We start from the raw sequence: 144,179 nt of genomic DNA on the forward strand, positions 1-144,179 counted from the left end.
TCTCCCCGAGGTTAGAGAAGCGGTGACTGCGAGGCGGCTCCTCTGCCGGGAGCACGGCTCCTGTTGTTCCTGAGTATGTCTCGCCACAGTCCAACAAGTCACACACGCTGCGCTGTGGCGGGCCCCAGCCCAAATGCCACAACATGTGCTCATTGCTTCCAGTTCAGTGAAGTCGACGCGGAGAAAAGCAAATCAAAATAAGACTGGGTTCCAAGATCAAAAGCCCAGTTTGATCGGGTGAAAGCTCTTCCACAGGCAACGACAAGAAAAGAACCTCACACATGTGCACACAGACAGAAAGGAGAGTTTTCAGAGCGAAACACACTCTTAATAAATTGAAAGTCAGCAATAGATCTGGGCGTTTTTTTTTTCTTCTTCTGAGGGCTAAAAACCCAAATGGGAGAATCTCAACATCTTGCATGTCAAAGCAAAGTTGAAAATGAAAAGTATATTTACATGATTCCCTAATGAGACTCGGCCCAATTTCCCCAAATCTTCCCGGCCTAAAGGTCACAGTTCACTTCTAATGCAGAGAATTTGAGAAAAAAGCTAAATCAATTAATTCTGATGAAAGTGAAAATGCGAAGTAGATCTTTATGTCAAGTTCAACTTTGGGCAGTTGAACCGGGAGCCGTCTTGCTAATGCTGACCTTTGGAGAAGCTGAAATGGAGAAAGCTGTCAGGATTTTTAGCTGTGTTTCAGCTTTATTTACCTCCTCTCCAAAGAAGGGGAAAGGTTTGCAGATGGTTATTAGCTGCAGTCCAGCTAGCAAGTTAGGAGCTTTACAGTCACTTTTCTGATGTGTTTTCACTTCTGTTTTGGGGAATTTTCGGCTGTTTTTGCTATAAATGAGCAATTTTTCTGATACAGTTCTTTTTCTTTCTTCCCCTCTACATTGGGAGGTCAGAGGTCAGGATCAGCAGAGTGGAGACGGCTTCACAGAGATATTTTAGACTGGTCTGTTAGCATTAGCTCTTAATAATGCTCTTAGATTAACCTAATGCTGATTAGACAGAGAAATAGACGGACTTACTTTAAGTCTAAAATGTTAGCCACCCTGGCCCCAGGTGAACCTCTGGGCACCAAATGATAAACAACGGTAGCTTAGTGAAGACTTGGGTGAAGTCTGTCTGTGATCTAATCCACAGTCTAAGTCTACCTGGAGCAGTTCATACCACATAGGGGTTTGCACTCCGGTCATCTCTCTGAGTGACAGTGTCCAAACTGTCAGCGTGACCCTGCTGATTTGTATGTGACACACTCTGCCTTTGGAGCACTGCTCTCTCAGCTGTGAATATTAGTTTCCTAGCTGAGTGACCTGGGCTCAAAATTCAGTTAAAGCACATATATCCAATCCGAAATTTGTCCTGAACACACAGCCACAGCTGTCCACTCACCCGGTGTAAGTGAGCCAAAGACGTTTTTCTAATATTCTTGTTGGCGCGCTGCCACAAATGATGACTTTTTAATTTTTTATGAATGAAGATGTAACATTTAAAAATTCAGAAACCCCTGCAGAGATAAATCCGAATACATTTTTTGTCACCTCCATGTAGCATTCTTTTTTTTTCTCCATCATTTCCCATTGAGACCCCCACTGCCAATGCTTTTGGGAGACCAGGCCTGCAGCAGAAGGCTTTGAATCTTCAAGTAAAGATGTACAAAGAGACACACAAGCACTCACTGCAATAGGAGGGGAAAAATGGATGGTTCTTTTTTTTTTTTTAAAAGAGACCTAAAACTAAATTATTAATGCACTTGCAGCATTAATCTTCAGAGATGTTTCTTCCACACCTTGTGGAATTAGGTACATTTTTTTAAATCCATGATTCAAATTCAAAAGCATTTTATATTGCAGTTCTTTTTTTTCCATAGCGTAAGATCAGTGCATTTCAAGCCTCCACGATAAGAATATGAAGCGTTTAAATTTAGGCAAAATTGCTGACAATGCCTCTGTTACTCTGATTTAAAACCCTTCCTGAAGGAGAGGCGATGACGTGTGCTCCCGTGCTTTAAGCAGTGATGGACATATACATGGTCAGTGTTCAAGACAAAGAGGAGTCTGCGGTTTTCCGTTTTAAGGGGAGAGCGTCATGCAAACTGCAGCAGGCTAGATGAGAAAGAAGCAAAGCACCCGCTCTCTCGTCCACATAGTCTTCTGAGCAGTTTCTTTGTGATCAAGCGGTTTTTTTAGGCCATGAAAAACAGGAAGGGGATTCTGTTGCAGCCTTGCATCCATTCAGAGTGCTTGAATTAGATAGCTGAGTATAGTTTTGTTTTTGTTCTTCAAGCGCTTGTACTTGTTTGTAATTTTTTTTCGTCAAGGGCAGAGACGTCACAACAACCCCTTTCCTTTTAGTCCGCCCACTCGCAAATTAGGCTCAAACTTCCTCTCTTACAAACGCTCTGTCTCAGAAAAAAAAGGGAAAAAATAGAGAAAGATTATGTGGAGGTGACCACTCCTTTCACCACCGGTTCTCTGTTAAGGTACGTGGCCCAGTAGACGAGGTTGAAGGTCCCGAAGAGGACGGGGAACACTATCCGAGACATCTTGTCAATCTTACTGACGCTGTTGTAGGTCTTCTTGGGGTCCACCATCTTGGTCTCGGAGGCCCGGAGCTGCACCGACGTCGTGTTGGAGATGGTGGAGATGGACACGTCCTTGGTGAGGTTGGGGGTGTAGTTGACGCCTGCCGAGCAGACGTTGTTGGGCTTCTTGGACAGCACCATGGGGTCTCGTTTCTGCAGTGGACAGAGGATATTGAGCAGTAGAATGATTAGTCAAACATTTCTGGCTAAACATTCTAGTAAAATGCTGGGGTGCTGTCTAATTGAATTTCACTGTTAGTTTCACAGTTTGACTTTTATTCATGATGATTGCAGTATGGAGGTATATGTTTTAGTGCTGCAGCTAACAGATATCAGACATCTCTGGTCAGAAATAATAAGAAATACACTAAGCAGCTCGTATAATAATCAATGTTGTGAAGTAAAATCAGTGTCCTGATGACTCATGATGCATTCATGTGGTCTTGAATAAAAATCATTTTCATAGTTTTAGTGCAGCCCACACATCTAAAAGTGGCTTTACCTTAATTGTCATTTACATAATATTATACTGTATATGGATAAAGTGGTTCCTTTAAGGATAGAGCACAGCTAGCAGTTATCATGCTAAGCTAGCTGCAGAAGAGCTGCTGGGTGGTACAGGAGAGTTAATTTCCCTCTGAATCCAGTCTTTATGCTAGGCTAAGCTAAGATAATTCCCAGCTCTAGATCCACAGTCAGCGTACAAACATGAAAGTGGTTATCAATCTTCTCATCTCTCTGCAAGAACGAAGATTTTAGACTCATCTGCCAAACACAAACCTATTTGAAGATATTACAAAATTCATATCATCCTTTTCACAGCTTTCACACCTTCTTTGTGTTTTTTCTCAGTCTGACTTTCTGATAACACCAACAATGCTTTTTGGCAGTCTCAAATCATGTGCAGTATAAATGAGCCTTCACATACACAACACCACAGACAAAATGGCCAAGCAAATTTACCATCTCTGTCGGTTGATTTCCAGATGCTGCAGGCTGTCTGGAAAAGGTCCTGTAAAGTAGACCTTGCATGGCACACACTCTGCCACGTGTGCGTGTGTGTGTGTGTGTGTGCGTGGTATTCCAGGTGTTTACAGGCCGTACCTTAGGGTGCTGTGCTTCCAGAGCCTTCTTGCCGTCCCAGGCCCAGCTCCTCTTGGTGAAGTAGTTCACAGTGGCGAACTCGATGAGGGCAGAAAAGACGAAAGCGTAGCAGACGGCGATGAACCAATCCATGGCTGTCGCGTAGGCCACTTTGGGGAGCGAGTTCCTGGCGCTGATGCTGAGGGTGGTCATGGTCAGCACGGTGGTCACCCCTGGGTGTAAACAAAGGCTGTGTCAAGTTTCAAATTGAGTTTTTACAAGCCGGCGGGAAACGAGTAACGGCCTCCCCTCACTCAACAAAGGTGGCCGCTTTAATAACTGTTTACTGCCAGCTTCTGCAGTGCTGCTGCTTGCTGTCCATCTGTTATCATTCTCCCCAGTGTGAATGTGCATGACAAGAATATTACCAAGATAAATTAAAGGTCAGAAAAAAACAAAGCACATGAGTAAATAAGCGGCTTCACTCACCAAAGACAGTCCTAGCAGGGACTGATTCTCTGTTTAGCCAGAATGACACCTGGGACAGGATTACAGTCATGAAACAGGGCATATAGGTCTGGATGACAAAATATCCAATCTTCCTCTTCAGGTAGAAGTGGGCCATCATCACTGTATACTGTCCTGAAGGGAGAGAAAGAAATGAAAAGGGTGTAAAGTTAGATAGGGACAATAAACAAGGTGAGTGGTCAGAAGGCTCCTAATGACAGAGATATCTGCTTTAAGCCTGACCGCAAATGGTAAATGTGGGGTCTGACCTCAGTACAGCACCACAAGTGTTTCCACATAGGACAACATGATCATCACCGGCCAAATGACTTTTTATGACCTAAAAAAGCCCCAATGGTGTTCAATCAGGTGACTGATTGCAGCAGCAGAGGTGAAACATTAAAAAAAATGAAGCTGGGATAAAGAGAACATTTCATATTCAGTTGAATGTAATGGCGAAATGAACCTGACTTCAGATCCATTATTAAACTGAAGAATGAGACCAAGTGGCGTTAATTATTGCGAGGACATTGCAATAGATTATTACGCGGTTAATGTCTGGGATTCGACAATGGCCCCATGACAGTTTGAGGTAAATCCAGAGGCAGAGAGAGCTTGGCAGCGGAGATTGGAGGTAGGGGTGGGGTTGGGGGGGGCACAATATTCAGTTAAACAAGTGAAGATTGCATTTGAGGCTTTAAAAAAAAATCCTCTCACCAGCAGCAGTTTGCAACTGCAGGCGCTGGTAAACTATGAAAAACCCAATGACTATATTCCTCACACTAGGCCACATGTACACAAGCAGCTCTCTCTCTCCCTCACACACACACACACACACACACACACACACACACACACACACACACACACACACACACACACACACACACACACACACACACACACAGCACACAGAGTAATACACAAGGCTTTCTCTGGGCAAAATCCGATTTTTGAACCTCCCTAATCCCTGGTTACAATCTGCATCCTGCCATCAGTGAGAGAACGAGAGGGTGTGTATGTGTGTGTGTGTGCGTGCGTGTGTGTGGGGTGGTGGTGGGGGGTGAGGCTTCCTGTCCCGGGATCCTCACAGAGCTTTAAACCCCGCCCACTCCGCCCTGCCAATCCTGGCACAGACACGCACACATACACACCGAGACACACATGAGGCATGATTTCTGAACTGCTGACGGCCACACAAACACACACAGACACACACAGACACACACCTCAGCACACACTCTAAGCCACGGAGAGGGACACTCACTGCTGCTAATCACTGGTGGGATGGATGGGCTAGCCGAGTGGACATTTTCTCTCTTTCATGTTTTTGCTATTTGACAGCTCTTTGTGGAATAATGATCAAACACTCCTGATGGGACTGGCTGGCGTGCGAAGGGAAGAAGCAATTCAGAAAATGCACTGTGAGCATCCCTGAATCAACTGACAGCAGCCTGAAAGTGAAAGATAAATCAGTTTATTTTTGCAGGTGCTCCGCGCTGAGAGCAAACTGCCACATATATCAACATCGACACCACGGCAATGCCTCGATCAGGAGACCCCCAACACGCTTAGTTCTTGCTGCGACCCCATCGCCTGGGCCCTCTGACGCCCTCATGACTCCAGGCTGTCTGGCTCACAGCCACCCCGTCAACCTCTACCGCTGTCGGAAACATCTCAGCCGACCTGGGACACCCCGGGGTCACCTTTGCCACTGATGCATGGATCCCAACAGGACTGGGGGCACAGGAATGAGGAGGAACATGTTCCTCTGGTGGATCTTACTGCTTTTCTTCCAAGTATTTCGCAGCGTCCGAGGGGAACTTCCTTTTATGTCTGGGAACAATGCTGCCATGCTGGTCAACTGGTGAGTAGGAAAAGGTTTTTTTTCCCCTTTAACTGTCACACATTTCGCTGAAGGGTAAGCAGAGAGGTCTGAAGTAATGATCATCCTCTGATTTTTCTAAAATATTCTGATTCTTTATTTGCCCTACAAGTGCCTACAAACGGTTACATTGTTCTCTACTTTTAGAGTCAGTCAGTTATTTTAGGATGCTGCTGTCTGAGACATAGTGTAAGTCATAAACATGTCAAGTCTTTAAAGGAAAAAAAACTTGTGGACAAACCTTCGTGTCCTCAAATGGGAGTGTTGTCTAAGATTAGATGTGCTAATTAAAGGCTCACAACATCACACCCATCCAATATTTTGAGCTCTGCACCGCCAAAGATCCAAGTTCATTATCGACTAATCAATCAAATGCGAAGAATCTGAATCACTGGACGTTCAGTGGTTAGGAGTTAAGATAATGTGAGAAAAACAGCTAAAAAGTTGGCAAATGAAGGTGATGCAATGTTCTGAAAACCTCGTAGCTAAAGGCTACATCCAGTAACTGGCAGGAAATCACGAGCTGACAAGTGCAAGTGGCAACAAATTTGACTTGTGGAAAGAGGTGATTACATCCATTAGCACTATTTAGATTTAGCATTTATATGCATACTGACTGATTTTTACAACTGAGAATTTTGTTCTCATGGAGGCCATGCAGCTGGAGCCAGGAGACAAACTGTTACTTGCTTAGAGTACCAACAACAAGAAAGGCCAGGCGATCATTAATTGACTGCAGTTTGGACTTTAATGTTCATCAGTGCTTCATTACTTTGTCTAGACCCAATAAAGCATCAGGCGACTGTCGGGATTCTTTTAATCAAGCAGGTGACAGCTTGCCTTTGTCTCCCCTTTTCACAGAGCAAAGAGAAGCTACAGGCCTTCGCAGCACATGCACCTATTTAGGGGACATTTATTACCCTTAATATACAACATTCAGTCATTTCGATATATGCTGCCATGTTGGATTGTTGAATTCTCGGGAACATATGTTCTAGTACATATCAAAATATCAAATATAGTCATGTTGCAGGACGAAGGAGTGTGAGAAGAAGAAGTAAAAATGGTTTCAGGTTGTGAATTACATGTAGGCACGAAATCTGTTTTGGAATCTGTTTTCATATTCATTACTACACCTTTAGTATAGCCTGTCAACTGTATCCAAGGTGGTAATATTTCTTTCAAAGCATGTTAATATGTAAGAATGATAAGAAAGTGTCGTATTTGGTCTGTGAAAGTTCGAAGTAGGAGAGCCAAACACATACACAAAGTAAATTAACCCACTAGACTGAATGTGACCCCTGAGCTCAAACTCATCAGCAATCCAACGCTGATTTGGACAGTTTCCAGACAGAAGCTCTGAACTGCAAGAATGATAATTTGCTGCATTCAGTGTGTCGGCTAAATGGAATTCACAGATAATGTTAAGCACTTGTTTGTAATAGTCGGCAGACCAGGAGACAGTCAACTGTCAGATATATGACTGATGTACTGATAAAATGTTGAATCAAATCAAAAAAGTAAATGTACTTCTACACACACATAGCATAACATGTTGTTCATGCCTGATCTTTGCCTGAAGATGTGACAGCTTTTTTTGACAACAAATTTATAATTATCAGCAAGCTAGCAAACATGGTTAGTTAGCACGCATGACTTGAAATATACAAAGAAATTGCACTTTCGTATTCTGAGGAAGGCTGCACATCACACTGATTTTATTCATAGTTAGTGGAGACTGTAGCAACCAATAGTTGAAAAATTCATTTGCCAGCCAGACATTCAAACTGGTTCAACTAATCAAAAGGCCAGTTAGATGAGTGAACCTGCAATTCAGCCCTCAGTCCTCCACCGATGAACCCTCTGACCCTTCATTTAAACCACTGAGTCAGCCAGCAAAACCAAGGTTTCAGTTGTGGCGCGCAGAGAAAAAAAACAGGGGAAATCCACACTTTTAATAATGACTCTACTAGAAACTGGGGGGAAGTGTATTACAGTTACGTTTTACATAAGAGCATTAAGCAAATGCCTTTCAACGCCCCCACCCCCACCCTCGCCCCTACCCCCACGTGTCAGAGCGAGGCAATGCAATCCCAACATACAAACAGACACACACAGATTTCTTTTTCTATCTTTGTGAGGACCAAACTTAAATTTCCATTCATTTCCATTATGCCAAATGCCTCCAACATACCCCAAAGAACCAACCTTAACACTAGCACTAATGCTAACCTGTAGCTCAGACATAACCTACAGTCAATCTGGCCATTGTGTGTACCAGCAGAACGCCCTCACTTCGTATGCTTTCTTACCATTATTGTGAGGACATTTGGTGCTCACGGCGGTAAAACGTACAAGAGCACATAGCCACAAACACACAGATACACTCAGAGACAGCAAACCAACCAATCCCTTACTGATCTGTGATGTCATCTTCTTATGCAAAAGCTGATGGGTGGTTGGCTGGGGGGGATTAACCCTAGGTCTCAGGTCTCTCTCTAGCTCTATGTGTGTGTGGGTGTGTGTGTGTGTGTGCGTGCGTGCACATGGGCTCATGCAGGGATAAGTGTTGTTTGACAGGGCTGTCCGGGCCTGTAGACAGCTGGTTGTGTGAGGGATAGGCTACTCTCCTCCACTAGCCTCCACTCATTGACTTTGATCTCCTGATAATGTTTCCCACATTTACTCTCGGCCTTGCACGCCCATCTCCCCCTCGCTGCGTTTATCTTTTCTAATCTAGAATTAGTTACATCACGTTATTTGGTATTACACTTATCGTGCATCACACACTGTACAGTATGAATGTACTCGTGGAGAGGGTGCGCAAGAAAGGTGAAGAATAAGGGTGATTGGATGAGATCCGTTTGGCTTGGTCTGGATCTTTCTGCTTGAGGTTTCTTCATTTAATTAAAAAAATGATAGGTCGTAAGAAGTTTTTAAACAACAAACAGAGCCCTGTTGTGCAGCAGCTGAGTCAGCCTATTTTAAATTAACAGGAAGCTGTTGTGTCTCCATCTTTGCCTTGTAAACCCATTACTGGCTGGGAGGAAGCTATTTGAAAATGTTGTTTGTAGGATGAGCAGCGGACGGTGCACTGCGATTACGATGAGATCCCGGTGTTTTAGAAGAAGAGTAGAGGAGTGATATGAAAAGTTGGCGACATATCGGATCAACTAGAACTGGAAAGATTAAATTAGATTTAAATTACAGTAAAAACATATAATAAAGGTAAGGTAATAAGCTACAAAACATTCTGCTAATAATTTCAAATGAAATATGCAAACACACACACACACACACACGCACACACACACATATATATATATATATATATATATATATATATATATATACACACATATGTACAGGCATAAATACAAGTGATTTGATGGCAATACAGGTGCTTCCTAGCAATTGATTTACCTTTTTTTATTTCTAATAATGGATGTTGTGTTGTGTATTCTGTTGACCCAAACACTATCAGGAAATGTTTTTCTGTTCCCTTCATTAAGTGAAACTATCTAGACTTGTATACAGATTCATTCAGTACTCTTCTATGTTTGACTCCACAGTGTATTTTTACACAGCTAAAATTTCAGTCCCTTCAAAGACACATGCACATTATTTATTTGTCTTGCATCACTTGTGAATTTGTATTCATCAAAAGATTTCCATCCTTTGGGATTAAGTTGCACTCCTGCTACTTTTACAACTGCTGCAATTCATTTTGCTAATCCTCCTCCACTTACAGTACTACTTACTACTACTACATTACTACTACAGCAGAATTTCTGCTTCCTTTCTTTGCTCGTGTTACCTCTGCTTGTGTTTATGTCCTCTGTGCCGGCAGTTTGCCCGATGAGATGGTACTGGTTGAGTCTGGAGCCGTCCTCCGCCACCACCACAGACTTAGCAGCTCCCTGAGTCCACGTGTAGACCACCTCTGACACCGGATAGGCATCTGAGAGACAGAGGAGGAGAAAGATCAAACTAGCTTGTGGATTTAGAATTTTTAGGACCCCCAAAAAAGACTTTTGTTTTAACCACGGTACATTAGTAACATTTTACGGTTAGCTCCAACACTGTCATCGCTCATATTTGTGTATGTGTGTATGTGTGTGTGTGTATTTGAGTGAGTGCTGGTGCAGTCTGTCTAGCACTTTTTGATTAGACCGCAGGCTTAAGGCCAAAAACAGAATTTTGCTTGCATGCCTGTGTGTGTGTGTGTGGGGGTGGGTCGGTGGATATTTGAGTGTATTTTTGTTTAAACCACACTTCTGGGTCAGAGGTGAGCTCCCCTGTCGGCAGGAACCAGACCGAGTCAGATTAACCAAAATGTGTTGCATCACACTTGTGATGAAAAACAGAGCACAAACGCTGGAGCCTCTCCTGCGGTCTCATTTATTCATGTTGGATCCTGCACAAACACTGGCCATCGCTCTGTCATCGGCCCCCCGGTGAGGGCTGAAATGTGGAAAAGATGAAAATTGTAACTTGCATGGAGAGAAGGATGCAGCTCAACCTGATATTAAATCCAAGAGCACTATTTCTTGAAAGAGATGATAATTTATATTATTTGTTCCTTGCTGATTGTGATTATTGTCACCTTTTTCCAAATCAGCCTTATATCAAGTTTTTGACGCATTTTTCAAAAGAATTGGCACACACAAAAAAAACCTTCAAGGATGAGAGCAAAGGGGAAGCAGCACTAAAAAGCTATTTGTGATCATGTCAACTTACATAAGATTTGGAAAAAAATATTGTTGAAGGTGTCTTTTGAAAAACTGGCAGGGTGAGGGGAGAAATTAGGAAAAGAAAATTATCTGCTGAAAGAAAAACAATAATGAGAGGAGAGCAACGTCAGCCAGCTTACAGTGAATGCTCAATTTTTTATTTTTATTTTGATGTTCTCTAAAGGGTACAATTTAACACTGGGGAAAGAAAGTAGCCGTGTTTTGTTGTGCAAGTATAGGTCACTGTCCAAAATGTGGATGACTCATGTTGAAAAGAGGATGAAAAACAGGATGTGTACAGGGAATTTTGTGCAACCAAATGTGTCACATGGACATTTCTAAAGGGGGAAAGCAGACAGTTACGAACATCAAATATCTATGAAGAGAATACAGGACGAGCCAAAACTGCATTACAATATTTAAATGTTTACAACTTATTTTGCTTATTTTGTCAGAAACACTAATTAAACCCTCGGCTTGGCCTTGTGTAACACAGTTGGCACGGTTTATTTCTGCCCAGATAACGTCTTAACTGGACTCTTTCCATTCTGGGTGCTCACTTGGCAGCTAGATACTGTTGTACAATGTATGCACTGTTTAAATTCAGGCGCTATCAGGCCAAAGGCTGGGATGTTAAGTGTAGGGTAGTTAGATTGGAATAAGGGATTATTGGTGAATTTCATTACCAGAGGAACAGCTAAAGACTTTGGCAGGCAAGACGGTGCACCTGTGCCAACTTTTCAACAGGTCACGCTTAATGCTTTGCTGCACCCATCTTGTATGTGCGGCAAAGGGAGCTACAACTCAGCAACACTCATCACTTAGTATACAGTAGCTCTACACACTGAGGGAACCTTACTGAAATATTAAACACATGAATGAATACTTCACAAATTCAAATGTGTTTTCCCTAAACAGCACAAGTTACAGATTTAAGATCTAAGAAATTAACATTCAGTGTGTCTATCATGTCAATAAGAACTGACCAATCAAATGTAAAGGATATCATTCAAAATTGATCAACTGATACCCATACCCTTAAGACATTTGTGTCTTCTACATGGTCCATAAATGGAGGATGCTTCCTTTTACCTGGGACATGTAGCATTAGCTTTAGTGTTTTAGCATGATAAAATAGGCCCCTTTTACAAGTTTAATAGTATTAAAAATTCAGCAGGAAACACAGCTCATGAAGCCAACGTTAGCTTAATTCGGTAGCTACTGCTAGCGACATCTGAGTCATCTGAGCTGGTACAATTGACATTCACCTGCTAGAAATGCTGAAACCAAAAAAATCTGCCTCTGTTATAAGTGTAAACTGCATACTGTGCACACATGAAAACCCTGACAGACGTAGCACCAACAACTAATGGGATGGGGTTTAGAAAAACGTCAATTACTGTCACAGCTGCAAACAGTTACTTGCCAGGAAAGCATAAATAGGTTGTTGTCCCAATGCTGTCATTTTTCTGGTAAGGATAGTCTAATTTATCTGCAGGTGGGAGACACATTCAGAGTGCGCATGAAGTATCCTACAAGAATTTGGGCCTTTGGCTTTAGCCCAGCTTCAGCTCTCGCTTTGATCCTCAAAGCCCTGGACTGATGTGAGAGTGACGTTAACGGGGAAATCCTCGTCCTGAAGATTCATTGATATTGAGATCGAGTGACTGGGATCGTAGGAGGGGTCAGACTTCCCTCTGCTGTTCATGAAAGTTTATTCATGAGAGTAATTCATTCAGACATTCGTATCTTAGAATATGAAAGGCTCCAAGACAGCGAGCAGTCCTAACATGATTCACTACATATGTTTGGATGATCATCGTTGTGGGCTGAAGGCAAGACAGGCTGAGAGATGACTCATTAGACCAGATTTTATTGTTTTCCTGATGCTCAGGTGGCCACTTTTTGTGCACCACACACCATCAGCTGCATCTTTATGTACTGATTCAGGGAACAAACAGTTCCTACACACCCTCCTCGCCATAAACACCAGCTTTGCAAAGTTCCAAGTAACCGGTGTGTTTTTTTTGTCACAGAGCTGTCAATTACGGTAATCATGTTGCAATTTCTGAGAAAGTAGTGCTCTTTAGCAACTGTTCTTCTGTCTGAATGAGTTGGCTCCAACCTGTGCGGCCTTTTACTGACGCAGATTTTATGTGATGATAATAGTTGTCATGGTTTTCCAGACTGTGCATCACAATGTTTTACAGCTCTTTTGTCTGATGCACCAGCAAATCCAACCCTCTCTGCCTTGCCTCTGCTAATTTGTTAATCACTGCATGTTTTTCAGCTCAGCTCGACTCCTTTCAAATGTTTGTGATATCCAAAGATGTATGGTAAAATAAGACAGTGCAGCGCTTTTGGCTGGATCTTATTGATCTTGAATTAAATACTACATATCTATTAACTGAACACCATAGAGCTCTCCTCTCCTCTGTGTATATGTGAGAGTCGTGTGGCTGAATGCCAGCAGCTAAATTAGGATAAGGGATTAGTTGCTCTTTACCTGGACCAACTTTACTGTCTGTTATAGCCTTCATAGGACTCGGCTAAGCCAAAATAACTACAAAGAAAAGGCCAACTTGACGGCTACAGTAAGAGAGCTATCGAGGGAAAGCTCTTTAATCTTAATCTTTAATTGAAAAACAATATCTTGGTGTCTTATTCTACAAAATTAAATTAGGATATAATCATGACCGCAGAAAAAATCCCAGCTAAACCCCTGCTAAAGGTAACAAATGTAGGCAGTAATGGCAATCCCAGGGGGAAGTTGTAAATTATCATGTTAATTTCAATATAAATATTCAAAGAAGATAGACAGATTTCGCGAAACAGAGGTCCATTTAATTTTAGGCCATAAAAGGGCATAAAATAAGGGCGTTATACCTATTCTAACTGTTGTTGCTGCCTGCCTGGAAACCCTTTAACTCTTTAAAAACATCATTAAGTTCTGAAAAAAAGGAGGAGGGGTACTGTACAGGAGAGATTTGATGCCTTTTTTTACGTGGGGGATTAATTTGGCCCATTTTCCATTTTTCATTACACTGGATGTTGTCTCCTTTCATCTCTCACTGATGACAAACGTAAACAGTGGCTACAGTCAAAATGCAGTAATGTTGTTACAGATTACTGGTCTAAAATAATGTTTGTGTCAGCACCTTTTCTTTCTTTTCAGAAGAGATTGTAGTCTTTTTCTTTTGCTATGTGGGTTTAACTGTATCGCCATGTTGTTGTAACGAGGTCAAGCACATTGGCTGGAGTGTAATGCAGAGGTTTAGTATGTGCACAATTATGCCACCTAAGGACAAAGGCTAAACCAGGAGGCGGTTAGATCAGATGGAGAGTTCACAGTTAATCTCCTTCAGCAAGAAACAATGAAAGAGAAGATATTCTCCTTAGCAGGACATCTCACTTTATAAAAACAGTGTTTGCATCAACACATTATTCCTATTATACACTTACACTTCTCACCTGCAGGGCACTGCTCCAGGGCGATTAGGTCACAGATTGCCATGGGAAGACCCAGCAACTACTTACACTGTAATTGGATTGCAGTCAGTGTGCTTCCCTGACATAGTGAGTGCGAGTTGACTGCGTCTCACAGAAATCTGGGGATAAGAGCTTCATCCTTTTAGCCCAAGAGGCTTCCAAGGTGTGGCATTAAGCCAGATCTGTCTTTAAATACCAACAGGGCCACTCAAGTTTCTATACATGTCCTCATTGGTAGGACACACAGACAAGCCATCCTGTTAAGTAGGCATTGAGGGAAACCCTTCCGATCAGTGGCCTAATTAAATGTTGGAGAACATGCACTAATCTCTTCTCTTCTCTTCTCTTCTCTGTTTTTAATAGTATTTGCCATAAATATCAACCATAAAAATTTCCCAAATCAGCAGCATCAGCATGTACATGTTTCCCAGGAACATGGAGGTGAATAAAATCCATTTGCATTTCTGAATGGCTTAAATTGACTGTGGCTGTAAAACACAGAAACGATCTGAACCGAGTCACTTCATAATCCTTAGTCTGGTATGACCAGTAGCTGAGGGTGGCTAATGTTAGCACACTGTAGAAGACATTGCTCCATGATGCACATTACTAAGACATTTTACTAACTTTACTTTACTTCTGCAACTGTTACAATAGCTTAGCAGTTTAGCTAAATGGCAAATGGTAGTTCAGCTTTTAGTCTCCTGTTCAGTAAAGGTTACATAGCAGAGTGAACTTGAAAACTATGAACTTAATGTAAGGAAAGCAAACTCAGCAAACTCAGACCTTGCAGATAATGACTGCAGCAGCACTCCAGCAATTAGCCAAGACCATCTAGCATGATCCCTCATTCTTCTTTAAATCTAGATCAAACTTTTGCATAACTTACTGCATTGGACTGAATATCACCAGCATGTATTTAATGGCTCGGATTAGAATATGGCGGAGAGCATGATGAATATAAACATCGACATTCACGGCGGAGATTTTACTCACAGCTGCCAAACTTGAGAGGGCAGGCGTGTGCATCCATGGGGAAATCCTCCAGCTGCATGGGGCATTCTGCTGATATGGTCAGTCTGAGGGAAAACACATACAGAACATCAATTAAGCATGAAGCATTGTCTTACTTTAGCAGTAACTGACAGATGCAGTAGATAGGAAACATGGAAATGTATGATACTTACTATCTTCTTTTCAATTTTTAAAGAGAGATGTCTTGTGTCTCTATTATAACAGTAAAATGATTGTACAGTATCAGCGTGACACTTCCAAGTGCAGTAGTTCCCTCTCTGAGCAACACTACTATTACAGTGGCAACACTACCACCTGGTGGTCACATAGTTTCTGTGTTATCTGTGTCCACATAACAGAAAGAGAAACCAGGGAAAAACTCTGATGAAAGTCACCTTTTCACTTAGCTCTGCTGACAGCCAAACATCGATCCACATCAATCAAATGTGAATATTACACATGCTCTTAGGAGAAGTCTATCTCCTGCTTCATTTAGATTCAATCAGTCTATTTAAATCATTCTCACACACAACAACTGCTTTTCAAATCTAATTTTCTGCCAATCACTCACAATCATTTAAGACACGCTGTTATCTTGTTCAGCTACTGTGATGGTACCTCTCAGTGTCCTGAAAGAACCGCAAGATTAAGTAAATCAAGCATACAAATCAAGCATACACACATCATAATTCTTCTTCTTTTTTTTGGTAGCTATCTGCCCTAGATTGAATCAAGCCCCTCTGGGTATTCTTGCTCATTACATGATGATAAACAGTAATACAGTGATATGATGATGTGGATTCACTGAACCTAATGTGGTGTGGAAACCAGTGCACAAAAACACGTGTTTATTACAATAAAGGATTCTCTTGCATAAGCATTTGCTTTTAACCATTCAGGCCACTGGGTAAGGTATATTATTTTCTTCTTGCTTCACTGAGCAATATAATAATCTTAATTACAACTGTGTCACCAAGATGTGGAAAAATCCTCTTGTGTCACGTTTTTTTTATGCTCTAAAACCTCCCACATGTACGTATCTACTGCAGGGGGTTCCCCAATTATATCATTACAGTGAACAAAGCATAACATAGCGGGATAAGAGGCCACCCCTGGTCCCTACAGAGTCGACTGTTTTGGGACTCAGCTTGCTTTCCACATCAGCGCAGGATTATCCAATTGCATTATTGTGTCTGAAACAGCTGAGGGATTGTGTGTGGAGGAGAGGAAGGAGTGTCTTTGGGATAAATAAATGAGAACATGGCTGTTGGCTATCATACCACCTTCTAAATATTCATGTGGCCTTGCCTTATTAGCAGGGTTGCTTGTAAAGATAGCAGCTTTTAATTTGGGAAAATCATCCCCTTTCAAGTCAGAATCTATGTGTCCCATTGCAGTTATAATTTAAATATTGGGGGTTTGAATACCACATTCCCATGATTCTGTATGGTCATGACAGGGGTAACAGCCCAAAAACACAGCGGCATACGGCCCCTCACACCTGTGGGAAATCTAAAGTTTCCAGTAAGTCTGACCTTGCAGAAAAGTCGAGAACTTGGACGATGAGCCAAACAGAAAGGGCTGAGTTTTGAGTCCTGGAGCTTTGTGCTGTATTAACCACTGAGCCACCAAACTGCACCATCTGTCTTTTCACACTAACAAGCAACATTTTTATCTCCCACCTCGTATCACATACAGTCGTCTCATGAGAGTGGGGGTTCTATGAAAGAAAAAATTTAAAAATGAACTGTTGAATAAGGTTAAATAAGAAACTGTCATTATAATTATCAGTATGCCAGCATGTTCAAATGATCAGACAGACGATCAAAAGGCAGCTCTCGGAGCATGAATGAAACGGCAGCAGTACGTAATGATAATGGTGTGTAATGCACTCACTCGGTGGTAATATAGAGGTTCCCAGCAGCTGATGGAGCTGTACATGTTGCCGCCTATCTGGTATCCGGCTATAATGGGCCACCATAATGCTTGAGATGCAGAGGGTTGTGAGAAGGGCATTTTATGAATTATCCATGCAGACAAATGCATAGAAATGTTCTCCATAAAACGAACCGCTTCTCCTCAGAGTAATGGTTTTCAAATGAGGCGGTGCCACAATCACATTTAGTTAGGGGAGAGAGGAGAGAGGAGCTTCCATCTACGCCCATACATTGGAAATGTGTGTGTGTGTGTGAGGGAGGATGTAATGTTTGTCGTGTGCTCTTACATGACAGTATGTCTGTGCTGCTGCTCACTAGAGTGTGTTGTACATGTAGCATCTGTGTTGGATGTGTGTGTTTGTACAGATTTAGAGTGCACTTGTGCATTATGTCACTGTGTAGGATAACATACTGCACATTTACTTTGTCTGTCAATGAATTTTTTGGCAAACGAAAGTACTATATTTGTTCATGCACTGAAATCTTTTATGGTAATTTCCCTATTTTGCCACTTTCATTATGTAGACATAGATTAAAGGCTGAATGCAAAGCACATATTGTGGCCACTACTCATACATTGTTTTACTCTAATGATAACAAGTCGAAAAACTGAATAACATAATGTAACCTGCAAGTCCCCAGATGGCCGTGAGTGTAAGTGTGTGTGGTTAAGCTCTGCTGGTAATGACAAGCACAGTACTGTACCAATTAGACGATTAAAAGCAACCCACTGCTACCTTTCCTTTCAACTGAGGCAGAGAAGCTTTTGTTGTCACTCTGTGGGTGCACGGGCTCTCTCTATCACTCTCTCCCTCTCACACGTGTAGATACTTTTGGCCTTCAGATACAAATGCATGTATGCATAGATTTCCATATAATTACACATATGGAAATGAACACACACATGTTCACGCAATCCCTGCCTTGTAAGCCTTGAGGTCAAAGTTGAGTGTCGCTATAACTGATTAGTGCTGAGGATGTGCTCGCCACCAGCAGTGTGTGTTCATGTGTGCGTTTGGTGCGCGTTTGAGAAAGATGCGACTATAAATACACACTTCTTTGGGTCTGTATATATGTCAGGTTGTTGCATATGGATAATCTGCCCTCCATCCTGTGTTATTTGCCCCGTGGGTGGCACTGGTTTCAGATGGAGCCCTTTCATCCGTGATACTGTCACTCTTAAGTCCTGCGGCTACAGTAACTCCTGAGGATAAGCACAGTATTATTCTAATTCTCTGGTCCAAAGGTCACAGCGAGTCCCGCTGGTTGCGCTGCCGTTCCACTGAACAGGAACAACAACTTGTCTGTCAGATATTTCTGTCTCTGTGTAAATACTGGTGGTTTAGTTCTACTGTGATCACCATCTGGTTGTTGGCCCATTTCACTACATTACTGCCAAAAACTGTGGTTCACAATGAGGCTGCTTTTCATAATGGATGATCTCCCTCTGCAGTTTTTTTCCCCGTCAAAACCCTACATTTAAAGAGACACTTCACACTGGTGTCTATATTTCGTTATATCTCAATGTGAGTGAAAAACTAAACGTAAAGAATTTTTAAAAGAAGTACTTGCAGCATTTGCTCTTCATTTTGCTTTTACTGAAAAATATCTAATACCTCTGATTGGCCACTGGGTGACACTATTCTCCCACAGTGTGAGTCACATACTGAGAGTTTCTTTCACTGTGTTTTCTCTGTGGGTTCTAAGCTGTATTGTGTATTATGCTGGCCTTGCTGGCTGTTAGCTTCATTGTTAAGCACTCTTAAAAACCTCGCTCACCTCTGATGAAAGTTGTACAGCACATAAAGGAGAGGTGTCCTCTACTCCCTGAAGAGTTCTGAGACTCAGCACTGGCATAAACGCTGTACCTTAAACCTACTTCTCTGTGATTGTTTGAATGAAATTTGTCACCGACCTTGGACATCAAAGGGGCTTATAATTGGGGCTGCTGTGAAGCAAACCACCCACTCATGGTTCATTATTCAGAGCAAAAGAATACACCTGTTCATGTGAATAAATCACGCCAGAGGGTCAACAGCATCTGTATTACGGCCTACCTCATTGTGTACAGCAAAGTGCCGTCGTCCTTCAGCCTCAGCAGCTTGTTGGGTGTGGTCATGTTGTGAGCGATGGACTTCTTGCCATTAAGGAAGAAGGTATCGGGGGTCCAGATGTTGCTGGCCAGCAGGTTGTTTAACGGCAGCATCTCCATGGGCCCTTTAAAGCACAGACGCTCATCTTTCCAGCTCTGACGGAAGAACACGTCTATGGTGTACTCCTGAGACAAAAGCGAAAGAAAGATTGCAGGTGTGGAAAAGGCAGGAAACAGGGGCCAAGTTTACACATTCACCCTTAAGTAGTAGTGAGAGGTAACTGCTTGAACCCAGAAGCCATGTAAAGTCAGTAAACAGCACAAGCTCATGTTTACCAATCTGTCTGCTCTGTGATCATTTTATGCCAAATGAAGCTGAAGGGATGCCAAAGGCAAAAAGATCTTCCTCTGGATGGAGCGCTCACTGCCTTTAAAGACATGGCTGTCTATTTCGCTCTCAAGCCTCTGAACATCACTTCCTGTGGTGTGTATTTACCCGAAACAAGAATTTTAAGTTATGTTGGGTCTTGGTTTCTCTTTCTTGACTCTGTTGCAGCATCATTTCCTGATTTAGACCCATAGGATTGGGGTACTTTGACAAAAATTTCTCCCTGATGGAGCTTTAAATGTTGTTTATTTGGCAATTTCTTGTCACATTTCGGAAATACAAGGAAAATATGTAGACTGAGACAGAAAAGCTAATTTAACCTGCTTTCTTTTACAGTCAAGCAGAGCACAAACAGCTTACTATAACAGTAGTTCCTCCTTTATGCCTTCATAAATCCACTAAGATTGAACAGACATGGTGATCAAACATTGGGGTGTACAAATCCATCATGAATTTGCTTGTGTGTAAAATATAGATGCACTTCAAGCTCAAAGAAACAAATGAACAAGAAACAAATACAATACTCCATCCCACAGAAAAATGACGCTGTTTGCGGACTGACATGTGAGCTTTTATGGAGCGCAAAACCATTCAAGTCTCTTGCCACATTTCATTAATCAGTCACACACCCCCGTCAATACCCTTTTTCAAGTCAATTATAGGAAAGTGGCAAGTTTGATCACTGCTTTGTCAAAGTGTGCCAGGGATATGGCAGAGTGTAATAGGAGACTTAATGAAAGAGGAGAGAGAATGCATTTTTGCTATCCAGGTGGAACATTATAGTTCATGAGAGTGGATTAATAAAGGGATGAATCATTTAGAGCACGGGCCAGCCACAATACATTATATCTTAAAAGTCACACACATTCATTTCATGTCATTTAAGTAAAAACCTGATCTTCAAAGACACACCAAGGACCTGAGTGCACTTCCAGGGAACAAATGTAAATATATGTTTCCATCTAAAAATGCCAACAATAGTGTGGAAGGGCATTAGAGATGTGTGTGTGTGTGTGTGTGTGTGTGTGTTTGTCCAGCTCTGTGTATTCATGGTGTTTGCTGCATGTGAACTCACCATCTCCGTGTCAGACACCGGGCCAAAGCTGGTGACGAAAATATTCGTCTTGATTTCTGTGACATTCTCTGTTGACAGAGCACAGATGAGAATGGTTGAGGAGTGGACAGGTCATAAAAAGCCAACGAAAAGTGATACAATTTACTGTTTTGATTGCACCAATATAGCACTGATAATGTTTTTTTCCCCTAAGTATTAGTCATCCACAAATCACTGTCTTCACCTGGTGTTTGGGGCGTTCGTCCCTGGCCACAGCCACACAAAAATTCACATTTTCTGCATTTATTTTGTATTTTAACTGCTCCATGTTTCCCTAGGGCGCAAAACTAATGATTAGTGTGTTCATCTATTAATCCGCCGATTATTTTCAAGTGCAAGGTCTTCAAATGGCTTGTTTTGTCTGGCCAACAATCCAAAACCTAGAGATGTTCTATTTATAGTGATATAAGAAGAACAACATCAGAGAAGCTGGTTGATTCTTTGCTTAAAAGAATGACTTAAACAATTCAATGGTCAAAATAACATTAAGAAGAGTTACACCTTGACAAATATAATGTTCTGAAGGAAAAACTGGTTGCTCGTTGCAAACGGTCAAATTTAAAGATAGATTTAAAGAGATTATGCAAAAATCAGTGTTCAACATCAATATTGGTATTTCAGAACCCACATCAGTGGAACCGCAGTGCTTCCTCACTATTCATATGAATCCACAGAGATCCTTGATTTCTCTCACGCTGCATTTCTTCTGAAGATGATGTGAGAAAGGTAGCACATTATTTCTGCCATTTGTACCAGCAAAGCCAACAAAATCTCCTCTATGCATATAAATCTAGTGCTGGCGAGCTGGGATTGGTCGTGCTGTGGAGAGCAGCTTGTTGAATGCTGAATGAAGGCCTGAATGTTTTCTCTGGTATGTATTTATAGGCCCTCTTGTCAAGGGTAGCAACCGTTACCAGGATGTGAGAGCAGGCTTTTGCCATGACACATCAGACATTCGGCATGAAAAAGCCTCGTTTCCATTATGGGACAAGCACTGTACGTACGTGGGAAACAAATTGAAATGAGGGCCAATGTCAGGGGGACAGAATAAACAGCTGGTTGGAAATCAGTGAAATAAATGTGGCACACCATTACAGAACAAGGTAGGATGGTGTTATGGAAGGCGAAAAATGAGAAGCTTTCATTTGAGCAGCCCCTTAGAAAAGAAGAACTCCATCTTTGAATGGCAATTTGTCAGCTCTCAAGGTTAGCTCCTGTTGCCACGGTGAGGAGAGCGTGAATAAAACACCTCAACGCGCTGAATTCCGCCTGTATTGATTTACTCTCCCTGCCATGGCGGTGTACAAAAAAAGACATTCATGATCCTCGCCACAGATCAGAGGGAAACACAGCATCTGACAAGATGTGTGCGCGCTCACCTTAGTTTACATGGTTTCTACCCCCATACCTGCCAGTCTTCCCATGAATCAGTGCATGAAATCGCATGGGCCTCCTATAGTGAGGCTCTGCTGTGGCATTGTGATGTTAGCGTGTGAGATAACTGTATTGTTTTCAAATAAGGTGGCTCTGAGTGTTGCATTTGTAATGATGAAATAAGAAATGAGAAAAAAATAAGAAGAAAAAACTCCCCAGCCAACCTCCAAGCCCCGGCCGGAGCCTGTTGTCGTATCCGTCGAGGAGCCCATCCAAGATCCTGGTGAAAACTGTGCTGTTGTCGTTGGCGGCCGCCTCCTTCTGAGCCTCTGAGGAGGACAGGCAGAGACTGGGAGAGGAAACAAGGAAACAAGAGTGAGGAGGCTCTGAGGAGAAACATCATCCTGATGTCAATTTAACTGCAGGACGTCAAACGTGACATGGTTATTGTGATTAATTAGCTCGCCGTGCTAAGGACAGGCTTGTTGTGATTAATTATTGAACATGAGTAGTGCTTACAACTACCAGTAGAGATAATTAAGGCTTTGACATGTGATCCAAATATAAACAAATTACTTCCCCCTTCAAAAATGGCAAGAAGCAAAGCATTATGCCTAAAGATGAGCACATTGTTTGTGGCTAGAAAATTAGGAAAATGATACTGTTTTTTCTTGAAAAGAACATTGTGTTCATGCACAAAAGTTACCAGGGAGAGATGGAGAGGTCAAGGTTACAAGCCGGGTTTAAACATGTGATCTAAAAGCCATAAATCTACTTAGATGTGAGTGGACTGTTCCTGTGATTTACTGACAGCATTGCCCAAGATTTTTTTTTGTTTTCCTGAGTGCAGGACGGCCACTTAAGCAGTGCTGTAGCAGAGTGCAGCTCGGATAAGCGATCAATCCCAGAGAGGAGGGCAAAGCTGGCAGGAATCCCTTTATGCTTATTCCTTATAAAACATATGAATATAATTTGCAAAAGTGCAGATGGAGACATCAGCAACTGTGACAGTACTGCTAACAATAACTCCAAATTCAACTTATGGCTGAATATTATCAAGCAAATAGCAACTTTAAGACATTTTTCTTTCATAATAAGAGTACAAAAGCGATATACTTCCATTAACCAGACTTTTCTGGCTGTTTCACACATGTTAGCCCTTAGTTTACCTATTTTGGCATCCGCACAGGAGCAGGAGGGAAAGCACAAGCCTTGCCATGACTGAAATTCTGCTCACTTTGTTGTCCAGAGCTGTAACGCACATCCACACAAAGACAGAGACACAAAAAAAGGAACAAAATGGCATCATACATAGCCACCGTAGCATTTTTTTTTTGATAGTCTAAATATAAGCTAAAAGGTCTAGCAATGCTAATAAAGGCATCCCAACTCGCACAAAGAAACTCTTTACCCCGCTGCAGACAGAGGCAGACCATTACAGGCATCACTAAATCAAGCAGCGGGACAATCTCTGCTCAATGAGGCTGCAACTCTTTAACATCTCCCTCACAATCTCCACAAACACCAGAAAGGCTGGCATATCACAGAGAAAAGACATAAACAGGGACATTGTTTTCTGCAGTCTGATCCCCATTGTGTGAAAGCTTCCACTGCGTTTGAATCCAGCGCATTACAATTCATAAAGGCCATAAGAACCCCCCCTCTTTCCTTCCCTTTCCCCACTCCTCTCCTCTCCTCCACCATCACCTTTACCCACTCCTTTATCACCAAAAACATCAATCTCGTTCCTATTCCTATTTGCCATGCTGTGTCTAATGAGAAAAAAGGGGAAAAGGGGGCTACCTGAATGCAGATCCATCACCACCAAGGGTGTATTTTTTTTTTTTTTTTTTTTTTTTTTGGCTTTTTGACAAAAGCAGCGACTGGAGGCTGGAGGTCTGCGTCGGCGGTGCTGAAGCTGGACGATCGCGGCGGGCTCAATCACCTAAACCCCGTGCTTGTCGGTTGTCTCCCTCCTTCTCCTTAGCTCCTCCACTATGGGCTGCTCTCTCTCTCTCTCTCTCTCTGTCTCTCTCTCTCTCTCTCTCCCAGTCAGCGATCCCCCATCAGACGCTGTTGTAGTAGTCTGTCTGGTCTTCTCCTCCTATAGGCTGCACCGTGTCTCCTGCATCGCCTCCAGAGGTGTTGCAGCAGCAGCGGCAGCAGCAGCAGCATCACACGGGCAGCCTCCTCGCTCCTGTCCGCCAGCCCCGGAGGAGACTGGATTCACTCCACATTTTTCCCGTCTCTTGTGCTACACCGCCTACTGCCGGTGCGAGAGAATGAAGTGCTGCAACAGAGGTTAATAATTCCATAATAGGTGCTCCCCATTGGTGGGCCGGGAGGGGGAGGCGCACTGACAGTGCAGCTGGAGGGAGGGAGGGAGGGGGTGACAAAATCAGGTGCGGGTTTCTGAACTCAACAGCAACAATGAGGCAATGATAGCAGCACATACCGGTGCTCCCCCTTTTCCCCCCAACTCCACAGACACCACCTGCCATTTTCCACGTCACCAGAAGTGATTCATACTCTGTTGATCAGAGCAATAATGTCTGCATGCAAGTGAGCTGATGTTTAAGCATCTGTACGACAGTACAACAAGGTTATGGGTTGTATGACAGATGCTGGACATTTCAACCATTTATTCACAAGTTTGACTATATTTCAGTCGTTTAACCCTTTTTATTTCTGTTACTTCCTCTCAACATGTATCCATTACTTTTTTGGCTTCCTATTTAAACTGTTTAATTACTTCAGCTATATTATTTTCTTTTGTGCCAACTAATTTAGCCATTGACTTTACTTTTAGCCATTTCCACTGTATATCAACTTCTTTCAGCTAATGTTAACTAACTTTTTTACTTTTAGCTAACAGTTTAGCCCTTTATTGATTACATTTGGCCTTTTAATAATTAATAGTAGCTAACTGTTTTAACCTTGTATTGATTACTTTTAGCTAGCTTAACTATTTTAACCTTTTATTAAATACTTGTAGAGAACTATTTCAGCTATTGAGGGAATACTTTTGGCTTAGCTGTTGGCCTCTGCTAAGCTAGTTAGCTTGCTAGCTTGTTTCCATGCTAATTAGCTAATTATCTAGCTGAGCTTCTCCACGTATGTATGCCCCCCTGCCCTTCACAACAATAAAGTTAAATAATAATGCAGTCTGTTTAATAACCCTCTTGTGCTGTTAAATAAGACACTGGCCTGTTTCTGAGGAGTGGGTTGGCAGCCAGTGCAGCCATGATCTGGCTCAGACCGAGGAGCTCATTGGATCCCTAAGAGTTAGTGAGTGAAAAGACTACAAAACCAATAAGGAAGTGCGGCTCTTTTGTCACGAATTTGCATACAAAACAGCCCTCCACAATAAAGTCACAACCCGACGCTGCTCTCATCCTACTGACGGTTGCCATAAGAGGGTAGCCGAGCTCCATGTTTCGTAGACGTGTAATTAGTGTGTGATATTTAACCTCCCTCCACTTTCTTTAATCCGGGCGGAGATGGGGTGTGTGTGTGGCTGAGCCGCAGCCCGGACCGTGTGTCCCCTCAGGGGGCTGGTTTCAGCACCACGCCTGGTGCGGACAGCTCCTGGACAGGCGAAGAGTGTGTGTGTGTGTGTGTGTGTGTGTGTGTGTGTGCAGATGAGAGAGTGATGGTGGTGAGGGGGGGGGCTACCTTTCAATATTGCCCCCGCAGGCATCCCAGTCAAACCTGGGGAGAAACAGACCACACAGATCAATCAGCCCGCACAAATAAAGCACAGCAGGACAATGAGAGTTTATGTTAATGAATGCGGCAATAGCGCACAATCACCCGCCTGTCAGTGTTCCCATTGGCTCAAAGCTCATTTATCATTAATGATGTCATCGCCCCTGTCTTTCAGGAATGCTGTTGACGGAAACAAGAAGTTGTTCGCCATCTATGACACCAGGTAGGAAATGTCACAACACCATCACACACACACACACACACTATTTATTAACGAGGTTTTCCTCACACAGGCGCGCTTCCAATTATCCACGAATTCCCCCCAATAGCCTGTTTCACAAGCTAAATTATTTATGGCAAACCCCTACATTTTAGATAAGGGAAAGAGGTCGTTATGGGCAATTAACAGGCTAATCAATCACAAGCATCGATTAATAGGTTGATAAATGCAGCCTGTCCCTCCTCGATACTGTTCGGGTCCCGCCATTTTTATGGGAACCACAGGGGAAGGGGATTGGCGCAGATGGTTTGAGGAGCACTGTAAAAAATGTCCATTTTAACAAGACAATTTGGTGTGCTGTTGGGTCTTAAAATGTTGTATCTTTTCATGAGAAATAAAAGCTTTATTTGCCCAATTTTGTCTGTTTCAGAAAGTAAAATAATTGGTGCAAATTAGAGAAGGTCAAAGTATTACTACTACTAACTAATTAAAATGTTTAAACAAAAAAATTAAATAAAAAATGAAAAATAAAATGTTGAGTCCTATAAAAGAAAAAATAAAGGGGCACTTATTTTTTCTCACTCATAAATAACCCGGATGATGTCATCATAAAAGTTTGTGATGTCATCTGGGTTATTTTGAACTGGCCTCAGAACTCAAACTTTAGCAAACTTCAGCCGAAAACTCGAAACCAGTATTTCAGATGTGGAGCTTTGAAATTGATGACCATTTACCATTAGGGGAGAGTCTAATGAAAAGATGCTGCTGTGTTGCATTCTGGGAGTTGTATGATCTAGTGATTTTGGAGCTGCAGGAGTCAGGAGTCTGCAGCTTTAATTTGGACTTATCTTTGTCAAAGTCTGACAACTTATTGAAAAACGGGCACTGAGACACAGAACTTATTAACTTTTCAATAAAACATGATAACTTAACACAAGATCAAGGATCGGGGGGGAAACTTCATTTGCACTGCGCTTGACCACATATCTCAAAAAACACCCCCATCGGGATATGGGGACTGTGCGCAGCTACTGGTGGCTATTTTTTTTACAGTGTGTAAGTGCTGGGCTTCGTCTCATTTGAACGAGCCGAGTGCCTTCACCGCCACCACCATCACCACCATCATCACCACCAGCAGCAGCAGCAGCAGCAGCTCCTCATCAATATGCGCTCCTGAATTCCACAGCCTCGTCCTCCTGCACAGCCAAAGCAAAGCGGAGCCAGTGTCCACGCTGGGGAGGCGATGTCATATCTGACTCCATCCACAGAAAGCTGCTGACTCCCCCCCCCCCCCCCTCCCATCCGCCCCCTCCCCTTCCAGCCAGTCAGTCGACTTTCTCCTTTCAATGGATTTACTCTGATTTGAGGAGCGTCCGGATGCGTCTCGGCTGTTGATCGGGCTTCTCTTTGCTGCTGCTGCTGTGCAAACAACGAACCAAAAAAAAAAAAAGAGAGAAAAAGAAACACAAAACAAGACAGAAAGAACAGGGGAAGGGTGATGTTTGCTTTGCACAGGGTTCGTCAATTCCGCGTCTTTTCCGCGCTGGTCGTCGGTTCGATTGTGTGTTGCGCGAAAAGGTGAGCGCTTTTGTCATTTAGTGAAGTCAAGGTTATTCCCCGCTCTGACTGCTGCGGGAGTCAAGGTGATGTTTTTGTCTTGTTTCAGCGTCAATGAACCGGGCAACATGTCTTTCGTGAAGGAGACGGTGGATAAACTACTGAAGGGATATGATATCCGACTGAGGCCAGACTTTGGAGGTATGTGTTGTCTGCCCCCCCCCCCATTATTTCCCCTTCACGCCGCAGGCAGCTTTATTTTTGGCGCCATTCTCAGTGTTGTGGTCAGGTGCAGAGGTGTAGGCCTATATCCATACCCTGCTGTTTAACCTCTTCCAGGGGCCCCTGTTGCAGTCGGGATGAGCATAGACGTGGCCAGCATAGACATGGTGTCAGAAGTCAACATGGTGAGTGCATTCACACATAGATTTCTCTGTGTTTACTCCGCCGTGCAATGCAACCAGTCCACTGGCACTCATGATTTCCAAGGAAGTGCTGATGTAAATCCAGTTTTTTCCCCCTCTCAGGCCATTACAGTGTTGCTCAGATGGAAGGGCTGGGTTTCCTGTAAGCAATAAAACATCTTTATCTCACACGCTGCCAGAACGGTGTTACCTTACATACACAGAAGGGTGTAAAAGAAATGATAAACACAGCGCAGCTTCCTGATCCTCAGACAGCAGCGTCGACACACTCAGAGGACAGATTAAAGCTGCAACAGTGGTTTTACAATCAATACGGTCTGCATGCGTGCACAATGGGCCGAGTGAAGGGAATGATGCACTGGACTCTGAGCTCTCCATTTAAATCTTCTTATCCAGCCAGGAGGAACCGTAGCTCTGCTTGTTAACCTCTGGAGTTAACAGCGTTTCAGGAGTGTCCTCCCAGGAGGCCCCCTCAGCAGACAGCTATCAGGGAACTCTGATTGGATTTGCTAATTTGCGAGCCTGGTGACGTTTGGGCCCGTGTCGACACTCGCACCCACACGCAGGAGAAGTAACTGCAGGCTGCTGTGTCCTTAAATACCAGCCGACGATGACCCAAATTGCGTTGGGAGAGGAGCGACGCCGTCTCGCCCCATCGGCTGCATTTTCAGTTCTTTAAGACCCCAGCACCTGACTGGATGATGCTCAGGTCGAAAGTGGTTGTAATTGGTTTGAAGCCTGCGAGCCACCGTCGCTGATTCCAGATCAACACCTCTGTTTCCAACACGTTTCATGGGCCATAGCCTGTGTGGGTGTTACCATTATGACTTTTATTAGACATGATGGCTGGCGAGCCCACGTGCCTTTACAACAGGACAGCCACTAAAGCACTGCGGTCATGAGGTGTCAAATTCAGGTCAGTCGGTTCACACCTCCACCTCTGCATGTGTGCACCATCAAGTCAAGCACCACCACAGTGTACAGAGCATCATCTCACACCTATAATGTCTGTTCCTTATTGACCAGATCCACTTAAGAGGGGGAAGGCTGGATTTTTACTGCACCACATCGGTAAATGATCACTGTTTATCTGGTGGGAGGTGTGTGCGTGGGTGGATGTGCGTGGGTGGGTGGGTTTTGATCAATATAGTGACTCAATAGTTTCCTCTCCAGGTGACTCCAGGCTTTCACTCCTCGGCCTGCGCTCTGTGTCGAAAATAAAAGCTCGCAGTCCTTCAACATTTCATTTTTAACATTTTTGTAAGCTCTCTGTTCTGTCCCTACATAGACAGACCTGTAAGATAAGTTTTATATTCATTATATCGCTTGGTTCAAATTCAACCAGACTCCGTTGATAAAAACAGTCGCAGAACACAGGAGTTGTTTGTCTAGTCGCTGTGACCTTGGTGTTTTCACATGTGAGTTTGGATCTAAACTAACTCTTTAAAACACCAAAGTCATACAATACATGATCTGCAAAGTAAAATTACTATTTTTGTCAGTGGAGTCTGGTGGCTTTGAACCAAGAGAGATAACGGCTGTTTCCCGTTAAACACAAAGGATCTCACACGTCCATCTCTGTAGGGATGCTTTCTGTAACACTGTCAGACGCTTTGATTACCAACCTCTGCCTGTCAGTGGAAAAAACAAACACACCGAGTGGACGTACTTTGACTGGGGAGGTTTCCCCAAAGGATTACATTACAGCCAGTGTAGCTTGTGTCATGGCTGCTGGCTGTGGCAATCTATCGGACCGATTCCAAAACATTTTGTACCTACTTTTTGACATTGGGAACCCAAAATTTGTAAAATATGGACATGCTTACTTTTATAATACTCAACCGAGACTACAACGTGCAACCAAGTGCTGTGAGTGTCCGAACAGAACTATAAATATATTCAGGTGGCACGTGAAAATTCACACAGATCCCATCATCTTTGTCTAAAACCCAGGAAGTATCACATAAGGAGGGACTGGCTCCCTCTGGTCTGCAGGGAACGCTCTCATGCAGCGATACAAGGTGGAAAAGTAAAGCAAAATCCTTTTTATGTTTGAAACATTTCACAGTAAACTCTATTGTTTTAGCCGATCCTCCATGCTCCACTCTATAAGCTGTGTTTGCCAGCAGTTCAGTTGTTACCATTAGCTACCGAGCCAACTGGACGTGACGGCAGCTGATCAACCAGGTAATCAGACAGCTGAGATCACACTTAAAATGATAATTAATTAGGTCTATTTCTCATCGCCACCAGTGCACCAGGGGACCGCACATGTACATCTGCGCTTGTTAGATGGATAATTCCTGGCTGTTATCCAGTGTTGAAGCCAAAACAAGACCGGTCAAGCTGTTTGTTGTTTTTCACTGTGGCGTTTGACATTTGGTGGACGCTTTTCATCCAATGCTGGGACCGTCTGCGTTCTGAGCATGGGGGATTTCTCCAGCAGGAAATGGATAATGAGTGCTTTTGTCCTGACAGTGCCATGGTTTATCCAGCGAGCACGACTGAACAGCACAGCCCCGATAAACGCAGCTCTGTCTGTCTCTTTTGTGAAAAAAGACGACTTCCAAGTTGTAAGGCTCATTTGTGCCACTAAATCCAGTGACTTATAATGTTAAGGTCAAAGAACAATAGAGGTTATAAAGTTGTAGATAAATCAGTGCAAAGGACGAAGGCTAGGCCTCGAATGTGGGGGTTAAGGTTGAGGTGAAGGGAGAGCAAAGGGGAGTCAAAAGAGGTATTACAAGGTGATAAAGGTGAATGTGCATGTGTGTATTATAGAGAAGACACACACGCGCGATGCAGACTGCATCCTCTCCTTTGAGGATTCACTAAGTTTTAATAGCTGTTTTGCTTTAGGAGATGAAACTGTGTGTGTATTTAGTCATTTGTCTGGTTCTGAACTCAACACTTGAATCAATGTGCTCTTGACATTTGTTATTAGCCACCTGTTGAGGACCAGTTTGAACGTAATCGGGCTACACTGATGTGATTAATTGTATCTCATGAGGTTAGACTTGTGTAGACTTGTCTCATTGGGTCGTTTCCACTTTTGCCACTTTTGTCATTATGACACGTTTTGGCAAATTCAAAATTAACCTGCATCAGCAGCCGACAGCGCAAAACCCAACTTCCTTACATTAGTAATAAACAACATTTGGTTTTATCTGGTTGAATCTTCTGTTGTTACCCTATCAGACTTCAGACACTGTGTAACGTGTCCAATGGATGCTCACGTTAGCCCTGTTAGCCTCCGAGGCTAAAAGCCAAGATCGCCAGCAGCTGACTTTCACTTTCTCCGCTGCCCTGCTGGTTCCTAATTCCTAGTTCAACATTCAGCATGTTTAGAAGAAGAGTAGAAGGTTTGGCCCAGTCTCAGGCTTGATATCAAACCTGTCTTTCCTCTGCCCAAGCCTGCGAGAGTCAATATCATTGTAATACCATCTTTACCACTTTAAAGCACCGTTTCTGTTTACTCTACCCACCATTGGTACTAACAGGGTGTTAGGAGGTCAGGGTGTTGACCCAGTGTCAGTGCTATGCTGTTAATTCTACCCTCTGCAGACTTTTAGTTGTAAAATCAGTGGAAATCGTCTCTTAGTCATCAATGATAGTGAAACTAGTTATAACAACTCAGTATTATATTGTAAGGTGTATTTTAGGGGAATTGTAATGATGCTGGTGAGGACCCCTACACTACTTTATTTGATGTGCAGTGGGTCATTTCATCAACCCAAGCCAGAGTCCAAGGTGGTCTTTACAGCGCGATGAGCCCTGGGAATTTTTACTGGACATAACACTCGAGGCAATCAGGAAATCAACAGACCTGAGACTCAAAGGGGAGCGGAGTACTTTAAGATCTAAAGATTTATTGAGTGACTGAGTGAAAACAGAAAAGAGGGATCGAACGCGCGAGAAACAGAGGCAGAGAGAGGAGGCGGTAGCTGATCGAAACGCCTTGCCAGCGTGCGTGGCATCTGGTTCATCCAAGAATCCACCTGGCAGGGCAGGTCGAACGAGCCAGCTACCCCGACGCCTTCGCAAGGGCGCGAGCTCCTGCACCAGCAGATGCTAAAGCGTCTGAGAAAGGCGCACTAATTACCTCTGAGGTTTGTTTGTGGCATGCTGGGGGCCTCCGCTGATGAGAAACACACACTAGGACAAGATCAGAGCAAGGCAAAATAGATTATGTGTGTGCTGAGGCAGTGCTTACTTGAAAACTAGTTGTACACTTCAGAATGGATCGCTTCAACAACAAAAAAAATGTGTCACTTGTTAGTGCTGTTTTGTAATCCTGCTCAGAGGGGAGGTTTTAAAGGGGCTTGTTCGGTATTGGACAATTAGTTTAATGTAAGGTTTGGAAGTGTCATCTGAATTCACTTCAGTATAATGCATTGGAAATGTTTTGAAATACTGTTATTAAGAAAGTTTAAGAGCAAAATAAGGGCACCGTGTGTGTGGGTGTGTTTTCATTATCGTGACCGGCTCTCACAGAAATGGACAAACAGACGCGATTCTCTGTTGCAGTAAGAGCTATCAAGGCCTTTATCCCCACCCCATTATCTGCGTTCGGTGAAAGTCATCATCGCTTTGGGAAATTGAATTATGGCACAATGAAGGTAGAGCTCCCCGCACGGGGGAAATGGACAGAGTCTGCTCTGTCAATGTAGTTGCAGTAACAGGCTGAACAAGCTAGTCATCCATACGCCCACGGCTGTGTGTGGGTGTCAGAAAGAGAAAAAAAAAATCTGTCATTATGGAGAGGTGAAAAGATCTCTCTTTTTCCAAATGTTCCCGCTGCCTGCTTTGCTTTTTAGGCTTTTATTTCTGTTTGCAGAAAAAGTGCACCGGTACCACAACAAGCCCATGAACCTGCTCCCTATGCATCACAATGACTTTATTAGGTGTTAATTAAGTTTCAAACGCACAACCTCGAGTCTGACCCCATGTGTGCCACAATCACCAAGGTAACCACGTCCGTATCCTGCACTCTCTCCTGCATGAAATACATCTTGGATTCAGATGTTGCCAATGCACAAACTATGCCACCCTAATTATCTTATATAGGTCTCCGAGCTATGCAAAAAGAGCATATCTTTTCTGTGTGCTCTGAGTGTGGCTTAATATACCCCCATGTCTTTTATCCGGCATCCGGCTTCCTGCCTGATGGAATGTAATTGGCCTCGGGAGAGAGCGCGCTGTAGGATGAAGTGATGATCGCTGAGATTTCGAATAAGCAGAGAGGGCACTTCCTGGTTTTGCAGCGCCGGCCCACTGTAAGGACGCGGGCCCGTTCTACTGATTCTATCTCTACAGTCCCGTCGTGATAATAGCCTCGCTCTGACAGTTGTACACCTTTAAGACACTGCATGTATCTGGTCTGGGGAATCTAAAACTGACAGGCGCCGGCCTCATTTCCTTTCTCTGTGCCACTCAAGCAGCCGTTATGTTGTAGCACATGAAAAGGGGCAGGTAGACTATGAAGGGGATTTATTATGGGAGTTATTAAAAAGGTCATCAGTCAACAGTCTGATTCCACTTACTGTAACAGACAGGTTTAAGATAGAGAGTAAGGACCCTGCAGAAATAACATGGAAGACTATACACTCAAAAACCTTCCTATTTTTTTTCTTCTTTTTTTTTAGCATTTTATGTCTTTACTGTAAAGTTATTAGTAGAGACACGATAGGAAATTTGGTGTAGAGATGTTCAGGAGCATCATCTGCTCTCCTTGCAGTGCAAGGGTTTGGAGCAGTGCTGCTCAACCGTGGGGTCACGAGATGAGTGTCAAGGGTCGCAAGATGATTTACAGAGGAGAGGGAAAAAAACATGTTAATGTGTAGGTTTTTCTAGTCTAGTATTGGGTAAATTTACTTCTAATTGCACAATCTGAGAATAAAGAAATGATTAAAAACATGTGGCAAGTAAACAACTATGTTTTAAGGGCCCACAAGCCAAAAAAAAAAGTTTTGTTTTGTGCAGACGTTACATTGTGTCACTGTTTAAATGAGCACATAATCACCCACTTGTTCTTCTCCTTCTGTGGCCTATCGAGGTGGATAGCACCTAATCTTTGTCTGCTTGCTCAACAAAAGACCTCAGAAAGCTGTTTTGCCCCTCGAGCTGTGTCCTCTCCAACTGCATCTGTTATTTAAGCACATGACACACTTTTGGGACCATTCAGTAAAAAAATTTAAAAAAAGGCATCCTGCACTCACAGTCCAAATGTGCAGAGCCTACATGCAAATATGGTGCAAACAAATGTTAAAAATAGCAGGTTACCTTGAAGAATCCATCAATAAAAAAGTTATTTTAATTGAAACTGAATCTTGGAGAAAAGGAATATGACACATTAATAATAACAGTGAAAAAGGACTGTGTACAGTTGTGTGCTGCAGTGGCTCTGTTCATATAAATGAAAAATGTCCTATTTGTACATTTACCATTGTTTGCTCCCTGTCTCTCTCTCCCTCTGTCCTTGTTATGAGGCCATACATCATAAGATATTAGACAGTGAGGAAATTATCCTATATATCGAAGGCCAACGCTGTCGTTTGGAGGAAAGAGCCCAATTCAATCACCTCCTCATGTTTGCGCTCAATAAGGGACAGTGCTATTTTTACCATTCTATAGCAGCAGAAGGAGGGGGACAGGAACTCACTGAGGGATTCCCCTGCACTGCGGTGATATACCGCCTCGGGGCCATCCCGAGGGAGGGCTCTGAAATTACATTGAAGGGATTCAAATTGCTTGACTTGAGCGCGGGTTCATATGGAGTACACGGTGATTACATATCATATCATCGTTTTTCTTCGCCGCGCCAAAGTGGGAAGTTTAGCGGGGGAAAACTTGCAGAGCCGCGGCCATTTATTTTTCATGTTGCTGCTGAGCTTGTGTCAGGAGTAATGATGATGATTCTTTCTTTTGCGGTTTATTCGCCCTTTTTTCGACTCAGCCCTATTGATAGAGCTAGCTGCAGCATGTGCCATGGCCAGGGAACACATGCCATGTGACAAACAACGTTAGGAGGTTGTTTCCTAGATACTAGTGGTATCATGACAGAGCAGTCAGTATGCTAGCACTGCAGAGAGAGAGAGAGATTAAATTGAATATGGGTCAGTCCACAGCCAAAACTCTGCTTATCTGAATTCTCACACACCCTGAATTAAAAGTGTTTATCCAGTCGAGCTAATTGAATAATTGAGGCTCGCTAGGAAATCATCTCCACTGGTCACTGTCATCATCTCTGATGAAAACATATGCTAATAACCAAACAGCAGCGAAAGCAAAGCTGTGTGTGCTGGGAATTCATGCGTTGTGGGAAATGGGAGTTGTCAATATTTCATGTTCCACAGTCCTAGTTCATAGAAAATCCGAGCCCACCTCAGTTCCAGGGCAGGTGATGCAACGCTGCACTCGTCCTCATCTGAAATTCAATTTGATTGTCGGCATGCAAGATTGATGAGGAATCCTTGGCCGCGTGTTTGTACAGGCTACATGGTTAATTTAAATCATTTATGTCTTACGAGGAGTGTGTGTACGCACACTGTAGCCGGGTGCTGGGCCGCCCACCTGCTGATACCCTGGCGGGAGATGGGAATGCATAGCTAAAGAGTGATGCCGCTCAAGGAGAGCCGGGGGAGGGAGAGGGAGAGGGAGAGGGGGGTAGTGGTGTGACACATCAGTCATTTGTAGGGATTGATGAAGGGTGAGGTGAGAATGGAGGAGAGGGGGAATCAAACTCCACAGGACTCATTCTTTGTAATTTAATTTTCGCCGCATGCTGTGATCAATCCACATTGACCACTTTAATGGGACTGTGACTGATAACACTTACTGCCCTTTATGTCACAAAATCCTGGAAACTGACAAGGATTTATTTTGCCATCACTGGTAGACGGCAGCTTCCTAATAGAGGAAGATTAACCCATGTAGCTTATTGTTTTATACACGTGGCCAATAGATTCATACATTCTCAAATCACTCATGAAGCTGAGCAGCAGCATGTTCATCCGCCAGAGCTGTATATCCTATGGTATTAGAGAAAATAGTCCCTACACGGTGCACGAAAAGAGCTGTTTGGCCCCTGTTGACCCAGCCTTCCCCCACCCCATGTGCATTATGTCACTTTCAAGAACCTGAATCATTGGGATCTTGCTATATGATGAAAGATCGATCGATTGATTGATTAATTATATTTTGCCTACAAGCCCAAAACCCAGCCAGTAGTGTAGGACAATCAGTATGAGATCATTGTATTAAAAAACCACAAAAAATCTGACACAGATCCCTCTTGGGCTGTAACTAATGATCATTTTCACTATTGATGAATGCATTGTTTTTTATCTATTGATGACATTTACAATTAAGCCAACAGTCCAAAATCCAAATTATTCAATTTACAATGATACAAAAGGCATAAAAGTAGCAAATGCTTACATTTGAGAGTCTTGAAGTGGAGAATGTTTGGTATCTTTGCTGGATAAATGAGTTAATGAATGATATCTAGTTGATTTCTTCCCACATGGTTGGTAATATTGGCCAAACCGTTGTGCGAGCTGCAGATACCAAACAGGCCGTATACTGTACATTCATGGCTCAGCGCCAATACGCTTTTCCTTCTCATGCTGTGTGACCAATCTGGATCCTGTGCTGACTAAGATCTTCCCTGTTCACATCTCTGTGTGCAAACCAAACCTGGAAAACACATTCAGTATTCAGTATTAATAAAAATAAAGGAATGAATAATTAACATGCAGTCAACCGCCTGAAACTGCACAATTGCGTTTCGTTCTATTCTTTAGTTATCTCATGAAAATGCAAAACCTCAAGTGTTTTCGAAGCATTAGTAACGCAGTGGTGAGAGACAAATAACTACTTCAGTTATGTAACAACTCTAATACACATGAATGTTTTTGGGAAGCCATTGCGGTGGATGCTTTTAATCTTCAGCTTTGTTTGTGTTTGGCGGGAACCGGAAAAATGCAGCACCAGCCGACGTGTGCCGTCGCCGGTGCCAGCTTGGTGCGGGTTGGTTTCATTTCAGCGCCACAGCGGGCAGAGGGGAGATCATGGCACTGCCCCGAGAGAGAGGAAGAGAAAGAGAGAGGTGCAGACAGACTGAGATAAAAACAGAAATAGAGAAGGGAGACTGTTAGCTTTGTAAGTGGATTATGGGATGTGGAAGGAAGGAGGGAGGGGCTCTGTCCTCTATCTCCGCTGCTGCTTCTGCTCTGGTCAAATACTACTTGAATCAAGGCGAAACAAAAACATTTACATACTCACCGTCCTATTTTATTTTTTTTTTAAACTTACACAACCTAAAAATGTTGTGCTTCACAGGACTTACAGTACCGTGCTTCCACCTCTTGCCAACACTTGCTTGGCTTAGGTGCCAGATGGCGAATGTTTGTTACACAGAAAAAGACAAAGAACATCAGAATCTCACATGAACACTGCAAACATTTAAGTGATTTAAAAGAAAAACAGTCACTAGCTCAGTGGTGAAACACATTTGTAAAATATAGTGTGAGCTGATTGCTAGTTTTTCTTTTCTTGTTGATTGTATAGACTAACAATAGCTTCATCCAAACAGGACTAAGCCATGCCAACATGCCCACAGTGACAATGCTAACATGCTGATGCTCTAATATTTACCAAGTTCATCTCCTTAGTTTAGCCTTTTAGCATACTAGCGTTTGCTAATTAGGCCTAAATACGAAGCACAGTTGCGATTGATGGCAGTATTATTAGTTTTTCCCAGGGGCCACGCTGCTAGCTGGGCTAAAAATCAGTGATAGATTAGTCATTGATAAAAATAATCATTGCTTACAACCATTAGGCAATTTGCTAATTTTTAACTGAGGAGATGTCCCAATGGGAGCACTACCCCCCCCCACCCCCTGACCCCCTTCCTATTATAATCTATTATCGATTACAGGCAGCAGTTTTACCTATGATGTTCTCACTCTTCCACGACTACACATTGGTGCTTGTCCCTTTGATCATTAAGGTGATATTCTATTTAGGGAATATATAAGCTGCATCATATTATATACTTAAGGATTCATAGTATTTAGTTTACAGAAGAGATGGAACTGACAGACGGGCAGGACTCAGAGAAAAAGGCACAATTACAAATCTGTCGGCTACTTCAGCACCACGGACAGCACCATGGATTTATCAGTACACAGCACAGTTAGGGGCCGTATCGCTCTCACCCTTTTATCCAAGGTACTGGGGGCATTGTGCTAGTAACTAGGGACGGCACCCCAGCAAAAAAACCAGTAACCACACAACAAATGGTCCACCAGTTCAAACAACTGAAAGTTAGCCTATGTGATTATTACATCCACTCCATATCACCACTGTGCCTATTATGCTAAAACACAGTGTAATAGTAGCACAAGTGCAAAAGAGGTATGGTCAGTGAATTCAACATCTATCTAAAGTTTGAACATTAGCTAATATTAGCCACCATAAACTACCAGTCATACCAGACCAACTAAGGCTACAACAGCAAGCGTGTGTTGTAATGTTTAATGTGCTTTATTGAGGAACGTGTTATTTCTTAACAACCAGCTTGAACAGCTAATATTCCACTTACAGAAGTGGTAAAAGTCTCCAAAGCTCTTACATGCTTCATCTGAGCCTTTGAGATTCAGTCTTTTTGATTTTGATTGCATTTGGGGAATGGGGAAATACCTATTAGACTAACAAATTAGGGATGACCTCGGAGGATAGTTCAATTAAGTGTTACTTAAAGCACCGTCCATGTTCGTCCTCCATTGGGAGAGAACAACAGCAGCTTGGCCATTAGAATAGATGTGCCAATAATTTACTAACTCCTAGGTGTAAGTCTCATGAGATGATCCTATTTGAATTAAATGAAAGGCAACATATGCCTAAAAAGCTTTCGGGCACCATGACAGTTCAACTCCTTGTGAATCACCGTGCCTGCACTGGGAATACACTCTTGTGGATATGTTAGATGAAAATTTCTATGAAATTTTCCACTAAAGCTGCAGCTACATGAGTCAGCCTGCCCACACACTTGTTGTTCAATGGGACATAGCTGTACTGTATGGGTTACTGTAGTCCACAAGGGAGGGCAAAGGCACTTCTGAGAATTTGGCTACAACGTTTGAACCAGTTGGCCCACAATCCTTGCAGCTTGTAGGATGCTGCGTCATGTCATATAAATATTAGGAGCTCTAAGAGTGGGGTATGTGCAGGGCAAATATGTGTGACAGCTTGTTCAATGCAGCAAAACTGGAAGTGTGTAATCCAAGTAATGATTTAGTATGTATCAGATTGTTAATTGTCTTTTTCTTCTTCCGTTTGCATCCATAGGACTACACGTTGACTATGTATTTCCAACAGTACTGGAGGGACAAGCGTCTGGCCTACATAGGAATCCCCCTCAACTTGACCCTGGATAACAGGGTCGCTGACCAGCTCTGGGTCCCTGACACCTACTTCCTCAACGACAAAAAGTCCTTCGTCCACGGAGTCACTGTCAAAAACCGCATGATCCGCCTGCATCCAGACGGAACCGTTCTCTACGGCCTCAGGTGGGCTCTGCTTCGCAATGCAAGCAAACACTCACTAGACCACCAAGCCTGTATTAATCCTCTACTGAAAATAGTCCCCAACAAACACACTATTTCCTCCTGTTTGAGTAATGTTGGCTGAAAACTACAGTGCCCAGCTGTTTTGGGCTTACTGAGCCTTTTTTAAGAATAAAACTACATATTTGCAACCGATTTTTAAAGGTCTAGGTCTAGGAGTATGGAAGCCTGAAAGTATTGTGAGATGAACTAATTAGTTTTGGTCTTTTTCAAATCCATATCCTTTAAAACATATGTCTTCTAAATTGATTCCACGTGTAATTATACGCTGTTTTTCCCAGTATAGTGTAGAAAGCGAGTTTATTTATGTTGTCTGTGCGATTTCTGGGCCATGCAAATTAGCAACACTCCCCACAACACGCAACAAAGTGAATCTCAGGGTCAAAAGATGTTCTCAGATGTTTCCCACTGTCAAGTTAATTCCGTGTGTTTAAAGCCATATGACGGTGGAACAGTTGCCCAAGCTCAAAAACTTGGCAGATCTGTGCTGCTGGCCGCTGAGCAGCCAGAGGATTATGTGTCGTGCTCAAGGGCACCCCGGCGTTTGATTTTAATGGGAAGGAGGGTGCAGCCAGGGATCACTCATGAAAAGAAGTATGAACAGGTTAGAGGGTGCATTAATGCAATGTTAAGCTTGCAGCTGTTGTTTGATATTTGTTTCATACAGCCCTTGTTTTGAATTTCCATTGATCTTTTCGACAGGCAGGTTCAGAAGAGTTAGTGTGACCTATGAATATGGATGCATGCTTTGAATTATTAGAGTGCAAAGGAAAAAGTGTGTGTGTGTGTTTGCACGCGTGCGCCTGCTTGCTTGTGTTTGTATCTGTCAGTGTTCATACTTTACAGTCATACAGACATGCTTGATTATGCAAGTGGAGTTCATAGCACTTAGCCTTGTGGGCTACTTATAGACCTCTCAATGCTTTCAAGAGATCAAAGGGAGAGGGAGATGTGTGACGTGGTGTTTGTGATATGAGCCGTTACATAAATGTATGCCAGGTAAGGCTGAGAAACATGCTGAATACAGATTCCTATCATGATATTAAAGAATGCATTGTGTATATTTATGTGGATTCATTTGTGCAGTATCTAATGATTATTTCCTCTCATTATGCTATTACGTGACAGAAAATGAGCCAAGGTTTTCATATTTATAGTACGTTTTTATGTTGCTGCAGCCAAAACATTTTTCACTATGACACTTTTATTTCACGTCACTTTTTACATCTTATTTCTCACTTTTCATGTTTTGTTTTTTTAAATTTCTTGTGACTTTTTAGAACACAAATTCACCCAGCTAACAGCTAACCAGCTAACTTTAGCTGCTGCTCTTTATTTTGGTGTAATAATCCACGCTCCACGCTACAGAGAGGCAGTGGTGGCGACCAAAATTGACATTATGAAATTAGAAAATGATATCATTAAATATATAAAATAAAAGGTGAGAATAAAAGTCTCAAAGAAAATGTAATTATGAAAAAGACAGACTTTTGGCATTCAGCTAATTCATTACTAGTACGGTAATTCATTAAGAAAGTGAATTAGCAGACAGGCTTCACAGTTCATAGACACTGTAATAGTATAACAATGTTGGAAATCCAAGTTAGAAAATCCATATGTAAACTGCACTGTGTCACAACAATTACAAAATGTCTATATCTTGCAGGCCCAGTGTTATGTTGTTGTAATTTTAGCTGTATAATAATATCACCTAATGGGTTTCCACAGCCTCATCTGAGTCTTAACTGAATGAAGACATCCAGTGGCTAACTGCCAAGCAGCCGGCTTATAATCAGGGCAGACTTAGCCTAAATCATTTTGAATTTGCATTTCACTTTGCTGCTTATTTTAACTGTCTGATTATCAGCCGTTTCAGCTCATACATCTGATAAACAAAGGGATACCTCCTCATGACCCAGTTCAGATGAGCACGCACTAAACTCTGCCAAAATCTACTGCCTTAATATGATTTTTATTCGCACAATTTTTCACTTAATCACTGGGTGGAGGGTAGCCAGTTTTGTTGAAGGGTGCCATGAATTTAAATGGATTTAAATACAAGAGTGAGGACTGCCTGTCTGTCTGTGATCTATAGTATAATTATATATTCAGTTACACAGTCAGCATTTACCTTGGAGGCGGTGCCATAATCTTATTTTAGGATGACAATGCCAATAGTCTCCAGTAATATGAAGCCAAGTGAGGAACTTATTGTAAAGGCAAATGGACGTTTAGTTTCCTACAAAGATGAAACACACTCAAGTGCTATCACCTCAATGCTTTAATCTGATTGTATTCTCGCAGTGCTTCGCTGTTAAGTAACAACCCGCTTTGCTGTTTTTCGAATAACAGTTCAGACCAGAAAATATGATAATCACCTCGTCCCTCCTTACTACCCTCTTATCAATTTTCCTTTCAATATAATTTGTCAAAATCACACACAGTATATAAAATATTCTCTCTTGTATCCTCTCTTCCCCCATCTGTGCCTTCTTTTGCAGGATAACTACAACAGCAGCGTGCATGATGGATCTCAGGAGGTATCCCCTGGACGAACAGAACTGCACTCTGGAGATAGAGAGCTGTGAGTAGAGAGATCTAATGCCTTTAGGACCGACTAACAGTGCATCGCACGGGCTGAGAAGAAAACCAACACAGTCGACGACTGTATGTGAAATGTTACCGTTTGACAGAAGCAACACCAAACAGCACTAAAGGAAAAATAATGTGGAAAATAACATCCCTATTTATCAAAAATTGCCTATTCACACATACAGCAGATACAGAGCAACATCAGCATACATTTAAAGTTGTGTTTCCCTTTCACAAAGAAATAACTACAGGTACTACTACTTTTCTAAGCAGCCATGCTGTGTACAAAACACCAAAGAAACCTAAGCTTCTATCCATTTTGTGTAATTTGGAAAAAAAAGGGGGCAGAGTGAAAGATAAAGAGACAATGCATTCACACAACGTTTCTTGTTCCAACAAAGGATAAGCCGACTTTTGCGCCACATCTAAAGCACATTTCTGACAATTCAGGTTTGGAGTCATGTAGTTTCAGTGGGCTGACGTACAGTTGATGAAGGAAATTATAGTGAACCAGTCTGCACCAGGCATTAATAGTAGCTGACAAACTGTCGACATAAATCTGACCAGAGCTGTTCATCAATTGTTATGTTCAGGTCTGATTCTCATCTCACTCTACGTTTGTGCAAGCCACGCTTTGGGTCCTCATTCAGCAGAAAAGAGACCATTTTAGAAATACATGCATGTACATTCCCCTCATAGGCCAGTTTCTCCATATCAGTAAATACAGGTGAAGTCATTCTAGGGCTCAGTATGGCTCTCAGAAAAGATTTTAACTGAGGATGGTAGAGAAGTCATATATTCTCTACAATTGTTCAGAAGACATTAGAATTCCTTTTTTGTAGTTTCTCCAAATAGATATCTGAATATTAATGAAGAATGTGAAGATTTTTGCCACGGAAGCATTCTGGTTTCTGTTTGTAGTCTGATTAGTTTTGAGCGGGCTTTGGCACCAGGTAACCAGTCTGTGTGAAGAGCAAAAGAAGCTGAATTGGGCGAATTGCAATCCCATTGCAATCATTTGACACTGATTTAGCAAATGATATTTGCTTTTGAAAAATGTATCTGCATTCATGTGGGTTAAACAATGACCAGGGCACGGAAAAGGAGGTTTATATCCGGATCTACTGGCTACACTGGAGGTCCAGAAACATCTGCCCTCGCCCCCAGACGCTTAATCATTGTTAGACTGCCTTTTTTGTAATATCCCTTTATGATGCCAAGTCTCCAGAATCTTGTAATTTAAAGACATCAGTATGAGACCATATTTCCATGGGGTATAGTTCTGGAGTTCCATATATGAATAAAACTGAATACCTCATTTTAAGCTTTTAATCAAGGATTGATTGATTCACACCTGATCCAACAGGCGCACCTATCAGAGGATACAAAAGATACAAAAGCCTTTGGTCTTGGGCGGTTTGTGCTCTCTGAGTGCCCCACTGGTTTCTTAATAATTTCTATAAAAAAATACAGAAAGTGAAGCAAGAGCTAACAAGGACATAGGAAATGTCAGCTATTTCTGAATTCTTTTGACATTTTGTGAACTCAAGTGAACCTATTAACTGACTTGCTTTTCAAAGCAACGTCTGGTTCCTGGAAACAACTTCAAACGTGTTTTTTTTTTCTTCCCAAATGACAGCCCAGTTGGATGATCAGCAACACTGCATATCTTGGTCTCCTGTGATGGTTAGACAGATGGTTACACCTTGGTGTATGTGTGTGTGTGTGTCGTCTTGTGCAGATGGCTACACCACAGACGACATCGAGTTCTACTGGAAAGGAGGCGACACGGCTGTAACGGGGGTGACACGGATCGAGCTGCCTCAGTTCTCCATTGTCGATTACAAGTTGGTGTCCAGGAACGTAGTCTTTTCCACAGGTAAATGTACTTCAGTGTGTTGTGTGAGGGCTTTGGGCTCCACAATAAGACCTGATGGAGTGACAAACTAGATGACATTGTTCATATCATAGCAAGTGCTGGCCTATTTTCAAGCTGATTATTTAATCAATTTCTGTAGCAAACAAATCCATGCCAAAGCTTGATCTGTTGATCTTAAATCCTCAGAGCTAAAGTTGTGTTTGTCAGTGCTTCTAATTGGGTTGAAGTGAGGAAAGGCGCTGCCTTTGAAGTATCCCTCAAGTAACAGTGGATGATGCAACGATGCTGGAGTCGCGCTTAACCAAAACAAGCCGTAAACGCTGCCATTTACAGAGTAAATTGAGCCCCTGTCAGGTGGTCTTTGACCCTGTGAGGTGACGCTGGAATTGGTGCTGTTATCATGCTGACATTGACAAAATGTAGTTGAGGACCAATCAATTTAATCAGTCAATACAATCAATCAGTGTGACGTCAAGTTAATCTTAAAGCCTCTTCAGATCTTAAACATTTCTCTATAACATTATGCAGGACTAAATAAGCATTAATAGAAACTCAGCTACAGCCAGCTGCTGCATTCTGATTCGTGCACAAGACACATGATGTTTACACACATAATCCCGCCCACTTTGAACCGGCAAGGAAAAAAATCACAAACAGCAAACGGAAATCTCTTGTGAAGTAACTCAAAGTCTTCTCGCTTTGTTAGAAAATTGTATCTTCATGTAGGTACCCATTATTTAAACATATAGTGATCACGGTTATAGTGTTCTACCACTTACATGGATCAGAAAGCTGCTTATAATAAAGTAGTCCAGTTACAGTGCTGTACAGTTTATCTAAAACTACAGTAATTCCATTTTTTTTTACTTTAATTCAATGATACTTGGTTGCAGTCATTGAAAAATGTGGTATCCTAGAAGTTTATGACAAACTGCCAAAAAGCTGTAGTTTAAGCCGCCATTGTCAAGTGGACTGATGATGCCCAGTGATTAAATGGCCCCTTGAGGGCCCTGAGTGAGTCAATAAAAGAGCAAACCTATGCGTTTCATTACTTAATATTCATGTAGTAAATATGCAAATGCCAATAAGACGATAATCTGCATGAGAAAAAGAAAAAATATGGATATAATAACCATCCGCTCATAGTGATCGATTTGACCAAGACAGACATGATCACCTTCTAATATATGTTTTATGGCCTTTAAGTTTGAGGGGATTCTCGTGTAAAGGCAATATGAAACTCAAAATAAAAGTACATGTTGCTGTCATATACCTTTAGTCTTCATGGTGAAGCTCAGATGGTACATTTCATGGTAAAATAAGTAAGGCCACTGTCATAAACCACTTAAAAACAACGTTGACAGTAGTGTAACAGAGCTTCAGTGGGCTGCAGCAAACCCAAGTGCTCCTGCAAACCCCTAAAGAATACTAACTGATCAAAATATGACATGAACGCTCGGGAGAATTAAATGCGAACACAAGAAAGAGGCCTATAAATCTTTTGACATTGGTGTCATCATTAACTGGTGTTGTGAAACACATCAATCAAGTGTTATTTATGGTTCATAATGGCCATTTTCTGTAGAGCTTTTCATTTCTGCAGGCAATTTATTAGAAGACAGGGCAACATTTTGTCAAGAAAAACATTTGCAGGATCGTATTTTATGTTATAATTAATTTGTGCTGGTAACTTGGAGAAGTGTAGAGGAGAAATTGTATTCTGATATATGCAGTGAACTTTAGTTTTAATGTGTCGTACATGAAGGTCCTAAATTAATCTGATTTTTATGCGTACGTGTAGGTCTAAAGGCAGAACTTTATTGACGCTCCCTAACCTACTGCCATATAATCTGGTCAGTGGAGACACATTCACAGAGGCAGCTTCTCCACAGCAGTAGCGGGGGAATAAAAGCTGTGTGACATTTAGGAACAGCATCATTTCTCATAGAAGTTATGCTCATGAGGAAGAGTCACACCCAGACTGAAAAGGACAAGAACAGTAAATCATTCTTTTGTTTGCCTTCTTGGTATTTTCTTGGTAGTTTTTATTGACGCTGCGCTCCCAGTCTTCCCTCAAGTTTTGCACTCTGAGCTGCAGCATCCTTTGTTTTCACCGTTTGTCTTTATCTCCCAGTGTTGCACATGTGCTGCAGTGTGTTAACCATCATTCCTGGCGGTGCACTGCACATGTGTGTTTCTGCCTTAGTGTGTGATTCGCATGTGAATGTGCTGAAGGCGAGCGCACTTGTTTGTGAGAAGTGGCATGTCCCCTGCAGGCGGTGACAATTAAAGTTTAGTGTCCAGTGGTCCGCTCCCGTGCTCATGGCAGGATGTGTGAAGCACATCAAAGGCTCCCTGCAAGGCTGGCTAATGACCAGGTCCTTTAATTCCCTCTCTTTTTCTCTATTCCTATGCCTCCTTTCTGTCCTTCACAGTATCTCTCTCACTCGGTCGCTTCTTTCACTTTTTCCTCTTTTTCCTACCAACCTTCTTTACATTATCTTGTCTTCAGTCTTGTAAGAGGTGTGGTTGGATGCCAATTACCCTGCTCTCTGGCAGAAAAACAGCCCAGGATTCAGGGCATCATATATTCATGTGGAATGAGGCCCAAAACATCAATTATTCTCCTCTAAGCACACATACAAACACTGCCTGTTTGTGTGTGCACATACAGTATTACATGTCCATATGCTAATGGTTATGTGACCAGACAACACTGCCCTGTTTGTTTAAGGTTGGACTCTAATGCATAGGTATCATCACCATTGGTGCCTTCATCCTCTCAGTCATTTTCATGATGTCAAGGTTGCTGCAATAGTAACAGCTTTAAATATTCACTAACATCTGTATTTCATGTTTTTGCTGTAATTAGAGGGAACAGGCCTTGAATATTCATTGATGTTTTGGGGTTTTAGAAAACATAAAATGTTTCATTAACAGCTTTTGAGAAGAGCTCTGAAAGTTCAATTTTGTAAAAAAAAGATAAATAACGATTCATGGGAAAGTTGGAATTCACAGTTTTTATGGTGATACAGTAACTGTTAAAAAGAACAGTCTCATCAAGACTTGAATTTAGGATTACTATTATTTTGATGGGGAATTTATCAATATAACTAAATAACAGAAATGGTTGTACTGCAGATTTAATAATGGCATCTTTATTAGCATACATTATTATTTACAATAATGGTAACAGATTTCACCTTCAAAATTTGCAGTGTTTTTTTTGTTGCAATACTACAAGTGGCCAGTGGGAAAAACTGGAAGGCTGAGCGGCGTCCTGGTATCCAGGTCTGCCTAACTGAGCCATAACACTCAGTTAGGCAGACATGAAATGTTTGCAGCTCACATTGTAGCACACAAAGACACGGTTTAGTCCTTTCTGTAGATGTTAGCTAAAAGGCCCTTAAACACGAAATATAAAAAAGGGAAAAACTGCCAGAGGTTACAGCACAGTCTATCGTTCCTAAACTGCAACAGGGTGACAAAAGAGACAAAAACGAAGACAGCAGACCTCCCTCTCCTCGCACTCCCGTCTACCCGGCCGCCCCACCAGACTATTGTTGTATTGTCATCATCCACTCAACTTTTCTAACCATCCCTGCACCCCGTCTCCTCTTCTTTCTCCCTCTCCTCCTGGGCCTCACACATGGTGTTCCTCCCACTCCCGCATGTTGTTTGGTGTAGCAGTTACAGCCAGTACAGCTCTACACCCACACGCAAGTGAACCTCAGTCTCCTCTTTTCTTAAGCCACTTCTGCATCTGCTCCTGCAAAGATACGCGGCTCCAATTTAGGCTTGAGGAGCAGCCATTAAGGATGCATCAAAAGAAGTGAATGGGATATTTTAGGACCTGTTACAGTCTGTTCTCATATTCACACTATAATGAAGTGGATGTTTAGTGTGTGTTGACTTTATTCGTGGCTGCCAGACTGTTAACCAACAGCCAAATACAGGAGAATCATCCACTGCGATAAATAAGGCAGTTTGTGCATTTATCTATGCTTTACTTACTTTTCACCACCTAAACACTAGTCGAGCTAGTTAGCCAAAAACAATAAGTCAGTGAATTGATTAGCTGATCACCAGAAGAGTCATACATTCAGTAGAAATGCCAAATATTTGAGTATTTCAGCTTTTCAGATTTGAGGATTTACTGCTTTTGTCTCTTTAACATCATTGTAAATTTAATCTACTGTATCTGTCTACTGTGTATCATATTGTTTTTTTTTTGTAGATTTAAGAGGTAAAAACTACCACTTAATTTGTACGTTTAAAATGATCTTAATCTTTCAAATATGTGTATTAAGAATAGAGAAAGCTTCAAAATTAAAGTAAAAGGATAAATTGGGACTACAACCTAATAAGTGGTTCTTAAACTCATTACGGAATAGCTTGGAAGCCACCTGTGAATTTACACCTTAAGGGAAAAATGAAGGCCCGTATTGTCTCAATTAAGGATTTCATGTTATTTGGTCAGTTTTAGAGGGCGCTCACACAGCCCTTCAATCCTGCAGATGATCCCTTAAAAAGTATTGCAATATGTTGCAATCCATTAGAATACTCAAAAACAATAATAAACATCTTAACCGATAATGTCCACCCCCCCCGCACACACACCCCTGTCATCTTTTAGTGCTTTTTATCTCTGCAGAACTCTGAGCCATTAGCTTGTTTTACCTTGATGTTTTTCGGTTCCTGTGAGTGAGCGCCACTGCCTTTGTTCAACTATGTCAACTCTGCTGCTCATGTAAAGTACCCAGCGCCTTCCTCTGTTTATTGCAGGAGGGCTCTTGCAGCTGCTGGAAATGTAAAACCCATACATACTGCATTGTGTTTACATTTGTGTATGCCAACATTCCCCACTGGGTGTTGACAGCAAGTATAAAAACTGCAGCTCTAGCTACAGCTACAGATGGAATCATTATGTTAATGGATATAAACCAATTAAATAAATAATTTAAATAAATATATTTATTTCCAAATATTACAAAATTGACATGGTGATAGGCTAGGAAGCTCCACATGTGAGACGACATATGCCTGAACAATGGCTCACTAGAAAGATCTTTAACTGCCACATCGCTGGATTTGTAAGGTGAAACCTTTACTTTACTTTGTATGATCTACGATTTTTTCATTTTACAAAACAGTCACAGCGCAATATTCATGATGCTAAATGCAGATTGATGGTCTGTTGATGTTATTTTCAGCTTCATCGCTATTAGCTATAAAGCAGGGGAAATGCTTTGTGTGCTATATGATGAAGGTTGTATTTCAGGTTGTATTGCTTATTAGGTGACAGTTTAAGAGCTGTATTTTTATGTTAGTGTGGGAACCAGATGAATCCGCGAGCTCATGCTTTATTTGCTCTGGTGTCCCTCCCTCCCACCATTTATTGAATATGAGGCGGGTTTAATACGATACATCATGCCATCATGCTTTAGTATTAAACAAATATATTTAGTACATTTTCTCTAAACAAGCTAATTCCAGCTGTGTCTAGAGACACTTTGGTCTGTGCGCATTGATAACGCCCCTTGGAAATAAAAAGGTTCCAGACTAAGTCACATTTGCGAACTGGTCTGGCAATATTTTCTTCTATTTTTTTGTAGAATTTTCTTATTTCTGATGAGTTCTCCCGGTCAAATAATTAGAAATAGATCAGTGGCCTCACTTGCAGGTATTGGACAACTTAACATTTTGACCTGATGATGGAGCTATAGGTGAAAGGTTAAGGGATCACAAAATTTGATAACAATCCATCCAGTAGTTGCTGACACATTTCACTCCAGACCATAAATGTCAACCTCATGATGGAGCTAGAGGAAAACTCAGTGTCATTAGGATATATCATCTGGGAACCTTCTCATTCCCAGGGGGGGTCAAGTACCATCGCTCTGTCGCCACCTTTGGTGTCTGATATGGATCAAAAGGCACCCTTCTACATCTGTATGGGACGGTAAAGGTCAATGTGCTCTATGACAGCAGGAGGACAGCAGGTCCACATGAGGAGATGAAGGGATGGTGGGATAGCACAAACACATGGCTTTCATCCAGCACAGCAGGATTCATGTCCCGCGTGAAACTTAAGTTATATGAGTAGCGTTCTTTATTTAACCTGACCCAACTTTTCCTAAACCCAACCCTGCAGTTTTAGTGCCTAAACCTAACCAAACAGTGACAGTTTCAGAATGTTAACAACATGTTTTCTTAAGCAGTGGCAGGGTTGTCAGTATTTGACGAATTGGGAATGAGAATCGTTTGGAATGAAGGGACAGCCAGAACAGTTGCTCTGAGTATCTAATATTGACGTACAAAGAATCAGGATTTGATGCCCTGGGAATGAGAATGGGTTGGAATGTCTGTGTGAAATTTTGCACCAATCCATCAACTAAATAATAATAAACAGAAGATCACCAATATCATCTGGGCACCACGAATGTCTGCATCAAATTTCAGTGCAGCCTTTCCAATATATTAAAAAATGCACGCTTGTGAGTCAAGGAGTCACATTTTGGACAATATATCCTCTGGGAAACATGAATGCCTGGTAAAAATATCACTGCAATGCATCCAGTTGCTGAGATATTTCAGTCTGGACCAAACCATTGACTAAAGTATATTTGCTCCGGTTACAAACTGGGTCTGCTGGATGCTGACGGCCTTTAAATGTCAGTTATATCAGTTAGTAGCAGTTACAGTAATAACAGTCGATGACTCTAGTCCTTTAAAATAACATGTTGGGATTTTGTTGCAGTCTAACACACAGTAGGCACAGAATCTTAATGAGATTGTGTGTGCTATTTTTCAGTGACTCTATATCCAACTCTGCACACAAGTGTGCAGTCGATTGGACCCACGCTCGCCACAAGTAGCTTTGGCTGAAACCCACAGATGGGAAATTACAGTGTAATGGCCCCCACTTCTCCTCCAATATAAAACGAAAATGGAGAAATAGCTAAGAATAGTGGGAGTAACGAGCCATAGATTCGATGCAGAGACATACGCTGGGAGATTGATGAGAAATCATGCGTCATATATCATATTTCAGCTTCATGCACACGCACGCATGTATGCTGTTTATATTCCAGGTCATGGAGAAGTAGTGGCAGAAATAGCATATCATGGTGAGGAATATTAGGCTACAGCATCACTGCTACGTGCATTCATAAAGCTATTATCACTGCAGTAATGCTGAATCCCGCAGAATCATCATATGAATTATGTAGGTGGATGAGATGTGTTGAATTGATAAATCAAAATGTGCTGAAATTTTCATCACCATCCTGAATATTGTGTCACATCATCACGAAATAGGGTTACAGTTTGTGTGTGTGTGTGTGTGTGAGTTGGTGTGTGCTTGCGCTAGTGAAGGGGGTACTTGTTACCATGGCAATAAATCCAACCCATGCTGTCGGGGTTGTCATAGAAACTGAAACAAAAACACAAGGTGTCCCTGTGCGCTCCTGTGAATTAAATAAGTTAGATGTTGATTTTACTGTCAACATTTTAATGTTTTAAGTTATTTTTTACAAAAAATCAGCGGAACCAGTTCAGTTGGACTGGATGGACTGTGACCCCTAACACTTCCTTAAAAATGCAATGCACTGCTATCTTTGTCTCCTCTCTCCTCAGGTGCCTACCCTCGACTGTCTCTGAGCTTCAAGCTGAAGAGGAACATCGGCTACTTCATCCTGCAGACGTACATGCCATCGATCCTGATTACCATCCTCTCCTGGGTCTCCTTCTGGATAAACTACGACGCCTCAGCAGCCAGAGTGGCTCTAGGTGAGAAGCAGTGGCTGTTAAGGAGCAGGTATTTGGCTTCCTCAGATGAGGCCGGGGACCAAAGTGAGCTAGGGCCTCCCCGATGGATTCCCGAATGCAATGCGATGTGTTTTCACGAGCACAGCGAGAGGCTGAACTTCTCCTACTGTTGTATTAGTTGGCGCTTTAGGGAATTGCTCAGAAATGGAGGTGGATTTGAAAAATATTGTTATTTCTGTCTGATCTAACGGGGGAAAAAAAGTCTTCTACGGACACAAGCTAATCAATTTTACTTAAGTATTCTAGGTATGTAAATTGCAGCTAAAACATTTTTTGTCCACTGTGCCTCCCTGCAGGGCAAACGCATGAATACTCAACCTTGACTCTGACCAATCTAGGTCAAACTTTGTGTCTATAGTTGCTGTGGTCACTGAGAGGCCTCCAGGAGCTGCAAAAGCATCACGTCTAATGAGCATGATTCCACTTCTTATTGAGGAGTGTTCAGTGTGGACGCAAAGGCCCACTCAGTGTGGGGCTCCTGTGAGCCGTAAACAGCACCCAGCAGAGACGGAAGCAGCAGGTCGCTGGTTTGTGATGATTGGGATTCCTCACAGGGAGGTTGCAGCTTTGTTGAATATTGAGCTGGGTCCTTCTAGGTGACGCATGAGCAATCAGGCAAGGAAATGATATCCATAATAATATACATTGAGAGAGTAGCTAAAAATACAAATTTAACAGCAGACTTACTTCACCAGTCACAATTAATGCCACAGCAAATTGCTTATTGACTGTACAGGAAATGCCTCCCCTGAATAGCAATGGTCCAATCATAGCTTAGCAACAGTAACTAGGATTTCACCTGCTGCTGTTGTTTGGAGGGTTTTTGTCTTTTCTTTTTTTTTTTTTGCCAAAAGCACAACAAAAGTCGAAATACTGGATTACAGTGTGTTAATCTGCTCTGATGTAATCTCACCACCTACAGTGATAACTGAGCGTTACGTCCAAGGCCAAGGAGCACATCAAATAACTACATTAGCCTGTGGGGTTACAGGTTACAGGACGTCAGTTACATGTAAAGCCACCTTTACATCCCTGACGTCAGGGAGCCAACATTAGCTTAATCAGCTAGTCAACTACTATGTTAGTGACAGCTCTCATTACTGAGGATACTTTAGGAACAAACCGAAACAATCAGATTCTCTTCAGGGATTTATTCAGAGTGGTTTTGCTAATTTAGTCATTTTTGTCATTCGAAACTTGCAACTATCAACTCACTCATTGTAACTATCAAGTCATTCATGCAGCAAAACACCAAATTCCTCCCAATTAGTGACGGCATGGAAATGGATACTTGAACCACAGCTTTGCATGCTGGACCAGTGTTTGTTTTGTTCCTCCTCTGTCTGCAGAGAAATCAAAGTTGGGCACTTTAAACACCCAGATTCCTTTGAGATTTGACTGTCAAACTGTCAGTTGACAAGGCTGGATTACAAACCAGGTGACTTAGGTAACTGCCTGTGGGGATCAGGCCCCAGAGTCATTGTGTGTCCGTTGGTATTAAAGTACCAAGGTCATTTATTTGAAATTTTACTACATACAGTCATGAAATCAAATGAGATGAAAGCTGTAGTCGCTTCATGCTACACGAACATGGAATATATATAAATATAGATAACTACATTTCAAATAAAACTATATATATATATATATATATATATATATATATATATAAACAATACATAGTTATTTATATGCATTACTTCATATAATGAAGCAGCCATACACAGCGCGGTCTGTGGACATGGACATGGTTGAGACTGGGGGCCAACTGATTGCTGCAGTGGTCCTTAAATCATCTTTATATGGACAGATAATGGAGCAGTGATGACCTTAACACATCATAATGCTCTTTGGAAAACATGCTTTGATCCATTACCTGTTATCACAGGCGCATGCAGCTAGTTAGAGATATCTGGAGAGCATCAGTGTGTGTGTGTGTGTGTGTGTGTGTGTGTGTGTATCTGTTTTACATACACCTTTATTTACCTGCTTGAGCTGGTTTTTGTTAAGACATGCATGCAATATCCAGTCATTGCCATATGTTGCCTAGGTTTATGTCTGCTTTTGTGTGTGTGTGTGTGTGTGTGTGTGTGTGTGTGTGTGTGTGTGTGTGTGTGTGTGTGTGTGTGTGTGTGTGTGTGTGTGAGGAATTTGTGAAGTGCTGCTTGCTGCAATATCCGGTCCATTCACTTCTCCTGATGGATCATTACGAGCTTTCAGAAGGTATCTTGATGGTAGAAGAGGGTGTGTGTGTGTGTGTGTGTGTGTGTGTGTGTGTGTGTAGCCATGCATGTATGTGTGCGCCTGCTCCTTTGTGTGTGCAAACCTGCCAGTAAGAGCAGTGTAATGATCAGGGAGAAATCAATTCAGGAGGCAGCAAGCAAACAATTGAATTGTTTGAAGGAGAATCTCATTTTCCTTAGCAGTTTCGGAGGATTGCAAAGCTACAAATGACCTGCTCGCACCCTAATCTGGTTGGAAGCCTTTTCCCACAGTCAGACCCGTCATTCATAATCATATTACATGAACAGTCAAGGTGTGGGCATTAGCTGTAATTGGTACCGGAGCACTTTTAGCGTAACGGTAGACACAGGTTTGAGTTGGAGTCTTTCAGACCTCTTTTCTCTCAACCGCAGACTCCCAAAATGACAGGTCCTGAACAAGCATGCTAACTGACAGTCTGCGCCGTATACAAGTGATGACTGGAAGTGCTCAATTAGCACTGCTTTGATTTACCGCCCCTGCTTCTGTTCTCGCAGTCAACATTCATCGCTCTTTCATGCGCTTTATTGCATCCTACATGGTACCTTTTCCTTTTTCTAATGTTGAGCTGTGCTGCTAATGGCCTGTTGGCTTGTGATTAGAGGAGATTTGATTGCTGTGTGCCTTTGTTCCAGCTGTTAAGGTGGAAAAGAGGCTCGGGGACGTATAACAAGAGAAAGGATGGGGGGGAAGGGAGGGGACGGAATGAGGTGCAGAGCGAGAGAGGGACACCAGCACTAAATGATGGTGAGATCTGGGAGGGGGGAAAAAAAAGAGATAAAGGATAAATGAAGAGGGGTAGGATTGAGGTAGAGGGAGAGATAAGGGGGAGGAGGCACAGAACAATGGGACGAGACAGAGAGAGAGACAGGAAAAGACAGAGAGTGAGAGAAACCCTATAAAACTATATTTCTCCCCGGAGAGTGTAACGGCGTGATGAAAAAGGAGGGAGGCCCATGGGCGCATGGCCTCTTGATTAAATTGTCCGAACAGGGAGCCAGGGAGGGAGCAGGAGAGAGGGAGCAGGAGAGAGGGAGGGAGTGAAGGACGGAGAGTAATGGCGCAGCCGGGAGAACACCTATAAAGAACAAGGCTGTCGTTAAGCAAAGAAAAAAAAAAAAAAAAGATTGCACCATCCACTAGAGGCAGAGGCACGGAGCGCGTACACGCTGCAGGCGAGCTCGTTCACACACACACACACACACACACACACACACACACACACACACACACACACACACACACACGAGTGGTGTTAGCCTTGTAATGTGCCAATAAATCACACTAAGAGCTAGATTGACCTTAGCTATCCTGCTCCCTCCTCCAACCCCCCCTGACTGCTCCTTGTCTCTTCACTGTACTTTATGACACACACATGTGCGCACACACACACACACACACACACACACGCAATGTCCGTGTGTGTTGTATGAGCATCCCAGCTACTGATAGGCTCCATTTATTTCCGGCACGGGTAGATAAAGTAGCAGAGATAATATCTGCCATATGTCTATAACAGGATAAGATGTAGCGTTATTGCATTGGGAGGTCAGGGTTTGCATGAATATGAGTGAGAGTCGTGTTTGTCAACTTGTAACATGTATGGCGGCCCTAAAAGACACGTGGGGACTTATGGTGCACGGTAGCAGAGCTGCAAAACACAACCTAGCACACACACTATAAGCCACACAGCATTGTTTCTGCTTCTTTTAATGTTTTTGGAGAGTTTGTTCTGCTTTTTGGGGCCCGTTCCTGCATTTTGTTGTATTTTCTTAAGTAATTGTCTACGATTTTACACGAGTCTCCGTCCGTCGTGCTGAAACACACGGGGTGTGAAGGTGCCTTTCCTGGGAGATAGCGAATAAGCACACCACCCGGCACCCCTCGTAGTTAAGGTTACTGAGAGCTGGGGGCAAGATACATGCAGCACTATTCTAATGAGTTATTTCTGCTTGATGACCAAGGGGCAGTTTGAGGTTTCATGGCAGACCTTTGAATTTTAATGAAGCAGAGGTTATGAACTCACTTACTAGTACGTGTGTTCATGCAGGTAAAACGAGATCAAACATGAACATGATCAAGAAATTCTGAAGCAGGATAGTGCACATGTAGTGTTTACCCCCCCCCCCCCCCCACACACACACACACACACACACACATTTAAACAAGCCAATCCTAGAGCAACATAATTATTTTTTACCACTGCATCAATCATACTCCTCACAGAGGTAATAGCCACAGAACAAACACATTTTCTATAAAAATATCCTTGTTTCTATAGTAACACCTAAGACATCTGTTGGCGTTTTCTCCAACTCGACCTTAAGGTTACTGACGAGATAGCAGCATCTGCTTAGAGTGCCGGGGCGCTCCTGCAAGACAGCCTCACGCAGGACAGGCTTGGACTAATTAAGCATCAAATTTACCGTCCCTGATAGACTGCCAAGAACGCAAAATGAGGAATTCTCGGACAAAAATAAACAACGTCAGATTCACATTTCACGCTGTTAGAGAGACGCTGTGTGACCTAAACACGTAGAATCTACTGCATCTTTCTTCAACAGTCTCAGCTCAGAAACAAGCAAGAAACGGACAGAAGATGCAAAGTTTGTCTTTCAATCCTGAGCTAATTTTTAAAGTGACATAAGATTATGTGTATTATCCAAACATATATATTCACCATATATAGTACTTATGTGTCATAGTATTCATCACAGTTCTGATGCATTCAGTACGGACTTTCAGGAAGTTCGGGTGACATGTTTTCTCAAGCACTGTTTCACTAAGTGATTTGATTCTACTTGAAAATGTTTTATTTATTTCAGTTGAAGGATTTCTGTATTTGTGTTTTTGTTTGAGCTCTTCCCACAGGTTTTAATCTGATGGGCTCAGTTGAAAAAAAGTTTTATTTGTTTTTTTGGCAATCTCAAAGATCTCTACATGCCGTAAAACCAAAATAATATGCTTAAAGGCGCTGAAATACTTTGTTTGGGGCTGAGGGGAACCGCAAAGTCAGGTGATAAATCTGCATGTGACCACTTTCAGAATACAAGTAGCATTTTAAACAAATTACTTGAGCTATTGTGAAAATGGTCATTTGTTATTTCCTATGGATGGAATAACTGATGTGTAGACTGCATGTGCCCGGACTAATAACTAGTCTTGCTATGCTTTATATTTTCATTGCTATCCTCATTAAACCCTCACAGAAGAACAGCCTCTTCGCTCACAGCAGTTCCAGTTCTTGTGGGTTGCTTATTGTATTTAGTTTAACAACATTATTAAAAATACCACGTTTTTCTTTTTCCTCATCAAAGGGATCACCACGGTGCTGACAATGACCACCATCAACACCCACTTGAGAGAGACCCTGCCCAAGATCCCATACGTCAAGGCCATCGACATGTACCTGATGGGCTGCTTCGTCATGGTCTTCCTGGCCCTGCTGGAGTATGCCTTCGTCAACTACATCTTCTTCGGGAGGGGCCCTCAGATGCAAAAGAAGTTAGCGGAAAAGGCAGAGAAGGCCAACAACGAGAGGGCAGCCAAGTACGACGCCGCAAGGGTGAGTTTGGGACTTTTTCTGGACTTTGAGCGAAATTATTGTGGATGACTGGATTATGAAGACATAAGTAACTCAGTAAATGAAGGCTAACAATGAGAGGGCGCCCAGTATGTAGATTTTTGTAGAAATATTGTTTGTTTTTTTTAACTGGAAGAAGCCAGTGGCCTGTGGGATCAATGTCAGCATGAATGTGGTTTTAATATTTGGTTATTTCCACAGAAAGTGCAGCAGGACAGTGGACAAAGCCTCAAATTCCCCAATCATTTTCCTCCCAACAGGACATTCTCTGTTCTATTCTCTTATTCTTGATAGCAGATGCAACACAAAAGGAAAAGGTTGTCCATAATTATGTGATGATAATAGCTTTTATTACATTATAACCTATTATTCGTCTGCATCTGTGGAGGCTTGAGTAGCCAAAACATGTTGGGTTTAGGAAAAAAAAAAATCAGGTGTTTGTTCCCAGATGTGGCTGAATATTTTCATCTCCTCAGGAGGCAGGTAGTAGGACCGCATCCCTAAAACGGTCCAATCAGGTTAAAGGTCTTCGCCACTCACGCTCGGTGAGTTGTTTGTTCAGTGAGACTCTTCAGTATCCTTGAGTCAACTCTGCCATTGCCATCAGCCGACATGGATGTGTTTGTTTTACTTTTCTTTTGCCTTAATGCAAAATACTTCCCCATCCATGGAATGAATCAAGCGACAGCAGGCATCTTCATGACATTGCCATATCCTCAGGAGTATTCATTTTGACTTTGACTTTTTCATTGCAGTTTTTTCTACATCGAAGCGACGCTCATGCTCGATCTTACATTGCAAAAATCGGTGTTTCAGATATGAACCCGTTTCTCCTTTCAGAGCTCATCCTGAATGCATGCTGTCTGTTCATCTTTCCTCATTGAAATCATCACTAGAGGCCACATTTCTCACGCAGCTTTCACAAAGCGGCAAGTCAGGATGTGGGTGAAGCCGTCTGACTTTCAGTAGGTAGTCACTGCAGAGGTCCCCCATCATGCACCTCAGCTGCATTAGTGACAGCAGCTGAAGGTACAGTGTAATAGATTCTGAAAGTGTTAGTGGAACTATAATAATAATAATCATCTTCTGTGTAATGTAACAATTCTCCAAAAATGTCTATATGTTATAGCATTTTGAAATAAAACGCATATCAGTGACATGGTAGAAGTAGCATGTCACAAACCTGACCAAATCTTTCCTCTAAATATGAGTTAAGACAGAACATGAAGTGAGTTTTAGATGTGGTTCATGTTCATTTACAGTCAGTAAATTGGCATTTTGGGGCACCTGAACATAATATCGCACACAAATAACAGAGAATCTACTTTGATTTGTGTCAGCTAAAGAGTTCTTAGTTAAAGTTAAAGTTTGACCTTGCAAACACTCAAACTTTACAAAAAGGGGAAATGTGGGACTTCCACAGTTGCTACGTCTGCATGAATGATCGCCGTTGTCCATGATTGTTGATTTGTTTTGTGGCGCACACATCATAGGCATGGAGTATGATGTATCTCCTATGTGTTTGATTATTTGTTGAAAGTGGGCTATTGCTTCAGTTCAGAGAATAAATGTCCACAGTTATCAGAAGGCATTTTAATTACTTTCTCTTTGCTCTTTCTCCCTCACTCCGCCAGTCTGAATTATTTCAATCATTCCGAGGAAAAAATTACCTGAATTTTCCTCAATCATTTATGGATGGAAACTCTCCCCCTGTCCTACAGTCGCACCGAGCCGCCAGCGTTGGCGTGGCTCCTCCTGCATTAGTCATTTTAAATTGTAACAAATCTTGAATTGTCATCCGGGTGACATGTTCTGATTGGCTGCCATTAGAAAATGCCACTGACACAGAGCCATCACTGACATGAGTGGCAGGCGCACGAGGCCCAAGCTGTGCCTGAAACAGCTCACTCCTCAGTTACTGCTCCAAAAATGTCTCAATGTTCACTCGCCCTGAGGGAAATTTCAAATTATACATTTCAACATTATAAAAAGAAAGACGTGCTGCTGTGGCAAAAGCATGGCATGACATCCATGGAGGGATTCTGAGACAGTGGGCCCCTGGCACAGGCATGTTCAGGGCCCTCTTGCATAGGAGCAACACACCTGACTGAAAGACACACAGAACGACTGCAAGTGATTCTTTTAAGTTTTGCATCCCTTTGTGGTTGCATCCGTTTGCATCTATTACCGGTCATTTTGGCTTCCTTTGCACCTGTTTGTACACGTTTTATGTCTCTTTCTATGTATTTTTTGCATTTTGTGTCTACGTGACTATTTTGAGTCTAAATACATGTTTTGCGTATCTTTGTCATTTTAAGTCTCTTTCACTGGTGTATATCTGTTTGTAGTTGTTTGAGTAACTTTGCAGATGTTTTTTTATCTTTAGAAAATGCAACTCTTCGTGGTTGTTTTGCGTCCTTTTACTTTGCATTTCTTTGCTTTACATCTCTGTTGTTTTAGGTCGCTTTGCAGTCTCTCAGTAGACGTTTTGCATCTTAGCGGTCGTTTTGTGTCTCTTTGTGGCTGCTTTGTGTCTCTTTATAGTAGTTTTGTGTGTCTTTGTTCTTGTTTTGTGACTCTTTGTGATCTTTTGATTGACTTTCAGTCACTTGAAACAGAGGCTTTGGGTCTGTGCCTGGTAGGCCCGCTCTGTAATCCCTCCATGATAACATCCACATTTGATGGTCTTGAATGCACTGTGCACTAAGAGTGTCTTAAAACTTTAGGTAGTGTCCGCTCTAGCTGTTCCATTTATTTGCACATAATGTTGTTAATTAGTTTTCTCATTTCTTTATGGATTCAGGCGGAACCGCACGGTCACGGGAACATCCTGCTAACCACCCTGGAGATCCATAACGAAGTGGCGGGAGGCGAGATCACCACCAGCGTGGCAGACATTAGGAACTCTCAGTCCATGGTGCAGTTGGACAGCACGGCCTCGTCACACATCCAGTACCGCAAGCAGAGTGGCGGCATCGGGCCGCGCTCCGCCAGCCGCCACTCCCTGGACCGGTCGGCCCAGATGAAACGCAGCCGTCTGCGGAGGCGGTCCTCGCAGCTCAAAATCAAAATCCCCGACTTGACGGATGTGAACGCCATCGACCGCTGGTCACGGATCATCTTCCCTTCCGTTTTCTCGTTGTTCAACCTCGTCTACTGGCTCTACTATGTCTGATTGGACTGTTTTGTTGAGATGTTTGTTGTTGTTTGTTTGATTTTTTTTTCATTTTGTTCCTTTTTCTTCCTTTTTTCTGTTGCTTTTATACATGATGGAATCTGTCGAGGTAAAGACTACAAGACAAAAAAAACTGACTGAGAAAAGACTACTGGACCAAGTTCTCGTCGAAATTGTTTTTATATTTGCAGTCTTTGAATCCTTAGTTCCACGGTCTTTTTATTTTCTAAAGTATGTACTGTAATTGGGACTTGTGAGAGTCATTTCCCAACATTTGCCCTCTCAGTAATGTGTAAATAGAGAGATATAAAGCCAGCAATTGAATAAATAGCACAGTATTTGCAAAAAACCAACACGATAGCAGTTCACACAAAGATTTTTCTAAACAAAAAACCAAGTAAGAAACCTTTATACTATACAGGTGGTCAGATAAGTGCAGGCAATTCCTAAAAGTCCATTAACAAACTAATGTGAGTTTGACTGGTACCCTATGCACTATTAATGCATGTAATGATCAGCCGTAGTGGAAAAGTAATGACTCCTTTTTTGCCTTGGGTTATGTCACAACTTTACAGAAGAAAAGAGGCTCTGTTGATGTGTATTTGTTTATAGTGTTGATTCTATACAGTATACTTGCTAATAACTACATCATGCATTGATCTGGTAAACCTTTACCCAAACACAATAATTTAAAGTTGAGGATTTTGTCCTCTGTTCAGGATGATTGTGACTCAGGTTCTGAATTTTTGCTATTCGGCATCTTATTCTTGACAGAGAAAAGTGCCACTGAAATGTTTTTTGGTAAGTTGACGAGGGAAAATAAGCACAAATATGAATCAAAACTGCCATTTTTTCACTTCTACCTTCTTGCAACGGCGCTTCAAGAGATAGCACAACAGAATTGCACTCAAATTGATCAAACTTCCTCTAAAAATGGTCTTATTTTGATTTAAAACAACTGCCAAGGGCCTTTTGGGCGACACGGTTACTCAACCCATGAAATATTATGATATTTTTGTACTCTGTGTCTTCAGGTATTCATTTGATTTCCTAACCCGTCTTGTTGAAAACTTTTATTTTTTTGCTCTGTACTAACTTTGTTGTGGTGAAAGAGTGGAGGAATGAAACCCATTTTTTTGTATATAAGTACATAGGTGTGTATATACATAAATGTATATATATATATACATATATATATATACTGTGTGTACAACCGAAAATGAAAATGATCAAATAATAAGCATTTTGTGATTGTCATACTGGCTACTAACTGTCAGGATTTAGTGCAAACAAACAAACAAATGACAAATCAACCATCAGGTCAATTTCAAGCATCAGTTTAGTTTTTGAGCATTTGTGGGGCACTCTGAATACATTTCTTCTCAAGCATCTGACCATGCTGAAGTTCCACACCAGACACTGTATGTATGTTCACTCAGCATTTTAGAGTTACTGTATGACCCGCCATACAGCAGCAAGTGATGCAAATGGCTTTCATCGATTCGCAGGCGGGCCACGATGACCGGCCTGTCGACTAATAAGCACATACTAGCGCTGAATGTATCGGATCCATTCTTCAGGGAGAGGATAATGAGCCATGGTCATCATTTCTCCATCAGAATGTAACACGCCCACTCTTACGTCGCGAGGGAAGGGACGGTGTTTAAAGAGTGTGTGCATGTGCATGTGTGTGTGAGAGAGACGGGGAGTGGATAAGGAGAGCGTGAGAGAGGAGAGGCATGGGCAGACCATTTATTTTCTGTGCTGCTTGCTCGACTATGGACAAATGTCAACATGTAATACTTTTGTGGATGAAAAAAACAAACAGCAATCCTGTTCGACTCTTTTGATAAACTGTGTGCCATTCCACCTAAGGTCGCAGAGCAATCAGCCAGTTTCAACTCATGGGCGACGATGTAAATTTGAAGCATTCTTGTTCAGTCATGGCATACATACGCTGTTTGTGCATGTACAAGAATACATGTAGAAAAAAAAAAAGCTACCTGACCACATTGAGTTCTGTTGCGGTTGACTTTACAAGAGTCACTCACAGCCAGAGATGGGGTCAGCTTAACGCTAAAGTAAAAAATTGTAAAGTTTTATGTGTACAGACTGATACATGACTAAGAACTGAATGTATTGTACTTGGATTGTTGCTGCACAAATGCAATTTTCTTTCTGGAAACAGGATTGACCTCAACCCTGATTAATTAGGGCTCTAGTTGATTCCACATTCAAGTGACCCCGAGCTGGTTTCTTGTCCTGTTTTCTACTGTGTAGACGGGGCTCAGTGCACATATGACCTGGGTCCAAGAATGAAGAAAGCTCCAGTTATAGATGTAATTATGTTGCATATGTAATAAGCCAAAACATCTTGCTAAAGGTGTGTTCAGAAAGAAAGCGAAGCGAATTTTCACCTTGCGTCACTTGCGCAAATTTGACCTGCTAGACTGGACCGACCGCCCTGAGCAGCCAAAGTGCTAACTGTGTGTTAGCGGTATGTTAGCTAGCAACCTTGTGTATGAGAGTGTGTCTGTCAGCCTCTTTCCTATTGTACTTCTACGTTTATGAAGCAGATTCACAAAGCAATGGGATTTGCACAATTGTTTTTGGAAGTTGACACATTTTCAACGCATGCGTATACGTCTCCGTGTCAAATTTGCGTCTTTGCGTTGACTTTGTGCCACCACTAAAAGTCGCCTGGCACTCTGCCTGAACACACACGAACAGAGGATGTCTTGACTTTGGTCTTGGGCACAAAGCAATGTTTCGTGATCTCATGCATTCAAGCTAGAGCGTTGTTAACATCGTGGAACCAGTTTGTCCAAAGGTGTTCAAGCTCGACTTGTGTGGTTTGAAATTTGGAAATTTGTTCCCATGAAATTTGAGGCAAAAATGGACTCACTGGATCACTTTGATTCAAAACGATTACATTGTAGCCTATGTGGTGAGACTTTAAAAAAAAGTTGGTTATTGTATGAATCATTTTTTAAAAATTACCTAACTCATTAGTGCAGTTTAAAAGTGAAAAAGACGATAACTGTTACAAACTCTAGATACTTGTTTTTCATGCATGCAACTACAATTCATAACTTGGGAAGACTTTTTTAAAAAAAAGGTATTTTGCAAACTCACTTATGAGAGCTGCCAACTGCTCATTTTAGAGAAGACATTATGCCATGTGAGCCTACATTAAAAAGAAAAAAGTAACAAAAAAAAGAGTCATCAAAGACTTCAGGTGTTGTATGGCCTTGGTCCCATAATGGAATGTGAAATGTTCTGTGCTGCCACAAAATGTATTTAGGCTTAGATTTATACTGTATATCTCTGTATGTTTCTCTTCCTTTTTCAATAGATTATCATGTTAAACCATCAAATAAATTATATACATTGTACCTGTGTGTTTGGTATATCGCAAGCATGCATGACACTTAGTGAAGACTCTGCACATCTGTACAGCAAACGGTCATTTTAAACATCCAATAATAGTAAAACACTGTAATAATGCTTGAGTATTCAACTATTAAGGTGCCCTTGAGCAACGCAGCTACTCAGTTGCAGTCGAAGACTTTTTATTCTACTTGCCAACTCCCAGTTGGGCATCTTTCATGTGTAAAGTGAACTTTATGAATGTGTGCCAGAGTGTAGGTGAATAAGAGTACAAGCACTTCCCTGAAGACTGAAGTAAAGGCTGAAACACTGTGGGGGCGGAGGTTATTATTGGGGCATCATGACCCGTCAGTTTTCCATCCTACTCGACTGCTGCAAAGATCATGATTGGCTCAGCGACGCGTCTGTACAGGTGGTACAGTGTGAAAGTTATTTCTGCTCAAGGGATTTTCCCACTTAACATCAAGAATGTAACTCTTTACCGTATTGGCTTGTGCCTAAAAGTACTTCAACTGTTGATGTTACATTCAACCAACCACATTAGTTCACTATTATTATTGATCAAAACTCTAAAGTCATTCAGCCTGGTTTCCATCTGGGAAAGTTTAGTCTAATTTCTATCTTTGCAGGTACCATGGTTACAGACAGTCTTGTGTTCCGTCAGGTTAGTAGAAAATACGCTATGAAACTATTAATAAACTGTTATGCTCCACTTTCTAAACAGAACCCCTAACAGAAGGCCACATCGCAGCCCTAACCTTTAACCATTTACTGTAGGAAACTACAGTTGGCGCACAAAGGCATAGTCTCTTTAGGTCCCTGCTACCTTCCTCGGGATGAGGAGGTCTAGTTGATGGACATTCCTACTGGAAGAACCAATGAAAGATCCTCAAAAGAAGCCCCTGTTTTCAGGAAACAGTGGATCACAGAGAAGAAGCTGCACCAGAACGCCACAACTACACACTGTAATGTGTATTTACAAAGAGAGTTTCCTGCTTTAAAACTAATGATTATAATTAGGCCATTAGAAGGAGGTCAGAGCCACCAAAGGGACCCACACAGAACTATTTTTGATGTTATCAACACATTTACGCAGAATGGGGAAATAAATACGGTGTTCTCATGTCATTTCCTTTCAAAATAAAACCACAATATTGTATAGGCTCTCCTCTAAACCATGTCTCAACATGCTAACAGTTCAGCCAACCCTGCTGATACACCAATCCTGGGTTAACTGGTAACTCTAAATGATACATTTACATTTATTTAACTTTAAGAACCAGCTATGCATCCCTACGTAATCCGAGCAATGCAGTTCATTAAACAGGAGCGTGGGTCAGATCTCTACGGGACCGCTCATAAAAAGAGATGCAACTGAGAGCAGCTGTGCTTGGGTTTGGCTTTAACTGTGCGTGACAATGGTGAAATAGCAAAACATGAGTGAAATTGCTAAACAAACTCAACACCCACTGATGAGGGAGCTCAAAGCAGAGGTGCTGAATCTGCAGAGCTGACAGAAGGTCCACAGTCGTGCCGGTTAACCATCAACTATAGCAGGAAGGATTGTTAGCGAAAACGTGACATTTTTCAAGGGAGAGAAAAACATTTCTTAGACCAGGCTTCACTTTGGTGTTACCACTGGGGGTGAAATTGCATGATGTGTGAAATGAGAGATGAATGGGGCCCTTTAGCCTCATCTTCCACCGACTTTACAAGCGTGTTTCTACTGAGTCACGACTGGAGCACTACTCAGCCTATGAAAACATGTAATATCTGGGCTGAGAGGATGACTCATCACAACTCGGGCCCTGAACCTCCAAATCATTAAGAGAGAGCCTGCTTTATAAGCCGGGCACATAGAGTTTGAACGACGAGGGCATTTACCATTCAGACAGTGTCCACTGCTGCGTTAAGGCAATGTGGACAGAACAGGAGAACCCCCTAAAACTTGGGAGCATTTGTGCATTATTCCAAGATGGTGACCCCACTGCTTGCCTTGCAGTCACACCAGATAAACGGCCTGAATTAGCTTCTTTTGATGCGTTACAAACCTATCGCAGCTCATTGAAAGCATACACGGGATAACTATTTTAATTAGCCTCTTGGAGGAATAGACTGTTTATTATATAGGCAGCTCTCCAAAAGTGAAGTCAAAACATCTTGATCGCCCCCTACTGGCTGGCTGCACAATATGTAAAACAAACCCCCATGTTAGCAGATGGGGCAAATGAAATAAATCAAAGCACATGTCAAATACATTTTTCCCAAAGGTGGTTTCTGTTGTTAGGTCGTTCTTATGACACTGAAATGTGTTCAAGAGGTCATTTTTTTGGCGTCAGGTTTGTACAGTGGGTAGAAGTAGAGACGCATCATCCATCTTTACATGCAGTCCGTGCTTTCAGTTCTCTTGGCTTTAAGGAAAAGAAGCACTAAGGAGCCTGATCCTTTAAAGCTGTACAAACTTTTAACAAGTTTTATAACAGTATAACTTCTGAATTACTCAATGATTTAACAAATAAATGACAAGAGCAAAGAAAGTATCTGCAAATGTCTTCTGTTTTACACCTATGGTAGGTTAAATAACCCCATTCATCAAACTTCAAATCCCATTTCACTTCTCTACGGTGTTTTAAAACATTTTGTCAGTTTAGGATAAATTAATGAACGATAAAAAAACACTCGGAGCGGTAAAATGAGAAGTCGTTAGCACTGCCTTGGCGAGCCTGATGGAACCCCTTTAGGGGCGCGATCACCTTCCCTCCATCTCAGGTAGGGAAAATATAAATAGTCTATATCACACACACTATTTATGCATAATGACTTTAGAAAATGCTGAGCTTGGCTTTCCAAACCCCCCTGCCTCTGCACAGTATATGAGTCCCTTGGGGTACGCATGATAGATTTTTAATCTCTTTCCTTTGGAGCCTTTATAATGTATATAGGGGTTCTAACCCCAAGCTATATTGCAGTTTATCATTAAAATAATCATTATAGAATATCATTGTTCAGCAGTTTGTGGGGGGGCAGCTGTTGTTGATCACAAGGCACATGGTTTGTCTCTTGGACAGGCTCAAGCCCATATAGTGAAGCCACTAATGCTCTTTTGGCAGTTATAATATGCTATAATGAGGCCTGGCCAATCATGGGGGTTAAAGGGTAACACAAGCCCAGTCATTGGATAATCAGGCTGGTTGGGGGGGGGATGGTAGATGGCGAAGGCGTCAGAAAATGGTGAAAATCTTCTAACTATGCATTGCAACAGGGCGTTAGAGGCTTCAGTTTAATATAGCTTATCCAGTCAATATGTTTGTTTATCCAGGCCGACCTACCTGCCTGACTTCCTACTCACAGTACACACAGTTCTTGCTTATGTTCCATCAAATTCAAAGGAACCAAATCACAGATTTGCAAGAGGCTTCTCCTGCTGTCAGGCTGTTTCTAGCACATCACGTCCCCAGATCATCCGCACTCAGTTTTGAGAGGGGGAAAAGAAACCCCAACACATTCCTACTCCTCAGCTTTGTCAGTTTCCCGTGCTGTGTTGGAAACGCCTGTCCCCAAACTCCTTATTTTAGAACATCCAAACACATAGATAAAGGATTTCAGCTCATGTCAGAGCTCACAGTCCTGTGCAGTGTTTCTGGGGAGCGAGGTGGTCGTTGAGATACTGATAGATGACCTCGGGCAAACAGTACGCTAATAAAAAGCACTCGAGAGGGCCGTAAACCAAAAGTCAACCAAAGGTTATTGCAACAAAAGAAAACAGTGTTTTTTCTACAAGCAGCACCCTCTCTCTCTGCTTAGCTATCACTCATTTTGATCTTATCGACCCAGTTTGGATCCAGAGGCCGAACATTTAAAAAGGAAAACTAAAAAAAATATAGCAGGCGATAGCTTGGTGAATAAAGGTGTAGCCTCTGGGCTTGACATCATTAACCAGCAGTGCAACACTATAAGACTTATAATGGAATGTGTGGTTGAATATTGTCAAAACTATACAAGCTTGATGAGTGGAGCTCTATGAGCTGCTCTGAACTACTGTGGTGATTGACTTATTGCTTTCGAGCAGAGAAAAGAATATGAATATTTAAACATTGCTATTATTATTTTATTTCTTGTCAAGAACTAGTCAGATATTAGATACAATTTTTATTTCTCCAGTGGGGAAATGGGGTCACAGCAGCAGCAAATAACATCATACAACAGACTGTGTGAGCGCACAAGAACTACAGCTCCCATAGATATTCACCAGCGCAGCAGCGTGGGTATGTTAACTTGCTTTTGGTAACGTGAAAACACTCCTCTAAAATCACTTTCCCAACTTTAGCTGTAATGAAAAAGGTCCTCGTCTCCACGACTCGATGGTGTTGTGTTTAGCCAATGATGGTCCGGGAAAATTATGTTCGTTAAAGGTTGCAAAAAACAGAAATACTGAATCAACAACACTTAGTTCAAATTACTCCATTTATCTAGACTAATGGAGTCAAGCACATGTTGTTCAAGGACATAAAGACTATTGCTTTTGGCCTTTATTTTGACAGAGACAGTGAAAGTAGGCAGGAAACTGGGGAGAAAGAAGGTTGCAGCAAAAGCAGATTGGTGTAACTGGTGCCATTTGTGATGGGCCATGAGCTGTAACCACTTGGCGAACAGGGCGCTCTGACATCCAGATATTTTAGCTTCTCCTACTTTCGGAACAGAACCAGGAAGTTCAGGTTTCACTTTGGCTCCACCTCATGGTGGCTAACGTTACCTAACGTACACAAACCTGCGCTACAACATTGTGTCTTAGCATTCATTGCTACCCTGTAATTGCCGCTTCTTTTGCTGTTTAGCAAAAGTTACAAAGTCTCACTTTAAGACACAACTTAGTCTGTTAAAGTTTGATTTGAAAGTTAAAAAAAGAGGACTGTAACCTGTTTTATAATCCAAACACAGGTTGTAAAGTCAGAATATTTCTTACAAGCATGCTGGGAACATTAACCTAGCTCACAACATCCACTTCCTCTCTCCTTCTTTGTGAATGAATTCAACATGCCTGCTCACCTCGTGCACTGCTGAGAGCTCGCCATGTTTTGGCACTCAGAGCATCAATCGCTGCAAGATAAAACACATTTCAACTTTTAGCATAGCAGCGCCGCACAGTCCTCCAAACAGGCCCTCAACAGTCGCATAGCAACAGCAGCTTCCACAGCCGGGCTTCCTACATACGGTGGATGTGTTTAGTGCTGCCTGTTAGGAAATGAGGCACCCCGTGGCCGCTGCGATGGGAATATGGAGTGGCTTTAAACACACGTGTCCCGTTTTCTGTTGTGTTTTTGATAAGTTGAAAGCGCTGAGTGGACAGATCGAGGTGGATCCTCACCCCCAGAGGCTGACCCAAATAACCGAGCCCCGAAAACTCACAAGGTGGTGAGGATACGGCCCGTGCTTCTTGTTGAGAAACTCACTGAATGAATTCTTTCTGATGTCTTCTTTCTTTCTTTTCTCCCCTCCCTGCCTGCCAACTGACATACTTTCTTTTAATTCATCAGCAGCATGGCGAGCAATGGAGGGAGCGTGGGAGAGAGTAGGAGGGAGAAGGGAAGGATGGAGAGAGAAAGAAAGTCTGTTTCAGCATCAAAAGACTGTCTCGGAGACTAGGGGGAATACATTGACTCTCCATGTGCTTTTTGATGATGCCTTTCTGTTTTATGAACTCAATGATACACAACAGCAGCAGCAGTGTATTAGCCTACTTCTCCCTGTTCTCGCCCTCTGCCTCGCTCACTAATTCCAACACCCCGTCGCTCATTATTCCCTCTCTTGCGTGCACCTTCTCTCTCTTTTCTCGTTACAACCTGTCTTTTATTTTGTAAGACACACTTCCTGGCGTCAGCCGACAGGCAAAGGGCGGACTGTACAAGACAATATTTTGATGGCTCGCTCTTCCTGCCATGAAACCTTTGAGTCCCCAGACGCTAAACTTTTCTTGAAGAGGCAAATGCATGAATCATTAAACATTTAAAGGGCTATTCCCCAAGTGTTCAATACTGCAGAGAATAACATGTCCTATTATGTATGACCCAGAAACAGCTCACTCATATCTTGAGTCGCATCTGCTCGCTGCAATAATTATTAAGAACAAAACAAGCTCTTTGGAGATAGATTAAAGAGAATACTGACCACTGTTTCGCTTGGAGAAGAAGGTTTCGTACAGCCTAGCTTCACATTTGTGGCAATAACATACAAACCTGATTACTGCTGGGTTTAATTGAACATGATTGCATCTCTGCATTGGTAATTGTTCAGCTGTTTTCATTCCTTTGGAGGATACAGAAGTGTTAAGCCGTTTGATTTACTAGACTACATCATCCAACAATCCAGCAATTACATGCGAGCACCTCAACAGCTGTCTCACAGGAATGATTTACATAAATGTAATAAATCAGCAAATTGTTATTGACAGGAGGCAAGACATTTATCTAACAGATCTAACAGGGCCAGCTAGTTTTGTGTGTACAACACAAAGATTAAGTCAAAGTACTCACTGGTTGGATCTACTATAGTTACTTCCAAAGTATGCTTTAAAGCTGCTATACTCCATATTTTTATATAAACAATAGATCAAATCAATATGTGTAATTTGCTCATAGTGACAAACTCTGAGAGAATTTTCACCAAACTCTTCAGTTCCACTCAGATCTGTGTTTGAGCGTTTTACTGTCTACTAGCTCATTGTTTTGGTTTTGCAACCTGCAGCTTTAATGTTTTGGTTCACTCTCACCGCTCTCACTGGCACAATTGTCAGTGTAACAGCTCCGTACACCCACTGAACTCTAGCTGCCCCGTACCAAATGGCTAACAGACACAGTTAGCGACTAGCTTGTGAACACGGTAGAGCTTTTCATGTTTTGAATATTTGAGCTGCAGTTGTTGGAGACCAAACGACCTAAAAGCAGAAGGAATATTGCACTTATTATGTCATGCAGCCACATCAGTTTTTTTCTGTTCTGTTCTAGTTTCTAATCTTAGATTCATAATTGCTTTATCATGTACACTGTGTTAGACACAGTGTTGGAAAGAGCCGTGTTTTAAAAGCACCAGTTCTGCTCAAGTCCCTTTAGTCTGTAGCCTAGTAGCCTACTGTTAGTCTACTGTTAGCTATTCAAGTATCCTTTCAGACAGGTGAATCATATGATGAGTATGGCATCTGTTGTGTAGACATGTGACCGGTCATGTGATGGTTTGGGCGGAAAACACACTGGGACAACTAGTGGACAGGTGAGGAATAGCAGGAATTTCTGCATGTTTTTAAATGGACTAAATTGAACCCTTATTCTAATAGAATATGTCAAGTATTACATTTTATAACTGTCCCAGAGGAATGGTTCTAGGTTTTTAAGCGGTCAAATAGTATGTGAGAACTCGGCGTAGCTGTACTTTTTTTGACATTTGGATACTTGGTGAAAAAAAAGTGCATAAAACACTTGATCTCTTACGATTCAGACATCTTAATCTTTTCCAAATATTCAAGTCTAACTGAAGTTCTCTGACACTGAACTTAATAACTGCACTTTAACACAGTTTTCTGAGTTTCTCTACTTGTGCTCAGTCATTATACAAACTCCTCACGCTGCCACAAATGACCATCTTAAAAAAGTAATTTGATTTTATATTCAGCTTGGCCAGATGCTGTGAAATAATTCAGATCTTCCCACTGCACCCTCTCTTGATTCATCCGTGTCCCACGGCAGATCTCGCTCCAAAATAACGCTACATGTTTCATGAGTTACTTTGAATGGATGACATTATCAGACTTCAGTTAAGATGAAATCACTCGTTACACGGCCACTTTTTGGAGTGCGCATTCCCATTTCCTTTGTTCAGATATTATCAGCCTGTTGTCCCATTTGTTCTCCCCCCAATGACAGGAGCACTTCTATTCCCTGGGCTCATTATGATCGGAACAAAGTGGCTGCCAGGGAGAGGGTGAGCGCAGATAGAAAAGTCTCTTTGTTTGAAATGTCGCCATATATCTCCGAAGAGGCTAACAAGTCTGTTTTATCATCCTGCGTAAAGGGTTCTAATCAAACACCCATTTCACACACTGACTGTCAACAGCAAACTTGTGTTCTTTTTGACCAATGTTTGGTTCATCAGACAAGATTAATGCACGTTTATGGCTCCAAACCACCAATGTGATCACATTAAAACACCAATTTAAGATTTGGGTTTCATAAATCATGAGTCATTTCATAAGAGAAATAAAACATTATTCTACAGGAGAAGTGACATTCAGTGTTTTCTCAGCACAGTGAGCTATGAAATACAGCACCTCAAAGAATAACCAAGTGTTTTCTGCCCTCTGCTGGACGCTTCAAGGACATACAGTGCACATTCATCTATATGCTCAGTATGCTGCTGAACCCCCTGTTGCCCCCCCAACACAAATTCACACGCCCACACACTCATCTGCAGACACAGAGAGGCGTGTACGTGTGATTAATGCTTTCCGTTTTCACATTTCTTGCTAATTAGCAGCTGCTTGTAGCTCATACTGATGGTTATTTAAAACACATTTTTATATAGCCTGTGACGGTAGAGCCATAGACGCCATAATTACACGTTTAATTACTCCATGTTTGTAGTTTGTATTGTAAGGGGGGCAATTTCATGGACAGAGTTTCTGCTTATTTACACTCATTTGTTTCAATTACTGCTCTATCCTCAAAAAGAGCCAGAGGAAGAGACGTGGGCTGGATGGCAACTGAATTCAAATCTTTTTTAAAACTGATAGATATTTAATATCATCTGCGTCTATTATGATAAAACAAATGCATGTGTTTCCCAAGAATGTACCCAAAGCCCTCACTGCACTTACAGGCTCTGTAAATTAGTTCATTTGATACATGAATCATCAGTAACAGTATACGCAGTCAATTTATACTGATATCAGATAAATACACGTCTAAAATGTATTCCAGTAGCACAGCTATAATTCTCATCATAGCCAGGTAGTGAAAGATTTTGTTCTAAACACTGTAAAACTATGTTTTACAGGTGATTTCTGGATAATTTCCAACAAAGATTCTTGGTAGAACAATGCTGTTTGGTACTACTTATAAAAGCAGCTCGGCTGAATGGAGTGTATCCACAGGCAAGCAGACAATTTAACACATCTGGAAAATAAAGTTACCATTAATTAAGGAACAGTTAACAACCACGTACTTGGGTTTTCCTTTCCTTTTCTTTTTTCGTAAATGAAGGACCTGTATGAGTAAGTAGAAGTAATAAGTGTTACCCAACAATTAACGTGTGCTGACACCACATCACCGGCCAATTAGAAGCAAACGTGCTTATAATTTGGGGAAATTATGGATCTGATTATTCCTTAATGTTATGTTAATGTTATTAATGTTTTCTTTGGACTCTCCCCTTGAGTTTAAATTTTGAACTGGTTCAAAACTCTAACTTTTAGTTAAGAAATGGGCCCCTATGTCCTCCAACCAATCAGCTGTGGCCACATGCAAACTTTTGTCTCATCAAATCATTCTGATTGAAGATTTTGGGTCACATGGGGTGCGATCTAATATGGTCTGGAGTTAACACGCGTCGAGGCGCTGAATGAGAGCGGCTGTGTGACACGTGCAAAAGTGATCGCATCATCTCATTTCCTGCCATCTACAGAAGGCGTCCAGCCATGTTCAGCTCTTTAAGAGTTCAGCTTGTTTTGATCGGCGTATGAGAAGGTTTAAAGTAGCCGTCTGTTTATATGGAGCATTTCTATTCTGTTTGGACTTTTAAACCCATTATAATTAGAATAATATGAGGCTCTGTGGAAATGCAGCTAGTTTAAGGAGCTGCTGGGACTGCAGGTGATTTTCCTCAGTCTGTATTGAAGAACAACTGTTTTCTATCGCATTTGTTCATCTTGTGCAAAGAAAGGGAGAGTTTCACATCCAATATCCCTTCTCCTGACCCCCAACCCCACCTAAAATCATTTTCACACACTCCCTCGCATAAGATATCTCACTGTATATGATCCTTTTAGCAAGAATATTTAAAGTACATGTATTTTGGATATATCTTGAATTCCTCTACCTCTGATGCCATTTTCACACGTAAAATGTGAATTTGCTCAAACTACGCCGCAGCTACAAGCAGCTAAACGGCTGCCTGTGTCCTCGCAGAGCTAACAGACGTCTGCTGCTGTACACGACTCCAAACAAAACGCTCACCTCCAGTCAAACAGCAAAGCTTTCACGGCATGAGAATGAGCCTGAGAGGCTGCAGAGACTCCCACTGTTTCTTTATGTAACGCCTTTTTATAGCACCTATTTACCTTGAAACGATGTTGCCAAGTAACAACATCCTGATTGTGTGGTGTGGGTGTGCGTGGGTGTGCATGAGTGGGCGTGCATATGCCTGCTTGCAGGTGTGTGTGTGTGTGTGTTTGTCAGTGATGGATGCTCTATGGTGCCATTATGGGCCCTGAAAGTGGGGCTCTAACGGCAGCCGGCCAAATTAATTCAAGTCCTCTTTACTCTCATGCAGGTCTGCAGCCTTAAACAGGAGCAGACGTGACCTCATACATCACCGGTGCACATTAATCCTTAATGCTGCTCACGCCTGCTGCCTTGCAAAGGGCAAAACATTTTATGATGCAGCGATGCAGGGTGCTGCACCTGCTTTTTAAACAAAAAAATTTTTTTTGCACCAGACCTCATGTCTTTTTCACATTTTTCTCCCCCCCTCTCTCTCCTCCTCCTCCTGTCTCAGTATGAGCTGCTTAACTGATACATGTACTACAGTAATCCCCTTCTTAGCGAATGGGATTAATATTTAATTCAAGAAGAGCCTTTTATCAATACCTTCGCTGTGCATTCACTCTCCACTCCGTTTGGGCTGGCTTTACCCAGCTTTTGGCGCATTGATGGAATGGCGGGTGTGTTAATGCAATAGATTGCGCAGATAGGAGAGCGTCGTGGAGTTCTTTCCACAAGAAAAAAAAAGTCTGCATTGCTTTAGTTTTTTCTTTTTTTTTTTCTGAGATGTCAGGAGGAGCATTCATCAGCCTCTTGTTAGAAATGCAGCAGTGCGAGTCGCTGGGTTTAAAAATGATGTTTGTGAAAAATCACACCAATAAATTTCCCAGGCAGCACTGGCCTTCAACACGTCCTCCAGGCCCTGCATTCCTATTATTCTAAAGCCAGAACACAGCTGTAAGCGCTTCCTGGCTGCATTCAGAGCATCTTTCTACACTTATATAGGTTTTTTAAAAAAAACCTGAACTGTCCCTTTAAAGTCAGAAACTGTAATGGCTTCTGAACCGCTTTGTGCTTTATCCCTGAAACTCCAGCACTTGCATTCATAAAGGTACCAAGAGCCTATTATGCGCTGATCCACTGCAGTGCTGATCCAGGATTAGCCCCGAGGCGAGAACACATGACAGAGTAAACTTCACAATGAGGTAAAGACACAAACCTGCCCGCGCCGTCTATTATTCAGCATGTTGTCTGGGACAAGCCGGGGGGGTGGGGGGGGGGGTGGGGGGAATATGGGATTCAAAAGCAGTTTATCCAATCAGTGCCCAATGATGGAACACATTCCTCAGCAACTCTGCTTCATCAAACATGTCAAATCTTTGGCGCCCAGAAACAAGCGCACACGAGTAAACTGAACTATCTTGACTGCGAAATGTTTTCTCTTCTTTTAGACGACAAGCTGTTATTGTTGGCGATGTGTTTCGGAGCGCAGTCACCCAAAATAATTGAGCAAAGAGCTCAATTTTTGCTTGTTTCTGTGATGTTTTTTGGTGACTGACAAAATGCACCGCCGAGCCTTTTACCAAGTTTAGCTGAATTGTCTCTGGTGAGAGATGCTGAAGGTGAAAGACAGTAAGGGACAACAACACAAACCACACTTGAATGTGTGCGCTGGTGAAGGTACAAAAAGTCAAACTAACTCTACCAACCTAGAGGTAGAGGTACAGTTTTCTGTAGAAATCAGAGTCTAAAGGCTCCATATGTTGGTCCTCTGGAGCTTTTGACCATATCACACAGTCTGCATCAGTGAAATGATGGACTTCCTGTTGTGGCTAAAGCTAAACATGCTGAACACCTTGTGATCCTGCATGGATGACTGAACAGGCGTACTGGGCCCAGGCCCAGCGGCCCAAAGGCTCAGCAGGCCCCTAAATCAGACCCTTTGTTCCATAAGCCACCTCTGTGGTCGAATGTGGTTGAAAACACCACTAAATGCTAGTTTTAGTGGACTTTAACGTGGGATCATTTTATCAAATGTAGCATGTTGTCATCCCCATGTATTCTATCTTATCTTAGCGTCACAGACGCCGCTCTGCCATCTCCTCCAGAGGTCATGTCGCTCCAGAAGGTACAAAATAAAAGCTCAGGGTGTGTGTTATTGATAATGAATCGTACTTGTTGTTTGTGTGTGTTGTTCCTTCAATCAAAGATGCCAGAGTCTCTTTAAGGCATCCAAATACACTGAAACAGAGAATCTAACGCCAACATTTCTACAGATTGTCTGTAGAGAGCAGAGATGTGTCCAAGGAGCGTCTGTGCTTAATTCAAGGCCAGATTTTCACTGCGCTGCAACATGAGTAACGGCTTCTGCCAAACTCTTCTCCTTGGCCTATTTCTCCTTGGCCTACAAAGAAAAGAAGGAGCTACACAGTGCTTTGAAAATATAAGCAACTCAAGGTTGTTCAGGAACGTTTCTGTGACATGCAGCCAGTGTGTCTTTGAAAAACTGAGGCTTTTAGAATGATTTTCATGATTTGAAGCTACAGTATGTGGAAAGCAGGTCGTGGTGGTTCAGTCACAAAAAGTGGGCTTTGGCTCCACCTAGTGGCTCCACTGCAGCCCTTTTTTTTTTTTTAATATGTATTTGCGTCATGATTTGCGTCATCACGCTTCCTCAATCCGTGGAAATCCGTTATCAATCCCCCAGCATCAAGTTAGCCAGAGTCATATTGAAGCCGGAAATAAGGGGATTGGGCTTTCAAAAGAAAATAGATCAAACATTTACAAAAAATGAAATAAAATCAAAATAATAACAGCAATTTTTACTCAGATGGAAACAACAAGCAATTACACCTAAAAATACACTCAAAAATGCACACAATGACATTACATCAAAATTTTCCAATTATAATTGTTTATAATCAAGTAATGCCTGCATTACACTTCACTAATGTCTTCTAACTTCTACACTATTAGAACTTTTGTAATATTTTTTTTAACTTGTTTGTTTCCTATATATATTTTCATTTTATATATAAAATATTTAATAATTATATAATTTTATATATTTTGTATAATTTTTTTACTAAATGTAGTATTTGTATTGTTGAGAATGGTGTTGTAACGGTTTTCTGATATTACTTGTGTTTCTTTACTTGGGTAACATTTTCAGGCAGAGCCCCTGAGGCTCGAGTTATCTACTTAATCCTAATCGGTATTCCTCCGTTACCTGACGCATCGTTTTCAATACATTTTATTTTGAAACACATGGCCGGAAGTGTCAGGAGCTTGACGCTGTTGGTCAACGTTTCCCAACAACGGTGTTTTTCTAAGCGCTCCGCAGAGTGCAGCCATTTCTTTCATCACTCTCTATCCAGTTATTCAGCATTGTTTGACAGAAGTGCGTCCCGTCTGTAACACACGGCCAGGACTAACTACTAGTTAGATTTTCCGTCTTGTTTTCTCGGCTGGCCCGCTCGCCGTCGGGATGGACCCAGCAAGCAGATACCAAGTGGTGAGTTTGACCGATGAGATCAAAACACCGTCGGCCTGCCTGTCACAGGAAACGGGGCCTTGCTCAAATGAACGCATTGCTCAATTTTTACCACTAACTGCTACTCTTTAGTTAGGAGTCATGTCACCTAGACACGGAAGCTACACCTGGTGATTCTCTCCTCAGTAGTTATCTCTGCTGTTTGTGGCAAATGTTATTTATTTCCTCTAATCGTGCTGTTTTGACAGCTAGTTAGACTCGCATCAAGCACTTCCGCATCGCTAACGTTAGCTCGCCAGTCAGGATTAAAATCGTAGGCCTGGAAAGATGACATCCTAATCAGACGCCCTCCACACTTAACACTATTTATTTTAGGTGTATTTACTTGATAATAATGAAAACCTATGTGGAGTTACACGGCTGTTGATAAGCTAACAGCGATAACAACTTAAGTATTAGCATGGAGGTGCATTAGCTTGCTAAAATTGACTGTGGCTAAAGGGACTTTTTTTTATAAAAAAAAAAAAAAAAAGGCCAAAAATGAGCCCACACCCCAGTTTAGTATTCAAGTCGAGAGGGCTGGGTAGAGTCATGCGAGGACAATCAGTAATAACTAAGTAACTACATTTATAACAACATCTTCAAGGCTTATATTTAGAACATTAACCTGCATGAAACATGTGGAGGTAAATGTTCTGAATGTGCTACCAGGCTTCAGAGTAACAACAGTGGCTGAGAGATGTTGGAAAACTGTCATGGCCTCTTTGAGATAAAGTCTGCTTTGTGCTCTGGTGCCTGTGGTTCTGGCCACGCCAGTGATAATCCCACTGGATTCAGTATGAGCCAAAGCAAATCACTGTTGTGCTCTAACTTTTCAACCCCAAACAAAGTGCAAAGGTTTTGTCCGACACACAGTAATAAAACCTCTGGATAATAGATTCTCAAGGATCATCAACTGATAGACGTTATCTGATGTTGTGGTTTTGTAGACAGCTTCATCTTCATCAACCCTCCCACATTTTGCCCTCTAGCTCTGTCTTTCTCCTCTAAATAATACACATAGGCTGGAGAAAGTGCGGGCCGCTGCTGCTCTGAGCGGGCCTGCATGGGCTCTGGGTATATTTGGACACACGAGGAGGCTTGTGGCTATGTTGTTAAGATCTTATGTAACCGCCTGTGAGCGGGGGTGCGTTATGCTTTGTCCTTGATTCCGAGCCAGTCGTCAGCCACTCATTCACTCGTGTGCTTGGTGGAGTTTTACAAGGTGCCTCCAATTCTGGGGTTTTAATCTGAGCAGTTGATCTGCGTGGGAGCGAACATGAAACATTTCCTTTTGATTCTGATTACATTTCTATTTAAAAATGGCCACTTGTCTTCTGTGATCTTAGTTATTAGTCATTATACTCATCAGTCTGATGACATTACAAAGGGTGTTTCCCATTACTTCTGAGTTGGCAAATTTCCCTCTGGACACATCCATGTTAAAAATTAGAATCATAAACATCATGGAAATAAAGAAAAAAGAAATTCAGAAGTTCAAAACTTGAAAAACGAAGAAACGAAGCGCCACATCAGCTCTCCAGATACTTGCCCAATGTTTCAAGCTGCGACCTCACTCAAGGTATTTGACGGAAAATGTTAGAAGCAGAAGGCTCACAATGTTACGACGCGTACCGACTCACCCTAACCTGGATGTTGTGTCTGCCATTTTTTATGCCTCTGTTGCAGAAAACGATTTCAACAGCCGTCAATTATCTCCTCCTCTTGCGCTGTTCAGAATGTGTTGTACAGCTGTGGACGAGTTGAACCCGCTCAGCCACACTGACACAGCTTTTGTTGGCAGTACACATGACTGTGGTTGTTATCGGCTGCTACAAGGTAATGTAGCATTAGTGCCAGGGACTAAACCATAAAACCATGTGCTGCTGATTTCTGACCTGATACTATAGGTTTAAGAAACCTAAAAAAGTCCTGTTTGGTCAAGGTCTGTATTGGCTTTATAGTTATTGTAGAGCTCAATGAATTGTTGAGGCCTGGAGCCGTCTGGGTTTAAGTTAAGGGCTCAAGGGCACTTTGAAGTGAGTTGCAGAGAAGGTGCGGACCCAGATTTCCTCACTTGGCTAACCCAGATTTCCCACCAGCCGTTCTGTAGCCATCATGTTCCCATCGCCCCTCTGAAATTTCAGAAGGCGTTTGGCTCTTTGGTCCGACAAAAATTAATGTACTTAAGCCTGTAACTGACTCTCTCAGCTGTAGAGGGGCACTCATTAACTGATTTCATGTGTATCACTTTCAGCTTGCTCTGTTGAGGTGGCCATGTCGCTCTGTGCGCTGACTGCTTACAGTGTCAAACATTCTGCAGAGGGCAAAAGGTGTAGGTCTTACCCTGCGAGCAGACATACTTACACTGGAAGTAATGTTATTCCAGTACACACACAACCAAACAGCTGTGAAATGCTCCGCTTGCATCAGCTGTGAATTAATACAGCTCTACAAACAGTGAGGCTGCTATCGATGACATAAAATGCAGATGGTTTCCATCCTTCATGCTTTGGTAGGCAATCTGAATCTAATGCAGGGATGGCAGACCCCACTACTAACAATAAAAATGGCTAGATAGAGAGGTAAATGGGTTAAATGGCTATTGCAGAAAAAATGCAGACCACAAATAGCCATGATTGTAAAAATGGGATTTGATATGAACATCTTCAAAGAGTGTATCTTTAGAAATGCATATTAAGACAAATAAAGCAGGAATATATATTGCAGGAAGACTGACACATTGATTGACGTCATCATCGGCCTGCTGATCTCATTTCCTCTTCACACTGATCAAAGCGGCACAAAAATGTGCTCTCTGTGCTTGTCCTTTTAATTGTTTTGCTGAAGATGATGGGAAAATGAAAATATTTCCAATAGGAGTTGATTGTTATTGTGCTACACTGCATCTGGGTCAAGTCCCAGATAAACTTATGACACACAATGAATATGTTTTTTAAATACTTTTGGCAGATAGCAAGAAGTGTCTGCAAATGTTTAATGAAATAAACTGTTTTGACCTTCATCTGGAACAAAATGGACCACAAACTGTTGGCTACATGTGCCTGTAACACCATGAGTAAGACATTACATACCTATTGGCATTGAAAGTTAATCCTGTACTACTCGCCCATGTCAACCCACTCCTTCAGCTTGAAAATATCAATAGAAATAAAGCAACACAAATTCTGCCTCAACACATTTTGGGCTGACAAACAAAAGCAGATTGTGCAAAGTTCATCGAGTTACATAACAGCTACCAAAGGTTGGTCCTGCTCAGAAAACACTCCTGACGTCTGACCATAAAATACTTAGCTGAAATCCTCCAAATGCAGCTAATGAATACCAGCCTTCCCACTGCTGCTGTCCTCTTTTACTTTGCTGGTTGTTTGCACTTTAGTCAAGAAGTGGCTTCTCTCTCACAGCCTGATGTCTCGTCTAAAGTGGGGTTCTGAGTTTGTGGTCTTGTTTTGCATAGTTGGATTTTCTCAGCTTCAGAAAGCCGTCCATTACGCCTAGCGGAAAGTACGAGATTGATGCCAGTTTTAGACACTTGGAACAGTTCGATCCCCTCGAGCAGCCACACTTTTTGGCTGAGTGATCAGCTGATCTGCTTGTGCCGGTTCTTCTAACACCCCCTCCCTCCCATCCCCCTCATCCTCTCCTCCAGTTGCACAATGAGGACGACTCTTCGGAGGCCTCAACCAGTGAGGAGCAGCCGTGCACTTCTGCCACAGCCCAGGCTGGCACGTCCAGCCAGGACCAGAGCCAGGTCCCCGCCGGCCCCGCGCCCGCCCAGGAAGCAGGGGAGGCGTCGGGGTCAAGGACTCAGGGGGAAGCCGAGGCACCTCCACCCCCTTACGCCTCTATCGACCTGGGAGCAACCGCCGCAGCACCGGGTACGTCTTATCTAACGGTCCCTTTAAATATACATTTTCTTAGCAGCGACTTTATTTTTCCGAAGTGTGGTTTCATGCTCCCTAAAATAGCAGCAGCAGTTTTGTGTTATGAGTCAGTGTTGATTTCCATGGCAGCGTTACCATCATTGGCAGCTACTTAGTTGGATGCTACGTCCCTTTATAAGCGAGTCCTCTCCTTCCCCGCTGTCCCCACAGAGACTAGTTTCCGAGGCGACTTCCCAGTGCCTCCGCCCTACAGCGTCGCCACCTCGCTGCCCACATATGACGAAGCAGAGAAGGCCAAAGCGGCCGCCATGGCTGCCTCCACTGTGGAGGTGATGCCAAGGGTGAGGACGAGCGCTCACACACTCCTCTCCTCCCTGCCCTGCAACTCATCTGTGTGTTTTAACCAAACTTCTGCTACAGCTACATGTGTTGTGTGTGTATGTGCATGCTAGGATGATGAATTCCCTCCCAGAGATGATTTCAGTGACGCTGATCAGCTTCGAGTTGGGAACGATGGAATCTTCATGTTGGCCTTTTTCAGTAAGTCTGTCTCACGCTAACGTTTTACTGCTTATGATATGAAATATGAGCGAGCTGGAACCAATATTTGCTTCACCATCTTTCACCAAATGTTCACAGCTTTTTTTCAAAATAAAATGATGCTAAAATGTCATACATCTACTTAAAGGCTAAATAGGTTTCCTGAATATATCAGAACTGTTCTTGCCTATTTTTTTTTTTTTTTGCTGTTGTAAAGCAAACTGACCAAATATGTCCCATCCGTCCCTCTAGTGGCCTTCCTCTTCAACTGGATCGGCTTCTGCCTGTCCTTCTGTCTGACCAATACCATCGCAGGGCGCTACGGAGCCATCTGCGGCTTCGGCCTTTCCCTCATCAAGTGGATTCTTATTGTCAGGGTGTGTACACGGTTTTAACAGCAGCCAGGCTTCACTTTTGACCCAGTTAATGCAGCCTGTTAGTTCCCATATCGTCCTCAATATAAGACAAATAGTCTTTCAAGTCTTTGTCTGGAGGTTAGTGCGGCTATAGACATTTACATGCTCATGATATTAAAGATCTCTTATAGAAATACTATACGCACCAGTTTTACGGCAGCAAGCTGAAAAAGTTATGACCTTTTTTTAAATCAAGGACATCTTATGCTCAGACCAGTGCTTTAAAGTGTTATTCAGAACAGCCTGAGTAGAGGATTCAAAATATTTTTCCTCCAGTTTCTTAACTGCTTCATATAACTGAGTGATGGATGTCTTTTCCTCTGCATGCAGTTCTCCGACTACTTCACCGGCTACTTTAACGGCCAGTACTGGCTCTGGTGGATCTTCCTGTTGCTCGGTAAGTACGCGCCATTCGCCTCACGTCATTTCCCCCGACCCTCAGGCAGAGAGCGCCGATGTGAAGTGAACCCTCTCCCTCCCTCCCCCTCCCTCCCCCTCCCTCCACAGGCCTCCTGCTCTTCTTCAGGGGTTTCGTGAACTACCTGAAAGTCCGCAACATGTCAGAGAACATGGCCACCTCTCACAGAACGCGCCTCTTCTTCCTCTATTAAAAGGTAAAAGAAGCTCTCTTCTGAAAATCCCCAAAAAACAGACTATATTTTTGCTTGCCCTGCTGATTTTTTTTTCTTCTCATTCTCGCAGGTTTCCGCGCCATCACCATTCCTTTCCAACGTGAAGTTCCTTCCCTCCCCCTCGAATGACCTGACCGAGGAGCCTTGCAGTGAAGAGAGGAGACGGGGAAGGAATGAAGGAAAGAAGTAGGGAGAACGTGTTACCAGTCTCATTATCGCAGCGCCCACTCTGAAGCCTGTGCTCCTGAAGCGAGCCGAAAAACAAGCCTTTGATGATCAGCTCTGTTTTCCTTTTCCTTTGATTCAAAGCCCTTCGCTGCTCCAGGAGCATGCAGAAAAGCCAGTCCTGCGTGTGTGCCGTGTCTCCCGCGAGTAGGAGTGCTTTTCAGACACAGCACCTGAAGCACCAGAGGCAGATTCACCCAACACTCGGTTCTAAAATGATATCCAATGTGTTAAGAGTTGCAGGGACACTAATTAAAAGCACAATGAAAACAATTTCAACGAAACAATGTCTTAAAAATGTAGGAAAGGTGTGCAAGCATTACTGTAGCTGCGATGCTGCTCATCAGCTGGTGATTTGATGAGAAAACGGCCGCGCCTGTGACGTTTTAAAGTAGAAACCGTGCAGGAAGTGGGAACCCGCTCTGAGCCTTTGGCGTTCAGATTCCTCACGCTTTTTGCGACAAAGATCAAGTGAGGATTTGAAACTGGGCGCGGCCTGTTCCTCACGTCTCCCTCCCACCTGTTGCAAGTCACGATATATCCTGTCGGCCATTCCGCTTTTTTAAGTTCAGGGTGTGTCCAGTAAAGTCTTACGTTAAGATGTAGCATTTTAGTCCTCATTAACATCACCCAAGTCGCTGTGCTTTACCCGAGCCTCTCCACCCCTAAAATATAGAATATTAGATGTGACGAGGCAAAATCATCTTAAGGGCGCTTTGAGATATTTAAACCAAACAGCTTATTTCCTTTTTGCTTTACCGTGACCTGACAAAATGTGACACGGGACAAGAAAATACAGAAACTGTTTTGAGACAACTGTGGGTGAACTAGCTGAAACAGGAGGATATTTCTATATCTGAGCCACCAGACAGAAGCATTGACAAGAATAGTTCAGATGAAGGAAAGGGCTGGACAGGAAAATGCACATTTACCAAACGAGAAACAGCCCCCCCCCCCTTCTTTGCCTTTTAATAGTAGCTAGCTAGTAGTCACATCCGCCATGACATTCTTAAAAGACATGAGCTGATGCACTGGTGGGCGTTTTCTGTTTGAATCAAAGAAAAATGAAAAGAAAGGTTCAAGTACACCTGCCTAACCACCAAAACCAACCTGTTCATTATATTTTACAGTACAAGAAAAAAAAACCTGTCACCTTTGTGGGGCTTGGCTCCTCACTCACCTCTAAAACGCCATATGCCTGCCTCCATTCTTCTCCATCTCCACGCTGATTGCCAAACACGTCTGGCGTAGTAGCATTCGTAACCTACTGAGGAGGCTCCCAGGATGAATCCGTGTTTTCAGGCCTTGCAGCGGCAGCCCGCAGCCCCGACGTGGGAGGCCAGCCTCGCACGGGTCTCCTGCCTCGGTGCTGTGGGAGTGGAAATCATCATTAGCATTTTAAATAGGGTGCAGGTGACTGTCACGTGCCAGGCTTGAGTAAAAACTCTTTGGAGTCAAAGAGTCGTATGCAATTTCCTCTTTGTATCGACCTGCGTTAGTCGTGTGTCAGCACTGAGGTCAGGTTCAGTCCAGAGTTCATTTTAGATAAAGGTGAGGTGCTTGTTAGGCAAGCTGCACAGAAAAAAGTACGTTGTGTGTGCGTGCGTGCGTATGTGTGTGTGTGTGTGTGTGTGTGTGTACTGTACACACTTGCCAACAAAATAATTTGAATTCCTAGTAAATTGGAGGAGAACGCAATGCAATAAAACCAATGAAAATGTGACTGGTTCTGCATGTTGTGCATGATTCAGAGAAAGCCGACACACGGATCTCTCTGGGATTTTCTCTTTAGATTAGATTCAGATTTTTTCCTCCTTTTTCTTCCCTTTGTGGAGCGGTGTAACACAGCTCCCGTCGGAACGCCGGCCCCCGCGTGGAGGAAACACCTTTTTATGTCGCGGTAAACGACACGAGATGAGAACAGTGTGGGCACACGGCGCCATGAAAGCGGAGCCCGCCTGGACAAAGAAACACACTCTTTGATTCTTTCTGTCATCTAGAGAATGAAATGTATATACCAGCTTATGCCAATTCATGATATTTGCACTTTGAAGAACTTCTGTACAGTATGATTTGTGAATCTTGACTTGGAGTGGTGGGCGGAGAAGAGAAAAAACAAGTTATCCTAGCCAAGTTATCTCAGAGTTTTTAACTGGAATTCTTAATCATCCCAAATGGAAAATTTGCCTTTTGCACTTATTTTTCAGAATGATAATATTGTTATTGTGTGTCTTCTTTCTTTGCTTTTAGCCTAAACTGTGACAGCTTAAATATTGCCGGACTGTTTTTTTTTTGTTCTTTTTAATGCTTTTCTTTTGTGACTCGGGTCATATTCCACTAAAGCCTCTTTCAGCAATATCAACATCTTTCAACCAATTAAAGCTCTGCTGCATGATTCTATCCACCTCAACGAGTGGGCTAACACTAGGCTAAATCCAGAACACTTACATTTCTTTGTTTGTACATAAATGAAGAAAAAATAAGACGGCAGCCATACTTTTATTTTGTCCAAAATAATCCTCGTAACATCTTCTGAAACAGTTGTTATGCATTTATTGTAACTGGAATTTAATTGACAGATTATGTCTTGCAAAAAATGCCAATAAAGTTCAAAAGCCTGCCAGTTAAATTTTGTGCTGGATTCTGTTTTTTAAAACTGTTTTGCACTTAAAGCCTGAACTGTCAGTGTTTATTACAGGTAAAAGACAGGAAAGACTTCACAGGAAAGATTTTCCTTGTTTTTTTTTAACTCAAGCACGGCGGTATTTCTGATGGATGGGCGTCCACGTTTAAGTCTGAGACATGCACAGTACTGACTCTCTCCCTGCTGCCACACTCTCAGTCTGCAACTGTCCTTCAGACAGCTCCACCTGCATCATCTCCCCTGGGCTCAACTTCACAGATCGATAAAGAAGAGGTGACCTGGAAATAGAGCCATCAAATGACAACTACTTGAGGCAACAAATGTCCTGAGACTCAAACCGTGTGCACCATCTTTGTGGCATTTGGGCACACTTTATTAAGACCTGTGCCACTTCAAGCAAAGAAAAGCCCTGCAGTGCCCAAGCTGTGTCTACTAAATGTCATTTGTCATGACTGAATGCATAAAAACACCTCAAAGATGGTGTCCAAAAGTCTGGTAATTACAAGCTATGGAGTCCCACAAGGGCCAATTCTCAAACTTGTTCTATTTTAACAATATATATCTATGCCACCTTTCTTTTTGCTAATTTCATCATGTTAAACACCCTGACAAGACCTACTGACTTTAGGAGCCTACCTTGGACTTCCCTATTTTTGCATTAAACACTACAAATCCTTGTCATCGGACCACAAGCACTTCTGAACAGGTGCTGCCACGTACAACACCAAATCATCTGCAAAACTTCACCATTTAATCTCAATGTATTTGGAACCCATGTCTTGTCCAGTCAAGACCACTCAAATTGCCCTGATTGGAGAAATACGAGTAATACAGTATATACTTTTATTTACCATAGATTATTGCAAGAGCCTTTTTTAGACAGTCATTGGTAGGTGCTGGGCTTTTTAGCTGGAAACAGCTGCAGGAAACAGCTCTAATGAGACTGAGCCAACACAGCATTGTTACAGGCAAGAAACACTGTGGTATTTTTAAACCTAGGTGCTATTATTACATATTTTTGGTGTTTAATGAAAAACCTTTGGCGTTGGTCCACTAGATCTCCACCATACACCATTTAAACACTGATGAAGTTACTTGTGGCTACATTGCTACATCTTTCCCACTAGATGGAGCTAAATGCAGCTGGTAGGATTCTGCTGTGGTCGTTCCATGAGCAGCTCAGCACGCCTTCTTATTTGGGTCGAGGCTCTTATCAGTGTCTCACTCCAACTCAGCCATGTCCTTTATGAGTGTGTTTGTTGCTACTATTTACAGTTTAAAACACACACTGGTCATTTATATCCTCTTTCTTACCTAAAAAGATCTGTGATTACTTAGCTGAGATAAAAAGAGAAGTTGCTTTTTTTTGTTTTTTGTGTTTCATGAGTTTATGGGCAAAGACCAGGGAGTGCGGCACCGTTTCATCAAATTTAAGTTGAATCATCAAAGTATTGTAAAATATTGATTGAACACCACCATTTCATCAAATAGCCCATGTTCCATTGATGGGCTGACATCTTATCTTTATGGTCTAGTCTCTCTAGAAGTCAGCTATGCCACAATGATGATTTGTGATCCATTTTACTCTTGTACTTTTATTAAAGTGTAAATGGTGGTGTGACCCAACCGCTGATCCCAGCTCGGCAGGCCCGCTCAGAGAGGCTTGATAAATATAAGCCAGAGGCTCTTTAGCGCTGCTCTGAGAGTGCTTCTTTTGCTCTCTGCTAGATCAATGTGTCGTCACACCCCAGCGCCTCGGGCTATTAACTAGGCCCTGTCTCCCTGCACAGCTGCCCATGTTAACATCTAAAAGCTCAGTTTTCATGTGAGAAGATGCCACTGATAAGGGGACAGAAAAATGAGTGGTTAAGTCATTAAGTGGCTCACTATCAGCTCAGGACTGAACCAGACACACTGTGCTCAGAATAACATTTAGGCCGCAGTGCAAAATAAACTCAGAAAACAGACACGTTAAAGCCAAAGTGGAAACTTTCTTCAAAACTAAAAAGCCCCCACAACAGATTAGTATGTGGGAACTATATGATTAAGGTTGCACGGCCACTCGTCATGTTTTTCAATAATATCATACTGCTAATCTGTTAGTCACATTCCTATTGTTAGTGCTATAGTCACTGCTAGTATGTTGGTTGCTGTTTGTGTTGTCTCTCTCTCCCTCTCTCTCTCTCTCTCTCTGTCTCTCTGTCCAACCTCCACCCAACACAGACCCCTACAGAAGCCGCCCACATTGAGCCTGGGTCTGTTCCAGGTTTCTTCCCGTTAAAGGGGAGTTCTTCCTCCACTGTTGCTCAATATAATATCTGATGCTGCTCATGTGGGAATTCTTGAATCCTTAATTTTGAATTCCTGAATCGTTGGGTCTCTCTCTAATTAAAGAGTTTGGTGTAGACCTGCTCTTTATGGAAAGAGTCTTGAGATAACGCTGTGGTGAATTGGCGCTATATAAATAAAGATTGATTGATTGATTGATTGACGATGAAAAGTTTCTACACCCAGGCCTGGAGAGAGCAGCAGCTCTTTCATCAGCTCAAAATTGAAGTCAAAACTTGCTGAATATGTCTGAATTCATACAGGCTTCTCAATTTACCATCGATTAAATCCTGCGTTATTATTCTCCACAATGTCTTTTCACTGAAAAGCTGCCAGTGCTTTTGATTATTTTAATTAAAATAGCGAGTTGTATGTAAGCCAGACTTTCCAGCTGCAATGCTTTAGCTAGATGCTAATATCGTCAGTGGTGGAGGCTTGGTTGGCATTTGGCCAAAATGGTCAATTAGGATACATCATCTGGGAACCATGAACTACTGTGCAAAAGTTGATAAGTGAAAACTTTCTGAAAAGTCAGTCAATCACCAAAGTCATTGGGATTCATCCTCTGGGGAACACGGATGAGTTATATGTAAAATATTTGGAAAGTGATTTTTCAGCTCAAACAGTTGACTATAAACCACTTCAAGCTACTGTCATTCAGCACTCTGTTCCCTACAAAGGCAACTCCTCATCTTAAATTCTTTGTTGGATTAACAAATTGTCTGATAATTGCCATATTCCTGACACCTTAAACTTTTATTCTGAGGCTAGTACGGTGCATACAGACATGTCGATTGTGATACATGGGTTATTATGTTCAGTGCTTGCAGCTTGAGAATATTGCCATTGCTCCTTTTACCACAAGGAGGCACCAGTTGCACACGCTCTCCTCACCTAAGGTTAAATAAAACCACAGAGGTTTGGCTTGTGTGGAGACGTTACAGGTAACGTGTCCTGCAGTAAGAGCACTATGAGGTTCCTGTGAGCTTCACGCTTTCTAGAGGATCAGAAATAAATCAGGGATCCCGCTCCAATTCAACCCATCGGCCCCTGCACCTCAGGGTGATGAGGTGATGAGTGACATCTTTTGGCAGTTTCGTCAAAGTGGGCACCAGTAATGTAATCAATAATAAAGTTTGATCAACTTAGACGCAGGAAGTTGTTCCGCTCTGCCTCCTTTCTTTTTCATATCGCTGACAGCTACAGTATGTTCCAGCTGCCAGAACTGAGTCTGTAGCAGCTGCTTGCAATGCCACAAACATATATATGCACACATATGTACTGTCTATCATGGGCTGTTTTCTTTTATCAAACAGTGGTGCAGTGTAGTGACTTAACATTAGTTTCAACATCCTAAAGCAGTGGCTGTGTCTCCTTCTGTTGGATTGTTGTGTTTGTGCTTGAAACAAACATCTAAAAGCAAGACCGTAAACTGAAACAGGAATTTTTGCCTCTGTACGTGAGATGTGGATGTAGCTGCCACGATGTCACCCGTTGGTTTCCTACCTGTCGTTTTGAAGCTTCGAGTCTGGCTTATTGGCTCGGCCACCTTGGTTTGATGGTCGCCACCATCTTGGTTTTTTAGGTGAAGGAAGTGACATCCAGTCCACGAGGCTCGCCTCTGATTGGTTAGTCACAAGCTAATCCCACCTTAAAGCCTCCTCTAATTGATCATTTATTTTACCATCATTTCAACACCTGATGAGTCACTGACAGCTCCCACACACACACACGGTGTTGTGTTTGTGTTATATGTTCTTTAATTATACATTTTTCTCTTTTCCACTGAGGCTTTGGGGGGTTTCTATACTGCCAATGTGTGTGTGTTCTGGTTCTGTAGACTGAAAGGCTATAAATAAATTGTCCAACAGAATGCAAATCTTCATGATGTGGCTCAGGGAAGTATTACTTTAATCATTAACAGAAGCCAAGACACTTTATAGACCCTAATTTGTTTCCTCACATAAGTCATATTGTTCTATTATTATTTACGTGCATTTTAGAAGTGGATTTCTGTCTGTCTTACACAGTTTTACACAGTTGTCATGATTTTGACTAGTGTCACCAAGGAGAAAGAACGCCAAAAACACTTCAGATTTCTTCTGTGTCAGTTTTCTGAATTAGCTATGAAGGCTTGCGGTATTGATGGAGCCGAAAACCACATTAACACACTGAATAACAATCAGTGTCCACCGGGGGAAGCTGCACCCAAAGGACGAGCCAAGTAAAAGCCTCATTTCTGCAGTAAATACTATAATGAGTGCCTGAAGATATTCTGAGCAGTGTGCACCTATTGCTGATATTAGCCTTTTAGTGATGACTGTATCCTGAAACCAAAATCTCAGCCTTAAAGGAAGAGAAAGAGGAGCTTACGTCGAACAGAGAAGCCTATTCACATAATGGGTTTATGTTCCCTACTTGCCTACCCGCCTGCCCCTGGCCCCAATCTGGCCTCCTCTCTTTTAGAAGGCCTTAATGACTGACCCATTTACATAACTCCCTTCCGGTTTGCAAATGTTTCCCTTTATGAGGCCCTCTCCTGTCTCTGAACTCATTCTCTTCATCTTTCCTTTCTCTCTATCTGGAAGTCTCTCGGCCTCTTTCATACCAGGTGGAGCCTCGTCAGGGCCCAAAGTAAACTCCGTCACATGCAGAGAACCAGCCAGAGCCACACAACTGTGCTGATAATCTCTGTCAACAGCATATCTGAGGGTCTCGGCTGCCTGGCTACTGCCAAGTGTGTGTGCTTGAAACTGACTGGTGAAGTGTGTGCACTTCACTGTGCTCACCCTGCAGCTTTCTGGTGTATGGGTGTCTCTGCTGATAGCCAGCAGCTTGTCTTAGCCAGAAGATTTAGGGTTAGGGTTAAAAAAGACAATATCAGATCAGATCAGTCAACAATTTACTCCATAGCATCATTTGGGGCAAAATTGTTGGTCCAATGTTTTTCTTTGACGTACTGGAAAATAGCATGGGGAGTCGATTAGCTTAGCTTAGCAGCAGAAAGATTGGAAACTGCACGTCTAAATTTTATTGATTAACATGTTATATATTGTTTGTTTAATCTGCACCTCCAAAAACTGTTAAAAAGTGTTTTTTTAAGTAGCGCTACATGCTAGAAAAGTTTCTTGGTGACTTAGCCCAATATCTTCCTGGAAACAAAATGCCATGGTCTAAGAACTATCCAATCATGCTTCAGATTACATCATGCAAATTAAACACATAAATATAGACCACTGAATCACATGTTATGTGTATATCATTTTACCATGCGTTGCTGCATTTGCAGTAGTACAAAAAAAACTATATTCTGAAGCAATTATGCATGAGAATGTGCCAAAAAGATGTTTAACAAGAAGTAAAACCACAGAATTAACATCATGTGTTGTGAAAACTGAGAAAGCCGCGATTCCCTTCCCCAGTTTCATAATTCAAATTACTTCTATAAGGAGAAGTGTCTGCTATGACATGAGAACTGGAAGGTGGAAGAGAATCTGCCAACCAGTGCCTCTAAACCTCACAAATTAGTATATCTGAGTCAAGTCAAGTTAATGCTAAGCTAAGCTAACTCTCCCCTGCCTCCATCTTCATATCTAACAGATATGATATGAGTGCTACTGATCTTATCTAAATGTTGAACTATTCCTTTAAAGACTGTTTCTCCTAATTATGTCCTTAATGTCTCTGTAAATGTATGTAGAATAAATCATTTCAGCCACACTTCCGAAAAAGACAAAGAGCCATTGTCATTTTATAAATAGTAGTGTGTGTGTTACACTTGCTGAACTATCCACTCCCTCACAACAGCAGTCACCCACACAAGAGCAAAGCTCCTTAACCCCGTGGCACTAGGTGAGGAAATGTGTAATCTCTTTGGCACAAGGCAGCGCAGCTTTCAAGTGGGCATGAAACACGGTGTTGCGGAAGAACAGAAAAGCTGCGTGTTCCGCTTTTGGCGTTCACATGTACTCACACGCCTCCTTCATTCAGGAGTCACTACAAACAGCGAGGCCTTGGGGCATCTTATATACATACAGGAAGAATGCGTTTGGAATGGCTTCCAAGACAAATACCTGTCTGTTGTCAAATGTCAAGCGTGGAGTTGTGACATTTCACAGGACTGCACACACACACAACACAACACACGCATATGCACACACAAGGATTTTTAGGATATTCCCCACAACATGGGAGGATTATGCTCCAGGTCAGATGTGGCCTGTAGCTTGTTTCTTGAGAAGAACAAGGAAATTTGTCAATGGGATGTGAAGACCTCTCCAAAGTCTCAAACCAAATGTGTGATATGTGTGGGGTAATTCTTCGTGGGTGGGTTGTCCTGCATTGGCACAGTTCTGAGGGAAAAGACAGTTTACTTCAGCTCTTTCCTGGAATTGTCTAAACTTTTTGTTGTATAATCCTGTGAGGCAAACCACACCCATCTGGTACCAGAATAGACTCAGAAAGTGACGAAAAAAAGAGTTTCCTTAGCGACACAAATAAATATAAAAAGTCCCTGTCTTAATTGCTAAATTATCTCTTATTATGTGGTTGAGGTGTGTGCACAGCATCGTATGGGAACTTGTCCATGTCCTAAACAAAGGAGCAGCACAGCCTCAGAAATATCCTACACCCACCAAATTTTGTCACCCACATCTCTTTGCTCTTAGAGAACTTTTAGACCCAGACTGAACACCAAACACACAACCTGTCTGTTTTTTCCCTCTTGTTTGACTTCTGCACCATTTATCTCTTGTTCCCATGCAGCACTTTGTTTCTGGAACAGCACTTCTAATATACACACACGTGCACACACTGGTACAAGCTCAACGTCAGCAAATATTGACATTCTGCTGCGGATGCCACCTGCTCTGCTAGTTGAGGAATAATATGCCACAACGGCAAGCAGTCATTAATCCGTAAAAAGTCACATGACACACACAGGACACATTGCCCAGGGTACAGAAGGCGATCAGGCGGCAGATGGATGTGGATAGATTACAACAAAATAGAGAATACAAGGTAATCTGAGACATTACATATGAGTAAATGTCCAGGTTGTGTCTTGCTCCCAACAGCAGTGAGAGGATATGTTAAATCAGCTAAATCAGCTGATATTTAGCATGATCAGTAGTGGTTAAAAAGAAAAGAACTCAACCAAGTATACAGAAAATCTAATTTGCCCAAAAATCCAACTAAGATTGTGATTGACAAATTAGCCCAATGCCGAAAAAAGTAATGTAATGGAACTAAAGAACAAAATCTGAAATGCTGTCAAATTGTTCTTGCAAATCTAAAAAGAAATGCAATTTTCTGCCCTCAGCATTGACCGAAGCTGCACGTCCTTCTGGAGTTCCAAGCTTGAACAATTGTCAATAAGGATTATGGCCTAACACATCACATAAAATCAAATCTTGTTTCTTATTTTCAGTGTGTCTGTTTCCCTCATTGAATCTTTTGCTCCCATTCTGTTTCTTTATGAAAGCAGAAGAACCGTGCTCAAGCATGTAATTAGTTTCTACGCTAACAACAACGGAGAGTGATATGAAATTGACTAGAGTGTATTATCAGCCGACTGTAGCAGACAGTAGTGCGAGTTGTTCAGTTGCATTTACACTAACACAATCAACTCCACTTATGAAAGGCTGGGACATGCAGCAGCTCCTTTCTGATTGGTTTCCATGTTAAAACTAAAATTAATTCTCAACACGTGGATGCTTCAAAGTTTTAATAACCACAAATGATCTGATGCGAAGCCAATGTGGCGTAAAGTCATATATTACCATCACTGGTGAGATGAAAAATGATGGTATTTACAGCTCTGTGTTCTTGCTTTTAGCCACGCTCCAGGAACGTCTGTCTGTAGCCTGCACATTCAAGGTACCCAGAGGATGAATTGTAACTTTATGCTTTAACAATCTATCATCATCTTCTGGCCAATATTTTTGTCCAAATACCTGCAAAACTAATAACATTCCAATCAACCATCAGCTGTAGATGTTTGTGTTAAATACTAATTGGTAAATTTTAGCATGCTAACAACCTAAACTAAGACAATTAACATGGTAAACATTATACCTACTAGCATTTTTAGCAACTAATGTTAGCATTCAGTTCACACAGCCACTAGCATGTAGCCTCTTAGTCTTGCTTCCCTTTAGGGTGGAAATAATTGACATATGATAGTGGATGCGTGGCACATATGGGCAACCACAAACTGATGCATAGGTGTGAGTACAGTACGCACGCAGCTACACCGAGAGGCTTGTAAAGATGCAAAAGCGTGAATGGGATGGTGTGATGTGACCAGTTGGTGAAAACAATGGTTGTTGTGTTCATCTGGAGTAGGGCAGGGTGGGGTGAGAGGCAGGCAGGGTGAAGAGTGCAGCTTACGCACTGCAAAACAAGGATGTTAAGAATTCTTATGTATATCTGAACATGAACATCTCTCTCCCAAAGAAACTGGACTGTTTGATGTGTTGACAAAAAATGTCCTGCATTTAGTGTCTACCGACAAGCTCACTTTATGCCTGATGACATTTCAACTTTGGAGTCTGGGCTCTCTGGTTTCCGGAGAGACCTACATTCCCTTTAACTCCTTCATGTGTGGAGAGCCCTGACACGTGGAGCCATGGAACTCCTGGAGAGCGACTTCTTCATATTTTCACAGTAAACAGCCCCTCCAAAAGCTCTCGCTCCCTCTCCTCCGTCTCCGAACAGTGGCCTCCTTTCATGGCCATCACTTAAGGGCCCTATTAATAATTTGACAAGTTTTCTCAAAGATTAATTACGGCCGGCTTCGAGGCTGCAATTATGCAGGGTGGAGAGACTCCGTAAACCTTCCCCAGCTCCATTTCCAGGCCCAATTTTCCACTTATCAAGATGTCATTGGGGAGGAGAGGTTGTCTAACAGTCTCTCTGATGCATAGATGCCCATTAGGTGGGAAGGAATAAACAGCACTTACTGGCAAATGCTCTCCAATCCACTAGAAGACGTCTGAGATTGAATGCAGGACTGGAGTCAATAGGACCAATCTTTTAAGGCCAAGACAAAATAAATCTGGACCTGGTTGCATCAGAATTAGGAAAGTGGTAAATCTTTTCAATTTGTTTGGATGATAGCCCTAAGATTAGTGTTTACTCTTGTCAAGTGTAACAAGAGTTTCTGTCTAGAGGGTAGAATGAACGTTCACCATGTTCATCAGCGTGGTTTAGCTTGTTAGCATGCAAATATTTGCTTATTAGCACTAAATACAAAGTACAGCTGCAACGGATGGAAATGTAATAAGTTTAGGGGGCAATCCAAAATTTCACCTGATAATGATAGTGATAATGATAGATCGCCAAAGTCATTATGGTTCATCCACTGGGGACCATGAATGTTTTGTGGCAGTCTATTTAGTACTTGACCTGTCAATAAAAAGCAAAAATGTCAACTTCATGGTTGCGCTAGAGGATAAGTCAGTGGATCATCAAAATCAATAAGCTTCATCCTCTGGGGACCAGGAATGTCTGTAAAAAATTGAATTGATATATCAGTTGTCAGATAATTTAGTCTGGAACAACGCGGCGGACCAACAGACAAACACCAACTGAGTCTGGCTAAACAAAAAACCATCAGAAAAGGCATTTATAATATTTCCTTTAAAGTTCAGTTCCAACATAAAAGGCAAACTAAGTAGACCCTCGCAGGCAGACAAAGTGATGTACTCAACATTCAAAGCAATTAGCGCTGGAGTTTGACCCACTTGTGGCTCTATATGATGAAGTGTTGAACTTGTGACTGCGGGGTGAGGTGGCAAGTAGCAGCCAGACACCACACATCACCACTGAAAAGTGGAAGGCTCCTGTCCTCCACAGCAGATGGTTGGTGCCGAGCCAGCCGGCCTGCGCTCCAGTGTGTTCGTGAGAGAGTGTGTGTGTGTTTGTGTGAGAAAGAGAGAGAGGGAGAATACAATGCAGCGAGTGTCCCCATACTGAGGTCTGCCAGAGATAAGAGCCACCTGCCTGTCCCATTCTCCCCTCTGCTGAGTTCAAACAGAGCCCTCAGTTTCACTCCAACTCATATACATTACTAGACAAATGAAGCATGTGCATTTGTGCTATCAATGAGGTGTAAATAATAAATGCCACATTAATAAATATGTTTTGTATGACTGCTTTTTGTAGATGATGCTATTTCTGCTCAACTTTAGGTTAAAATGTTCAAAAACATTGGAATAAACACGAGCCATCTGCCGCCGCCTTCCAAGATTAGTAGCACCGTCATATCTTGTTTTAGTGATGTAAATATTCTCTTTCCGTTGCATGCTGAAACATTATCATCTATGTATGCATTCAGTGAGAAAGAGGAGGACGGAGAGGTGAACCCGGAGCACAAAGCCCAGATTGTTCCTCCTCGCTGTCTGTCCACGATAACAATGAGCCATTCATTGGCCCCACGATGGGCCCTAATTAATTCCAACTTTACATTCTGACCTGCAGTCTCCCCCCTGCTCATCCTCCGTTTTCCCCCGGATCCATCAATTACTGCATCTAGCTAGATGACTTCACCCTATGTCTTTATCTCCCTCACTTCCCTCCCTTTTTTGTCAAAAAAAAAAGAAAAATGCTAGTTTACGTCTATACTTCCCAGCCAAATGTCATTACAGGCTATATCATTGTTAAAAGTTTTGTAGTTAGTCTGCTTTAACATACACTGTCCTTATTTGAAAAATGCAGGTGAACACAGCTTTTTGATTCAAGGCCTATTGACGCTGCTGGAGAAACATTAAAAACATGTCTTTTTGGTGCTGAAAGCACAAGTCGTGACTGCTGCTTTCTTCATTTGATTGCCTGCTGTTTAGAGATGAATGGGCAGTCAAACTCTTTTTCTTTCTACAATGGACTTATCTTTTGTATAATCTTTGGTGTAAAAAAGTGTACCAAAAAAGGATTTTTCTCTTCGATTCTGAACGAATTACCTCAAAAGTTGACATCTGCCATTTATGCTCCATATCACAAAAAGAAACACGGCTACAGACTCCACTGCTGCTGCACTGTGGCATTAACTCAATGAGGCTTTTATGGGCAAAATCAAACAACACAGAATAATAATAAAAATAGACCCAAAAAGAGAAGGTTCATCACCAATAGCTGTTTTTAACAGAGCAACTGTAACAATACCAATAATAACACTTAGCTACCAATTAACGATAGACACAGGCTCATTCAAACCCTGATGAATAAAAAAAGCACACATTCATGATCCCTAGAGGATGAATACCACCCGTTTTATTTTCTAGACTTAACATCAAGCACCATCATCAGGGCAAAATTTTCATCTGTCCCCGGCGGCATCACCTGCAACCCCAACACTGATCAGGAAAGCCGATCTTCCTCACCCACGCTCCCCCTTGACACCTCACTCTAGTCACCGTGCAGTGACACACACACACACACACACACACACACATGAAAATGGGCCCTTTGCCGCAGTCTCAGCCCCTGCTCTCCCCCTGTCAAACAGAGCTTGGCGCTGTTTCCTTTTCCCTGCCCTACATCCGAAATGCGAGGAGAGAGGGGAGAGGAGTGAGCTGAATGAAGGGGACGAGAGAGCGGAGGGAGAAAAGGATGGAGCCTGGCGAGGGGGGGAGTGGGGGGTTGACATAGAGACAGAAAAGAGAGAGGCAGGGGGAACAGAGAGGCAAGAGAGGCATATAGGAGGGAGAAGGCATGAAATGTGTGGGAGGGGGAGGAAGGGGGAGGGAGGTTAGGGAGGAGGGGGGTGACTGTGGTGTTGGTGGGGGGGGGGGCACAAAATGAAGAACAGAGGCTGCTTTGTCGATAGCAACAGCAAACTTTACGGCGATCATTCGCTGCTCCCGCTCTGCGGCCTCAAAGAGCAGTGTGTCTGTTTGTGCCGGGAGTGTGTGTATGTGTGTCTGTGTGTGTGTGTGTGTGTGTGTGTGTGTGTGTGTGTGTGTGAGAGTGTGTGTGTATGCACGGTTGTGTGAATATGCGCCCGAGTGCGCCTACGATGGCGTGTGTGTCTGTTTGGGTCTAAACACACAGGAGCTGTAGTCTGCCTCCTTCCAAGAAACACATGGAAAACACACACATCCACACACACACACACACACACACACACACACACACACACACACACACACACACACACATACAGGATATTGGGTTGGTTAAAGAGGCAGTAACATGAAGCTTTGCTTGACCAGATCCTTGATAAGTAACTTCCTCTTTAGCACAGAGGGGATTATGGGAAAGCCAACAAAAATAAGATTAGACTATAAAGATTCTCCCACTATAAAGAACAGACCCTGAAATTCCTGTTTGGCTAAAGGTCACTATTACTTACTATTATGAAGACAATGGCAAAATACTGGTTATTGTCTGTTGTGCTATGAATTGCATGTGCCATTAATTACACATCTTGATATGCAGTTATTCAAATATTAGCTCAGCAAATATTAGCTTAGCATTAATGGACAGACGGGACTGATTTCGCAGCTGAGATCTTACTGGATAGAAACTTAGGGTAAACATAGTCACACTTAAATAACGTTGTTTTTTAATCAACATATCAGACAAAATGTTCATACCAGCCAATTTCAATTACATTTTCATTAGTGACATGTTTTATATTATTACAATATAAAAATCAGTGCTGCAGAGGCTGAGATATGCTGATTTTAGGCCCTAGCTTCAAGATGCTATGCATCCTATATAATGCAAGACCTGTTCCACTTGTTAATGGTCTCATCTTCAGAGTGTCATGAAAGCCTCTAGGCTTGGTAAGGCTGACCTGCAGTATCTCCACTACATATGACTGGTCCGGTCGTGCAGGTCTGTCACATGTTAGATTAAAAAAAAGCTTTGATGCTTTTTCTAGTAGAGCAGCACTCTGCAGTCTTTTGTGGTTGCTGTTTGCTTTTAAGACCAGCGAAGGGTTGCCCTCGCTCATCTCTCTGGCCAGGAAATGACAGTGCTGCACCCTCGAGGGACTGCAGAACATGAAGGTGAAGGCCCGGCACAGGAAGTGGGTTTGGAAAATGCCTCCGTTTTGTGTGTGAAGACAAATCTTCAGTTCAGTCTCTCGATTTGAAAATATGCTGATTTCAAATGAATTTGTTGGTTTACTCGCAACTCAGAGTTTAGTCTGAGCGATGAGCGCTCAGCAGTCCTCACCACTGTTTGACAGCGTGACAGGAAGACTTCTGCTGAATCTGTCAGAGCCTTTTTGCATGTTGTGCTGCAACAGGCAAATAATGGTGGGATGAATAATGGTTGAGCAAGGACAAGGGGGTGCCATTCACTCTTGTTATTCCAGGTGAGTGTCCGATAAGATTGCATAGCATAGAACAGCACTGTCACCTACCTATAGACCCCAGTGAGCAAATTTAGGTTTGACTTTTGGATTCATTAGCCTAGCTTTCCCAAAACTCTAAAGGAGAACTTCCATTACACATGTACATTTCAAACACGACACCTTGTCAGCTTTCTGTCACAGACTGTAGCTTTACTGTCAGCTCATCACACGTGATGAGTGTAGAGTGAGTCACTCAGTCTGTACAGAGCTGTGATTCTCAGCCAAGGCCCACCAGGGATTTAGAGACACATCTGTCCACATATTATGGAGGTGAATTACAAATTGGTGTAATGCTGATTGTTTAGTACATGTATTGTCTCAACAGCCAGTAAGTTTCCCGCTACGATGCTGCTCAGTCCCCCTCACACTGCACTGAGTCACCTGAACACCACTTGCTTGGCAAGGCTAGCTGAAAATAATTTACAAACAATTGATATAGTTAGCTAAAAGTAATCGATGAATGGATGAAATAATTTGTCAATTACAGTGTTTTTTTTAATTTAGGTACATTTATATCAATTGAATGTTATTTTTTCACACACACTAAGTGGTTGAAATAGCTTAAATTTGGAAAAAGTTTTAATTGTTAGCTACCACTAATGAGTACACAGTTAGAATAGCTAAAGTAATTATAAACAGTTGAATTAGTTAAAAGCACTGTAAAGATGTTAAAAATCAGTGACTAAATCAGTAGCCTCTGCTGTTCAAAGCTGTATTTGTAAGAGTGCAAACCTGACCAAACCGAACGACACAAATTTTAAATTGTAGTGTGTTAAATAACACTTTTATAGCCTCATCATTATCATCATTTCTTGAAAGTGTGCATTATTTTCTGTAGGAAGGTGAAAATGTCCCGACTGCTCCTCTTATAAAACACAGACTTCATCGCACAAACAATTTGGCTTTCTGTCTTGAAGGCAGCTGCTGAACCTTCCCATAGGCGTGGACACCTCGTGGCCTGGCCAACGGCGTTAAATAAGCAAAACTCAAGTAGGCGTGATGATTTCATTGGCTGTGCCCTGCGCCCAATAGGGAAATGTATGCAATCTGACTCGGTGATCGAATGCATGTGGTAATTTTATACAGATTTCGTGAATTACCCCAGTCGTCACTTGCAGAGGGCGTGATCTCAGGGCAAACTCAGGTATTTGTTGTCGTTTTAGGGAGGAGTAAGAGTAAAATAAATGCTTGTTTGAAGATGTCAGCGATATTTAAAGGGTTTGCTGGGTTGAATCGTTCTTGCAGCGGTCCCTCCCTCTCCTGCCCGGTGCACTGAGGGGTTTCTCTAAGGGCCCCATTCATCCTCCTTCCCCTGTGTGTGACAGCCAAGGCCTGGCTACAACCATGTCGACAGCCTGGGCACTACAGTGTGTGTGTGTGTGTGTGTGTGTGTGTGTGAGAGGCAGACAGTAAGTTTTGGTTTGTGAGGGTCTCTTTCTTCAGGGTCATTGAGCGCAGGTGACCACAGGAAGTTGTTTTCCAGAGCTTTTCCAGTGGTGTGTGTTCTGCTTAGGACTGTCTCACCACAGGAACTTCCTCTTTGGGCAAACACACACACACAGATTCCCACATACATGCACACACACTCACCTGCACACACAAAATTCCTAAAGGACAAACACTCCCATGTGTGTTATTCATCCAGTGTTGGTGTCAGTATGTGTGGAGGAAAAATCAATGTTAATGGCGGTGTGTTCATGAGACCTTGGAGGCTTTAGCATTGATTTTAGCTTCTGCTTTGACTGTTATATGACACAAGGATGATTTAGCTGGCTCTATAGGGGTTTTGCACAAAAACCATAGCTTCTCAGATCTTGAAAACCCCCACAGTCCAATATTGACAGTTGCATCTGTAAGCTGATTGTGGTAAGTCATTAGTTTGAGTGCTCTGGCCTTAAATGGTCATGTTCTTCCCCACGTCATGGCAGACGTGCCTCGTTATTTTGATAGGCAACTTAACTAGCAGGAAAGTGCCACACTTCTGCACCAGATGAGCTCAAGCGAGACTCTGTTTTCTATATTAATCAAGCAGGCATTCCAAGCTGAAGGAATTCTGTTGCTTCTGGCAGCGGGCCAGCTGCAGCGCTACTTCTTAAGACGCCTCGCAGTGAAATGACATGTTAAGTGTGCGGCTTGTTGTTTTTTAACTTTGGGGTCCATGCAATGAGGCAATCTCTGTCTAGTGGCCCACAGCGAATCAGAGGTGGAATGTACAGTACGTTCTATAAACACATGCTTAGTTTGCAATGGGTAGATTAAAATGTCCTTTTATATGTGGGACTTTATTACGGCAGTTTTACACGACCTTCATTATGGTACATTTTCAATTCTGCTGACTTTTTTTGTGTGTTATTTCAACTCCTGCCAACTCCAGCTAACATGTATTCACTGCTGTATTTGTCCTGTATTATTGGAAGAATGGGGTCTTTTATCTGTGGGCTTGTTCCTATAGTGCAAAATGGCGCAGAGTGCATGAGCAGCTGGTATCGCTACCAACAGCAAGCACAACAAAGGATTTCCTGGAGGCTTCCATCTTGGTTTTCCGACTTCTCGTTCTGGACCGCAGTCAACTCGGGGGTGACATAATTCCCAGCACCAACTTCCAAGGTAAAAGGAACTCCGTAAAAGCAACGGGTACCACTGTCAAACTCTCTGCTGGTTAAATGCCAGTTTGACCAGCAGAATGGAAGAGATATCACAAACTAAATTTGATTTTCTGCTCACACAGATGTTACACCAAGCAAATGACAAAAGTACCGACATTTGTCAGACTATAGACACGTACTGTATATACGTATTTTAAATAATGTCATGAAGTATCATACATTGTTTTCATGGTGCTTCCTAAATAAGCCACATAAGTCATCCTGTGACAAGCAGAATTGATGAATTTCTGACATCTATGCAATGATTTAAGGCAAAGTAACCAGGTGTGATCATCAGTAGGGGTTTTGTCCTCACAGATTTGCAGCCCTCAGTGTTATCAATAACAGTTTGTTCTTTTTGCACACTGGCATCCCAAAGCTGGACGTCCCTGCTGCCTCTAAATATTCTCCATATATCATGGCTGTAAAGCAGCGTGTTTCACTGAACAGAGGAGCCTTTATCTTTTGAAATATTGCACCTGTGCCTGTTGCAGAGTGGATAACTTTGGCAGAAAGCCTCTCTCTCTCTCCCTCCTGTCTTGTCACTGGTTGTTTGGAATCTGGAGGAATTTCAGGTATGCCGACAATCTCTGCAGCCATTGACAAATTTCTGTCTTCAGGCCGGGGAAACACACACACACACACATACACACACACACACACGCTCTCATGTGCATATTGTGGACACACACCTACATACACACACCTTGGCTCGGCTCGGCTGTCATCATCAGCTTGTCAGTGTGCCGCACCTGTGAATGGTAACAAGACTCCGTGGCTTGCAGCGCTCTCATAGCTGCCTGACAGGCTCAAGAGATCAATTTCCTCCAGCAGGGAGAGCATGGAGGAAGTGCACTGTCACATACCTTCACATTTAAAGAAATACAATCAGCTTTAACATGAGTTCACTCAATAACTAAATAAATAATCTAAAACAGGACTGAGGTTGTCTCTACGTCAAGCATCTCGCCATTTCCTTTGCAGCGTGTACATGCATGCATTCTGTGGTTAACACTCAAACTAAATGAGTCATTTAGAGTTGTTAAAAACAACCGTATAAAGTCGCAGCACATTTTAGTGGTAGTAAGCGGTGTGAGTTCACCTACGCTCTGATTGTAATGCTGATTATATTGTGAGCAATATAATAATTGTGAGGGTTTTCAAACTGATTTTATCAGATGTTGAGCACAAGCATGAATGAAGCTTTTTCATTCATGTATGCTAAATTTATGAATTTATCTGACCAAGAATGTACCTCACTGAGATTAAAAGTCTCTTTTGTAGATGTCCTGAAGGTATTTTAATGTATGATGTATAATATGATGTGATGTATAATGTTATGTACTCTGATTTGGAGTCTGCATGTCTGGTTCGGCCACTTTTCTCTATAGATTTTGCATCTTTTACACTTATTCTAAAGCATTTCTGGATGTAAAGCGAGTTTAGCATGAAAAGAAACAAGAAGAAATCACTGCAGTTGGATAAACAGATCCAGTTGGATTACAATAAATACAGTGTGTCAGCGTCAGACTTAAAGTGAGACGAGCACTGCTGTTATGTGAATATTAGGAGTTTGGTTCATGGAGATAAACAGTTGCTGTCACTAGTCATGGATGCCATTCAATCACTGTTGAGATCCCAGACAATGAGAATATATATATAATTAAATGACACCAGGTTAAATCTCAGACTATTGCCTGAAATGTAATGGAAATATGGCATTTATGTTTGTTTCTTGTATTAATGGGAGGAAGGTTATTGTCTCCTTGTCGCTCCACTGAGATCAGATGTTTTTGTGCGCCGCCATTTTTTATTTCTTCGGTCATTTAAGTCACATGCTTTTTGTACTTCACAATTTATTTGCTGAGTCTGTTTCTCTGCCTTTTGCAATGCACCAACTTTTCCACGAGAGTAAAATTCATCCTGGCATTTTTCATTATTTCCTCTCATTTTTCACGCATAGACTGAAAATGCACAACAAACAAGGGGGCACAAACACAACTAATTACAAGTTCATGGTAAATGCTAAAATAAATAGCAATAGCACAACAGGAGTGGACTCATTAAGTGAGTGAGCTGATTTAAGAAGGTCAGTTATGCAGTGATACCTCTTTGCTAATGTTTGCTAACAACCCACCATAAGCTAGTAGTCGAGACTTTGTGAGTGGCAGGAAATATCCAGACCAACATAAAAATATGTGCATAACATCGTTGTCTAAAGCTGCAAGAAGCAACCGTCCTTCCTGCAGACTTTACTGCCAAAATAAAACAATTAAAAAAAAGAAATTATTCCCCAAGTGCGCCATTGTCTTTCTCAGAATTTACTAAAGGCAAAATACACTTAAATAAAAACACATGCCTGGAGGTCTCAAGTCTATTTCAGTGTTTCACACTTAGTGGCACATTTCAGTTCAGCGCAGCCCGTCTTAGTTACAGTCTTTTAACCTCTCAGACATACCCGACGCATCATTAGGTTTGCACCATAGAAAGGGGGAATCTGCTTCTAATGGCACACAGGTTGATCATATCTTTTTCTTCCATGGATTTGTTCCACATCATCTCCCCCTCGCCCCCTCACCCAATCTCCAGCTTACGACCCGAAGGGTGACAGTGGAGACATATATAGTCATATCAGCCTGGAACTCTTTTCTCAACATGCACACACTGCCACGATGGTCAGTTTGTAGTTAAGAGGAAGGACATTCGTTTAACAGGTTGTACGTCTTCCTCTTCAGGGATGAGTGGGTTTAAAGTGTGTGTGTATGTGTGATAGTCTGCTACATCATAGTTTTTCTACAGTACCAGTTATGTCTGTGTGAATTTGACTTGCAAATGTACTCACCCTCTTCCTTGTGCTACAATTTGAATAATTCGATCCAGGTCTCAATGGCACTATTCAGGTAGAGGGTAACATGATATCACTAAGGTGAGTGGGGCAACTGAAAAAGGAGAAGTTGGCTTACAAATTTGGCCAGAAGAAGAAACTACTCATGCATGGAAATATATTTGCACGTTGCATGTTAAGAGTAAGAGAGTATTTTTCACACATTGTATCAAAACATTGTAACATGCATGAAAAATAGCTTGCCAAAGCCATTAAAATGAATAACTAACTAATAGTTCTCACTGTTTTTGTACAAACAATCAATAAAATGACACTCATGTCACTCATAGTGATCACACAACTGAAAATAATCATTTTCAATCTATAACCATTTATAGCACCAAAGCCACAGACAACACACACAGATTTGCTGATGGAGGCAGCGGTAGACTAGCAACTCCCGTTTTCTGCAATGTAAAATCACTGCTTTTGTCAAAGGAGTCTGGTGGCGTACAAGAGCGTGATAATGGCTTCAGTTCTTTGTGGAAAAGGGCAAGGGGGAAAAAATATTCTAAATATAGTGTACACTTAAACAGATTTTTTTATGTGGTTAGAATAAGTTTTTCTGCTGCCTCCGTCCACAGTGGTACATCCCCCACCTCAAAAATTCAAACTTTCCCTTTAAGACATTAAACAGGAAATTTCTTTGCTGGAGTTTTTCTTTTTAGTAAACATCTCACTGAGCATCACTAAGGTAACTATTTGGTCTCCCACTGGTGTTACTATATCATTCAAAGTCTGTAGGTGATTACACACATGCATCCACATGTACACGCACCCTCCCAAAGCACACACACACACACACACACACACATAATTGCCCCACGTACACACACTAAATGCGATGTGGTATAGTGAGCTGTCAGACCGCACTAATTCCTCTTTTTATGTGTGTCTGTCCTACTGTGTAGCAGAGGGATCAGGATTGCCTTTCAGGATAACAACTGAAGCTCTAAGCTCTTAGAGTGTGTGTGTGTGTGCGTGTGTGTATCTGGGTGAACAACAATTGGCCGCTAAGCTGTAAAGAGCCTTGCAGCCACGGTGTCGCCAACAAATATCCACTGGCTGTCAGCGACCGACCGACTTCTGTGTGTGTGTTGGTGTGTGTGTGTGTGTGTGTGTGTGTACACGTGCAGATGAGCCAACTTCCTGTGGTGGATTGAAGTTAAGTGCTGCTATTAGACTTAGGCCTCCAGTCGGGCTTCATTGTCTGGGCGAAAGGCTCGATTATGCTGACAGAAACACACACGTGTGCGAGAACACACGTGCATATATGAACATTAGCACGCAGTTGGGTCCACTTGTGCAAATTCTGCAGCCTTCTATGCTGCACACACACCCTGCATCTTCTCACACCCACTAAACCTTCATGACAGACACACTCTGGTGCCTCTCTGTTTGTTCCCTTTGCCTTCCTGGCAGCCATAATCTTCCTCCTCGAGGCATACCAGTAGTTCAGCTGTCACCCAGATAGAAGTGGGTTGCATAAGATTCAGATTTCTAACTGCAGGCCTGCTCCGTAATTCACCTTGCAAGGCTGCACTGTCTCCCAGAGCTGCGGAGGTGAACGCGTCTCCTAGCTGCTCTATAAAAAGTGAGCACAACACTTCAAAAACTCCAGAGGGCAAAAGTTGTAACAAAACAAGCTATTTCATCACTTGGGGGAAACAAAAGGTTGTGCACAACTCTGGAATCAAACTTATAACTCTACTGAATATGTAGTGGCAGTGGCAGAGGACAGGCTGGATGGAAAGTAAAACCACAGTCAGGTGGTGTGTGTGTGTGTGTGGGGGGTGCTCTTTAGCTTTGAGCTCTAGATGTGCGCGTCTCTCTGCCGCCCACATCGGAAAATAAAAGGAAGAGAAGTTCAGCTTCTGAGAAAAGGTTTTCACCGGTAGAGAAGAGAAAGGTGTGGAGATTTTTTTTTTTCCTCTTAAACCTACGTTCTGTGGGTTTGAGCAGTGTAGCCACAGCTGTGCTCGTGGGCTCAATACACTTTTCTGCAACAAGCCAGAGCCAATTGGAGTGAATTATGCCTGTATACACACATCAGAAGGACAATATATAATCAGATTAGAATTCCATTTGTTAAAAGTTTAAAAAATCTGATGTTTTGGGTATGTACACATCTCCATTCTTAAATCAGTGAAAGCTCCTTGGGAGTTCTGTACTGCCGGTTGTGTAAGTCAAATGTGTGTTACTGCTGTCGTCACCTCTGAACATGAGAAACCACAGTGGAAAAGTTCAGCCGCCTTCAGGAAGGCGATTTACAAAACAGAAAGTACGCAATAAGCGTTTGCGAAGACAACGATGTTAGCCTCTTCTAAGACTAATGGCAGCAAAGTCAAATGACTGTGAAACACTTTCACAAGTATGATTGGGTCCCGTGCTTTCAATCCAGCACATTAAATAAAAAACTGCAACTAAATAAAGTGTTGGAACTTGTTGGAATAGTGTCTAAACCTTTAATAGGAGACGCGCTGTACACGTGCGTTGTGCGCTATGGGTGAGGGTACAACACAGCGGTTTATCACTCCCCCCCCCCCCTCATAGTGTTAGTTAGAGATAATTTAACTTGTCTATCCCTTTATGACATTCACTCATTCAGGATTCAATGTGCTGTTTGTATTCCACTTGCTAACATTAGCTATCTGTGTGTGTGTGTGTGTACCAATTTCTTTTTGTTTGACTGTTGCTACATATACAGCACATGTAATGTGGCACTTTCATAATGCTGGCATATCTAAATATTTCCAAATTTATGAAACTTGTACTTCTCTATATTTACCACTGGATCTATCCAAAGAGTTAAATGAAATTTTACATTCACATGCCTATAAACTCAAAAGGATTTTGCAGCCACCATTAAAACACACTTTATTCCTCTAAAATCTTTATACTTGTAACAGTTGTCACCGCCCTGCACTTCCTCTCTGTTCCCTCTCTCTCTCACAGTGCTGTTTGATTGCTTAAGCCTGGCCGTCAGACAGACAGACAATGCGTCCATGAAGAATAGCCCCGCTTCCTTCCTGTCTTCCTGTGCTGCGTTCTGCCTTGGTGAGCAGGGTGAATAGGCCGCTCTGCCCCACAGCCGCCATGAGCCGCAGGGGCCACGGCGGCTAAAACCAACAAAGAGAGCCGTTCTGGGGCCTTTTTTTTTTTTTCTCTCCCCCAATTCACATCCCCTCCTCCCCCTCTACCTCCTCCTGCTCCTCTCTGCTGCCAAATCGCTGGGACTTCCAGCGGATACACAATCTCTTCCCATGTTTCTTGTTGTTTTTCATCGTTTTCTGCACTAATTCTCGCCTCTTTTTTGTCCCTTTATGGGTCGGCTAAGCCTGTGCATGTGTGGTGTTTGACCAGGTGGACTGCTCACAGTTAAATGCTATACAGTGACTGAAAACACTATTTTAAAAAACTCCTGATTTAAGAAGCTTTGTCTTTGAGATATAAGATGTTCCCCTGACAACAGGTTACACTTTTCCTCTAAGAGGTGTGCAGCATGCTGCCTCCAAAGAACCATTTCAGATCCAAAAAAAGCACAGAGCAGCTGAGATGACCCGAGAGAACCTAGGGAGAGCCCATTCCCAAACACTTTTTGATCGAAGTGTGCAATTTTTGCCACCGAGCACTTTGCTCACAGCTGAGATACAGACTCCCAGTGGGGAGGAGGCCAGACTTGTAGCTAGAGAGGGGAAAACACAGTTCTAGGTGGAATGGGACGCTCCAGTGGACAAGTACAAGTGAAAAATACACCTCATTTTACTTTATAGCTGCATATCCCAACAAATAGGACTATTTTTCCCCAACACAACCCAACAATTGCCCCCCCCCCCCCCCCCCCCCCCCCCCCCCAACAGGACAACTACCTCCCTATGGGAATACCAAGTAGGAGCAGGTAGCTGAGAGGAGCGTTGGGGAGCCAAAATGACCCCTCGACTATTGAAAACAGGATGAATGCATGCCGGGCTGAATACGGGGGTAAACTGTTAGGTCTTTGTCATTCAAAGTGATGCTTTTAACCCTTTGCGGTCCCTCTTCCTAACAACCCCCCCCCCTTCATTCACAGCTGAGACAATGGAGCGAGAGAGGAGGCCTGCGACTGGAAAAATAAGGACCAAACACGAGATCAACTCTCTCCTTTCTGTCTCTAATGGGATTCTGCCCGTTATGTTTCCATCTTCTCTGCCGGCCCTGTAAAATGGGTGAAAGTTGATAATTATGTAAAGCAAACCTCCCACCCAACCCCAACCAAGCCCAGCCCCCCCCCCCTCCGTCAGTCAAAAGCTTGGGGATGAATAACAAACAAGTGAGCGCAGGTTGGGCCTCGGCGCGTCAATCACGGCTCTGAATGCATACCGTGCCGCAAACACGTCCGTATGCTGTCAACAAGTGTCAGGGGCTTATGTTTCAGGCTTATGTTTCGCCTGCAGGGACATTCAAAACCAAGGAATTCCTCAACAAGCCTTTGATAAAAAATAAAAAAAAAAAGCATGGAAAAAAAGGGTCTAGTATCTGCAGGATCCCGAGGAGCGTGTATGAAATTAACTTGAAGCCAGGCCAGGATGTAATAGTAGGCTTACATGAATGCATATTTGCAAAAAAGAGGAAAAAAAAAACAGGTAGAGTGCTTTAGGAGATAAAAAAGAAGTGATAGGACCCGATTTAAGAGGCATTTTCTGCAGTGCATGCAAACAGATGTGCACATGGGCGCATTCCTGTACACACTGCTACGCCAGAGCCAGATGTTTTTCCCTAAAAGTGCCCAAGGTGAACATTAATGCGTCCTCGTCTGATCTCTGTAAACATCGTGGAGCGATTGCGTAGCGGAGACAAAATGGCTGATGATAGCTCTTGCTCGAGATGTTCGTGCAGAGGTTCAATTAAAAACCCTGCGCTCGAGCCTGCCTCACACCGTGTGAGAAACGCTGCCACATGAAAGTGCTCACAAGAAAAAGAAAACAGGAAAAGATACTGTCAGACTTCAAGGTTGTTTAATTTCAAACGTTAATATATTTGTCTTCTAATTCATAGTGAACTATTCATCCAGCTTCGACACTCTTGCGTGCCACCTCAAAATCTGCAGCCACTACAGAATAGCCCTGTGAGAGGTGACACATGAACAACGCTTTCACAAAATAAATATTTTTCATTATAAAATAATAAACCTTCAAATAAATATATATTTTTAACTTTACACTAAGCAATGTTGGAATTAGAAAATAAATTTTTCATATAAGGTCACTGTACAATTTACAAGTAGAAGGGATAAGACTTTTCCTTTGTAAATTACATAAAATGATTGATATACATTCCAGTGAATGTACAAACATTGTGTGAATGATGTCGACTGGTTCGTATAAATGTGGATTTATCAAGGTGCCTCTGGTGTGGCAGACAAGCTTTTCACAGTTGAAGTATTATTATATGTACAAAAATAAAACATCTGTCCAAGTCATTTCCTAATGTACAAACCCTTTGCATTTACTACTTTACATACAGTTAGTAACAGGAGTCTGCTCTTAGCATATAAGTTGTATTAAATGTTAAAAAAAAAAGGCTATCCATTTGGACTCTTGTAGAAACACCATTTCTGGGCACTTAAGGGAAGAAATTATTTTTTCGGGACTAAACAGCAGTTGAATGTGTCTTCATACCTTTTATCGTGTTTTATTTTGGTTTGCCTTTAAGTGACACTCATAATGGCACGGTGAGTGAATACAGCAGCCTTAGAAGTTGGCAATTTAAGGCTGAATTTGACTCTGCCCTGGTGTGGTAGGCATGGAGATTGAGATGGGGTAAAAACACAAAAAGTCAAGCATCATTAGCTCCCGATTAAAACTTTTACACTACAGAGCTACGGGCCGAAACATCGATCAGTTCAGTCAACACGGAGTCTTTCCATCCTTCTGTTTTAAACTCAAACAGCCATCTCGTCTACGTCGGCTTGCCAACATCCTCACAGTGGATTGGGTTTGGGTTCTTGCACCGACAGCCGGGTCGTGTGACTCGGTCGTAGCAGCTCTGGCAAGCAGTGACGCATCCTTTAGCTGGGAGGTAGCACAGGAGGCAGGGGGAGAACAGGGAGAGGAGCGACACGGTGGTCCAGCGGACGCAGCAGCGCGGCTGCGTGCACGAGAAGGGCTTGTCTGCGCACGTGTCCTCGTCGTCGCTGGAGCAGTGGTAGAAGAGCCCCTTGACACAGCAGACGCACGTGCCGTACTCCACTGCGCTCTGTGCTGAGCACACGCACCGCCGGCCGCACATCCAGCAGGAAGGGAGCACCCGCGGGTGTCTGCACTCCGAACAGCAGCACCGGCCACAGTCCTCACACTTGTTGGAGTGTATTCCTTGATTTTTAGAGTCTCCACTACCTGGCACGGTCACTACTGCCCTGGACTCATCGTTCAGGGGTTTGAGCTCCTCTGAATTTAGCTCTGCACGTTTGGGCTGGGTTCTGATTATCTGGTTGCTGCCGGCTGGGCTGCTGAGGAGCCTCTGGGCTGAAGACGTGCTCCCCACGCTGGTCCTGATGCTGCTCTGGGAGTCCTCTACAGTGGAGGACCGCAGCACGCCCTCTCTGGAGGAGATGGAAGCATTTGTGTTTCCATACTGAGTCAATGAAGGCAGGTTGCGGAGATTATTAGGCCTCTCTTCCAGAGTCTCCTGCTGCCCACTGGTCCTTAAACCTGTTGATGTCACCAAGTCACTTTTCTGCTGCCTTTGCTGAGAGGCTGGAGACCTTTGGGCAACTGTGGGCCCCTCTGAGTACTCATTACTACTCCCAGTTATCCTGATCTGGTCCAGAGATAGCACTGCTGCAGTACGGGGTGGCTGCCCGTTGGTCAGCCCTGGATCTGGTGGACCATCGCGGGTTTGCGTGGGCCGTGGTTGCGATCTCCCTTCGTCACGCGGCGTGTCCGGCGAAGACGGTGCCAACCCGTGGCGTCCTCCTCCCCCGTCGCTGTCGTTCTGACTTCTGGAATCCATCTCGGGACTGAAGGGCCACTCTGACTGGCATGGGACACATCTGAAGTCCTGTAAGAAAGAAACACAGTTTTCATACTTCTGTGACACAACATGCAAACGACGGCATGCAAATCATAAACGGTATCTGTACAAGCACCACTATGGAAATAACCCAAGGCCTAGCACAGCGCATTTGATTACACAGTTGATGTAATGTTTGGAGCCAGTGGTGGAGGGGTGGAGGGGTGGAGGGGGGTGGTGGTGGGATACAGTGGATACAGCTGTATCAGTGCCAACTATTAAAAAACATAAATGATGACAGAAGTTTCTTTATCTAAAACTGATTCAAGCTGCAGATGCAGGATTTATGTTTAAGATCTGATATGTTTATTGAATTTAAATGCTTCCCTCCAGTAGTTTGTGCCAACTTCCTGTCCCCCCCCTCCCCAATTACACAGCAACGGCCAACCGAACCCAGGTGAAAACATGTACAAATTTGCCTGCACTCCAAAGCTAAAAGCGACTTATCAATGAATTCCTGAGATGGATACAAAGCTAATCTGTGGGGCTCCCCTGTAGTCCAAGAAGCAGACCCTCCCGGATTTGAGTCTGACAACGGGCCTCATCTCTTCCACCGCCTGCATCAAAGGCTTAAAATGCCCAAACATACTTTAAAAGTCTGAAAAAGTAAGAAGACAATGAATCTGCAGATATTATGATAATTAACGGCCAAAATGTCACTGCTTCCAGCTTCTTAAATGAGTTTGATCATTGTTCTGGTTCTGAGGCCTTATAGTAGTGACAAATTTAATACTATAGAAAATAACCGCCACATTAACAGATAATCAGAATGAGATCAATTGATCTTGAAAGTAATTGTTAGCTGTAGCAAATCTATATTTACAATATTCTACATTAATTGTCTTTCAGAGGCTGCCGTTTGATGATGATCAAAGTTTGGTGCCTTTCTGTGGCTTTGTGGGGGGGCTGAGGAGAGAGGGCCACTTAAGACTGATGTGGGTCAAAGAGATAACACAGACATGGGAAGTAAAGTAAAGGCATGCATCAGAGGAACAAGGGAGCTAATTGGCATTTTTCTAACTTTGATTTAGGGCTTTTTTTTTTATCCTTAAATTTCTGACATTGAACAAAACTCCTGACCTCTAGTCTATGGGCACCGTATCAGTTCTAATCTCTCTGATTCATCGTAGGGGAGAGGATAAGCATCAGCATACTGCACTGTTACTCTCCATTTATCTAACATATTCAAATGCACAGCCTTGTTTTCGCCAACATATCACACCAAAGTAAAGAAGCTGACAGTGGAGGCCTTAATTCTCCTTCCTTGTGGTAATTAGCTTTCAAATGGCATCTTTGGGGTTGTGGGGTCCCCCCCACCCTTTCAATGACAATACATGAAGGGCTTTCGTCTGTTGCATGACAAATGGCCTGCAGCAGCCTTCCCCACTGGAACGCATCTTACATTGTGACGCTCGTGAAAAGGAGATGAGCGACAAGATAAAAAAGTTTTGGGAGCATGAAAGGGTGCGTGTAAAGGGTGAGGGATGCGATCAAGGGGCGGCGGTGGGTGCTGGGGGGCGGTGGGTGCTGAAGCAGCCCTCTATGTCAGCATGCATGAGGGTTCTTTAGGATTTATGAGGCTTTTTTTTTGTTGTTGCTCCAAATGAAGCGCACTCAAATTTTAACCTGTCGATGGGAGGAGAGAGGAGAGGGTGGTGGTGGTGGGGGGCTCTCAATCACTTCCACTGGCCTGCGTGCAAGCCATGTTGGCCACAGTGGGTGGGTGAGGTGTGTGTGTGTGTGTGTGTGTGTGTGTGTGTGTGTGTGTGTGTGTGTGTGTGTGTGTGTGTGGTGGGCTGACGGAAGTAAACTTGAGCAAACTGATGGCATCGGCTCTTCAAAATGACAGTCTGAGGATGTGTGAAGATGGACAAGTGGCAAAGCTGCAGTCAAAACTATACTGTTAAAAACAGAAATCACGTTGGATCCAAGATAACTGATAAGGGAGACATTACACATGGGTGTCACACAGCTACAGTGGGTGCATGAGGGGGAGGAACAGGGTTCAGGGTCTATAAATACACTTCCTACATGTAATATCTATCTAATAAAGCTGTGAAATGAACCTGAAGGCTAAACTATGCTGTAAACTTAGCCCAGGCTAAGGAGTAAGCTAATTATATTTAACAATTTGAATAAAAAATAGCCACAACAAAGAACCTCAAAATGTGACACAAGTAACAAAACCTCTGTGCTGAAACAACAACATTACATGAGTGGTCTGTGATAAGCTAAAGGAAGAGAGATAGTAGGAACCTGGCAAAAACCACAAAAACACTTTTTTAGCTTGTTTATGACAAAACTTTAGCCAAGAAATACGTTTAGTTAACGAAGGCGACTGTGTATTTGTTACTAAAGGGTATACGTACCGTGCTTTCGACACTTTAGCCCCCGTGCAGGTGAAATAAGTCCAGTTTGAGGGAGAGTTTATTCCTCACATCGGCGTCTCAGTCGGTAAAATCCATTGAGAAAGTTTCCCACATTTTCTTTAAAAAAAAGAAAAAAAAGCAGCGCTAAAACGTAAATCCCGTGTTTTAGCGCACGAGCACGAGGCGTTAAAACAGGCGAAAAGTTGCGTCGGTCAGTAAACTCAGCCTCAGCCCTCTTTTCCACACAAGAAGAAGAAGAAGAATTAAAAAAAACTGTAGAAGAAGAAGAAGCGAGCGACAGAAACTCCAGCGCAGAAGTAGATTTAATTCGGTGTGTTTTATCCGCTGGGCTGCGAGGGTTTGCAACCACTTTCCTCGCGTGTGTGTGTGTGTGTGTGTGTGTGTGAGTGTGTGTGTGTGTTTTTTTTTGCTCTTTCCGGAGGGGAGGTCGGGATTTGGGCTGTAAATGGCGTCAAGCTGAAGGGGGAACAGAGCGCTTGTTGTTGCAGCGGATATCTCGCATCCGGTGCTCCGCCATTGGCTGCCAGAGAGCGGCCATTCACACCCAGAGGGCCGAGCGACTGCAGGCTGCTGCGGGAGCGGAGCCCCGCGGGGCGGCACCGGGGCTCCTCAGACACACCGACCCCCCAGCCACGGCATTGCTACTGCACCAGATGTCCCGTCAAATACACACGAACCAAAAATCAATACATTTGATTAGACATTTGAAAGTTCCATGAGAAAAAAGGTTTATAAAAAACAATGTAATTCCTACTAGTATTCTATTTTGAGTTACTTGCACTTTACTGAAGTATTTACACTTTTATTTCATGTTATACTTCCACATCACTACATATAGAAGGAAATACTGTACTTTTCACCCTTAAAGCTATAGTTACTTTAAAGATACATATTTTATAGACAAAATAGAATTAGTCATGAAATATGTTTTACTTTTATGGACTAAACTACCCAACAGTAAATAACTTCTCAGTTTTTAGTCATCCAAATAATACAAAACAATGATAATAATAATAATGTTGAGAATCAAGGAATATAATATAGATTACTCTTACAGATTATTACTCTGGAAAAGGTTAGAGCTACTTCAACTTCTGATGCTTTGAGCATATGCTTTGCTGGTGATATTTTGAAGTAAATGGATTATTTTTATGGAACTGCTCCTTTACTCCCTCTGAGCACTTCCTCCACCCTTGTGTATCTGTACTCATTGCAGTCCCACAGTTTCCCTCACAGATACAGAGGGCTAGAGGTGTAAAGTAACATAAATTCGTAATACTTAAGTATTCAAGTACAAATACCCTAAAAGCTGTCTTCTCTGAGGGCCTGGGGGAGTTTCCTCTATGCATATTGACTTGCTTTTGACTTCCAGGGCAGGGTGTTAATCAAACTGGACTTCCCTGAACACTTTGCTCATTTTGAACCAGCTGAGGCTCTTTTGGCAGGCTGCTATAGATCTGGTTAAAGGCATTCAAAGGATCTGATACAGCTAATTAGCGAGACAATAGCATGTTTACTGTAATTAATAGTGGAACAGCGACCCCGTGTGGACTCTTTCTGCTACTGCAGGCTGAAATCAATAGAGGCTGCATTTAACAGCAAAAAAGCTTCAAAACAACTACAAATAAAGCATCTGGAGAGATTCTTAATATTCTTATTGAACACTGATGGTCTGTTAAAGCAGTTCACTCTCACACACGATTTGTTCTGTCAGGAAACAGAAGTGTATGAAAGTAAAAATATACACAAACGGTGAAACATGTTGGAGTCCGAAAAGGACGAAGCACAAAAGTCTGGCTCCAAAGTCAACGTTACCCAGCTATGAAGTTAAGCTTTCCCAAAAAGAAAAAGATAATAAAAGACCATTTAGCCTGTTTTTCAGTCAGTCTGGGACGTGGACACAAAGAGCAGACCTTCAATGAAGACAATGAGAGCTTAGACATCTCTTCCTCCCTCCTCCTCTTAGTAATAGAGTGTCTGATCAATTCCAGACAGAGTAATTATGAAGTTGTTGAAGTCGCTTTACTCAACCCAGAGCATGGCTCTGCAAATTAACTTCCCCCTTCCATGAAACCATTTGTCTTCCTTTGTTTTTCCTGTCTCGCTGGCTTCCGTTCATTTCCCTTCACAGCTTTTTGTTCGTGGCCATAGTGTTAAAAACGTTATGAAAATGTTTACACGGTTACAGCCGGGACTGACGACGGAGAACTGTTCAGTCTGAGGCTGCTGAAATAAAGGCAGGTGTAAAGACAGAAATGCAAGAGAGAAAATGTTGACGGTCAACTCGGTCAACCACTATTTCACTTTAGCTACACTTGCATTTCTTGTGGGCACTTTCAGAAGGCTAATGCAAACATGAGCACGATGCTACGATGAACTGATTGCAGCTGTGGTGGGTTTTGAATTTTGGTTTGTAAAAGAAATGAGTAAAAAATGGGGTTGTGTCTGCTGGATGTGTGAACAGGATAGTGTTTGCTAACAAGTTTGCCATATCAGCTTAAAACAGTGATAGATGATATGCCAGTGTTGTCTTTATGGCTTGTTTCCGCTGCCCACAAGTGGCCAAAGATATCAGTTCATGCAGCTTTAATGTTATGGACCAGAGAATATATTTAATATTAACATTTTCCCTGTCATGTCAACATGTTTGATATTAAAACCTGAGACGACCCTTCTTAGGGTCGGGTAAGATACCAGCGAGAACAACGTGGCCTACACGGGGCACCAGTGCAACTTTCAGAATTGCGAAGAATGTGAAGTTACAATATTTGTAGGATATCTTAGTTTAAAGCATTTCACAGTACCACAGATTTACAGGTTGGAGCCTGAGAAGCGTCAGTTATTATCTGCAAGAGTACATGACGTTCCCTTTCGTTATTGGCCTGCTGGACTCTTTATTAGATTGTTTGTTCGCTTACACTTCTTGTTTATTTCAGTGAACTTTGTAAAGCACTGTGTGTCACAACTCTGTTGTGATATTGGGCTATACAAAATAAACTGAATTGAATTGAATTGAATTGAATTGAATTGAATTGAATTGAATTGAATTGAATTGAATTGAATTGATATTCTGTTCCTTCTCGTCTCAGTATTTTCCTGCCCAGACTCTCCGGGGAGGCCTGTTTAAACAACGTGTTTCATTTACAGAGCTTTCACATCTGCGGCGCTATGATGCAATGGCATCAAATTCGGAAAGTATCCTCAACAGATGCACGTTTTCTGATGAGCTATGCAGTCATGCACAAGCGCGAGTGAGGGGCGAAGATTCGGTCTGATGACTAATTTTCCCCTAATTTCACACACGCTAACACCCCGCTGATTATGTAAACACCTGAGTTGGGTTTTCTTTCGCTGGGAAACACCCTCAAGTGGACAGACACCCCTCATTTCCCTTCCTTCTTAGGGCGCACATGCACTCTCAATCAGAACTGTGTTTCCTCGGGGCAATCAGGAGTGGACGTCGAACACTAAAGGCTTTCTATTGGCTATACTCCTGCTCCACCCAAAGTTAGAAAAACCTCATGACCGCTAAACCAGCGTTTGTTTTCACTAGATAGAAGCAGGAAAAGTGTGATAACTGTTCATCAGCACAAAGAAACCTGGAGATTGAGGTGTTTGTTGCACTATCTATAGCCTCTAAATTAATAGTGTGCTGGTAGACAATAACATCCTTTCAACCATCTTGTCCCCAGAAGATGTGTTCATCCACCTTGACAACAAAAGACCGCTTAATTGTATTTAGCTTGTACTTCAGTGTCGGCCTTGGAAGCCCAGACCTCTCTCAAGCATGATAATTGTCCATTTACTGTGAAGCCAGTCTGAAAATTGAGTGTTTAATGATGGCTGAGATGCAGCAACTTTCAAAAGTTTTTGTCCTGCGCCACAAGCAATGGCCTTTCTTTTCTTGTCCCAACATACCCGAACGGTGATTCGCACTCCCGCTGTGCCCTGCACATAAAAAAAAAAAAAAAACAGAGAGAAAATTGAAATGAAACCTAAAACCCCTGCTGCTGCGGGAGATGAACTGTGTCTAGGTTGTCAAGCAGACACTGCAAACTGTTTGAAATAGCTTTGTAAAAGGACCCAGTCTCAAAGTCCATCACCTCTTCTCCCTCACTGGCACACATGCTGAGACGGAGCTCAAGCTGCTGCATTGCTGTGATATGATCCTGTAGCCTGATGAGTGGGCCATTACAGCTGACAGGTTCAGCACTGTACTACTACATTTAGTCAGAAATGTGGCTCATGCAGGTGCAACAACAACTACTTCATTTATGCGTTATGTGTACTTTAATGGATCAATAACCATACTCACTTTCGGTTAATCGACTTTTTGCTGACTGGCGACTGCTGCAAGGAATATAAAATTTGTGATTAGCTAATTAGCTTCACATTAGCCTCAGGACGTTAGGGGCTTGATGGAAACGCTGTTTTTGGCTTTTACTGTTTTGACCCAACCTAATGAAGCTAATGTTAGCTTTATGTTTCTGGCTGACTTTTTATTGTTTCGAACATTAAAGCGTGACAGCAGCGTTGTTCCCTCCATGACCTGATTGAAAACATAGTTTTTGGCTGCGTTTTTAATGTTTCAAACTCAACCAGGGTTTCAAATGTGCACCTAAAAGGTGAGAGGTTGGGATCGCCACCAGCTGATGATGCATGATAAAACACTTGGAAATAACGAAACATCATTGTTTGTGCATCGCTTTGTGGGGCTAGTTAATCCTAGTTTAATATCAGGCTCACATCTAGAGGGTGTGAAATTGTAGCTGACTCTGCAGGAATGACCTCAATAACATAAATTGGATTTTTCACCTTTATTACTTAATGTCAGAACTAAAATCAGCAAAAATGGATTTGTCACATATTAGCATCGGCCATTCAGTTCAGTGAATTAATACCTCTTGTAACTTTGAGCACATAATCAATAAACTGCAGCTAAAGCTACCACCCACTTCTGCATACCATCCTACATATCCATTATTTTCCATTCTGTGTGCTAATATGAATAGCGTGACCCTGCGGAGTTCACGGCTTTGAATACCGACTCTGTTCCAGCTCTTGTTGACTTCTCCACTGTCTCCCCCCTTTCATTACAATATAGCGAGTACATGCAGTACACTGGGGCTGCACTGAGGCGTCCCAGTGGATGCTCATAGCATGCTTGGCCGGGGCAGAATTGGAGAGGAGAAAAGGGAATCACAGAATAGTTGCTTTTGGTGCTACGAGTCGTGATAGGGTTACTGAGTGAGGCACTAGCCACGCTTTTGTGTGGGTGCTGAGAGTCTGGCCATCTTGGCTGAAAACACTACACAAATGAATACCGTGACAACTAATTCAATATGGTGCATGTTCTTCTTACATTAAAAGCATTAAAAGTTGGATTTGATTTGGCTCCAGTACATTTCAATATTTCCACATTTTGTTTTCTAACAAATAAAACTCACCTCATCTGCTGGAAAATGTAATTAAAAGACTAGAAGTATATTCAATGACTTTTTAAGATAATTATTCATTTTGGAGCTCAGTCCAGGATTGATGCACGTTTTCTGCCACAAATACCCAATAATGCCCCTCCTCCCTGGCAGGGGACAGTAAAAAGATGATTAAGGTGTAGAGATATAACTGTCTAATTTATTTTTTGAGGAAAGAATGAAATAAAATGTAAATTTGGGAGGAGAAAAAGTTAAAAGACCAACCCCTGCTCTCCTAAATAAGTCAGACTACCCTCCCTACATGACCCCTTCTACCTCCTCACCCACAGCCCTTTTTTAGTCATTTGTAAAACTTTTCCCTCCAGTTTGGAAGAGTTTTGTTTTGGAACAAACACTTATGGATTAGCATACACGCCTCATTTTTCTCCCATCGATTGTCTGGCCGCACTGCTCAGCACTCGCTTCTTTTGACAATCATATGGATTGAAGCTCCTCTTGAGCTCATTAGCCGCTGTGGACCACAGGTCAGCTAAAGCACTTTTTTTTTTTCTTTTTTACTCCCCCAAACTCTCAACTCAGGTTTCCAACGATATCATCCTCGTGTATATATATATATATATATATTTAAAAAAACGCATTCCAAATTGAAAAGGGGCTTCCACGCTCTAAGAAATGGCGCGGATTAGTGTTAGCAGGCAGGGTGCGGAAACCTCAAGGGCGTTCAACTGACGCAGCTGCATTCATTGTGTGTGTGTGGAGGCCTGCCTGTGCCAGCTTTGTGTCAGCACGTATATAGACGTTTGTTTATTGCTTGCATGAGGTTTTCAGCTTCTCACAAATATGAAATATGCATGTATACTGATGCTTGACAGGCAGGGATTTATGTTGGCAGGACCTTTGTGTTCAACGTTAGGAAAAGATTAAGCTTAAATCTTTGTTAAAATTATACAGAGACATATTGCATTCATCCAACACTTCTCAGGATTCAGGACGTCATTCTATGTATGGCTCAAGAGGGAACAAACTGCAGAGAGGAGCAAAATAGCAGCCAGAGTAAGAATAAAGCCAGCCACAGACAGCACAGATGCTCTCTCTGACACTGAAATACTCTATCCAATCCTTCATCCTGTGATTCTGTGGTACAGCGCCAGAGCAAAAAGCCTCTGGATGGGGTTTAACTTAAGCTTGTTATTTTTTTTCTCTTGGTGAAGTGATGAAAAGGGTTAGAGGTGTGACCACTGTGGGAGGTGCACAGGGTCATTTAGCCAAACAAACCCAGACATGGTATCAGATCTCAGGGTTTTAGCTGTCCAGCTGGGGTCACTGTTGTGATACGTGTGCATCTCAGTGTCCAGTCCTCTATCTCTGTACGGGGTGCTGGACTAGTGGGTAGAAGCTGATGACGGGGGTTCACTTTGAGAGGAAACAGAGTTGTTTGCCCACTTTACAGACATCTACAACGTGTGTGTGCCGGCGTTTGACATCCTTTAATTCTATTACAGTTTCATTGTTTTTTTAAGGACTGCAGATTTAGAGTTGCTCTGTAAGGCTGTACTCGCTTTGAGCTAAAAGCTAACATCACATAACGTGCTAACATCTTCGCATTTGCAATGCTGTCATGCTGATGTGGAGCAGGTACAGTACAGTACACCACGAAAAAACTGCATACTGCAAATTACAACACATAAACGCACCATCCACTGGCTAATTAACTTTCATGAAGTCAGCACAGTTACTTTTTGATGTATAGAGCACATCAAAAAGGGGTCACCCCATTGGACAAGACACAACAGAAGCCAGTGTATGTGACCTGAATGTGTTTGGGACCATGAGAAAGCGCGACCAGTTTTGTCCTACCTCCCAGTTTCATGGTGTCCTCACAGCAGTTGAAACAGTCTGAATCCTCCACGATACAAAAATGTTCCCCAGCTTTGCTAAAAATGTATTTTCATCCCCAACAGTAAGAGGAGCCCCATCACATAACCAATTTGATGTGTGACAACCAAGCTCCCAGCGACTACCTCAGAGGTGTAAAAGGTTGCACTCTCTCTATAATTCTGTTTCATAATCTGGAAAACAGTTCCACAAAACATATAGCAGCAGCTGAAATCATATCCCTCGGCAAAAATGTTCCAATGGTAATATTTTTAGTAATTGTACATGAAGTGGGAGAGTAGAATATAGTGAAACTCCAGGAAAAAACGAGTGAAATCTCATTGTCTTGGCAACCATTTTGGCAGAATGAGCCTTGCAACAGCATATTTTCTTTGCTCTCCAGGGAGTTGGGTAAACTGTGAATATAATAATGTGATAATGCATCTGACAAATAGAGGAGGTGTGACATGATGGTGTGCTTTGTAGGTTCTCTCGGTCGGCCCGATAGTAATGTGTTTCTCTAATTTCCTGTTCTTTTACAAGGGAAGGAGGTGTTACTCTACATGCTGAGTTATCAGCTTCACTATGAATGCTATCTGTACAGTGTGGGCTTTCATCCTGTGCCTACAATAAAGTGTACCAAAATGCACTCTTATTTCTTATACCCAACTGTTAGAACGCTAACATGGCAAATACTGGTTGAGTGAATTAAGTCTTCATCTTTCAGCCTGTATTTTTGTGTTTGCATTGTGGCACATGGGCATCATTAAAAGTATGGCCAATTAGCTATCATGTTTCATCGATGTGTGCCCATAGATGTACTGAGAACTACCAGTGGATTACTTCTATATTGAAAAAAAGACACATTTGGTGATTTTGAAGTTCTGAAGTTGTAAGGAGCATCTTTTTTTCTAGGATTTATGGATGTCTATAATATTATTTAAATAAATACAATATCATTATTAATTTATTTGATGAGTAAAAGACAACGCACGCACACACTCTTTAGTGGTGCAGGGTATCAATTTCCCCGAAAAATCAATTCCAAAAAGAAAACAAAAGGTAAATTCCCGCACAGACCTATCACCTCTACATTGATTTAAAAGTTAAAAAAGGCTCAAAGTTTCTTTTCTCAAGACATGTCAGTAATAAGGTGACACAGTGCCTACAATACAGCCCATATATTCACAGTAGTCCACAGCTGTGTTGGGAGTGTGTCCACTCACTCAGGATTCCCACCACTGTCGATATCAACATTTATAATCATACACATTCAAAATCCTTTTGATATTACTAACAAGCAAAACATTTACTATATATATATGTGTGTGTGTGTATACCAAAACCCATTTTCAGGGGGACATGCCCACACAAAAAAAGGACCTTTATTCAAAATGGATATCAAAGATCAGAGTGTGCGTCACATTGAGGCCTGTCTGTGTGTTCAGATCTGACAGAGTTCTGACACTGACGCCTCACGTCTCTCCCTCCTTGCCCTCGCAGTTTGAAAACCCCTGCATTAGGGACTTTGCATCTCAAATGAAGAATTTAGGGGGGGAAAAACCCCAAACCCACTAACTCTCTGGCTGCTGTGACAGCCTGCATAAGGCAACCTGCAGAGCCGAGCTAGCAGTTCTGAGTCTTATTAACAGGATTCAGCATGTCCATTAAACAGCCTGGCTGAAACTAGCCATTGAGCACTTTCATATATAACGTGAGCCTGCAGTAGGATGAAGCAATCTTCTAAAAAGCACTTTCCACTATGGTGAAATTGCAGGTTTAACGTTCCTGGGAGACTGTATAGGATAGTAGACATGCAAACAGACACCCACACACATGCACTCTCACAAACACACGCAACATTTTCTACCATATCATTACTGTGCAGTCCCATACACCTTTCATCTTCCCTCTCCTCAGAGTCACTGGGAGCAAAATTTGATTTCCGCCTCATAACTCTCTCCATAATGCGATATCGCCAGCACTAAATTGCCAAGATAACCTTTATCAGAGTAGAGGTGAAAGCCCTGAGTCGTTGAGCGGTTATTCCTCTGCCAGGCAAGAAAAACAAGGAGGGGAATGGTGGTGGGGGTGGGTAATAGATATTTTCCCTCGGGCAAAGCCACAGACACCTCAGCGGCATCACTGAGCCATTTGGATGGACGCCATGTGGGAAAGAAACGTTTGTGGGAAGTGGAGACGGACGGACGGAGAATCAGAATAATCCTTCCGCCAGGTGCCAGTCGCAGAACTTGATTCTTTTTTTTCCACGTCTGACGGGAGCATGACATTTGCCAACTTTTTCAGTCGGCGTGAGTGTGTGTTTGTGTGTGTGTGTGTGTGTGTATAAAACGCGTGGGCTGCAAATCATGCTCTTTCAATAAATCTTTGTTTACTGAACCACAGAGAAAGTATCAAAGAGCCAGGCCTCTCGAGGCTCACTGTGCTGGTCTTGGTACATCTGTGAAAACACCCAAACAGCTTCTTTTCTCTCTTTGTTTTTCTCCGTCTGAGGACTTATTCAACTTTTGGATCAATTTCTTAAAGTTTCTATTGTCATATAGAATAGAGCTCAACATGCATTATGGGAAATAATGATACAGAAAATATTTGTAAGGATTGTGGTTTCTGTGTTACTAGTCAGACTAACATGTATTGTACAACAACAAACGGTGGTGGAAAGCATCCAAATACATTTAACCGACTGTACTTTAGTTGAGTATTTCCATTTTATGTGACTTTATAATTCTGCTCCTGTATATTTCAGATCGAAATGTTGTGCATTCTATTTTTTATGATTATAACACAGTCTAGTCAGGGGTCATTTCCCCTCTAAACTTCTCACGTGGCTTCATTTAAATCACTGTAAACAACCTAAAATGATCTAATATTTCACACAGAAGCAAAGATTGGGGAAAAATGAAAAGAAATTGAATACAGATCAATGCAGATTTATCTTGTGAGCCTTTGGAGGGCACTGGACTAAACTATTTCACTGTGTATAAGGTAGTTTCAGGTAGTTTTTCCTTGACAATCACTGACAATCAAATCAAATCATATATATATATATATATGTATAGTAATATACGAGTCCCAGAGACCTTTTGTCTGCAGAGTGTGTACTACATCATCCATGTCTCCTAATAGGCATAAATCAGAAAACAATTCACAGACACCAGTTAGAGCTCTTCATGGCCCGGCCTTGTAAGTACGTCTCCTAATAATGTGTTGAGTAACATACACAATGTTCTCCTGCTGTATGCACATGGCTCATTTGAAAATGAGCGTTCTTGGATTGTTGTGATGATGCTTTTACCTCTGTAATTGAGCTGAGGGCCCAATCAGGGTTCGACTCTGTTTTACCTTTAAATTCATATGTCATAACACATACTGACTGTTCAGCCTCCTCCGGGGAATGAAATCAGTTCCTGCTACATGCCAAATACACAGTAAACATTGGCTGGCAGCTCACATACCACCATATTTCTTATGATTAAAGAATATTACTGTTTAAAAGAGCAATTCCTAAGATAAGAATAGTCTGGTGCCAATGACTTTCCACTTCTAAAGATTTCCACACAGATTCCAGTAGGGACAGACGAAAGCATTGTGGCAGGTGAGGAGAAAAAAAGGTATTTTTTTACTCTGCTGCAGCCCTGACTGGGCTGATTAAACCGTTTTTTGAACACTTGAGAATTGATAAAAAAAAAAAAAAAAGGGCCAAACAAATCCCTCCAAAATACCACATTAAGCCACCAAGACCTTGAGGAGCACCACAGAAAAAGTCACGCTGGGATTTGGTACCATAAAGTGTTTGCACATTGGACGGCGAGATTCACTGACATAAAATCAGTTTATTCAGTTCAAGTCAAAGTTTCCAATGTTTGCCTTTCTCAAGGTTATCATGTAGGCAGGCAACAGGTGGCACTTTATGAAACTCTCTGTGGTGTTTGCAGCCTTTCAGCACGCTTTATTTTGCTCTTTTTTTCCCAAACTGCATTCACACTGGACACCTCCACGCTCATGCTGCATTTAAAAGTAAGAAAGCAGCACCAAATTCTTTCTATTTAACCACCTCTAGCACATTAACAAGTAAAAGAAAAAAAAAAGATTATCCTCAGCCAAAGCCAGATATCACATTGGGACTCTTTCTCTCACTTTTGGTTTCACTCACGCTGATCTCTCACTCTAAATGGGGTTGGAACGTGGGCCAAATTCAATGGAACATCGGGGACGAGCACTCTGACTGTACACGTGAGGGATGGGGGGGCCAGCGCCGTACCCAGCGTCCCTCCTCCAAATCCCCAACCAGCCTCACGCTGCCAGCTCACTCATGCAAATGATCAACAATGTCTCTATCTGCTGTGATTTAGAATTACATAATTATTTTTGAGCAGCACTTTCAACATCGATTCCAGCAGCTAATTATGAAATTGAAATAAAAAAAACAGCTTTTAAATGTGTGATTGCACAGAAACAGGAAATTACTTTTACATGAAAAAAAAGATGGAGATGTTTCAAAGTGCTTTGTTTAGGCTGAGAAATGTCTTTAGTACCTGAGTTAATGAGCATTTTGATTATATGCATTCGCAGAAAATTAGAAAAGCAGAGTCCCATATTGAGCTCTGTGTGAAGTTAATGGGCTGATAGCAAAAGGAAAACAGGGAAATTTATTATCCTGTGTTTGTTCTCTGCGTAAAACCTGGTTACCCGTGTTTCCAACCACGCCGGTGATGGATGAGGTGGAGAGAACATCTTGCAGCTCAGAGCCAACACGTCTGGAGTTTTTGGCAGGATGGGGTGATGGCGAGCAAGGTGCATCGCTCCCACACTGCCAAGCAACCCCACAACTCTTCCAGAGGCATCAAAAAAATAAAAAAACACCTCACCAGTGGGTCGATGTAAAAGTTTAAAACTATAAATATCAATGTTAACTTTCTAGACAAGGGGTGCATCAGCTGTCTTTAGTGTTTTGCAGTTTTACTTTGAAAGGGGTCACGATTCAGCCCCTTAAATCGGAAGCGATCATGCCTGGAGTGATGCGTCTTTGCCGAACAGCATCCCAACGTGTCTGAGTTTACAAAAGATTAAGTTGTTGCCAAAGCTGAGCAGCAACGGAGAAGAATTTTTAGGTCACAGCAGGAACAAGATCTTCCTCTAAGGCTTGCATGTGTACAAGAAAAGACAAGTTGATTTTTTAGCCTAATGCGCCCAATGATCGCATCTCTTCTCCGGCTCAAAAAACTATTAGCTCTGGGTCATGTGAGGGTAAAGATGTGATTTCCAGTTCCTGTGGGTGAATGAAGCCAAAGACGCCTGGTGCATATGAATCCCAGAGCCTTCAAAAAAGCTGTCTGGCTCAGACTATATGTCTGAGCGTAATGTGAGCAGCAGTCGGTTTCCTGCTTAGTCGATGTGTCACTCTCTCTCCCTTCTTTTAAATCCCTCCCCGTTCTCTTTCTTCGCGGCACAAAGGGGTCTACAGCGGGCTGTCTGAGCCCGAGAAAAGACCTTAATGTTTTCAGGAAGACGATGATGCCTCAGCCATACCCAATGTGCCATGAGCCAATAGTGGCGCTGCGTTAGAGCAGGCAGGGCAATCTGCTGTTGGCCCCGACGTGAGCCGACTTGTGAGCAGCGGGCTCCCATGGTGTTTAATGGCCCGAGCTGGGCTGCAGAGCCCGGACTGAGCCGGGACGGCCGGGCAGCTCCCCCTGGATATGGATTAATAATGTAACAGTGTGTCCTGCTGGATAGCAGCAGAAACACACTGAGCTGTTATTATGGCAGTTTAACGTACACTCATTTCGATTATATATGCATGCTGGCTTTAACCCTTTCAACTCCAGGCTGTTTTCACTCCCAACTGATCATGTTGTTACCTTGTACTGGTATTTCTACATCTTATAGATAAACATGTATCATCTTTTAGGGCTTCAGTAGCTCTGTAAGGGAGAGTTTTTATAAAAAAAGAAAATTCACAAATAGGAAGCAATATTTTTTGCCTGCATATTCAGAGGTTTCCAGCACATGGATAGACACGTGTCAATATCCCAGGGGTATAAAACCATGATGACTGGACCATTCTGAGCCTTATTCTGCCCCTAAAAAGTACAGATGATGTAATATTACCTAAAAATATGATATTTTTCACCTAACTTGCATACATTTCATCATTTCTTTTGTTTCTATTCTTTTTCTTGTGCAATAAGTATGTTTTGAAGTGTTGCCACCGGGGTTCCCAGCATGCTTTGGCTGATCTAAACACATAATATTGTGTTGCCATGGAGTTGGCTGTGGGCTGCACCTGAGCCTTTTCTTTTGTAAGGCAAGTCAAGGCAAGTTGATTTGCACGGCACCGAACACAAAGGCCATTCAAAGAGCTACAAGGCGAATGAATACAGAATAAAATGAGATGAGTATAAATGAGTATAAATAGACCAGAAATAGAGTAAGATTGCAGTAATTAGTTGCTCAAAATTTAAAAAACGGAAATAAAAGAGCAGTGAAAGATTAATCAAGAGATGAGAAGAGCATTTTTTTTAAATTTAGAGCCTATATTGGAATACCTTGAGTATATAAACATCTAATGACTGTAAGTGGTTATTAATAGAGTGAAAACACATTTGTAATAGTATAAAATCTGATTGTACATTATTATATGTTTATGTGTTATATATTATATATATGCAGTATATTTATACAATAAAGTTGCTAATAAATGCTAAATAAGAGGATACATACTACAAAGGATTTTGCAATGTTTTCCCATGGATGCAGTCAGTTACTTAAAGGCAGCAAAGACGAGGAGGCAACTTTCTGATTTCTCGCATCAGGGCTGGAAAACAAATTTCCTCTTATGAGAAATCAAAAGACACACACCATGAAACATGTTTCAGGAATCAGTAGAGCTTGTGCGAAAAAAGAGGGAGCCAAAATAAATTTGGCATGATTAAAAAGCGGCAGAGGCAACCGGGAGAAAATCTCCCCCCTTTGTTGTGACAGCTCGTCGCGCTGAGGTGACATCCCATGTGCTGCGTGCTACATTGTGAGTTTATAGTTATTTCTGCAGACAGCCAGAGGTGGTGGAAGTGACCTAAAATCCATCTGCTGTTAAGATTTCAGACACAAGATGGTCCGACTTTCCTTCCAGAGGAAATGTGAGGACAAAGACGCTCCAACAGCTGGGAGCAGAATGGCGGCCCCCGCGACGCGTCTGCTGATCAACATCTGCCATCCATGTGGCACAAGTGCAAGAGGCTAGAAGAAGAAGAAGAGGTCATGGGAGACTGGTCCCCTGATGGTCTACAAGTTTTTGTTGATGCTTGACCTTTCTGCAAGCTCTCCATGAAAGCTAGAAGCAATCCCTCCAAACCTCGGCATTGGGAGAATTGTTTGAATTTTTTTCTCAGCTGTGCTTTAAAAGCAGCAGCGACGGTTACACTGAGCTGCACTGAAGGACACTGAAAGTTGAAATCTTCTGCGTACCTGGATTATTTATTTTTTTTCCGCTTGAGCATTGCGAGTCCAGGCAGAGAGGAGTAAACATTAGAAGACTCCCACACAACCTCTTCACTCACACATTTAGAATCACACATTCGTCAGACAGCAATTTGGCTCGGCAGCTTCATTTAACTGAGTGGGTGTCTTTTGAATTGATTAGGACAACATGGCCGCATCTTTTCATGCAGGTTTCTCTCTCTTTTTTTTTGTTTTGTTTTCATTTTCAAAGAAAAAAAGCAGGAACCCTCTCTGTCAAGATGTACATTAATATGGATGTACACCAAAAGTGACTTGCTTCAGCCGCTCCCAGTACACTCAGTGCTGCAGCTGCAGGTATTGAATAAATGCAGTCAAGATTCTGGCTTTGAAGAGGAAAGAGAAGGGCTGAGTCTTTGAAATGTAGCAAAATTAAAAAGTGCCTGAAATTGAATTATTTAAGGTTGGCGGAGGGGTGTCGGAGGACTTGCAGCTGCAGATTGGCTTCAAGATAGAGCAGCAGGTTGGATTTTAATGGAAATGGGATCAATAGATCATCCTTATTGCATTAGTGCAATAAAGTGACTGCAGTTTAGTTACTCAAAAAAGTGGATTTATTGTGAAGTTACTCTTTATCAAGCAGCAGGGTGTGCTTTACATTTTCGTGCCCCGGGTTTTGCCTCTCAGGCAGTATACAGGCTGTCTAAACTTCTAGGTGGAGGGTGTTGGCTCTGTATGCAGCCTGAAAGAAGGGCTGCAGGCACCACCCAGGGCTGAAAAATGACTTCAACCTCCTCTGCACATCTTTGTGGGTTAAAAAAAAACAGATGCTGTTTTCATTCAGCAAGACATTAGAAGTGAACATCAATCAAAAGTAATGCAGTAAAGCCCAGTGGTTCCCAGCCTTTGTCTGATGTTCCCTCATGGCCCTTTCAGTGGCCCACTTAAGAGTGGTGCAGCAGGATGTTTTAACCATTTATGAACAATTTCAGCCATTTACCCATTACTTTAAGCTATTTCAACTATTTTCACTACTTTTAATGAGCTAAAAGTAGCTAAAAATACTTTTATATTTAGCTACTATACTATATTTAGCTCTGCGTTTAACTATTTCTACTGTTATCCATTACTTTTTGCTAACTACAGTATTTCAACCATACTTTTATTACTTTTAGCTAACTCTTGTAGCCACTTAACCATTTTACAACTGTTTAGCCTCCTCTGCTTGCTTGCTAACTAGTTTTTACACATAATGTGAGAACATAGTGTTCAGGTGTTTTATTTGACTCAATATCTGGAAATATATATATTTTCAATCAGATCATAGTTACATTTTTTTTCAAATTAGTTAAGCTAATCCACATTTTCCAAATATCCGTCCTTGGGGTTTACTGATTTATAGTATTGGTTCTATATCAAATAAATGAAGCAACAATTTACTTTTATTTTTAGTATTTAATTTGTGGTGCCAATACTAATGAAATGTCCTCGAGTAGGGCCCTGAACCCTTCGGCGCTTGAGGCAGCTAGCTGATCTAGAAAGAACACCCAAAAGGCGAGTGCAAATTCTGCCACTGTGACCAGGTAAAGTCACATTGCCTTCACTGACAGCAGAGGGAGCCACGGCATGGCTGCTAGTCTCCAGGAGCTAAAGAGCATATTTTCAGCCTAGCCCTAATGTGTGTCCACCCACACACAGCAAGAGAGAGGGAGCAACAATTAAAACAAACCGCATGTGATAGATTACCCTTTTGTTACGTCTTATCATTCACGTCTTCAAACTAGAGCGGCAGCGAGCCCGCTCCCATCTTCCCCCTCTCACTCCTCTCAGTCTCAGTTTTGGTATTGACCCAGTTTGCAGCGGCCGTGTGAAGTCTCGCTGCCTGTCATCTTCAGATGAGGAAGCGAACGGGGTGGGGGTAGTGGTGGTGGTGGTGGTGGTGTGGTTGGGAGGCAAATGACGTGGCAGAAAGAAAAGTTCTGTTCTTTGAGGAGAGCGGGACAGACATTTCAGTGACAGCGGCGTGCTCCTTCCACAGAATCTTTTGATTTGAGCGGTAATGAGTTCAGAGCCAAAGGCTGCGCGATCCTGCTCTAGAAATGGTGGCCCCTTCCCCCACCCCCCTTCTCCTGCCACCCCTGCCCTCTGTTGTTCCTCATAAACTGCCATTTACAGAGCTGAAATGCCAGCATCTGCTCGCTTCTGAACCATCCTCCACACTTATCTTGTCATTTTATATCTGTAAACAAGGAGGGTGAATAGGCTACATCAGAAACGGAATGAATAATTGGAACAGAGACCAAAATCTATAGATAGAAAGACCAGGCAAAACCAGAGAGAAAGAGCAAGACCCGCTTTGATAGAAGGAAGAAAAAAGGATGTGTATCATAGCAACTGGTGTCACCACCCTGCCTCGGGCTATATGTAACGTCGATGTTGATCATTTCTCTCAAAATACATCAACACAGATGATGAGTTACCGACAAGTATGATGCACAACAATCTTTGCTCCGTGATGAATTCGGTTTATTTTTCATTTTAGAGGTAAATTAGAGAATTGTTTTGAATGCATAAGATTCAATACAAATCACATTTACTAAGACATATTCATATTCTTAATTACTTGCATAAAATATTCTTGTTGGAACAGAATTCATAAAATAGCATATTCACTCAATCTTCTATTTATTTTAACATTTCACAGCCTCAGATTAGCATTGAAGGCGTAGTGTTTTCCTGGATGTATGAGAGCGAAATTTAGATTATTGTAGCTTTAAGTACAGCCGTCACTCAGAAACATTACAGCTGCTCCATTCAATAGATTTATATTATCAGTTGATCAAATGACTTTGTGTTTTGTGAAAGGGGTTACTCATAGTGAGAAACCCACCACTTTGCAGTTCCCGTCACCTCTATGGAGCATTTTAGCATCTTTTAACTCATTGTTTTGATGCTACAACCTGCAGCTTTAATGTATTGTTTACTGTCTAAAATCTGTCCTTAGAGACAAACTTAGTGACTGCTGTTTTCGTCACATACCACAGCTTTGTCACACTGCTCGATGTCCGGGTTGTGTTTGGATCATTTGGTTGAGTAAAGCTCTGTGATGTAATGTAATGTATTATGTTTTTTTTTTTGCAATAGGTTTCATTAGCTTGGCTGTTGTTGCAAATATGGCAGTACCAATAATAGAGTCTGCTTTTATCCTGACCTATAGTGGAGATGTGGAAGTTGGGGCGGTGAACTGGCATGTTCAACATTCCTTCATCTTAACCAGTAGGTTTTGTGTTTCTAAACTACATTGTGGTTCCTTTGTGCAAATAATGAAGACAGCCTTGCAGAACTGTCCAATATCAATATTCGTATCTGCCAACTGGATCGGGCCTCAAAGACATGAGCCAGGTTCGGTTCCGTGTTCTCGGCTTTTGGCGTCTCGGGGTGCAGCACAAAGAGCTGAAGTTTTGCACAACACTATCTTAGAAGAAAAAAGGCTTCTTAAGTGATTTTTAAAAGGCACTTCAAACACTTGTCTTGTGCTGTAGAGGGCCACTTGGCATGACGTGCAGAAAGCACTTCATGCTTAATGTGTAACAACATGACTGCAGGACAGCCAGCCTGCTGGATTACTGATAATAATATTCATCTTCATGGTGAGTGAGACTTGAAATAAAAATAAAGAACTCACACCACTCTTTAAAATGAATAGGCTATTAAAACTTTGTTAAAATAAATCTAAATTTCTAAGATGCTGAATGATTCCTCCTCCACACTCACTTCCATTTAGGAACTGAATTTTTTCGCTCTCTCTCCGCTGACATTTCAGACATCCAGAATGGGTAGATTATTATTCACTGCAGTGAAGGAGAAAGGTGAGTCGTAAAAGAAGTGAATTTTGGGGGGCAAAGAGTTCTCTGAGTCACCCAGAAGTGGCCAAACTAAATCAGCGCGTGACTAATTCTTGTGGAAATAGAACCCATCGCCATTTGAAACCCCTGCACGCTTTTGTGGCAATTATTATCTGCTTATGATTCCCTCGGAGAAGCGTACCAATTTCACAGCAGAGTTTTTCAAAGAGTAAAGCAATCCAGCCAAACATTATTTATTTAATGACAATCCTCGCCTTTCAGCAGATGCCAAAGTGGCCCCCTGCTGTCATTTTGATGTCGCTGGTTGTTGTTGACCATTTTTCTCCCCGTCTCCCAAGAATTTATTCACTTTTAATTCATTAATTCAGCTGATGATTTTCGAACTGTGCCTCTTGTTTTTTAATCTGATGATGAAGATGCGGCCATGCAGCGAAGGCTCAGCACTGAAACCATCCAGAATAATTTCATTTGAAGACTCATCCTATTCTTGAAATTAGTTTTCCGTAAGATATTCCGTGCTGCCTTTCATAGCACTCAAATAAATACAATTAACGTCATTTTTATTTCTTTGAGAAACTGGCAATCGGCGTGATCCATGATGAGAGAGAAAGTCATGTAAAGTTCAGCGTCGACTTTGGCGAAACACAGCCCCGCCGTCATGTGTCAGCCGGGTTCTGTGAGTGTGTTTGTGTTTCAATGCCTCTGACTCTGAACTGTCATTTACCATGTTGCTGCTCTCACTGCAGGCGCTGATCAGCAGTGGCGAATTAGCTATCATACTCTGCTGCAAACACGACTGTCAGCCCATCCTCTCTAAAGTTTATCTCCACTGTCAAGGCTTTCACTTGTTTAATCATAACTGTCTCCCCGTCCGCAGTAATTGTTTCCACCCAGGAGGGGGTTTCAGAGGTTTAGGAAATTGGCTTTTTATGCTGCATTAGTTCTCTTGCCATTTATTTGTCTCTCTCCATTTCTATTTCTTTCTCTCGCTCAGTTTTGATATGGTTATCTTGCTCGATTCACCCTGCTTCGCTCCCCTCCATCAATTGCTCCCCTCCTCCTTTCACTTTGTCCTGTCTCTGTCCTCTCATTTTTCTCTGCGGACTAATCAGCCGCATTTATTTCACAAACAGCTCGTCTCCCTGTTTGCGCTAATGAACATGATTCCTCAGTTGAATCTCCCTTCCCAGAAGCAATGGAAGTTTTATTAGCGGGGCAACAAGCCAACATTAGTCCTGTCCCAGAAATGGAGGTGATTGTCTTTGGTTGAGAGCGGGTAAAAAGGACAGAGGGCTGTAGCAGAGTAAGATGTGACGTCAGACTAAATCTAGATATTCTTCAGTGACAGAGCGGGGTTATGTAGAGTAACACCATGCTTCCTCGACCTTTTACTCACAAAAGGGGTTTTATGTTATTGTTGAAAAATCGAGCTCAGTTCTGGGACAAAATTTCATCCTTCAACAAGCTTGTCTTTGTTGGAGGGTCCACAGACCAGTCTCATGTCTTTACATTAGCAAGCTGAATTCATGTTAGGATAAAATGAACGCTGTTGGCATAAACCGAGTTTACTAACTACTTTTGCATATTTCAACCTATTTCAGCTTTCACCTGTGAAGACATGGTGCCAGAGTTAGCAGAGGTTACTGTCCCCTAATGTTTAATGAAGTCTGATGTAGAGAAAATACATACAGACAACATTAGAATAAAACTAAGCCCCCAGGAAGTGCACCAGTGTATATGTATTTTTGAAGGTTACAGCCCACCTGAAATGTCTAATTTCACCATTTTTTGATTTGATCCATTCGATTTGCTAATATTTGAAAAGTCTACAGGAGCCGAACGATCTAATCATTGTATTCAAGTTGGCGGAGGGCTAACCAGAAGTTAGCTTGCTTGGCTAGCCCAAGACGCTAGTATTCATGCTCTATGGGCTCAACAATGCCCCAAATCAGCGTAATTTTACTGTCAGGAAGACAAACTTTTATTTTGCTTCATGCAACATTAATTCATAGGAATGAACGTGGCCCTGCTGTATCCAGTTTTCTTTATCAATGGATCCAACATGAACACCAGTGTGAAAAGGATGACATCCTGTACTTCTGTGCACCAATCACACTTTGCTGCTAAGGTTCTGTCTCTGCTGATGAAGCAGATTAGCAGAGTTTAAGTTTAAAGTTAAGTTTAAGCGTTGAAAGCATTAATACATAACTTTCACTGTTGCTTTGTAAGTCACATATATTTCATGTTAATAAATAAATATTCAGGATTTGAAGTTTTCTGCCACTGCATTGGCAGACTTACAGTAATGAATATTTGACTCCTTTCTCTTTGTAAATGTTTTCTATAAAGTCCAAGTTTTGAAACACTATTTCACATCAGCTCTGTCTCTCTATCTGGTTCCTGTTCAAGGTCTAATTTCTCTCATCTGTCTGTAAGTTAACCTCAAAACATTCTCCCTCGTCACAAACTTGACGTGACACAACATTTTTTTGGTATATTTTCCCGTCCAAATCCTGGCTTACTGTCATATCCAAAAAGCTAAAAAAAAACACAACCCTGACTGAACCGTGTCATTTCTCTGGTTTGCAGAATTATAGTACATCATATGCTACAATAACCCCCACCCCCCCTTCTCACACACACACACACACACACACACACATCCTCTCCTCCCCAGTTTTCATGCTGCCGGCATTTTTAAATCGTGTAAGTGGAAGAAGTCGTGACCCTTTAAAGCTGGTTCAGCATCCCTCAGATGATTGACAGATGCCAGGCTTTATTTATTTGGCTATCTAATTCCCAGAGGAAAACATAATCTGTTGCAGACTCACACTTCTCCAAAAAATAAATGCACACATGCTCATTAGCAGAGCTATGTTAGTTTTATAATTAAAAGTTTTTTTATGCTAATTACTGCTGCATGTCGTGTCCAGCCAATCAACAGTGTGTGATTGTTTGTTTCTCAGGCATTTTGTACGTCTACCTACACACAGACATTTATATGAAAGGAAAGCTTGGACTTAAGTTGTTTGAGGGGAATTCTCTTTTATTCACTAAGTGATGTGTCTGCTTTTGAACCTTTTACCCGTCTGGCAAGGAACTGAAGACAGTCGCTACATTTATTTTGCCCAGCCTTCCTCTTCCCTCTCTGTCCTTTTGTGAGGTTGTTTACTTCATGCCATTTCCAATTAACACATTTCCTGAATAGGCAAAGAATTCGTGCTGATGTACAATTAAGAGGAAAGTCAAGGGCAAAAAATGTAGCAGCTGAATTATCAACTTGGATGGCTATTTTAAATCCTTCCCTGATGCACACAGTTAAGGGTTTAGTGCAGCAGGGTTTTAAATTATTACACAGTTCTGTGCTCTCTGAACTGGGAAGACCAGTGGACACCTCTAACCTTGTGATGATGTGTCTCCTGCAGCCTGAGGCAAATTAACCCTCCAGAGGTCACAACAGAAAGCCTATGTTTCCAACTTGTGTGTTTTGGCCTCATTCGGGCTGCTGCTTGTTAATTCTACAAGTCACGGAGGTGCCGGTGCTCCTTTGGGGCAATTAAGCATAATTAAGATTTCCATTAGGCCAAAGGCTTAACATCTTAACTATCTAATGGGATCAATTTATTTATGCACCTGGCCTGGTCTTCATGCAAATGAGAGCTTCTTTGTTTCTTCCCCTTCAGCCTGGACCTAAGGTGAACTGAAGCTACCTTTCGGTGGGAATCCAGCTCATTACAATAGCAGCCTGCTGGAGCTCAGTGAGGAAACTTATTTTGGGTTAAGAATGGGATTAAGGAGGTGAAACCATATGGTTGGCTGGTGGGTGATGCAGTTCAGATTAATCTGCCAAATGTTCTCACAGAAAAAATGACAAGCCCTAATTATTTTGTTTACCACAAATCTAATTCTAAGTACTTGTTGTTTGATCTGGTCCTTTAGCAGCATTCAGTGACATGTTAGAGCTATCTAGCCTGTTTTTGATTAAAGTGACACTGCCGTTGTCTTTGAAACAAAAAATTGATCACATGTTCATCTCACACATTAAAACTCATAACAAATGTCACCATTGCTCACATCAGCACACTCTGGGGTTTTGCAGCTGCAGCCTTAGTTGGTCTGGCATCACCAGTAGCTAAATGCAGTGGTTTTGTATTTAGCCTCATCCCATCGAGATTCATATCAACAAAAGCTGCTGTTTAGTTACAAAAGTCACATAGTCTTGCGTTAAGGCTGTAATAACTGATATTGTTCTGCCACTTGGGGGCAGCAGAAGCAAGCTGCAAACAAATCCTGACATATTTTCCGGACAATTTAGCGCCTATTTACACATTCAGCAGAAATGGAGCGATATTAGCATTCACTTTGAGTCGTGCTTCTGGCCCACATTCAAGCGGAGAACTGTCTTTTTCGGTCTTTGTCTGATATGAGTCGGGGAACTGGACTCTGAACTGATCTTGCAGCCAATAACTTCACACATTAAACAACCTGAAACCTTATAGCTGCAGTAACTGATTTTTTGGCCACTTGAGAACAATGCAACAAGCTGTAAATACAACACTGACATGTGCCTTTATAAACTTCAGATGGCAAATGTTAGCATGCAGTCAGTAGTTTAACACAACAAACAGATACTGAGCAGTTTTCATTTGTGTCCACCTGTTGAGTTAAATCCACTCTTCTCTCTTGTTGTAGCTCTATTCTGCTCTCCTACCAATATTCAGTATTCCACTGTGCTCACTCACCACCACTCCTACACAAGGTCCAGTGATCCACCTGGCCAACCTGTTTCCATATCATCAATCTTTTTAAAATAAATGTTGCTATAAAACACGTCCGCGAGTTCGAGGCTACAACACTGTGTCTATTGACCTCACACCTATGCACCTCCTCGTTTTGATAATGCTGTAATAATGTGCAGTAGCTTAGCTTGCAGGGGTAAATGCAGAGATGCATGATGGGCACAATTTCTTCACAATAGTTGTCTTTCCACCAGGGCTCATGGGAAACTACTGGAATGATTTATACTGTGGTAATCATCTCTCAGCTGTGTTATTAATAGGATGCTACATTCACTTGGCTAATGTCCCAGCCCTGCTTAATAACCTGTGACTTTGAGAGTGCAGAGGTAACATTTTTCCTCATGAATAGTAAACAACCTTGAAAATAAGGTGCCTGGTCATTCAGCATGTAATTTCAATACTTCAGCCTGGTAAGAGGGCCATTAGAAAGCCTCACTTCTTTTTTCATCTAAATGTAGAAATGATGGTGAGCATGCATGTGCAGCGCCAACCCCCCTCCTATTCTATTCCCCCCCTTCTATTTCTCCTTCTGTCTTGCCCACGTGTCCCTGACGTTTATTAGATTTGAGGAAAACGGGTTGAGAGAGACAAATGGAGGCTGAGAATATAAAATATTAATGCTCAGTGTGTCCGGGCCCCTGGTTTCGCCTCCCCTCGTCCTCGTCCTCCTCTCTCCCCTTCTCCCCATCCCTACTGAGTTCTCTCTCTTTTCCGTCTCATTGTATTGTAGCATGATTGTGCCAACACCCCCCCTCAGGCCTTTCAGCGCCTACAAGGTGGAGAAATTAGTCACCAAGGTACTTCAAACTCTGATAATTACTTTTTAAGGGCGAAATGGGGGTCATTCATTGGCAAGTCTCTGGCTGGCGCCGCACAAGCTGTCTTGACACTTTTGCTATTGTCCCACACGCCAAGTCGGTTTAAAGTAGTGGAATCAAACAGCAGTCTGTCCACTGAGACGGAATGCTTTCTCCCTTAGCAAGACACAATAGAGCCCACCCCCCCCAACCCTTCCTATGAGGATGATTTCTATTTATACAGCAGAAAACGAGCAGTCACACAACCCATTTCTATTGCCCAGCATCCCTTGAGTGTTTCAGTGCAGTGGTGATAAGGTGTATTTTGTTATGCTGCTAAGCTGGTAAGAAAAAAAAGAAAAAAAAAAAGAAAGCCACCCCCTTGCTGTGCCAGGTTAACATCTAATGGTAATACTTCTATTTCTGCAGATCTGATGTGAATACTTTGTGTGATTAGGGCAGAACAAGATTTGAAGTGTAGGAACAGGAATTTAAAGGAGTTTGTTATTACTGTGAATCCATTAACTGCTCATTGACTGGCTGTCATTCAGTCTGAATGAAACCTCCAAAAAGCATCCCGATGCCTAAAATTAGAATTTTGATGAAAAAGGAGACCACCAAAGTAAATACAGTTAATTACCTTGGGGACCAGGAACGTTTATCCATCTAATAGTGGAGATATTTCAGTCTGGACCAAAGTGGTGGACCAGAGGTGTGGACACACTTGCAACTCAACTTGTCACCAATGACTTCCCTTGGACTTGAGCCTTCTGTCTTAAAAATACTTGACACTCAAGTCATACGGCTAATAAGTATGCCATCAATCGATCAATCAATCAATCTTTATTTATATAGCGCCAAGTGTCATCTCAAGACAACTTCCATAAAGAGCAGGTTCAGATCAAACTCTTTAATTAAGAGAGACCTGATAATTCAAGAATTTTAATTATTATTAAAGTTAATTAAAAAGTGAGCCATGAATCAATGCCTTTCCCTTCATTTCCTGAATCAACTAATGTTAACTAGTAGAGTGACAGACTGTGGTCTGTGTAATCTCTTGTGCAGCACAGTAGCCTTCAGTGTTGATAGGCTAGTAATTGTTAGGTGCAGGATATTGAGTGACAGTACAGTGGTGACTATAAACAGAGAGACCTGAAATAAACCATTTTTAAATTAATTCCTAAGCTTTTTCTCTTTTTTGCTGAACCAGAACACGATCCGGTCTGTAACTCAAAACCGCGCACATTATGACTTGTTTGAGACTCAAAACTCTCTCTCTAGGACTTCTGACTAGACCTGGGACTTGTCAACTCTTGACTTGGGAAGCCCACTATGCCAATGCCCTTTAGTGAGGCGTAGGCATAGCACCTCTGAGTTATATGTCTGTGCATGTGCAGCCTTCCCTCCCTTTGTGACTATATTTTGTCAGAGCGCTGGCATGAATATTAATCATTTCACTCAATATTCCTGCTTCACTTGTAGCTAAAAATATTCTCTCATGCATCCACAATTTAAAAAAGAAATGCTCTAATTGTGTGCTTAATTCAAACTCACACCCTTCTCTCCATCTGTCCATTCGTTCCATCCTTCCCTCCCTTTCTCCATCCCGCCATCCACATTGTGGTCTTTGATCATGGGAAGCTGCAGAAACTATGAGCCGGGGGGCATGGGAAGCATGTGTTCAGTCTTCAGATGTGATGTCGTGCCTGTAAACACGCCATGTTTGTGAGTTCGACTGTAATGTGGAAGTTTGTCTCCAAACTCTGAGCTACACATGAAGCCCCCAACACCCCCCCCCCACACACACACACACACACCAAAACATCCCGCTGGGATAAGAACAATACCAACACCGTCGCTGTTAATGATTAGAATCACAAATGAATGGAGCAGTTCTTTGCATCGATTTTTTGCGCACAAATTCCAAAAAGCTGTAGATGTTATTTAGTGCTGGAAGCCTTGACAAAGGCCAAAACCACATCCTGGAAGAGTTTAAGAAGAACAACAAGAAGCTGACCTGAAATGAACAAATAAAAGCTTCACTGCCAAATGCAACAGACTTTGGGTATCTGACCAGTAAAACGGCAAACTAAACGGAAATCTGAAAACTGCTGTTACTTTTCTTTTTATGTTTTCAGTAATGTAGAAGTAGTAGTAATTATAGTTGTATATATAATCACCCGCAACTAAGAATTTCATTAGGCCTTTATATCTACATATGGAGCGGCTCTACAGTAGCCTAGAAGGGACAAACCTTTTGTGTTTTTAAGTTGAAGTGGTATTTCTAATGTGGTTGTGCACATGCATCGCCTGGAAGAGGCTGTGAGAAGTCTGAGAAACCAAATTTTTAACAAATGGAGGATCATACTTACTATATCTCTGTATGACACAATTTCTCCTACACCCTTGGAAAGGGAGGGCCGAGCCCAGGGGTATTCAGTTGGTTGCAATCTGCAATCTCACCGCTAGATGCTAGATGCCACCAGAATAAACTCCACAATGTATGTCTTTAACATCTTATTCAACTCTTTAGTTTTGCTTCCTGATGTTTACACCATGAGGAATATCACATCCCAGCGCACGATTTTTTACGGCTGCACCATTCCATCAAACAGAAGTGTTCTGTATGTCATTAGGTCATATTTGGCGTTTTAGACTGCAGAGCATTAAGGCCTTGTCATGCCAGCATTTAAAACACGATTTACCCACCGTGGGTCAGCAGCTTTAAATAGATTAAAAAGCTAGTTTTACAGTAATAATTGTAATAATACAGTACAGAAATAACGGGAGTGAACCGCTAAAGCGGAATTGCAACTGCAATTTAAAATTTCACCTGGCACAGATGACTCCACGGCCCTCTAAATGAGAGTCAAATTGAATGTGGTGTTTGTGTGCGATTTCTTTAAACTAAGGGCAGCTTCATTTTCAAAACCAGACAGCGATGAAATCATAACATCTGCTTTACAGGCGTCTGATTTTCTGCTCGGGTGGATACAAGAGAAAAACAGCTCCGAAGAGCCGAAGAGCGTCCAGCCTGAGTGGTGGTCGGGATGATACAACAGATGAGTGTGGATGAGACGAGGGCGCTGACCTCCGCACAGCCGTTGGCCTACAGGAGCTTTCATCTCGGAGGCTTGAGAACAGGTAGCGGACGGCAGCCTGGGTGTGTGTTGCGCCGATAAGCTTCCTCCAATTCCGCCTGTCCTCCCTTCCTCCACACCTCCATATGATCCCATCTTTATCCTTGTCCTTTGTCTGCCTCCTCTCACTCTCTCCACTTTCTTTCTGAAGCTCAAATATAAGTCCAGATAGGACGGAGTGATATGAGTTGAATATACCCCAGGAATTAATTTTTGTCATCTTTTTGAAACATGTCTCCCCTCTTACCCTCCCTCCTTCCGGCCTCCTCGCTATCTCCCCGTTTTCGCTCTTTCTCCTTGAGCAATTCGATTGGGGCAGCTAAAAAAAAAAAGAAGGCCTCGATAATAGAATATTTAATCCACCAAGCAAAACATAGTGAAATTAGAAGCCTGATCTCACACATGAAACGGCACGATGATCACGACTCAGCCTCTTTTTTTAAAATTTCGTACCACTCTCTCTTTCTTTCTTGTGCACCTGACTGGAAATGCAAGGCCTACTTCTATTGATCTCCATGCAAAAACAGATTTTCCTAAGCTGTATTGTTGGCTGCAAATTCAATATACTTCAGCCTCTACAAATCCGACCCCTGTGAGGAGGTGGAATCATCAGCGGGATCAGAACCTGCCACTGGATTGTATTTCTTCTCCAACAATGAGTCGGGATTTGAAGCAGGATGTCTTTCTACTATTCACAACTTTGAAGTGACGAGAAAAGAAATTGCACTTGAACTAATGTCAGACTTCCTTCAACTCTCTGTCTTAAGCAGGTGGACCCCGAGGGGGGCGAGAGCTGACGCACGGGAGATGTCATCCATTGCATCCCATGGGAAGTTACATAAGGACATAAGTCTCATTGATTTTAACATCTGCTATGTTTGATGAACTGGTGGAGGCAGAAATCCAGCTGAAATAACAGATTCATGCCTTTAAAAGCTTATCAGACACCAAAACTGCACAAGGTACGATTTAACAACTCCAAAAACGATCATGACAGCAACTATTTTGTCTTCTGTCTAAACCATCACAGAGTCATCAGAAGTTTGGTGTTCACATGACAAAATGTGCTCTTGCCAGACTCAACTTGTTTGTCAAATGACCCTGCGTTTTTTCCTCTGTATAAACTTTGTGCCAATCCATGAAATAGATGTTGAGATACTTAACTGGACAAATTACAATTTTGGCCTGCTGGATAGATGAAAAGTCAGGGGATTGCCAAAGTCAAGGCTATGTTCACATTGCCTTGGTGCTCACAATTTGGGTTCATTGCTCAAGTCCAATTCTTTTGTTTGGCTGTTCACGCTATCTTTTAAATTACATTTTAATTTTAAATCAGATTCCAGGGTGAATTTGTGAGCAAATAATTATGAGGAGGACAGCCAAATTTTTAATTATGGCTTTTTTTGTGGGGTGATGGCTGTTCCATCTGTACAAAGGTGTGTGTGGGTGCGGAGTCAGCGCCAGAAGTGGTGACATTGCGACGTTAACGGCATCACATAAAAATTTCATCCAAAATTTCAGGGCTACTTCC

The 144,179-nt window shown here is 42.3% G+C and overlaps 3 protein-coding genes across 4 annotated transcripts; 2 read left to right on the forward strand and 1 right to left on the reverse strand.

Moving 5' to 3' along the window:
- The first annotated feature begins 5,901 nt into the window (after positions 1-5,901).
- Positions 5,902-61,067, forward strand: LOC139223434 (gamma-aminobutyric acid receptor subunit beta-3-like). Its single transcript, XM_070855345.1, has 11 exons — positions 5,902-6,047; positions 26,090-26,137; positions 27,801-27,892; positions 28,031-28,098; positions 39,469-39,689; positions 42,248-42,330; positions 44,080-44,217; positions 51,856-52,008; positions 57,627-57,874; positions 58,369-58,437; positions 60,696-61,067. Exons 1-11 carry the CDS (start codon positions 5,902-5,904, stop codon positions 61,065-61,067), a joined length of 1,638 nt encoding a protein of 545 aa, XP_070711446.1.
- A 16,947-nt stretch (positions 61,068-78,014) lies between these two features.
- Positions 78,015-86,583, forward strand: ndfip2 (Nedd4 family interacting protein 2). Of its 2 annotated transcripts, none has more exons than XM_070855454.1 (8): positions 78,015-78,218; positions 81,907-82,135; positions 82,352-82,482; positions 82,594-82,681; positions 82,934-83,058; positions 83,428-83,494; positions 83,605-83,711; positions 83,800-86,583. In XM_070855454.1, the coding sequence occupies exons 1-7, from the start codon at positions 78,192-78,194 to the stop codon at positions 83,706-83,708; spliced, it is 771 nt and encodes a 256-aa protein (XP_070711555.1). In that variant the 5' UTR covers positions 78,015-78,191; the 3' UTR covers positions 83,709-83,711; positions 83,800-86,583. The 2 variants fall into 2 exon arrangements, with proteins under 2 accessions (XP_070711555.1, XP_070711556.1); XM_070855455.1 differs by having other exon boundaries at positions 82,352-82,470.
- Positions 86,584-110,789: 24,206 nt separating this feature from the next.
- On the reverse strand, positions 110,790-115,596 carry spry2 (sprouty RTK signaling antagonist 2). The gene is made up of 2 exons (XM_070855585.1): positions 115,237-115,596; positions 110,790-112,855 (listed from the first exon to the last, which is right to left on the reverse strand). Exon 2 carries the CDS (start codon positions 112,805-112,807, stop codon positions 111,755-111,757), a length of 1,053 nt encoding a protein of 350 aa, XP_070711686.1. The 5' UTR covers positions 112,808-112,855; positions 115,237-115,596; the 3' UTR covers positions 110,790-111,754.
- Positions 115,597-144,179: the final 28,583 nt, after the last annotated feature.

The sequence above is a fragment of the Pempheris klunzingeri genome, chromosome 24 (assembly GCF_042242105.1).
Source record: "Pempheris klunzingeri isolate RE-2024b chromosome 24, fPemKlu1.hap1, whole genome shotgun sequence".
Taxonomy (NCBI): Eukaryota; Metazoa; Chordata; class Actinopteri; order Acropomatiformes; family Pempheridae; genus Pempheris; species Pempheris klunzingeri.

Excerpts from the sequence above, each read along its gene's own strand:
- spry2 (XM_070855585.1), bottom strand. The coding sequence starts at position 112,807 with ATGGATTCCAGAAGTCAGAACGACAGCGACGGGGGAGGAGGACGCCAC.
- ndfip2 (XM_070855454.1), top strand. The coding sequence starts at position 78,192 with ATGGACCCAGCAAGCAGATACCAAGTG. Across the intron at positions 83,059-83,427 it reads AGTGGATTCTTATTGTCAGG|TTCTCCGACTACTTCACCGG; the intron begins GTGTGTACACGG and ends CTCTGCATGCAG. Across the intron at positions 83,495-83,604 it reads GTGGATCTTCCTGTTGCTCG|GCCTCCTGCTCTTCTTCAGG; the intron begins GTAAGTACGCGC and ends CTCCCTCCACAG.
- LOC139223434 (XM_070855345.1), top strand. The coding sequence starts at position 5,902 with ATGGATCCCAACAGGACTGGGGGCACAGGAATGAGGAGGAACATGTTC. Across the intron at positions 27,893-28,030 it reads ACTGAGGCCAGACTTTGGAG|GGGCCCCTGTTGCAGTCGGG; the intron begins GTATGTGTTGTC and ends AACCTCTTCCAG. Across the intron at positions 44,218-51,855 it reads GAACGTAGTCTTTTCCACAG|GTGCCTACCCTCGACTGTCT; the intron begins GTAAATGTACTT and ends CTCTCTCCTCAG.